At 41.1% G+C, this 144179-nt stretch overlaps 2 protein-coding genes across 6 annotated transcripts; one reads left to right on the top strand and one right to left on the bottom strand.

Annotated features, from left to right (window-relative positions):
* Positions 1 to 36959: 36959 nt before the first annotated feature.
* FAM114A2 (family with sequence similarity 114 member A2) lies at positions 36960 to 82640 on the bottom strand. 4 transcript variants are annotated; one of them, XM_030826090.1, is made up of 15 exons: positions 82556 to 82640; positions 81996 to 82137; positions 78472 to 78695; positions 78006 to 78105; positions 77513 to 77605; positions 73225 to 73316; positions 71885 to 72019; positions 70914 to 71072; positions 70132 to 70255; positions 57977 to 58056; positions 49582 to 49704; positions 48986 to 49125; positions 44613 to 44685; positions 41719 to 41772; positions 36960 to 39922 (listed from the first exon to the last, which is right to left on the bottom strand). In XM_030826090.1, exons 3-15 carry the CDS (start codon positions 78679 to 78681, stop codon positions 39788 to 39790), a joined length of 1518 nt encoding a protein of 505 aa, XP_030681950.1. In that variant the 5' UTR covers positions 78682 to 78695; positions 81996 to 82137; positions 82556 to 82640; the 3' UTR covers positions 36960 to 39787. The 4 variants fall into 4 exon arrangements, with proteins under 4 accessions (XP_030681950.1, XP_003276605.1, XP_030681954.1 ...); XM_003276557.4 differs by lacking the exon at positions 81996 to 82137 and having other exon boundaries at positions 82556 to 82637; XM_030826094.1 differs by lacking the exon at positions 81996 to 82137 and having other exon boundaries at positions 82526 to 82635.
* MFAP3 (microfibril associated protein 3) lies at positions 82605 to 99235 on the top strand. Of its 2 annotated transcripts, XM_003276561.2 has the most exons (3): positions 82605 to 82710; positions 91303 to 91760; positions 94709 to 99235. In XM_003276561.2, the coding sequence occupies exons 2-3, from the start codon at positions 91466 to 91468 to the stop codon at positions 95494 to 95496; spliced, it is 1083 nt and encodes a 360-aa protein (XP_003276609.1). In that variant the 5' UTR covers positions 82605 to 82710; positions 91303 to 91465; the 3' UTR covers positions 95497 to 99235. The 2 variants fall into 2 exon arrangements, with proteins under 2 accessions (XP_003276609.1, XP_030681972.1); XM_030826112.1 differs by lacking the exon at positions 82605 to 82710 and having other exon boundaries at positions 91295 to 91760.
* The last annotated feature ends 44944 nt before the right edge of the window (positions 99236 to 144179 follow it).

Genomic DNA, 144179 nt, shown 5'->3' with positions numbered 1-144179 from the left:
AAGATCAAAAGAGACAAAGAAGGCCATTACATAATGGTAAAGGGATCAATTCAACAAGAAGAGCTAACTCTCCTAAATATATATGCACCCAACACAGGAGCACCCAGATTCATAAAGCAAGTCCTGAGTGACCTACAAAGGGACTTAAACTCCCACACAATAATAATGGGAGATTTTAACACCCCACTGTCAACATTAGACAGATCAACCAGACAGAAAGTTAACAAGGATATCCAGGAATTGAACTCAGCTCTAAACAAAGTGGACCTAATAGACATCTACAGAACTCTCCACCCCAAATCAACAGAATATACATTTTTTTCAGCACCACAGCACGCCTATTCCAAAATTGACCATATAATTGGAAGTAAAGCTCTCCTCAGCAAATGTAAAAGAATAGAAATTATAACAAACTGTCTCTCAGACCACAGTGCAATCAAACTAGAACTCAGGATTAAGAAACTCAATCAAAACTGCTCAACTACATGGAAACTGAACAACCTGTTCCTGAATGACTATTGGGTACATAATGAAATGAAGGCAGAAATAAAGATGTTCTTTGAAACCAACGAGAACAAAGACACAACATACCAGAATCTCTGGGACACATTCAAAGCAGTGTGTAGAGGGAAATTTATAGCACTAAATGCCCACAAGAGAAAGCAGGAAAGATCCAAAATTGACACCCTAACATCACAATTAAAAGAACTAGAAAAGCAAGAGCAAACACATTCAAAAGCTAGCAGAAGGCTAGAAATAACTAAAATCAGAGCAGAACTGAAGGAAATAGAGACACAAAAAACCCTTCAAAAAATTAATGAATCCAGGAGCTGGTTTTTTGAAAAGATCAATAAAATTGATAGACCACTAGCAAGACTAATAAAGAAGAAAAGAGAGAAGAATCAAATAGATGCAATAAAAAATGAAAAAGGGGATATCACCACCGATCCCACAGAAATACAATCTACCATCAGAGAATACTACAAACACCTCTATGCAAATAAACTAGAAAATCTAGAAGAAATGGATAAATTCCTCGACAAATACACCCTCCCAAGACTAAACCAGGAAGTTGAATCTCTGAATAGACCAATAACAGGCTCTGAAATTGTGGCAATAATCAATAGCCTACCAACCAAAAAGAGTCCAGGACCTGATGGATTCACAGCCAAATTCTACCAGAGGTACAAGGAGGAACTGGTACCATTCCTTCTGAAACTATTCCAATTGATAGAAAAAGAGGGAATCCTCCCTAACACATTTTATGAGGCCAGCATTGTCCTGATACCAAAGCCTGGCAGAGACATAACCAAAAAAGAGAATTTCAGACCAATATCCTTGATGAACATTGATGCAAAAATCCTCAATAAAATACTGGCAAACCAAATCCAGCAGCACATCAAAAAGCTTATACACCATGATCAAGTGGGCTTCATCCCTGGGATGCAAGGCTGGTTCAACATACGCAAATCAATAAATGTAATCCAGCATATAAACAGAACCAAAGACAAAAACCACATGATTATCTCAATAGATGCAGAAAAGGCCTTTGACAAAATTCAACAACCCTTCATGCTAAAAACTCTCAATAAATTAGGTATTGATGGGATGTATCTCAAAATAATAAGAGCTATCTATGACAAACCCACAGCCAATATCATACTGAATGGGCAAAAACTGGAAGCATTCCCTTTGAAAACTGGCACAAGACAGGGATGCCCTCTCTCACCACTCCTATTCAACATAGTGCTGGAAGTTCTGGCCAGGGCAGTCAGGCAGGAGAAGGAAACAAAGGGTATTCAATTAGGAAAAGAGGAAGTCAAATTGTCCCTGTTTGCAGATGACATGATTGTATATCTAGAAAAGCCCATCGTCTCAGCCCGAAATCTCCTTAAGCTGATAAGCAACTTCAGCAAAGTCTCAGGATACAAAATCAATGTACAAAAATCACAAGCATTCTTGTACACCAATCACAGACAAACAGAGAGCCAAATCATGAGTGAACTCCCATTCACAATTGCTTCAAAGAGAATAAAATACCTAGGAATCCAACTTATAAGGGATGTGAAGGACCTCTTCAAGGAGAACTACAAACCACTGCTCAGTGAAATAAATGAGGATACAAACAAATGGAAGAACATTCCATGCTCATGGATAGGTGGAATCAATATCATGAAAATGGCCATACTGCCCAAGGTAATTTATGCATTCAATGCCATCCCCATCAAGCTACCAATGACTTTCTTCACAGAATTGGAAAAAACTACTTTAAAGTTCATATGGAACCAAAAAAGAGCCCGCATTGCCAAGTCAATCCTAAGCCAAAAGAGCAAAGCTGGAGGCATCATGCTACTTGACTTCAAACTATACTACAAGGCTACAGTAACCAAAACAGCATGGTACTGGTACCAAAACAGAGACATAGATCAATGGAACAGAACAGAGCCCTCAGAAATAATGCCACATATCTACAACTATCTGATCTTTGACAAACCTGACAAAAACAAGAAATGGGGAAAGGATTCCCTATTTAATAAATGCTGCTGGGAAAACTGGCTAGCCATATGGAGAAAGCTGAAACTGGATCCCTTCCTTACACCTTATACAAAAATTAATTCAAGATGGATTAAAGACTTACATGTTAGACCTAAAACCATAAAAACCCTAGAAGAAAACCTAGGCAATACCATTCAGGACATAGGCGTGGGCAAGGACTTCATGTCTAAAACACCAAAAGCAATGGCAACAAAAGCCAAAATTGACAAATGGGATCTAATTAAACTAAAGAGCTTCTGCACAGCAAAAGAAACTACCATCAGAGTGAACAGGCAACCTACAGAATGGGAGAAAATTTTTGAAACCTACTCATCTGACAAAGGGCTAATATCCAGAATCTACAATGAACTCAAACAAATTTACAAGAAAAAAACAAACAACCCCATCAAAAAGTGGGTGAAGGACATGAACAGACACTTCTCAAAAGAAGACATTTATGCAGCCAAAAAACACATGCAAAAATGCTCATCATCACTGGCCATCAGAGAAATGCAAATCAAAACCACAGTGAGATACCATCTCACACCAGTTAGAATGGCAGTCATTAAAAAATCAGGAAACAACAGGTGCTGGAGAGGATGTGCAGAAATAGGAACACTTTTACACTGTTGGTGGGACTGTAAACTAGTTCAACCATTGTGGAAGTCAGTATGGCGATTCCTCAGGGATCTAGAACTGGAAATACCATTTGACCCAGCCATCCCATTACTGGGTATATACCCAAAGGACTATAAATCATGCTGCTATAAAGACACATGCACACGTATGTTTATTGCGGCACTATTCACAATAGCAAAGACTTGGAACCAACCCAAATGTCCAACAACGATAGACTGGATTAAGAAAATGTGGCACATATACACCATGGAATATTATGCAGCCATAAAAAAGGATGAGTTCATGTCCTTTGTAGGGACATGGATGAAACTGGAAAACATCATTCTCAGTAAACTATAGCAAGGACAAAAAACCAAACACCGCATGTTCTCACTCATAGGTGGGAATTGAACAATGAGATCTCATGGACACAGGAAGGGGAACATCACACTCTGGGGACTGTTGTGGGGTGGGGGGAGGGGGAGGGACAGCATTAGAAGATATACCTAATGCTAAATGACGAGTTAATGGGTGCAGCAAAACATGGCACATGGATACATATGTAACAAACTTGCATATTGTGCACATGTACCCTAAAACCTAAAGTATAATAATAAAAAAAAGAAAAAAAAAGAACTAACCTGCCTCTTCTTACATGTGGCATAAAATTCATACCAAGGATAAAAGCTAAGTGCAAAAACAAGTGTAGTCAGTATCTTCCTCATCTTGTATTTTTTAAATGGATGTATATGTATGGATGTATATTTGTATAGACATCCACATACTGGCTAAGATGTATTGACTGTTTACGAGGTGCTGAGCAGAATCCACTCGCTGCCCTAACTCTCTAGAGAGCCCTGTGAGGGACAATGCCATTATCCTCATTTTGCAGATCAGGAAACTGAGACAGAAGGAAACCAAGTCATTCACTTAAGGCTGTGAAACCAATGAGTATCAGAAAGAGGTTTTGAACTCTGGTCTTCTGACTCTAGGGTACCCCTCACCTCCTACAGCCCCCACTGTCAGTGTCACCCCGGTGTGAGTGCCCCTCTGCAGATTCAACTCCCAGAAGTATAGACAGTAAAAGGTTCCTAGTATAACCTTGGTGGTGAAATTACAGGAAGTATTAATTTCTCTCTGTGTTCTTGTCTACATTTTCTATTAAATAAATATGCATTATTTTGACAATTAGAGAAAAATCCATTGTATTTAAAACAGAACAGAAAGGCCTTTGTGTTCTCTGAGACCTCAAGATGCTCCCAAAGCTCAGTATGGCCCCACGTGGGGAGTTAGTCCTCCTGCAGCTCAGCCCCAGCCCGCTCAGGATTCTGCTCCCTTGCTGGGCTCCTGCCCCTTGAGTCCAGTTGCCTCTTTGGGGCCTGAGAGAGGGAGCCACACAGAGAGCTTAACTGAGTAGCCTTCTCTCTCTCTTTGGAGAGCCTAAAGGAGAATTCAAAAAGCAGCTCCTCACAGGAATTTGGTCTCCCCCATCACCACTCGCAACCCTAAATCTGCTCTCTCATGGTGTGGGCAGGCTCCTGGGGGCTGTCAGGCTGCAGAACAGTCAGCTGTGCAGGAGCGTCCCTCTGAGACCCAAGGCTGAGGGGCAGCGGGCCCTGACCCTAATATCAGGTCCCAGCCAAGGAGACAGACCCCTGCCTGGACTAGAACTGGGAAAAGAGCCTCAGACTCTGCTGAGTGAGGACAGTCTACTGAAAGCTCCCTCAGAAGGGGAGCACATAAATTTCCTGATGATCAGAAACATGTGTGGACATTCCTGAGAATCCAGATCAGCCTCTGCAGATTGTAGATTCTCTGGGCAGAAAAGCCTTGGGAAGCTTAGCCCTCCACCATCCCATTTACCCTGGAGAGCCCTCCCCTCTGTTGCACTGTCCAGAAGCCTCTTCCCTCTCCTGGCTGGGATATCTTTCTAACTTGTAATGAAAGTTGCTCTCTCCACTTCTCAATGTGTAGTCTGTCTTGAGTGCTCCATTCCAGGAATTCCAAGAGCCCAGGGGGCTGGCTCCATTCCACGAATTCCTCCCTCGGGAGCTTTGCACTTGCTATACCCTCTGCCTGACACACTCTTCATAGGATGAGCTGGGCATCCCTGTGTCAGCTTGAAGTCACTCCTCCAGAGCCTCCTGACCGCCCTGAGTAGACAGCCAGGTCCTGAGCACAGCATATCCCTGCCAAAGGTCACAGACTCAAAAGAAGGAAACTGGCCCAGTGTAGGTGGACAAGTAGTCACTGGCACTGGACTCATGGGCTGGATGATGAAGGGGAATAGTGGAGACTGTAACAAACCGGAAAGCAGGTGCCCCATCCAAAGAGGGAAGCCACTGCACAGCCCAGCTTGGATGCGGCCTTGTAGAAATATAAACTGTGTGGCTGAACCTTCAGTTCAGACAGGGAAGAGAAGTCAGAAACCTGGATCTCTATGAGAACTCTTTAGGTTGTTTGTATCTGTTGAATACTTCCATGCATGCATGCATACCATAGGCACCTACAGAGATTGCTTCCCTGGGGTGAGCTCCGGCACCCCAGCCTGAGCTTCCCCTCACCATGGCAGCTCCTGGTCCCTCACCACACACCCACGGCCAGGTCTTACTCCTCTCACGCCTATCCTCAGCCCTGCACAGCCAGGCCTTGCCCCTCTCACCCCTGTCCTCAGCCCTGCACAGCCGGGCGTTGTCCCTCTCACCCCTGTCCTCAGCCCTGCACAGCCAGGCCTTGCCCCTCTCACCCCTGTCCTCAGCCCTGCACAGCCAGGCCTTTCTCCTCTCACTCCTGCCTTCAGCCCTGCACAGCCAGACCTTGCCCCTCTCACCCCTGTCCTCAGCCCTGCACAGCCAGGCCTTTCTCCTCTCACACCTGTCCTTAGCCCTGTGCCCCATGCCCAGCATGCAACTGATTGTCCTGGCTCTGGCCTTACCGACATAAGGGCCTAATGTCCCCACCTGTAACCCGAAAGAAGGAAAGAGCCCAAAGCCCCAAGAGGGTTGCAAAGGCTGCCAACCCCATGTGAGTGCCCGGCAGCCTCTATTGCCAAATCACCAGGGAACAGACAAATGCCACCCCCGCCCCTTGAGTTGGTGAGAGCTATTTCCCACCACATCCTGTCCTCCCACCCACAATCTGCAAACCAGCATGTGTGCCTCCATTTCACTAATTGCAGGCTGACTGATGGGGCTGTAACAGCATTCTGGCTTCTGGGTATGGGCAATCAGAAGCCAGGCTGGAGCCTCGGCAAGGTACTGCCTGGACCCAAATGGGAGCTGACACCTCCTCAGTTCCATGAGCCCTGGGACGCTTTACCACATAGACTAGAACTGATCCTAACATCTTCCCCAGCTTTGGAGCTCAGCTCCTAAATTCCCCAGGAAGGGACTTCTGTTAGAACAAGACTATCAATCTTCTGACCTCACCAGGCCTCCTCTGACAATCCAGAGACAGCTGAGATTCCAGCTGTGGGGGAGGTGGAAGGGAGATCATATGACCTTCTTCACTGATTAGTCAGATAAAGTGGTGGCCCCGCCTCCATGCCTGCTTCCAGGCAGAAATTGATGTGCAAATTCTGGGGTTTGTTCATGAGTTCAACAGTTGCAACAAACACTGCTGACATGGGTTGAGTGGTTCCAGGGCACTAGGTGCTCTCTATATATTAGTTCATTTAATTATCATAGCAGCCTTATGAGACTGGCATTCATATCTGCTTTTTATAGATAAGGAAACTGAGGCACAGATCAGTTAAGTAACTGTCTTAAAGTCACATGGTCTTCTAGTCCATTTGGGCTGCTATAACAAAACACTGAGTTGCTTATCAAAAACAGAGATTTCTTTTTTATTTTTTTATTATACTTTTAGGGTACATGTGCACAACGTGCAGGTTATATATATATACATGTTCCATGTTGGTGTGCTGCACTCATTAACTCGTCATTTAACATTAGGTATATCTCCTAATGCTATCCCTCCCCCCTCCCCCCACCCCACAACAGGCATAGTTTGCTGAGAATAATGGTTTCCAGCTTCATCCATGTCCCTACAAAGGACATGAACTCATCATTTTTTATGGCTGCATAGTATTTCGTTGGTGTATATGTGCCACATTTTCTTAATCCAGTCTATCATTATTGGACATTTGGGTTGGTTCCATGTCTTTGCTATTGTGAATAGTGCCGCAATAAACATACTTGTGCATGTGTCTTTATAGCAGCAGGATTTATAATTTTACTTTTGAGTTCTGGGATACATGTGCTGAACGTGCAGATTTGTTACATAGGTATACATGTGCCATGGTGGTTTGCTGCACCTATCAACCCATCATCTAGGTTTTAAGCCCCACATGCATTAGGTATTTGTCCTGGTGCTCTCCCTCCCGTTTCTCCCAACCCCCTAACAGGCCCGGTGTGTGATGTTCCCTTCCCTGTGTCCATGTGTTCTCATTGTTCAACTCCCACTTATGAATGAGAACATGCGGTGTTTGGTTTTCTGTTCCTGTGTTGGTTTGCTGAGAATGATGGCTTCCAGCTTCATCCATGCCCCTGCAAAGGACATGAACTCATTTTTTTTATGGCTTCATAGTATTCCATGGTGTATATATGCCACATTTTCTTTACCCAGTCTATCATTGATGGGCATTTGGGTTGGTTCCAAGTCTTTGCTATTGTAAATAGTGCTGCAATAAACATACATGTGTCTTTATAGCAGAATGATTTATAATCCTTTGAGTATATACCCAGTAATGGGATTGCTGTGTCAAATGATATTTCTGGTTCTAGATCCTGGATGAATTGCCACACTGTCTTCCACAATGGTTGAACTAATATACACTCCCACTAACAATGTAAAAGCATTCCTATTTCTCCACATCCTCACCAGCATCAACAACAGAGATTTCTTTCTCACAGTTCTAATGGCTGAGAAGTCCAAGACCAAGACATCAGTAAATTCAGTGTGTGGTGAAGGCCAGCTTCCTGATTCATAGACACTGACTTCTTGCTGTGTCTTCACATGAGGAAGAGAAGACAAGAGGGATCTCTCTGGAGCCTCTTTTATAAGAGTTTTCATCCCATCCGTGAGGGCTCAGCTCTCGTAAACCAATTACATACCCAAAACCCCACAAGTACTCTCACATTAGGGATTAAGTATTAATATGTGGATTTTGGGGGGACACAAACATTCTGTCTACAGCATATGGCTGATAAGTGACAGAATTCATATCTAAATCCAGTCAGTCTGGTTCCAAAGCTTATATCCTTAACTGCCACCTTGTACTTATTGAAAATCTACTCTAGGTATTGCAGGCATATATTAATTCACATGGAGACATCCTACTCATTGTTATTATTATTGATCTATTATTGAATGAAAAAGAAGTGGCAAAAGAATGTATAAGTTTGATCCCTTTGGGAGAAAAATATATATATGAATATATCATTGCAACAGCTAGAACATAAAAAGTAATGTAATGTGACAAAGTGGTGGAGGAGGGTGGCTACAAGTGTACACTTGAGAGTCAGACAGACCTCAGCTGAATCCAGGAGGCCCCACTCTCTCCCTGTGTAACTATGTCCAGCAATCACTTGCCCTCACTAAGCCTCAGTTTCCTCATCTGTAAATGAGAGGCTGAACCTAAAATCATCAGCATACAGATCAAACACAAAAGACCATCTAGTATGTTATTCCATTTATATGAAATGTCCAGAAAAGGAAAACTGCAGAGACAGAAAGTAGATTAGTGGCCACCTGGGGCTGAGGGTAGGAACTAGGATTAACTGTAAATGAGCCTAAGGGGTTTTACTGGGATGATAGAAATATTCTAAAACCGGACTATGCTGATGGTTGCACAACTTTTTAAACTCCACTAAAAAAAACTCTGAATTGAAATGATTAAGGAACTAAAATGGATGGACTTTATATATGGAAATTACACCTCAATAAACTTCTTAAAAAACTATGTAAAACTGCTATTACATAGTAGGCCCTCAACAAATAGAGATGGTTATTACTATTACAATTGTTAATGGAATTATTAACAGGTTTAGAAGGTGGTATTCCCAATAAATTAAAAAATTTTTGCTTATGCTTATCTGTAATTTTTACACTTGTACAAGAAATGTATTTCTCATACAATAAAAAGAGAAAGGGAAAAAATCAATTCCATTAAAATATCATGGAAGGAAAGTATCCTATTATCATGGGAATGATTTTAATTTTCCTCCCTTGGCTTTTTTTCCATTTTGCAACAATGAATGTGTACTGCTTGGATAAGATAGTGGATTATAGTTTTTCATAAATAGCTTATTTTATATTCCATATTTTGCTAGACACCAGGCAGCATATAAGGTGATCTGAGAGGTTGTCCCCTAGGCTCTTGCCGTCTAGAGTGGAGGCAGGACAGATAAATGGCCAATCTGGAAAGTTGGAGAACAAGTAGTCCATGCTAAGGAACCAAATGAGTTGCCCCCAGAAAGGCTAGAGGACCCCAAAGAGGAGGAATGCCCTGGCTCAGGGCCAGCGATGCTCTCCCGCGGCAAGCCTGGAGCAGGGCCTGGGGAGAAAGCCAAAGAAAAGGAATGTCTACATACTCATAAATATGAATTGAGCACTACCTCCATGCCAGATCCTGCGAGGAGCTGGCGATGCATGGTGACAGGACCGACAAGGTCCCTGCTCTGCGATGCCACACCCCCCGGGGTCATGGAGAGGTGTCGAGATCCTGCCGCCTTCAGCTTGGCTCTGAGCACACAGCATACACCAATTATCCTTTGTCTGGTCGATGTGCTGGTGCCTGGGGAGGGTGGGGAGGTGGGGAGACTCCCCGGGGATTACCTGCTGCTCAAGCCCTCATCCACAGCTGGGCAAGGGCAAGAATTAGAGAAGGCCCAGAATTACAACAAGGCCTGGGTTCTCATCCTGGCACTTGGTTCCACAGGAGTAAGTCCCTTCCTTGCCCAGACGTCAGTTTTCTCATCTGCATAAACGAGAGTGTAATGGTCATGCGCCTCCGCAGATCTGTAGCCAGAGCTTCTAGGTTCAAGCCTGGCTCTGCCACATACCCAGCAACTTGACCTCAGCCAACTTTCTTAGCCTCTGAAAGCTCCAGTTTCCTCTTCTGAGAAAATGGGTGAATTGCTAGCACCTAACCCAGGGAGGTTTGTGGGGATGGGGAGGACTGAACAAGGTAAAGCATAGAAAGCTCGGAACAGGGTGCCAAGCATATACTTGGCAAATGTAAACTACAGCTGCAGCTTACTTCCAAATCTACCACTGGATGGCTCTAAGGGATTCGGAATTCCTGGGGCATCCCAACCTGGAACATTGTGAGGTAACGGCACCAGCTCAGCAAAAGCATATCTAACAGGATAGCTAGAATTTGGGAGGGAGGGAGGGGCTATAAAACCGGGAGAGGAGGCCGGGCGCGGTGGCTCACGCTTGTAATCCCAGCACTTTGGGAGGCCGAGGCGGGCGGATCACGAGGTCAGGAGATCGAGACCATGGTGAAACCCCGTCTCTACTAAAAAAAATACAAAAAAAATTAGCCGAGCGTGGTGGCGGGCGCCTGTAGTCCCAGCTACTCGGAGAGGCTGAGGCAGGAGAATGGCGTGAACCCGGGGGGCGGAGCTTGCAGTGAGCCGAGATTGCGCCACTGCACTCCAGCCTGGGCGACAGAGCGAGACTCCATCTCAAAAAAAAAAAAAAAACCGGGAGAGAAAAACAAAAGATTACATTCCTCCCATTAGCTTTTCACGCCCCTTACCCACATACTCAGTCCAGGGCTGACACCTGCTGGCTGAAGAGGAGCATTGCAAAGAAAAGAGACCCTTCCCACTGGCTGGGGGATCTGAAAGCAATGTTTAACCCCAGAGAGAAAAGACAGGTAGGAGCCTTAGATATGAGGATGAAGGGGCCTGGGATGTTTTGCATTGGAAAGATTTAGGTAGAAGGAATTTAGGCTGCCCTGGAGCTATGAGACCAAAGTTCAAATCCCAGCTTTTCTACTTACCAGCTGTGAGACTGGATAAACCACTTAACCTCCCCAGGCCTCAGTTTGCTTATATATGAAGCGGGAATAGTAGTGTCTCATTCTACAGTGAAAATGCACGTAAAGTGCCTGACAGAGTTGGTGACTCCGTAAAAGTTACTTTTCCCTCTGGATGTCTCCACCTCACTCCTGGGATCTCAAAGGTGAAGTACCTTGCAGGGGTCCTCAAACTTATTTATGTCACCATCCCTAAGTGCCTATCAAAAACACAAATGCTCAGGCTCCCCTGATGTTGCTGTGGATCAGCTCTCTAGGGATGACAGCCTAGGTGTCTGCGTTGTAGCAAACTCCCAATCCTTATGCCCCTCCAAGTTTAAGAGCCTCCAGAATCGTGTGAGAGCACCAGGCTAGGAGTCTAGCTTTGGCTCTCCCAGGGGCATTCCCTTGGCTTCTCTGTCTCCATTTTCCCACCCACTAAATGTGGCCAGGAGTCCTGCCTGGCATGCTTCTCAACAGGGAGGGTGCTTTGGAAACTGTGATGCTAATGCTGACATGAAAAAGCAGGAGTGTCCAGAATAGTAAGGTACTTGCCCTCATGGGCTCTCTCCTTGAGAATGAGCTTAGGAGAGATGAAGCCACTAGAGTCAGGGTGGAGATGGAGGGAGATGATGGAGAGAAGAGGGGAAGCTGGCATAGCTCCTTCAGGGCATCCAGGGGCTGGCTGTGCAGGGATGGATGATCAGGAGCTGGTCACCCATGAGCTGTGTGACCCATCCCAGCAAGAAGAAGAGGCAGGCAGCAAGGAGAGAATTCCAGCTGTGGACCCACAGGAGCCCCCACAGTAGAAGCCAGTGGGGAGAGTGGGAAAGAATCCTGGCTGTGCCTAGAGCGACAGCCCCTCCACTCCCCTAGGCCCTCCCAGGTTGCCTTCCTCTCCCCTACTGGGTGCCTATAACCTGGCTAGACTCACAACCTCTACACCCTGGGGGCAGATGGTGTCTTTGTTTTGTGTGTGTGTGTGTGTGTGTGTGTGTGTGTGTGTGTGTGTGTGTGTGTGTACAGTAAAATCAAGGCTCGGAGAAGAGAAAGGAGTCCCTTGCCCAACTTCTTAATGAATCCTCAGCCCAAACCTCCCTAAATTTTCATGACAATAACAGAGGAGGCTGGTCAAGGATTATTATTTCTGTCACACAGAGGAGAAATCCAGATCAGAGATGACATGTAATTTATCCAAGAACACACAGCAGAGTTGAGCCTCAGACTAGGCTATCATTACCATCACGCCGCACATATTCATTCCTGCTGCAGATAAAAGATTGGGCCAGTGACCCCCTGGGTCACTTCCAAGTCTATATTTTCTAATTCCAGAACTGCAATCTATTCTTTCAAATTTATGTCTTTCTGGTTCCCCCACTGAACCAACAGTTCGAACCAAAATGGCCTCTTCTTGATTCCCTAAACAAACCTGAAACTTCTTACTTATTTTTCTATTCCAAACCTCCCCTCACCACACCCATTCACACCCCCATTCTTCCATATTTGTGAACATTCTCCAGTCCTTCAAAGCCCCGCTCAATTCTCATCTGCTCCAGGAAACCTTCTCTAATCCCCCCAGTGAAAAATAATATCGACTTGTGTGAACAGGGAAATGGAATCAGAAATACAAGCTATTTAATGAGCATCCCTACCTGGCGCTGTGCTATGAAACACATATACGTGTATTATATGCCTTCTATACATGTACATTATTTGCAGTACAGTTAACCCTTGAACAACGTGGGGGTTAGGGAGCCAACCCCAGGAACAGTCAAAAATCTCTAACTTTTGACTTTCCCCAAAACTTAACTACTAATACCCTACTGTTCACTAGAAGCCGTACGGATAACATAAACAGTCAATTAATACATTTTTTTTTTAGATGGAGTCTCTCTCTGTCACCCAAGCTGGAGTGCATTGGCATGATCTCGGCTCTCTGCAACCTCTGTCTGCCAGGTTCAAGCGATTCTCCTGCCTCAACCTCCTGAGTAGCTGGGACTACAGGTGTGTGCCACCATGCCCAGCTAATTTTTGTATTTTTAGCAGAGACAAGGTTTCACCATGTTGGTCAGGCTGGTCTCGAACTCCTGACCTCATGATCCAACTGTCTCAGCCTCCCAAAGTGCTGAGATTACAAGCGTGAGCCACCATGCCTGGCCAATTAATACACATTATTATGTGTTACATGTATTATATACTGTACACTCACCCTAAAGTGAGCTAAGAAAAAATATATTTACTATTTCTTATGTGGAAGTGGATCATCATAAAAGTCTTCATCCTCATCTTCACATTGGGTAGGAGGAGAAGGAGGAGGAGGAGGAAGAGGGAATGGTCTTGCTGTCTAAGAGGTGGCGGAAGTGAAAGAACATCTGAGTGTAAGTGGACCTGCACAGTTCCAACCCGGGGTGGTGAAGGGTCACCAGTGCATGATGTACATGTGTATATATTATCTCATCTCATCTGCAAAATCTCACCAAATAGTTGAGAACAAAGAGTAAGCCTGTCTTACAGATGTGGAAACCAGATCTCAGAGAGCTTATGTGGCTCACTTAAGGTTATCTGGAAGTCTACGGTATCAGAGAGAAAGGCTCAGGAGGAAAATATTAAAACACAGTGTAGGAGAGGGTTGGGGTGTGACAGGGAGGCAGGTTTCAGAGCAACATGAGAAAGAATGTGGAGCAAGCAAGAAACTAAAAATCTTTGAGAACCTGTGGTCAGAAGGCTCCAGGTCTAAAACACCAGGTGGGAGAGCCGTTTCCCTCACGCAACAGCAGCGTGTTAATTCACACAGCACCTTCATCTGCTTTATCTCATTTAAAACAATCATCTTTTTAGATAGACAACATCATCATCTACAGAGAAAGAATCAAAGGCTTGAGAAAATCCTAACCAAGCTCACACAGTCCATAAGTGAGACTGGAACATGAAGCAAGCTGGATTTCAGAATCTGTGTTCTTTCTGATACACAACTGTATTATTTACAATATCGCCTAGAAATGTTTGCATAGAAGGCTGCCTCTGCTCCTGGTTCACCCTCTATTTGTCACGGGGCCTCAGGAGCCACCATTCTGCATGTCAGTGCACCCTCTTAATGCTCATTCAACTCTGACATTCCAGGACTCTTTCGATTTTGTTAAAAGCGGCTTGTGGATCTTCAAAATTTTTGATCTTCAAGAGCTTCATGTGAAAATAAAATGATGCCTAGAGTATCTCACCTTTCAGTATATCCATGGATAGGTGCCAAAACCAGGCGCTGGATAAAAAGAAAGCAGAGCAGGGAGAAAAGGGCTCAGAGCCGGAGTGAACACCCATTCATTCAGCAGAGGGCTGTGAGTCCCTCCGCAGATTGAGGGTACTGTGAGGACGGACTGACCCACCCTGCTGTCCCAGATTCCCAGACGCAAATGCCTCCTCCTCCCTCACCAATTTGCAGAGTGTTGGCCATGGAGGAGGAGAGCACAGAAGGGCACTTCCTCCCTTGGGTCCTGATGGTCAAATGAGTGGGCACGTCCAAGCTCTGACAATCTCAGAAGCTGCTGTGGGCTCCACCACTCGCAACCACTGGAGAGGGGCCAAGGGGGTCAAGGTACCTGCCAAGGGCTCACCTGCTGCCACTGCCCTGGAGAGTCCTGCCCACTCTTAACCACAAGCTCTACCTGTTACTACTTGTCACCCTCCGAAACCCAGCTGTGAGTGGGCCTTTCCCGGGTGACCACCCCTGCCAGCATCCAACCTTTCCTCCTCATCCCCACAGCTGGAAATGAGCTTTCCCTTCGCCGTGGTTGCATCCTCCCTTTGTCCTCTCCCGCTTCGCTGTGTCTTCATCTGATCCACCCAAACAGATCCCAGTCCAAGAGTAGGTTCTGATTTCCTTGGGGGTCCCTCCGGGGTCTAGCACCTTGTAGGTGCTAATAACAGTTTCTAAAACAATGAGTGAGTCACTGAGTGAGTGAGGGAAGTCAAGCAAGGACAAGCTCCATGGTCCTGATGCTGTAAAAGCAGGTGGTTGGTGACAGGCCATCCAAGCCACAGCATGTGGGTAGTTTGGGTCAGTCAGACTTGTCTACCTGAGATACCACCAGCAGGCAAGCCCACCAAATGCCAGTGAAGGGGAGCCAGGTATCCATCCTCAGGGAGCCCTAAAAACGCTGAGCAATTGTGGGCAATGGTGACTTGGTTATCTAATGGGTTCAGACAGTGCTTTCTCAAAGAAACTTTCATGAAAAAGGAACTAATTTTGAGAGGTGATCTGCAAGAACAGGGCCTGTGGTGAAATTTGTGTGGTGAACACAATTCTCTCCTTCTTATAGGCCCAGTGCCCCCAGCATCTTAAGGCTCTGTGAGGTCATGCTGCAAGGCAACTGTTTAACTTCGAGTTTCTCACACTTACTTGACAGCTTCATTTTTCTTTAATAAAACCTATTTAACATCTCGAGAAACTAGTGTTCCAGTGGTCACAATTAGAAAATGGGAGGGAACTGGCTTTTCAGACATTTTAGCTCTAAAGGAGGTAATTTACGATGATCTGGGAAGCCTTCCCTTCCTTCTTTTCCTCAGCTATTCTTCTGCCAGAAAAAATAAATAAATAAATAAATAAATAAATAAATAAATAAAAATAAACCTATACTTTATAGGAATTACAGCCTTAAAGTAAAAGGACAAAATTACAATGGCAGATTTTGAGGCTCTGGCCAGCGACATGGGAAGGCGGAAGAACAGGGCCATGAAATCTTTGTCATCTGTCATTTACTGAAGATCTAACCTTCAGCAAGTTTCTTAACTTTTCAGGGCCCTAGGTCCCTGCTCTGTGAACGGATCAAATGAGTTACTAAGTAACAAGTGCTTAGACCAGCACCTGAAAGATTTGCAGCATCCAAATAACCTTCCATATTGTTAATGGCCTTTATTATCTGAAAAGATATGAATTTAGTGATTCTCCCATGCACATCGTAACTTGAGGATCTCATGACTTAGTAATACAGTCCTTTATGTGCATAATTGTGGAGAAAAATGGACAAAGGACAGAAGAGAGACAGTAGGCACTAGGAAAGTTTGCAAAGGGAAGGACTCGTGTGTGCCTCAGGGTCACTGGGAGTGGGAAGGTTAGCTGGGCCAAGCATGAGCAGAGAGGAAAGTGAGTGCAGTCCTGGGGCAGGAAAAGCATCAGTCAGCAAAGGCCTGCAGGTGCCAATGAGCACAGCCCAAGCCTAATTAACTCTGCTCCATGTGAGCAGAGAGTTTGTTCCAAGAAGATTGCTGTTGACAAGACACCAAACCAACCACTGGGAGTTGGCGGCTTTGTTGATGTTTGGCCGAGGAATAGAGTCATCTCCAGGTCCTGGAGATAATGAGAAGTGACAGATGATCTGTTGAGCAGAATGGAGCGTTTGCTTCCCCACCTTGCAACATTTGCTTCCCTGGTGCATCTGTGAGGGCCCCTCCTCAAAGTCCCTCCAAGGCTGGGTTGGTTGAGAACCATGTCTTTGCAAGAAAAAGAAGCCTGCTGAGGCCCGCTTAGGAGTCAAAGAGTTTCTTGGGAAGATTTGGGGGTATCTTGGAGAAGGCAAAAGCAGGAAGGTCAGCTGGGCCTTGGGAAAAACTGGAAAAACACCTAGTGCCAGGGCAGGTGCTCTGTCTCTGTCTCTCTGACTTTTTCTCTTTCATTATCTCTTTCTCTCTGAATCAATCTGGATTCTCTATCCCAGTCTCTCTCTCCCTGTGTGTCTGTGTTTATATTTCTTTGTCTCTCTCCATCTCTTTGTGAGTGTGTTTTCCCTTTTTGCCTCCTTCCCCCATCTTTACTCAGTCTCTTGCTTCCTCTGTGTCTCTCTCTTCCACCTCTCTTGTGTGTGTGTGTCTGTGTTTCTGTGTGTCTCTCTCTGTGTCTTTGTTTCCCTGTCTGTGTGTGTGTATGTCTGTGTCTTTCTCCCTGTTGAATGTGTGTGATTTTCTCCCTGTCTCTCCCCATCTCCTCCCTCCATCCTCACCCTTTCTGTCACCACCTCAACCCTCGAGGTGGTGAGAGAAAGAAAATTACCACCTCAACCCTGGAGTCTACTTGACCTCTTAGTTCCAATGCCCAGTGATCACTCCCTTTCAAGATGACCATTCCTGGTCTAACAGTTTCAGCCAAGGAGAGTCATGTGACACCAAGATAGCTTCAGAGGTTTATTCCTTCATCTAAGAAGGGGTCTGGGATGTACACTCACCCTAACGTGTGGCTCCTACAGCACAACAGAACTGCATGGTGAAAAGAGTACTCAATTCGAAGTCAGGTATTAGGTCTCCTATTAGCACTGTGTGGTCTGAGGCCAGGGACTACTCTGCTGTGTCTAAAATATTCCAGCTAGAAAATGAGGAATTGGATAAGGTGCCCTGTTACAAACACTTCTAGCCCCACAAATTCTATGATGTTCTACTTACAAAACAGGTATAGAAGCCAGCGCAGTGGCTCACGCCTGTAATCCCAGCACTTTGGGAGGCCAAGGAAGGAGGGCGAATCACCTGAGGTCAAGAGTTCAAGACCAGCCTGGCCAACATGGCAAAACCCTATCTCTACTAAAAATACAAAAATTAGCCAGGCGTGGTGGCAGGCGCCTGTAATCCCAGCTACTTGGGAGGCTGAGGCAAGAGAATTGCTTGAACGCGGGAGTTGGAGGTTGCAGTGAACCGAGATTGCACCATTGCACTCCAGCCTGGGTGACAGAGCTAGACTCTGTCTCAAAAAAAAAAGCATAGAGACTAGGAAAAACAGAACGTGGAAAATGGCAAGGGAGCAGAACATTTAAAAAAGAGAAAATCATGTCCTGTAAGCAAGAATTGGTAAGAACTGTCTCTAGAGCAGGGGGCTGTTATTCCTGGGATGCCAGAGAAGGGGATCTGTGGTTCCTGAAGTTCAATGTGCCTCATCTGAAGAGGCTGTTTTAGGTGCAGATTCCCAGGTCCATTCCAGATGGTCTGATTCAGTAAGTCACCCCCAGTGACTCTGGTGCAAGGGGTCTCAAAACCACCCTTGAGAAATGCTGAGTAGGACTTTTCAAAGGATTAGAGCTGCCTTACTAGGAACTGGGCTTTCTGTGGAGGGCAGTCTTCTCCCTGCCTTTGAGGGCACACAAGAAAGGCAGGGCTACCCTTCTCGTTCTCTATTTCTCCAGCACTCTGAAGTTCTAACAGAAACAAGACTGCACTGGGAGCTAAAGATCCAAGTGGGGAAAGGTTTCAATGTCTACCTCTTTCTCTGGGCCTCACTTTTTAAACTAGAGGCCATACACATCAGAGAAATGCAAATCAAAACCACAATGAGATACCATCTCACACCAGTTAGAATGGCGATCATTAAAAAGTCAGGAAATAACAGGTGCGGGAGAGGATGTGGAGAAATAGGAACACTTTTACACTGTTGGTGGGACTGTAAACTAGTTCAACCATTGTGGAAGTCGGTGTGGTGATTCCTCAGGGATCTAGAACTAGAAATACCACTTGACCCAGCCATCCCATTACTGGATATATACCCAAAGGATTATAAATCATGCTGCTACAAAGACACATGCACACGTATGTTTATTGCGTCACTATTCACAATAGCAAAGACTTGGAACCAACCCAAATGTCCAACAATGATAGACTGAATTAAGAAAATGTGGCACATATACACCACGGAATACTAGGCAGCCATAAAAAATGATGAGTTCATGTCCTTTGTAGGGACATGGATGGAGCTGGAAACCATCATTCTTGGCAAACTATCACAAGAACAAAAAACCAAACACCACATGTTCTCACTCTTAGGTGGGATCTGAACAATGAGAACACATGGACACAGGAAGGGGAACATCACACATTGGGGCCTGTTGTGGGGTGGAGGGAGGGGGTAGGGATAGCATTAGGAGATATACCTAATGTTAAATGACGAGTTAATGGGTGCAGCACACCAACATGGCACATGTATATATGTAACAAACCTGCAAGTTGTGCACATGTACCCTAAAACTTAAAGTATAATAAAATATATATATATATTTAAAAATAAATAAATAAATAAACTAGAGGCCATACATCTTATCTCCAGAGAAGAGAATGGAGGATACGAGAGTCAATTAATCCTCCTCTGCCTCTTCCATTACAGCTGAGCTTTTAAAGACTGGGCTCTGGGTCAATGGGAATGCCTCCGAGATGCTTTCTGAGCTGAAAGATAAAGTACTACCCTCTCGTTGAAGCCTTTAAATTGCTCCATGCATCTCCCTCCTCTGAGTATCCATAGCACCTGGGCTAAGTTGGTACCAATCAGCACCTGGGGTTTTATGTGGCTGGAGAAGAACCCAGACATATCTGAATTTCTATTTTAACAGGGGGCTCAAGAATTCACAAAGCACCTTCACACCAGCCATCAATTTAATCTCAGTAATCTCATGCAGCTGATTGTGTATCTGATGGAAAGACTGAGGATCCAAGAGGCTGGGCTGGAAAAAGGGCAGAGCTGGAGGAGAATGCAGGCCTCTGCCTCCGTCTCCCTTCCATGTCCTCATTCCCCCCAGAAAGCTTTGGCTTGGAGAGATGGGCAGGTGGGAGGGGAGCACTCCACCTCATCAGGGCTGGAGCTGGGACCAGGAGGGAGTGGGTTGTTGTGGTAGCAAGTGGACGGAGCAGTGTGCTTGTTAGGCACCTGTCTCAGAAGCAAGGGGAAGAGGTAATCAGCTGGGATAGAAAGCTGGGAGAAAGAGGAGGCAGCAAGACAGAGTGGGGGACAGTATGGATTTGGGTGTCAGGAAACCTGGAACCTACATGTGTGACCTGGAGCAAGACTCCACTTCTCCACAGGTCAAGATTGCCTCAGTTTCCCCATCTGTACATTGGGAAGGTTACATTCACTGTTCTCCAATGTACCTTCCTCCTCTAACACTTGGGCTTGTCCATCACTGGCTGCCTCCCTGACTCTCTACCGAGCCACTATCAGCAGAAGGCTGAATAACATGCACCAATATGACCCAAAGACCACAGAAATTCCCTAGACTTTTAGGATAACTCTGTTGCTGTCCTATTCCACTTCCCACCCACCAGAGCCAGAAAGTTTCCTAGAAGCCTCAAAATTCTCAGGTCACAGTGGATGGCAGGCAATGCTGCAAAAAGCTACAGTGACAAAAACTGACCAGAAGATGGAGCCAAATGCCCTGGAATCCGAAACAGTTTTATTTGTAGAATTTTTAATTCTAGGGCTACAGTGCAGAAACTAAAGCCACAAAGGCAGTAAGAGATGTACTCAAGGTACCCCATCTGCTCAGGGGCAGGGCTGGGAATCAGAACTCATCTCCCACCCCTTGGACCAGACAGTATCTTTCTACCCTACTCTACTCTGCTTATGCTACAGGATTGTGGTCAAGCTGAGTTCATTCCAAAATGCTCGGATCTAGTTTTAACTCATTTATATTAGGTTGGTGGGGACTGGGGAAGGGAGCCACCAGTCAGAAGAGCCAGGTTAGTCAATCAGAACACCTGGGTTCCTGTAAATGGCTTCACACACCCCAAGTCCTTCCCCGGCTTTTCATAAAACGGCAGCTCTGAGATAATGGCTCAAAATCACCTGCCTTTGTAGAGGACCCTGAGCAAGACACACTGGGCCTGGAAGTGAACCAGGTGGGAGTGTGGATGTGCAACATGGTCAAACAGCCAGATCTGAAGCGCTCCTCTCCCCTCACCCACCCCACAGCTGTGTTGACTTCAGGTAAGTCTCAAGCTCTCCAAACCTATTGGCTCATCTGTAATGTAGAATGATGATACTACAGACTTGTTGTTTTCAGGGTGACATTAAATAATTGAGATTAAAGCTCTGATCATCACGACTGTCATATAGTAGTTTCTCAATAAACATTGGTGTTTTGTTGTTACTGTGATATGTGTCAAAATGACCTAAATGAAGTGATAAAGCAAAAATGAACACGAAAGGCATGGCTAGTATAAGTGGACAGTTTTGTTGTGTAACCATTCCTCTTTCACTCCCTCTCCCCTTCACTGCCCCTTCTCCAATCCCTCCTGAGTTCCAACCACCCTGTCAACTGGTTCCAGCAGTGAATTGAAGCATTCCTTCTTTTTCTTGGTGATCACTTTGTATTTTTGTGTGACAAGCAGAAAAAAAAATCAACTTTACCAAGATGAGGCAGGAGGGAACTGGTGGAGGTTACATGGCCAAGGCATATGGGGGTTCCCAGGGAGGTCATGGGAGTCCTAGGCCCTGGCCTTCAATTCTGCTTCTTCACACCCTGAATGGCTCCAGAATTTAGTTTCCATTCCCATGCCATTTCCCTTCCCCTTGTCCCCTTAATGCCTCTGGCCCTCTCCTGCAGACTTCTCAGGACCCAGCTTCAGTTCCCGGCCAGGGAGTTTTCCACCTCCCTGTAGACCACGCCAATCCCTGCAGTCCCACACGTAGTTCTACAGTGTCTGTTTTAAAGGTATAGATGGTTCTCTAGAGAGACCCAAAGCTTCCTTCTAGACAGAGGTTCCAGACTCAAGGTCAGAAAACTCAGGCTGCTTAGGGCAGTGGAAGGAGCACTGTGCTGGGAGTCAAGGGACCCTGGTCTGAGTCTGACCCTGCTCTGATTCCCTGTGTGACACTGAGCACTCTCTCCACCCACCCTGGGGTGACATTAGCCCTTTGGCCAGAGCTTGTCCTATGCCTCACCACTCAGTTCACTTCTGCCCTGGGATTTAGCAGCTCTGGGGCCCAACCCAGCTCTCCTATGACCCTGACATGACCTCTGGCAAGTTCCTTCACCCTTCAGGACTCAGTTTCCCTGTGTGCTCTCAGAGTACTGGGTCCAAGACCACAGTCTGATGCCTTTTACCAGCACTCTTACCAGCTCCTTGTCACTGCTGCTGCTGTCCCTCTCACTGCCTTTGTCCTCCTGCCAGGGAGACACCATGTCCACATGAGGGTCCTGGGGCTAGGCTAGGTCCTCCCACCATATCTGGAGCCCCCACTGCATTCAGAGGACCTCCCCCTTCTCCAGAACCAGCTAGGTATGGAACATTCACAGGGCACTAAACAGGAAAACAAGTCATTATGGGGAGCTACACTGAGAAGCAATGACAGAGAAGTGTGACCTGGGGCAGTGAAGGAAACATGGCACTGGGGAAACAGATACTTTAGTCCAAATTCCGACAGTAGCTTTTAGAAGCCTATGGCCTTAACCTAATCCACCCTAAAATATAAACAGCTGCTATCAGATACTTTCCAGAGAGCGTGATAAAGGTAGAAGGAGGGAGAGGGCCCCAGGCACTGAGGAGCTGAAAGGAGAGGATAGAGGAGAAAGAAGCAACCAGAGAAAATCTGGGGGTGGAGGGGGCAAACTAACTTTTCCTACCTTAGGACATCTCCAAAGCTGCTCCAACCAGAAGGCAATGACACCAGTTAAAGAGATGTTTCCTTGGAAGATACGTGTCCAGAGGAAAAGGAAAATGTTTTCTGGGAATACCACTTCTTAGACACCGGACTTAGACAAACGACTCTTTGATGGAGCGGGGACTCTTTCCCCCAACTCTGCTCGGAATCAGCAGCCGAGTCCCACAGCTCTGGAGAAAGGAACAGTGGCCATAAAGTCACCACTGCCCTGTGAAGCCACAGTCCCTTTTCCCAGGCCTGTCAGCCCAACTTGTTAATTTCTATAGGTGGGTTTTGAATCCATCCATATAGCTATTTAATGTTGATTGGTTTATTCATGAAGCACCAAAGTCACTTCGCAGATGGCCAACAGCACCGTTCCTGGGTCCTCTTATCCCTGAGCAAAGCCAGCTTCTCCTCTTCCCAGGACACCTACTTACTAGGATCAGCCCAACCTGGGCAGCGCAGTCACTCCAGCAAGACATCCATATGGGCTGGTGGCTAGGACCAATAAGCCTCACCTCCTGACTGTTCTGACCCAGTGGGGGTCCAGGAGACTCACCACGTTCTCCACCTCTGCTGCTCCTCACGGAGGTTACTCTTCAGCTTCCCCTTCTCTTTCTGCGGCGCCTTCTTGTAATCATCTTTGCCAAACCCTGGAGGGGATGGTGGAGAGAAAATAGGCTCAGGTGAGAGCCTGGCTTAACAACACCACCTGCAGTGATCAGGATCTGCTTCCTCTTTATCCACCTCCCATCCTCTCTCTCCTCACTCTTACACGTGCGTAGGGTTTTTTCAGCTTTCTCAAAGCACTTTCACGTCTATTTTATTATTCAATTAGAGCCTCACTGCCACTTTCCAAGGTGGGCAGGGAAGGGATTAGGAACCAATTTTACAGAAGAAGAAACTGAGGTCCACAGAAGGAGGGAGACATTTCTAAAATGATACAAGAAAATTGTTGCCATGGGACTAGAACCTCAGACTCCTTCCACCCAGTCCTGCCAAGTAGGGCAGGACTATGAATGGGGGAAACATCCCAGCTCACACATCAACACTAACTGGTGGTGCTATAGTTAAGAACGCCCCAGGAAAGACCTGGAGCCCCTGCTAAGCACTGCACAGCCTGGGGTCAGCCTTTGGGGCTCCTGTGGGCTATTGGAATGGAAGTGTGGCCACCTGATATAATGTAATGACACAAGCGTAACCAGATGATGCATGTACATATGACATGCATGAGCTAGTGCATCTGAAATTCAACAATTTACAGATGTAAGTTCCCCAGTGACCATTTATTTCTGCTCATAGCTCGCATGGCCTCTGACCCCAGTATTGTTTATCTGTAGTTCCAGACTACCTGACAGACAACATTTTCTGTAGATCCTAATCCAGATTTCTGGCAACTCTGGAGATAGTTTCCTGCTGATAAGCCCCCTTCTCCCACTGCACCCCAAGTCACACAGCCCCCTGAAGGACATGCCTAGGATACAGAGAAAAAAATCTCATGTAAGCAGGAACAGAGGAACTCACACCTTAGGACAGAATTCGTCTCAACTGAGATGTATTGCTTCTGTGTACATCAACCTGAGAACAAAGAGTAACAGCAGCTGACATCTTCCTGGGACATTCTTATATAGAGAGCTGGTTTATGAACATTATCTTACCTGAGGAGCACATCAGCCCTACGAGATAAACATTGTTAGCCCATTTGATAAATGAAGAAACGGAGGCTCATAGGGGTTAGAGGAATTTCCCAAGTACTCACAGGGAGTCAGCGGCCACACAGAGTTCTTCAGCTATCTCCCGACAAAAGACAGAGTTAGGTCAGGCCCAGAATGGGGTACAGAATCAGGCCCCTTTGAAGCTGCATATACCTCCTCATTCTCCTATCCTATGTCTCCCTCATCAAGGCCTTGGCCTCAAAGAGCCCACAAGCCTGAAGGGCTCCCCTCCATAGGGAAGGCTTCACCGTGGTGCTCTGCAGACAGACCCCCCCACAGGGAGGGTCTCTCCAGCCTGGGGAGCACAGGCTCCTGGGACCCACAGCCCTGATACCTTGTTACCTTGTTTCAGAGGAGGGATGACAGCCATCTAGAATCTACACCCCTATTCTTCATAAATCCACCCAGCCCTGAACTCCACAAGCACAGCTCTGCTGGATGAGCAAGTGTGTTCCTTCTCAGCCTGGATTGTTTTATTCTTTCCTAAGAATGCCGACACCTCCCCCCTGCCACCTTCAACAGAAAACTTGCCCAGAGCAGAGAGCACAGGGCATTAAAAATGGGACTGCAGATGGTGAGGACTGGAAGAACAGTTATATAAGGGAAAACTGAGGCCCAAGGAGGCAGGGAGGTGCTCAAAATCTGTTAGGGAGTTGGAGAACTCAGGGAAGAACCCAGGTCCCACACTTGGCTATGCATCTGCTCAGCCCCCCGACATCCCTGGATCACAGGAATCAGTTCACAGCCCCCTTGACTTTCCCAATTACTCCTTTTCTCCTCCACAGGGAGTCTGCCCTCTGATTTGAAGACCACTCAGCCTGAGTTTGGAAGGAGGCATCCATGCCTAGTGAGAAGGTGACATAAGGCCCTGTGCAGTGGCTCACGCCTGTAATCCCAAAACTGGGAGGCCAACATGGGTGGATTACTTGAATCCAGGAGTTTGAGACCAGCCTGGGTGACATGGTAAAACCCGTCTCTCCAAAAAATACAAAAATTAGCCAGGCTCAGTAGTACATGCCTATAGTCCCAGCTTCTCAGGAGGCTGAGGTGGGAGGATGGCTTGAGCCCAGGAAGTTCAGGCTGCAGTGAGCCAAGATGGTGCCAAAGCACTCCAGCCTGGGCAGCAGAGTGAGACCTCATCTCAAAAAAAAAGAAAAGGGAGATGAGTTTCTCACAGCACAGCCAACTCAGAGGTATAGGTGCTCTCTTCCAACTTGCCTTTGACTCACAAACTCTCATGGTGTATAAATATCAAGTCTCACTGCCCATCCAAGGGTAGAGGAATTGGACCTTCTCCATGTGACCCTAGTAAGTAGAATTAGGACCAGTGGGTGGAATTTATATAGAGGCAGATTCTAGCTCCATATAAAGTATAACTTTATTATAGTCAGACCTATTCTAAAATGGGATAGGCTGTCTCCCAAAGTAGTGAGCCCCCCAACACCAGAAGTAACCAACTGCTGGAGATGTTATAAAACAAAGCTCCTCAAAGTGTAACCCACTTGAGTATGTCCTGGGTGGATTCTTAAAGAGGCAGATTCCTGGGACCCTAAATCAGACTAAGTGTGGGCCTAAGAACCTACGTTTTTAAGCCCTTAGGTGATTCTCATGTAGGATTCTGATCCACAAAGGAATGTTTGAGAATGTCTGCTGTAAAAGAATTATTGGATGGAATTGGTTCCCTTCCATCTCTCAAATTCTACGACTCTCTCATTCTGTGAAATATATATCTTCCCTGGGTATTTGAATTGTACAAAGGACATCATAAAAACAAATTGCTTTTTAAGCCATAAATCCATCATGGATGGCTGTTGACAAAGGAGATATTAGGGGGCAGGCAAACCACAAAAGCAGCCATTAATCCTCCCTGTTCCTATACCCAAAGTGGCAGCCCTATCACAGATTCCTGGCTGCCTATGACTCAATGGTCCCATCCAATATCATCTCAACTCCCATGGATCCAAGGCCCAAATTCTTTAGTCATGGCAGGAACCAAGGAAGAGAACAGAGAAAAATACCCACTTAACTATTCTGAAGCTGGAGAGCAAACTGCTTTCTCTGCTGGCCTACTAGATGCTTTCTGGGGGGCTCTGGAAGGATTTTATACTCTCTATCCTTCCTGTTTTCAGCCCTGAAGTGGAAAAACTGGATGTAAAAATGTCCCCATGCATCACACTCACATCATGACAAATGTTTCCAGCCAAAGCCTGGGGCTTAATCTTAAACCCCACCCCAACCTCAGCCCCTTTGATCTCCCTGTCAGCTTCAGGGAGATTCCATAAATTGTGGAGACATTTTATGCCAACCTTTAGAACACTCATTCCTCAGATCCCGTAATGCAACTTCTGGGAAATAATCACTTATATGTTCAAAGATGTATGTAAAGTGGTATCAACTAGAGCATTATCAAAGTAATAGAGATAACAGAATAATATTAGCTAACACATGTATGACACTCATTTCATTTCCTAAATGCTATTTATATGTTAACTTATTTAATCCTCACTAATATTCTGAGTGTATAGGCAAAGACATTGAGGCTCCAAGAGGTGAACTACTTGCTGAAGTTCACACATCTAACCTAGATTTACACCCAGTTTGCCTCTAGAGCACATGCTCTTAAGAACTTGGTACATTTCCCTTTAGTAACTGAAAAATAATTAGAAACCACCTGAGTGTCCTACAAAAGGATTGGTCAAATAAATTAGAGCTTCTCTAATATGAAATATAAAGCTATTAAAAATAAAGTTAAAAATATTATTGTCTTATTAGGCAAATATGCTCATAATGTTTGGTAATGTAAGAAACAGGGAATAAAACTACATTCCATATGAATAAATTTTGGATAAATGTACATATGAAGGAAAAAATACTCTGGGGAGGTTCTTGGCAGGGAAGGCTTTCTGGCAGAGGCTGGTATTGAGCCAGGGTTTGGAAAGCTATGTTAGGGGCTTGGGCAGGGGCTGCAGTCCCTGACAGATACTGTGGAGACTCAGAATTACCCAGTATTGAAGTCCAGAATAGGTCCTCAGGTTGAGATGCTTAGCACCAACTGAGAGTCTAGAAATCACCATTGAGTTCTGGCTCTGTTACTAACTACAGATTGAATGTAGCCAAAGGCCCATTCCCTCTCTGGGTCTCAGTTTTCCCATTTGTACAAAGGCAATAATGATATCTTCCCTGCCTCTTCCTTGAGCCAGGCTGGAGGTGCAAAGCTCAAGTGAAGGCTTGAGCTATGAGATTCCTAAGGTGACCAGTGAGTGAGCAAAATTGACTCTTTCTACCGACCACTTACTGAGTCCTTACTATGGGACAGAAACTGCTAAATGTTTTGCAGGAATATTCAGGTCTGCCTTCATGGATATGCAACCAGTACAGGCACTCAAGACCACACTTAGAAAGGCCAACATTTGGGGGTTTAATCTCTTTGGTCCCATCTTAAAGTGTTTAATAATTTCATCTTTGAATTCCGACTTATTAAGGGAAGTCCAATGGGACAATGAAACATGTGCTGGGACATGGAGCCTCAGTTCCCCCATGGCCCAGTGCACTTAGGTAGCGCCCAGGTACCTATAAGAGCCTGCACTTACCTGGCAACTATCCCCATGCCTGAGGGAGCAAAACATTAAATAGCAAATAAAAACAGCATGGCAGGCCAATGACACTGTGGACAAAAGGAAAAAGCTTCTTCTTTTTTTTTTTAGACAAGGTCTCATTCTGTCGCCCAGAATGGAGTGCAGTGGTGCCATCGTGGCTTACTGCAGCCTGGACCTCCCTGGGCTCAAGGGATCCTTCCATCTCAGCATCCCCACCACCCGACCCAGTAGCTGGGACTATAGGCATGCACCACCACACCCAGGTAATTTCTGTATTTTTTGTAGACACAGGGTTTCACCATGTTGCCCAGGCTGATCTAGAACTCCTGAGCTCAAGTAATCTGCCTGTCTCAGCTTCCCAAAGTGCTGGGATTATAGGCATGAGTCACCAGACCCTGCCTTCTTCTGAGTTAAAAACTCCATATTTTCGGTTTGCCCTGGAGCCTACAAAATTGAGTAGCCAGCCATAACATTCCTGTAAGATATGGGTTCACTTTATTCCATTTTATAAGCGAAAAAGTACAGCTTTGAGAATATATTGCACAAGTTAACACGGCTGGCAGTAGCTTACCCAGAATCTGAACCCAGGTCAATTCGATCCCAGAGTTCATGATGTTAACACTGCACTACATATAGAAAGTCAGGCAACTGCATATGTGAGGAGCCCCTCCAGAGCCCTGTAACCACAATCAAGGTCATCGCTATTCACACTAGGGTCAGCTTCTCATCTGGGTGAGGAAGGAAAAGCCCTCACACCAGGAAATATCTTTTCTGCCTGCTGAGAAGTTATTGCCTGTCCACTAAAACGAGGGTTTCACCCACTGTGTGAGATTCCACTCTCTGAAGGAAGCTGAGTGGGCCTCATAAAAAAAAAAAAAAAAAAACCCAGAAGGTGCACATTTCAGCACCGTCGCCTACTTGCTGAGTGACTTTGGTCCCTATCTTGACTCCTGGGACCTCAGTTGCCTCATGTTAAAATAGGAGTGGAAATGCTTATGTGAAAGTTCTTTACAAATCTGGTACAAATCAAAGGTGGTACCATGGCTATTAGACACCATCTGACCTTGTGTGCATCAGCAGGAACTGGCCAGAAGCTGGCTGTTTTCACTGTATTCGTCATTTGTCTATGCATGAGTGAATGCACTGGGTACTGGAAATATGAGCGACTGCATCTTCCTAGAGGAGGTGGCAAGAAAGAGACTTGAGAGAAGCCTAGTGATCACAGGAATATCATTTGGCCTCCAAATGCTTTATTCAGGATCCGATTCCTTCCTGCCATTCTCTAAATCAAATATGTAAGCAAAACTCACTATTCACAAAGTGTGGGAGGTGGGGGACAAAGGAGGATAGGATCCAACCAGTAGCTCTGACTCTAGGATGAAGGAAATAACCATAATACTGCAGGTTCAAACTGGCTGAGGTGGCTAGAATGAGGCTTTGTCATGGGCTTACTTCACCTGACAACCACACTCCCCTCTCACACTGCCAACCCAGAAATCCAAACGAGGATTCCTCAACTAGGAAACATGATGACAGGTAGGGGACCGCAAAGGCTGGGAGAAGCAGATTCTGTACTGGTACCATGTTCCAAGGGCTTTATCATCTTAATCCTCGTTCTTGGAAGTAGGTATTATTATTTACATTTTAAAGTGGAGAACACAGCCTCAGAGTGGTCATCATTTACTCAAGAATCTCTCTTAAAATTTTAGTCCTCACCACCAGGCCTTATTCTCCATAAAGTATTTCCATATACAATATGTTAAGAGATGCCCAAGATGTCACAAGGCAAACAGAGGTGGATGTTATTCTCATTTATGGATTAGGAAACTGAGGCTCAGAAAGAAAAGCTAAAAAACTAAGGCAAGAAGCCCAATTTCTCCTCTCATCCTTCAGGAGGCCCCAGAGCCATATAATTAAGACAGATGCTAATTTGCCTGGCAAAATATGAGGAAGTCTTTGGGGTCTCCGAATATCCTCTGCCATCTTATAGTCATAATCAATTATAGCTAACATTGTTGGGGTGGAGTGCATCTCCTTACCCAACCCCGTGAAGTGGGTACCATCCCATTTTACAGATTGTCAAACTGAGGTGCAAAGAGGTTGGAAGAGCAGGGCACATAGGCAATAAAAGGTGGAACTGGGACTTGAACTGAGGCTCTCTGGCTCCGGAGCTCACTCTTGCTCTTAAACATATTGCTGTTCTGCTTCCTAAGGGAAAATGAGCAGGAAAAAGCTTGCAAGCCGACGTGGATTTTAAATGATCACTGACAGCTGATGGAGCTGCCTATGCTAGGTGGCAATGGTCCCTTACCCAATTCCATTTGAGTGGCCACGCAACCCGGAAGATATAGACGCAGCAAGAACCACCCAGTCTCCTCCTTAAATCCCAAGGAACTACAAAATGCAGGAAAACAGAAAACCTTTGGCAATATTTGTTTTTATTTGTTGTTGTGTTTGTTGATTCTCTATCATTTTAATTTGGGTCTTGGCATCTCTTTTCCACCTTCCACCTTTGGCGCATCCTGTCCTGGTTTCCTTCCTGTGACTTCTTAACAGGACTAGCTGCCTTTCCAGGTGGGCTCTTTGTGAACTTGACTGAGCAAGTTCACAGATAAAATTGTCTTCCCATTTCCTGTATTTTAGGTAATGAAGAGACAGGCACGCATTCAACCAATGGGACTCTTTAGAGACCCTAAACTCTACAGGAGAGAGCGGGCTTATTTTTCACATCTAATCAGGGTATAACAGGATATCCTCAGTAAGTCACATCTCTTCAAAAGGTGACAATCATTCCATTACCCTGTCTGTGCTAGCTGCCTCTATCCTTCAACCTGCCCAGGTTTGTCTTCTTCCCCATAGGGCAAGATTGGGAGTTCTTAAAGTATTTCTTTACTATCTCCTGTTAAGTTCAGGTCAGAATTAGCTAACTGGCTCAACATCACTCTAACCATGAAGAATCCAAACCTTTAGCTCAGTCTCTTCCTTTTATGGCTGAGAACTGAGAAGCAGTTAGTGCAGTGGTTATGTGCACAGGCAGAACAGGGGTGGAATCCACTCGAACACCCTCGCACCACATTACCTCAGGCTGATGTCTTAACTTCTGCAGGCCACAGTGTCTTCATCTGTAGACAGAGATAAGAACAGTTCCATCTTTGTGGGACTATTGTGAAGATAAATAGGATAATGTATTTAAAACCTTCAGCACAGTGGCCTGGCATGTAGTAACTACTCAGTTGATATTAGCTGTTATCATGATTAATAGATAGAAAGTATCTCAGTATAAATCCTGTGAGGTAGGGGTGGAGCCAGAATTAGTATCCAACTGTCTTGGGGCAGCTTTCATTTAATTTGTAGAGCTTCATTCATCTGTTTAATGCAGCATATGGCGTTAATGATGCTGGAAACAGAATTCCATAGCCATCTTTTCTACTAAATTGGTGCATTCCAATGAAGAATGATAGAATCCCTCAGGAAAACTTCTCAAACTCCTGCACTCTTCTCATCCCACTTTGGCTACCAATGTACCTGCTTTTTGAGAGAAGCCGGTCTGAGCCACACTTGCTACAATTCCTGCTTCCGGGTGCTCATGATAGGGACACTCACAAGGGCCAGAAGACCCACTAGGTCTTTGTTTCCACTCCTAGGGAGTAGGCCACATTGCTTGACTTTTTGGCTCCCTGGCACAAAAGCCCTCCTCTTCCTTTAAAAATAATTGAAATATTTATTGAGATAATTGCAGATTCATGTGCAGTTATTAGAAACAAAGAAATCCTGTGTACCTTTTATCCAGTTTCCCCCAGCGATAACAGCTTGCAAAACTAAGTGTCCTTTCACAATCAGGATATTGACATTGATACAATCCATCTATCTTACTCCGATTCCTCAGGAAGTAGGAGCCAGCAATTGGCAGTCAGTTGGATAGTAGGACAGCAAAATGGAGAAATGGTCATCAACACTACAGTGTCATTAAATGAATATAAATAGTACTTATTTATATGGTGTGTGTGTACGTGCGTGTGCATGCATGTAAGAAATTATTTATATAAATAGTACTTCTTTAGATGGTGTGTATGTGTGCATGGCACACACGCATTTAGTTCTATACATTTATCACATGCGTAGGCTCACGTGTCCACTTACCAACCACCACCAGTCAAGATACTGCATCACAAGGATCCCTCCTGTTGCCCTTTTAAAAACACACCTACCCAACCTCCTCTCCCATCCCTAACACCTGGCAATTATTCATCTGTTCTCCATTTCTAAGCTTTTGTCATTTTAATGCCATATAAATAGAATTATACTGCATGTAATCTTTTAGAATTAGATCTTTTCACTCGGCATAATTCCCTTGAGATTCACCCAAGTTTTTGCATGTATTGATGGTTTATTCCTTTTTGTTGCTGAGAGCAATCTACGGTATGGATGTACTACAGTTTGTTTAATTCACCAGCTGAAAGATATCTGTGTTGGTTGGGGCTCTTACAAATAAAGCATCTTTTACTAAAGTATCTTCTATTACAAATAAAGCTGCTAAGAACATTCGTGTACTCTTTTCTTTCTGATCACGAATTGATATAGACGCTCCTACCTGACTGAAGCCCTTGTTCCTGCTGTGGCAAGCATGACTTGTCACCACACTGCCCTTTCTATGCTAACTCCTAGTGGCTGTAGATACTCTGTCCAGATGCTCCCCCACGGACATTTGTCTCTAAGTAGGCAACTTCCAAGAAATACAACAGAACAAGCATGATTTAGGGAACCAGACAACCTAAACTCACACTGCAAGGGCTCTGCCATGTATAGTTGTGAAATCTTGAGCAAGTCACTTAACCCTCTAAATCTCTATCATACTCATCATAATAAAATAACTAATAGTTGTTGAGGTTTCTTTACCAACAGCTTATAGTGACAGCACAATGAAATGGTGAAAAGCAGGAACTCTGGTACCAAGCTGCCTGACTTCAAATCCTGGTTCTACCACTTGTTGGCTGTGACCCCAGGTAAGTTACTTAACCTCTCTATGCCTCATTTTTTCCATCTATAAATAGGCATGTCAACAGTACCTGTCTCGTGGGGTTGTTGTGATGATTGAATTAATACATATAACTAATACATGTAATGCATGTTCAGAACAATGCCTGGCATAGTGCTTATGAGTTCATGAGCATAAGCTCATCTTGTTACGTGGCAGGCACTGTTCTAAGCACTTTATGTAGATTATTTTGTTTAATCCTATCAATAACTATAAAACAAGTGTTGTTATGAGATTGATTTTACAGATAACAAAATTGAATTAAGGGAGTAAGTCACTTGCTCATGGTCACAGGCCTAGAAGATGAGGGAGCTGAGATTCCTTTTTGAGCCTGTCTTTGCTCTTAATTTCTACATCCTCCTGGCAGCTCATAAACTGGGAGTGCCATTGCCTGGCCTCACAGAACAGTTGTGAGAATTACAAAGAAAAATGTACCCCATGATGCTTGGTATTCAAACTGCTCTATACATGTTAGTTTCCTCTTTTAACAAGCGGTGGCTGATGTACAGTAGATGATTCTGTAGTTCCATACACAGCAGAAATTGGCCCCTTAAGACATAAATCACCAAAACAAAGGTAGCAATTTGAAAGTATTGACAGATGCATCTACAAACATTTGCAATGCTTACCTGACTCAACAATCACAACCAGATTTGGGACACGTCCATCCAACTCAACAATTCATTACAACAAAGCAGCTGTCTCACTTCTTTTTGTTGCAGGACAAGCAAGCCCCAAAATTGCCCAGGAGCATTTTTGGCTTTTCCCAGGAAAGACGGCTCTTAAAAGAGCCCTTGGCTCTGCAGCTTTGATCACCATAGTGCTGATGACCATTTCTCCATTTTGCCGTCCTACTATCCAACTGACCGCTGATTGCTGGCTCCCACTTCCCTGTCAGTCACCATCTCTCACCATCTCTCATCATCTTGCCGCTCCACCAATCTCTATTGCCACTGTCTCCACCGTCTTATTGCTGAATTGGTCACTGCCTCCTGATTGCTGTATTCATCCCTTTGTGGTTGCTACATGTTGCAGGACAGGCAAGCCCCATAATTGGGGCTTAGCCCAGGAGGGTTTTTTGCTTCACCCAGGAAAGAACTCAAGGGTGAGCCAGTGGTGTTAGACAGTGATCATTTATTGAATGGTACTGCTCCTTGCAGGGCAGGGTTCATGGGCAATGCGCCCAGAGTTGGTACTTGTGGGCTGCTGGCTAGCTGTATTTATATCCATTTTTAATTACCTGCAAATTAAGGGGCAGGTTATTCAGAAATTTCTAGAAAGGGGGTGGTAATTTCTGAGTTGTTACCATGGCATTTGTAAACTGTCATGGCATTGGTGAGAGTGTCTTATGCCAATGAGCAATGAGGACAACTAGGGATCACCTTTGTCACCATCTGCTGGTTTCTGCTGGTTTTTTAAACTTTACCCTATCTGGACCAGTTCCTGTCCAGAATAGGACAGCAGGGTGGTGACCAGAAAACAAGTCCTGCTGGTCTCTTACCTCACTTTCTCAGAGGGCTTTGCAGCTACAATGCAGAGACTGCTCAGCCATTGGCACGAGTGTGAGCTCCTCTGGGACAGGAACCACATATTCTGCATTTTGTTCTCCCAGCCCTTAACCCAGTTGTCTGGGAAGGAGTAACCTCTCAGTATATGTGCAGAACCCCAGTAAGATTCTGGTATAACATAGAGAACCCCACGCCAGGGATCAGAAGACCTGGGTTCAGGTCCAACTGAGCCTCCTACCAACAGTGTGACTTTGGGAGAGTCACTTCCTCCTACGAGGCATCAACATCCCTAGCTGTGAAATGAGAAGTTTCAACTATGTACACTCTAGAGTGCCTTCCTGCTCTATATTCTCTGCTGGTAGCAAAACAGTAGGCCACTCTTTGTTTTTTGCTTTAGTTCCTTTTCCCCTGCCTCCTCCTTCCTTTTCTTCCTTTATTTTTTCCTTTTCTTTCAGTCAACAAACATTTCCTACTACATGCCAGACCCTATGTCAGAAGCTGGGAACTCAATGGTAAGCAATATAAATGCAGAAAAAAAAGTACTTAAGTGTTTGTTGATTTACTGAACACTATAACTGCATACTATTCAATTCTTATTTTGAATGTTTGCTTGAACATACAAGCTAATTTTGCAGTTTCTATTGCTCTCAATGATATGCCAGTGAGAAGTAAAGGAAAACCCAATTGTACTGAACACTTAAAAGAAGTCCTACAATTCCGACATAAGCAGCTACAGAAATTATGTAGACACTTCAGGTTTAAACAGGTTTGGCTGAAACTGCCAAGGTCACTGCAACAGTTACCCAGGTGAGGATGGCTGGTAGAAACTCTGTAGCAAACTACCTCCATTCCAACTTACAAATGCGCTTTAAAAAATTAAACATATTGGTACATTCACAGTCAAGTTGGGAAAATGATTTCTTTTGTAATATAGTTTTTTATACCATTTGATGCTTTGGAGTGAAATCCCCCCTCCCTTCAAGAGTATGATGCTTTATCAGATTCCACATGTGAGAACTTGGTGTGAGCCCCTCTCCCCTTGGGACTGTTACATTAAACCTTATCAGACTCCCCATATGCGAATTACCAAGTTACCGACCTCAACTATGGACTTCAAAAATACATATACACTCAAGAGTTTAACAGGCACCAGGAGAGCTTAGGCAGGGTTACACTCTTGTCAGCCACTTCTCCAAACACAGAGAGCTCAGACTCTGTGCTCTGTCATCCTGTGACAGGATGACACCCTGTAGCCTTTGTGCTAATCTCTGAAAACTGGCCCTAGAGGGACCTCACCTGTTGCATGTGTCTCCACTGTGGTCAAGCCAGCTTCCCCCTAAAACCACTTGTAGAAAGGTGTATCTCAAACATTAACTAGACTTACTCTCCACAGAGGTCTGCTCCTATCCTAATTGAGCAACTGGACTTTTAATAATTTTGGAACTCACTATATGGTTAACATACCTCTTTTATACAGTATATTCCGTGAGATTTGTTCTCATTATTCTCCCCCTTTAAGCATTGTGAAGCTACAACATTCTCTATAGAAATAACCTATGTGATCTGTGAAATCATACTTTGATCACCTATTTCCACTATACAGAACAGCTTTATAACTAGCTTGAGAGCACAGAATGGCTAATGTACACAGAAAGAGACAAATGTGGGACTGACACAAGTAGAAATAGATGATGGTTTCACTCAATTTGCAGTTTCTGTATCTGTTCTTATAAGGGTAGGCCAGACACTTAAATGTCTGGTAAGTTCAGCATTGACTTGTGAGGGTGAAGTGACAGCTATAATGAATCTTTGCTTTTCGCTCAAAGGACAAATGAGTTGAGAGAATATTAGATTTTTTAAAAAACTGTCTTTAGGACTTGACTGGGGAAATGATAATTAAACATGAAGGGCCTTTGGGATTTGGCTGGATGATACAGTAACAGGGAAGAATGGGCTTCAAGTTAAGTAGGGAGGACCGAATGAACTAGTGTTTGAGGAACATCAAGGATATAGTCAGAAAGTCAGACCAGTGGGCAAGTTTCCAAATTCTCTTCATACAGTTGCCAGAGGCCTTTATGACATGTTAACTAAGAGGCTTATTATTTTTAGAACTTCCTCATTTCTCAAACGCTTTTTAAGTCTTTTATGAAAAGAGATATCATGTTGTGTTGTTAAGAAATAATAAAAGGGCCAGGCACAGTGGCTCACGCCTGTAATCACGCCTCAGCACTTTTGGGAGGCTGAGGTAGGTGGATCATCTGAGGTTGGGAGTTCGAGACCAGCCTGACCAACGTGGAAAAACCCTGTCTCTACTAAAAATACAAAATTAGCCAGGCGTGGTGGCACACACCTGTAATCCCAGCTACTCGGGTGGCTGAGGCAGGACAATCACTTGAACCCGGGAGGCAGAGGTTGCGGTGAGCCGAGATCACGCCACTGCACTCCAGCCTGGGCAACAAGAGTGAAACTCCGTCACACACACACACATACACACAAAGAGATAATAAAACATCTCAGTCTCTGACATTTGTGAAATATCACACTTGTTGAGTGCCCACTGTGGGTATAATTTTATTCTGGGTTTTCTCAACTGAAGAATTCAGGTTTAAAATTCAGAACACCTCTAGAAATACAGAAAAATGTCTATTTCTCAAATGGAGATATCAATAGCAACTACCTATAAAATAGCTCTCCCTCAAAAAGGTCGTTCATTAAAAACAAGTACAAAAGACAGCTTCCTTTTTCAGCAGTAGGAACCCACAAGATCTTGTTCTTTGATTACAGGATTGAAAAATTCACATTTGTACACCTAGCACTGATTTCAGATTCGTAGTAATGCCATCTATAAAAATTACAATTTCACATTTCAGAGGCCTGCCAACCTGGATATCTATGCTTTAAAAAAAAACTATCAAAAGCAAGTAAGGAAAATATGCTTGTCTTTAACACATTTCTAAGGTATTATGTAAAGGAAAATAAAAATTGTTTCATAGAGGTTTCTACTTCTTCCAGATCAAATTAATAAAGTCTCTCTTAATCACAGCCTTTTAAAATCTCAATAGTAGGAAAAGACGCATTTACCCTAGCAATACCTGAACATTTCACTTATTAAGGTTTTAAGTGAATTGGAAAGGCATATATTAGTAATTAGTGGTAAATCTTAGACACCAAAAATTTAAAGGGAAAATAGTACCAAAAGTGTAGCTGTTACCAAAAAACTACAACACTGTAACTACCCCAAATAAAATAATGAAGCACATACTATCCAAAAACCATCACCATAATCCAGCAAGTTCCAAAGTGATCTCTGAATTTACCTACTCATCTGTCATGAATGTTTATGTTTCTCTATGTCTACTGGATCAAGGAACCTTAATTCTTTTTCAGTATATTTTATGTGAAGAGTAGACAATTGTTACTCAGAATTGGGCTTTTCATCATTTCACTAGTGGTCCCTAACTTCATTAAAATAAATAAATATATATGGGGGGGTGGGGAAGCTAATGGGGAAGACGATGAGAAAAAAAGAGTTAGTTGAGTCATATTTACCTTATGTGAGACCTAAAGTTTGCCAAATTCAATGCTGAAATCTGAATAGGTGTATAAAAAGAGTTGTTACTCTCTCCTTCATATGTACACCCCATTTCTTGAAAGAAAAACCTTAAATACATTTCTAGGTTAAGGATTTAAAGCTGCCAAACTACCATTGTACAAGAGGCTGAACAGACAGTAGGCAGAGTGACCAGTTTCTAAACTTTGCCCTCAAGGGATACAGGTTCAGACACATCAACCAAGCTTGAGGCAACAATTCAGAACTGGTGATACCAGCCTTTGTAACCAGAAGGCAACTGTTTTTCTGAAACTTCAGAAATATTCAAGCTGGGAAGGGTGAAATTTGTCTTTAAAAAGGAATATTCAAAAACTTCTGATCATATTAAGACAGAATACAGGCAGAGTAACATTGTAGTGCTATTGGTATACCTTTTTAAACCAAATTTATTTCTCTTCCTTGCTTACTAACTGACTCCTGCCCCACAGAAGGAGATTACATAGAAACAGTCTTTATACTAATCTATGTTATGGTTTTGCTGTGCTATTTTTTTTTTTTTTGGTCTAAGTAAGGTATTAGGGCTCATGTTTACAAAAGTAAATGAAAGGATCAAATAACATGATTAATACATTTTATTACAAAGGTTTTAGAAGATGAAGGGCAGAGCTAACAAATTACCTTAATCGTTAAAAACCACAAAGTTGGAGAATTTTTTAAAAAAGAACGGATACCAAAATAGCTTTTAGGAAGAAGACAGCTTAATAGTCTCTTAAATTGCTAAAGAGAGAAAAAGAAAGCTTAAGATCTGGAGGATAAAAGTTATATCAAAAACATGCTAAAGAATACATTAAAACAAACAAAAAGGAATGAGGAAAAAATAAACTCTGTCTTAGAAGTTAAATCCTATCATAAATGAACATCATTTCTAAAGGACTATGGCCCACTTCAACACTCAAACAAAAAAAACCTCATTGCTAAAACAGCTTCAACATTCCTTTGGAGTTTGCTGTTAAAGAATTTATCCTGCAAATACGGTAGACACGAAACACATCCTGAAGAGACTCAGAATATCTGCAAACATAAAACTGCTTCTCTAAATTGCATTTACTGGCCTTCAATCCAGTAGAGTAGGGTTCAGCTATGACATGAAGTCTGTCATCCTGGGGAGGGGGAGCAATTTGAAGAAAAAGGGCACTTTGCTATAGTTAATTCATGTGGCTATAATAGTCTACAAGTTTCTCCTCAATGCCGAATATCTACTAAGAATTTAAAAAAGCATATGAAACTTTCTATTTCCAAGAATTCATGTGATAAAGGGTAATCATCACAGAGTTTACATATGCTCAGTTTTCTTAAAGCCATAGATTTTATTCCAGAAAGGAGAAAGTACATGGCATTAATAAACCACACATGCCATGAATTTTAGAACACTAAATTATTTTTCTCTGGCTTATCGACCAGTTATATCCATGGGCTGCAAATTATATCCATGACAAAATTGATAACATTTTGCAACATGTCAAAGAAAAACCAACATTTTTGCCTGAGTGTCCCACTAATCTTTATCTAGAGTTATTATTCTTGGACTTTCTACAAAAGTTTCTTTTCAAATAATTTATGAATTACAACAACTGGAAAGAATACTGTGAGGACCTGAAAACTTCAATCAAACACTGAAGGCAACAATCTTCCTCTTTAAACCATCTCTCCTGCCTGAATTTTTATATACTAAAATAACCCCACTCCTTCATTTCTGCAGGAGTAGCCAGAATAAGGTGGCATTCCTTGGCCGTCACAAGTCCCAGGTCAAAACGTCTCCATTCTTCAATGTTCTAACAAAGGCTTCTGGCCCTGCAGCTCATGCCTGTGTGATTCAATCTTGTTCTCAATGAGAGAGATCTCTAGTACAGGTAAGAGTAGCTGAAAGGCGTCCTGGATGTAGGAGGCACTGTTTGATGCCTGCCAGGATTGAAAAAACAAGAAAAAGAAAATATTAGTTATTTAAAAGAGAAGACATACTGTAAGACAACAAGGGAACAGATTAATTTTTGTAATCTAACTGAATTCATAGCCTGGCAAATAAGAGCAGTGACTTGGCCATTTTGGTAAACTCTATTATAGGGAGAAGAATCTAGCTCTTAAGATGATATGAGCACCAAAAGAGAACGTCAGCATTTTGTCCAACTTGCCCATCAGAAATGGTAGCTGTTTTTTGGCAACCTGCTCAGACTTGGCATTCAAAGCTTATGTATTCCTTTATTCAGTGGGGTAGATTCTGTCATGATGTTGTGGTCAATTACTGAAAGAGGCTTTCAGAAGGCTATAAATCCTACACCTATAGAATTTCTACCCCATTATGATAGCTCTTTTTCCATGGACTCAATGCGATCAGTGAGCACAATAACTGCTCACACACATAAACAAAGAATACTGCTTTCAAAGATGACAGTATAGACATATTTCTATCTTGAATAACATTTTTCAGAAGTGCTAGAGAATCATTACCCTCAGTTTGCTGGACTTCATTTATACTGAAAAGCCCTCACCTTTCAAAAGAATATCAACAGAGAGCTCATTACATTAAGATAAAAATGTATAATTTCAAAGACAAGAGTGTTTCAAATCTGTATGCAAAAAAAAATCCACTAAAAATAATCTCATATCAAGTGAGATTACCTTTTTAAAATTTATCAATGGCAAGTACTCCTATTTAAAATTCAGTGTGACATTTAATACTCAATTTCCCACACAAAAGGGACCTCGGATATCGTCCAGTTAAATCGCGTATGTTGCATATGAAAATAACGAAGTTTGTCACAGTCACACAACAAATCAAGGAAGATCCAGGGCAACATGGGGCTCCTGGTTTACAAAGTCCTTTCTACTGCACCACTCTGCCATTTACTAAATCACAAACTTATATTTTTAAAAATTATTAAAATGATCAAAATAGTTTCCCTGACTACTCGATTAAAACTGTGTAATTAAAGAATTAAAATCATTTCCTTGATGGTAATGTCAAAAGAATTTAAAACTAGAGGAGTTTGGCAGTTAAAACATTTCTTCAATTAACATCTAAAACTTAACTATCAAATACATTTTCTCCCCCCAGACTTACATAAACATGTTTTAAACAAATCATCAAAAAGTCTATGTTGTTTGCACGGTTAGTTTACAAGGTAGAGTTCTTAAAACATGGAATCCAGAAAACATCACATAGGGAGGTAATATAATCAGTCACAGGATCCTCTTTTCCATTGACTTAAACCATCTACCTTCTCAAATCTAATGGAATGATGAGGATAATGTAAACACTACCTTTCTGACAAAACAAAGCATGATTTCCTGGCAAGGAAATGACAAAATGTTTTGTTTTGTAACAAACCTCTGCATAAACTTTAGTCCTTTAGGAAGCAGTGCTTACCTGTTTCTAATTTTCAGCCCTTCATGTTTACCAGCTGGTATTCAGAAGGTGTTTCATTACTGTGAACCGTCCATTAAGCTGTCAAGGATTAGTACTAAGGAATGACAGTCTATTGCTTCTTCCAGTACCCTGCAGCTTCAACTGTATGCTTTGTAATTAATAAGGAAGGAATACACATCAAATATACACTATTTTGGTCATGTCTACATCAATATGGCTAAACTACCAATATGGTGAAAAAAATAAAAAAGCCAAAAACAAAAGGCTTCAGAAGAGTTAATTAGTACGTAATAACTTTGGAGTCAGAGACTTAAAAACAATTACTACTAACCTCTAAAAATACTGCAGTGATTAATGGGTTAAGGACGTCTGCCATTTCTTCGACCTGGAATAAAGAATACATTTTTAAGTGAGCAGAGTAGGTTAAATAACAGTAAGTGGAGTACGATCACACTTTAAAACACACACACACACCCATACATAAATAGTAAATATAAGCATAGAAGTCTGGACTGAGAGCAAAATGTCATCTTTAGAAAGTGAAATTGTAAGTTTTTTAAACTTCCTTCTTAATATCTTTCTGTGCTATCCATATTGACAGTGTATTGCTTTATACCTTTTTATTGACTTTAAAAAGTATCTTCATTTGACCACAAAACCTTAGAACCATTTTAAAACAAAATATGTAGATATGGAACATGTGCTCAAAAAATTCAAGGGTCTTTCATACAGGCCGTTTAGAAAAGTCTTATAAATAAACAATGTAAATTTAATACTTGTATGTGTCAGCATCTTATAGTTGATATGCTGGCTTAAAGTATCTTTATGGAACACACAGAAAGATTTGGCCTTATAAGATTAACTTCAGGAAACCCAGATCCTCTTGTCAAGAAAATATTACAGGGAAAAGTGAAGCTGTACCAAAAGATTATCCTTTACAGGAATAATCTAAACTCAAATTTTAAAAAATTAACTTAGGCCATGGTCTTAATTAAAACAAATGTAATGTTCACGACTAGGGCTTTAAAATAAACAAATACATAAAATTTAAGAACCCACAGTAATTTTGCTGCTACACTGAGACTGATATACTTACTATAAAGTAATTTTCATTTGCTTGTTTAAAATGTCCTTGATTTTATCCTAACTCATTATTACTGGTTTCTCAATCATCTTCCATAGCTCATACATCTTCATAAATTTTTACAATTCCAATTTTTAAAATCCCCAAAAGACTTTAGCTTTAACTACATCTCTCCAACCAGCTGGCAACTGCATACTGTGAGCACTGCCATAGTCTAAGTACAGAGTTGTTCTTTAAAACCAGAGTCAAAATCTGAAGTTTGAATTTTATCAAGGTCTATATTTCCATTATAGGTCTCAGAAGATAGCATAAAAAATACTGAAAACTTCATAAACAGAAGAGAACAAAAATTAATTAGAATTAGACACAGACAAGCTGATCCTAAAAGTCATATGAAAATGCACAAGGCCCAAAGCAGTCAAAAAATCTTGAAAATAAGAACAAAGTTGGAGGACTTACACTTCTTGATTCCAAACCTACTACAAAACTACAATATCACGACGATATGATACTGGCATTCGGATAAACATACAAATTAATGGACTAAAAATCAGAGTCCAGAAATAAACCCATATATCTATGGCCAACTGATTCTCAACAAAGGAGCCAAGACAATTTAATGGAGGAAAGAACAGTCTTTTCAACACATAGTACTGGAACAAATGGATATCCATATGCAAAAGCATGAAGTAGGGCCCCCTACCTTACTTACACCATACACAAAAATTAACTCAAAATAGATCACAGACATAAATGTAAGGGCTACAACCAAACTTTTAGAAGAAAACAGAGGAGTAAAACTTCACTGCAAAGGACACGATCAAAAAAGTGAAATGACAACTCATGGACTTGGAGAAATACGTTCCCATCAAAAATCTGATAAGAAACTTGTACTAGGAAAATTAAAAAAAAAAAAAAAAAAAAAACCTCCTACAAGTAATAACAAAAACACAAACAACCCAAGTTTTAAAACAAGCAAACTGCTGAAGTAGATATTTCTCCAGAGAAGCCAAACAAATAGCCAACCAGCACCTTAAAAGATGTTCAACATTGGCTGGGCATGGTGGCTCACACCTGTAATCCCATCACTTTAGGAGGCCAACGCAGGTGGATCACCTGAGGTCGGGAGTTCGAGACCAGCTTGGCCAACATGGTGAAACCCTGTCTCTACTAAAAATATAAAAATTGGCTGGGCATGGTGGCAGATGCCTGTAATCCCAGCTACTTGGGAGGCAGAGGCAGAAGAATCACTTGGACCCAGGAGGCGGAGGTTGCAGTGAGCTGAGATCGTGCCACTGCACTCCAGCGTCAGTGACAAGAGCAAAACTCTGCCTCAAAAAAAAAAAAGAAAGAAAGAAAGAAAAAAGATGTACATTAGGGAAATGTAAATCAAAACCACAATGAGATACTATTTCATACCCACTAGGATGGCTAAAATAAAAACAAACAATAATAAGTATTAGCAAGGATATGGAGAAACTGGAACCCTTACACACTGCTGGTGAGAATGTAAAACTGTGCAGCCAATTTGGAAAACAGTTTGGTAATTTCTTAATGACCCATATCACCCATATGACCCAGCAATTCCACTCCTATCTACCCAAGAGAAATGGGAACATATTCACATAAAAACATACATGCATGTTCACAGCAACATTATTCATTATAGCCAAAAAGCAGAAATAATCCAAATGTCTATTAACTGATGAACAAATAAAATGTGATATATATCCATAAGACAGATTTTTTGGTAATAAAAAGTATTAATACATGCTGCAATGTGGATAAGCCTCAAAAACACTATGCTAAGTGAGTGAAACCAAACACAAAATACCACATATTGTTTAATCCCATTTATGTGAAAGATGCAAAGCAGCCAAATCTATAGAGAGAGAAAGCAGATTCATGGTGCTTAGGGCTGGGAAAATGTGGAGTGAAAGGGAATGGGGATTGTATGAGTTTTGGGGAAGGCTCATGAAAATGTTTTAAAATTAGACTATGGAAATGGCTGCGCAACTCTGTAAATATACTAAAAACTAAAAACTATTGAATTGTACACTTAAAGTGAGCAAATTTTATGATATTTAAACTGCTAAAGAAACCAGACAAACATTATTGCAATAAGAGGCATGAATTCTTACCCCAGCAGTTGTTAGGCAGGTGGTGAACTCTTTAGACAGAGAGGACAACTCTTTACACAACACAATTGCCATCCTAGGAAAGAAAGGAAAAGTCAGAAACGTTTTTTCTTTTCTTTTTTCTTTTTTTTTTAAAAATAAGTTATACTTAACAATTGTCAGAAGAGAACAAATCACTCCTGGTACTAAGTGTGAAAGAAGAAAGCTTTTCAAGGAAGTAAATACAGTATCCCCCCTTATCTGTGGTTTCGCTTTCTGCAGTTTCAGTTACTCATGGTCAATAATGATCTGAAAATAATAAATTAAAAATTCCAGAAATAAATAAGTTTTTAATTGCACATCATCTTGAGTAGTGTGATGAAATCTCTCATTGTTTTCTCCATCCCACCCAGGACATGAATCATCCCTTTGTCCAGCATATCCACAGAACCCACTCATTAGTCAGCTATTAATATTAGCCATCTCAGTTATCAGACTGACTGTTGTGCTATCACAGTGCTTATATTCAAGTAACCCTTATTTTACCTAATAATGGACCCTGCTATGGTTTTGATATGTCCCCTCCAAAATTCATGTTGAAATTTGATTCCCGATATGGCAGTATTAGGAGGTGGGACCAAGTGGTAGGTGCCCTCATGAACAGATTAATGCAATATCACAGTAGTCAGTGAGTTCTCACTCTGGGGGAAATAAATTAGGTCCCAGAGAACACGTAGTTATAAAGCAAGTCCAGTCTTTCATGCAGGTCTCTTTGCACACACCCATTTGTCTTTCTGCTTCTTTACCATGTTGTGGAGCAGTACATGGCCCTCACCAGAAGTCAAGCAGATGCCACTGCTACGCTCTTGGACTTTCTAGCCACCAGAATCATGAGCCAAATAAGCCTATTTTCTTTGTAAATTACCCAGCCTCAGATATTCTGTTACAGTAACATTAAATGGGCTAAGGCAGCCCCTAAGCCCAAGAGTTGTGATGCTGGCAATTCAGATATGCCAAAGAGAAGCCATAAAGTGCTTCCTTGAAGTGAAAAGGTGAAAGATCTTCACTTAGTAAGAAAAACAAAAATATATGCTGAGGGAGCTAAATCTACAATAAGAACGAATTTTCTATCCATAAAACTGTGAGGAGAAAGAAATGCTAGTTTTGCTGTTGCACCACTAACTGCAAAAGTTATAGTTACAGTGTGTGATATGTACTGAGTAAGATGAAAAAAGCAAACTACTCATCTGACAGGAGACTAATATCCAAAATATACAAGGAACTCAACAATAAAAGAAAATCTCATTAAAAAATGGGCAAAGGACATCAATAGACATTTCTCAAAAGAAGACATACAAATGACCAACAGATACACGAAAAAATGCTCAACATTACTGATGTATCAATCATCAGGAAAATGCAAATCAAGACCACAGTGAGCTATCATCTCACCCCAGTTAGAATGGCTATCATTATTAAAAAGACAAAAAACGGTTGGGCATGGTGGCTCATGCCTATAATCCCAGCACTTTAGGAGGTCAAGGCAAGTGGATCACTTGAGGTCAGGAGTTTGAGAACAGCCTGGCCAACATGGTGAAACCCTGTCTCTACTAAAATACAGAAATTAGCTGGGCGCAGTGTGCATGCTTGTAATCCCAGCTACTCAGGAGGCTGAGGCAGAAGAATCACTTGAACATAGGAGGCAGAGTTTGCAGTGAACGAGATTGCGCCACTGCACTCCAGCCTGAGTGACACAGCAAGGCTCCATCTCAAAAAAAAAAAAAAAAAAATATTGATGCTAGCAACAATTCCAAGAAAAGAGAATTCTTATACATTGTTAGAATGTAAATTAGTACAACCATTACGAAAAACAGTATGAAGATTTTTCAAAAAATAAAACAGAACTACCAAACTACCGGGTATTTAGCCAAAGGAAAATAAATAAATAAATTATATCAAAGGGATACCTGCACCTGCATGTTTATTGCAGCACTATTCACAATAGCAAAGATACGGAATTAACCTAAGTCAGTTGACAAATGGATAAAGAAAATGTGGTGTGTGTGCGTGTGTGTGTGTGTCTATATATGTATATGTGTATATATATGTGTGTGTGTCTATATATGTATATGTGTATATACACACACACACACACAAATATAATGGAATATTATTCAGCTATTTAAAAAAAATGTCATTTGCAGCAGCACGGATAGAACTGCAGGTCATGAGGTTAAGTGAAACAAGCCAAGCACAGAAAGACAAACACCTCATGTTCTCACTCATATGTGGGAGCTAAAAAAAACATGATCTTACGGAAATAGAGAACAGAACAATTGTGATACCAGAAATGGGGAAAGGTGGGTGGGTGAGTGGGCGGGGATGAAGAGAAGTTGGTTAATGAGTACAAACATACGGTTAGATAGAAAAAAATAAATTCTAATGTTTGATAGCAGAATAGGGTGACTATATTTAGCAATAATATTTTGTATATTTCAAAGTAATGTAGAACACTTGAAATGATACCAACATATAGACATAATAAATACTCAAGGTGATGAATACCCCAAATACTCTGACTTCATCATTATACATTCTATGCATGTAACACTCACATGTATCCCATATATATATTATGTATCAGTAAAATATTTTTTAAAAAGACGGAAAAGGCATTAAATTTGTGGGTGGAAGACATGAACGGAAATGTGTTCCAAATAACGGCAATCAAGTTTGGTACTATCCACAGTTTCAGGAATCCACTAGTGGTTTAAAACATAACCCATATAGATAAGGGGGTACTACTGTATGCCTAAATCAGCCACCTGATGTATAAGAAGACCCATCTGAGCAGGCACTCATGCTACATAAAAAGGAAGTTCAGTCCTTAGAAAAACATTTCTCTACAAAATCCTCTAGAAAGCAGTATATGTTCAAGTTAAATCAAATAGAAAATAATTAAAATACGTTTTAAGGAGACAACGTCATACTCAAAAGACCCTACATTCCATTTAGAAAAGTTAAAATATGTATTAATTCTAAGAATCTCAGTTCTTAATAATCGTTACTAGTTACTGGGTGCTAATTATATGCCAGGCACCATGCTAAGGGATTTACATGTATCATTTCTAATTTTTACAACAACTCCAAAAGTAAGTGATTAGTCCATCTTTAATAATAGTTACCTAAAGTCTTGTGTTGCCAGATTTTATTTACTTAAAGTCTTTCAGGCAATGGGAACATATCAGTGAACTAGAAAAGTCCCAGTTTTCATGGATTTCAACTTACTTGCTAAATTAAGGATGAGACTATATACATATACATATATACACACACACGTATACATATACACACATATATATTCATATACATATAAGTACTACGTGGTGATATAAGCTAAGAAAATAAAGCAGAGTAAAAGGACAGAGAATGGTGGAAGTTGCTATTTTAGACTTTGTGGTGAGGGAAGGCTTTTCTAAAAAGGTGGCATTTGAGTAGACTTGAATTCAGAGAGGCAGTGAACCCCATTTCAAAGAACATTCCAAGTAGCAGAAATAGCCTCTTTTGTACAGAACAGGCTCCTTTTAGGGTTGTGAGTTTCTCATCCTTAAGGATGTTCAAGAAGACAAATGAGCCCCCTATTATGGGATGCTATAGTGGGATGGTGATGGTGCAAGTAAAGAGGAAGTCTGCAGAAGACTGACAGCCCCTCCTAGTTCTAACAATGGGCACTCTCATACATTTGTTTCCAATGAAAACTCTCATTATTTTAATGAAGACATTTGCTTAGAAACTACTGGGCCTTTTCTTCCCTACCTATGATTATCTATACTATTTTTGAAAATTTTTTGTACAAATCAGCAATATAATGAGAAAAAAAGAATGGGTTCAGGACACTCGGTCAGACCTGAGTCTAAATCCCAGGCCATACAACACAGACAGATTACTTAACTCCTCTAGTTTGCATTTCCTCATGATTAAAACTGGACTAATCACTTACTTTTGGAGTTATAAAAATTAGAAATTATACATGCAAATCCCTTAGCACGGCACTTGGCATGGTATAAAATTAGCACTCAATAATAACTATTATTAAGAACTGAGGTTCTTAGAACTCTTCTCTGTTTTCACTTATACCAAATTCCGTTCCTATTAAAACTAATCTGTAAAGAAATAGTTTTCAGAGCATGAGTTGGTTAATAAAAAGGGCAGATTTATAATGTTGATTTATCATGGTTCAATGAAAAGAAAAAAACAACTAAAATGAACAAACCATCTAATATGTGGACGGGTGTGACGTGAATGGTTTCTTGAGAGAGACGTTTATAAAACTTCGGAAACAGGCCAAGAAAACTCCTGCAATTTGCGTCATTTAGAGGAATTCTCATTACACTTACTGGGAAAGAGTTTGGCTCCTTTCTATGGCTGTCACTTCCTGCTTCCTGCCATGCAGAACCAATGCAGCTGTTTTGTGGAATAGTTCAATTGAGCAGGCAGTCAGTTCAGCTAGGCTCCGGATTGCAAACGCATGGATATCCTGGATGGAAAAACAAAACAAAGCATAGCAAAACAAAACATTTGGTGGAAAGATACCACCTTACTTCTCTCATACTACAGGATTTGTAGCAGAGACTAATAGTTGCCTTCCAATAAAGAGTGTCTTCTTCTTCCACAGTAGTGATGTAATTTTACAGCTGGGCTCCCCTGAAGTCAGGTGTGACCAAGTAACTAAGTTTTGGCCAAATGATTTAGATAACAAGTGTCAGGTGGCAGTTTCTGGGACCCTTCCTCATGACAAAACACATGTGCATCCTTTCTCTTTTTTTTTCTTCACTCCTCCTTTAATCTTATAGTCTGGATCTAAGCTGCTACAATCCTAGATCACAAGGTTGAAATTATGGATAGCAGTGTAAAAATAGGAGCCTGGGTCCCTGATTGTGATACGTTCCAAATCTACTAAAACAAACAAAAAAGCCTTAGTTGCTTTGGCTACCTCTATTGAATTTTTGTTGACTTGCTCAGTATTTTCTGCTTCTGACTGTTTTTCTCCTTCTTCATTCTCTGCTAATGGCTTGGTCAGAGACTTCCTGATCCATTCGTGGGCGGTATTTCTTGCCTAAATAAGAAAAATATTGGCCATCAACAATTCAATTCAGTTTACCAAAATTACTGTGCACCTACCAGGAACACAATAGCATCCTAGAAGTAAGGGCTCCTGTTCTTACCTGAACATACCATCTAGCTTTTCAGTCCTTATCCTACTAGTCTCAGCAATACTTGTCACTGTGGTCCATAATTCCTTTTTGAAATTCTCTAATTGGTAGTTTTTGTTTTGTTTTGTTTTGTTTTTGAGATGGAGTTTCACTCTTGTCACCCAGGCTGGAGTGCAATGGCACAATCTTGGCTCACTGCAACCTCTGCCTCCTGAGTCCAAGTGATTCTCCTGCCTCAGCCTCCCGAGTAGCTGGGATTACAGGCGCCCACCACCACGCCCGGCTAATTTTTGTATTTTTAGTAGAGACGGGATTTTGCTAGGTTGACCAAGCTGGTCTCGAACTCCTGACCTCAGGTGATCCCCTGCCTCAGCCTCCCAAAGTGCTGGGATTACAGGCATGAGCCACTGCACTCGGCCTCTAATCAGCTTTTTAAAAAACCAAGGTATAATTTACATACAGTAAAGTGCACAAATCTTCAGAGTATGGCTTAAGAAATGTTTATATGTGTATATGCCTGTGAAACTGTGATCAAGATATAGAATATTTCCTCATCCCTAAAAGGTCCCTTCATGTCCCTCCCTTCCTAGCCAATACTATTCAAACCATGTCCCCCTCCTCCTGCCCAACGACAACCCCTCTTCTGCTCACTATAAATAATTTTTCCTAATCTTAAAATGCATAAAAACAGAAATATAAGTTCATTCTAATTTGTGTCTGGCTTAAGCACAACATAATGTCTGATTTATCCATGTTGTTGCATGTATTAGTTCATTCATATTAACTGCTGTGTAGTATTTCATTTTATATACAGTCATGCACCACATAATGATGTTTGGGTCAACAACAGACCACATATATAATGGTGGTCCTGTAAGACTGTAATACCTTATTTTTACTGTACCTTTTCTATACCATTGTGTTGCAACTGCCTACAGTATTCAGTACTGTAACATGCTGTACAGTTTTGTACAAGAGCAATAGGTTAAACAATATAGCCTAGGTGCGTAACAGGCTACATCAGCTAGGTTTGTGTAAGTACACTACACTCTCTGACTCTGATATTCGCCCAATGACAAAACGGCCTAATGATGCAGTTCTCATAACATATCCTCATCATTAAGCAATGCATGATTGTATATATCACAATTTATCCATTCTCCTGATAATGAATCTAGTTTTCTTTGGTTTTTGTAACCTCAACTTTCTTCTGTCCTCCTCTGACCTTTATGATCATTTCTCCTCAGTATCTTTTATATATTGATCCTAATTGGCCAGTCTCTTAAACGCCAATATTATTTGGAGGTCTAGACTTCACTCTTTGTCTCATCCTATTCCCTCTCCATCCATCCTATGCCAGTGGTTTTAACTATCCTCAGCCTGCTGTTGACTCTTAGATCCTTATTTCTAGCCCTGACCTCTCCTGAAAACTTATTCCAAATGCCTGCTAGACAAAATACTCGGCAGGCATCACACATACAACAAGTAAAAACTTTGAACTCATTGTCTTTCTCTTCTTACCCCCACATTTTTCAATCTCTTTTATTTCCCAAAGTTTTAGAGGTGCCACCAGGTACCAGTCACCTGAGCCAAAATATAGGGGCCATCTTAGATTTTTTTCTGCTCCAACCCATCACCAAGATGGTCTGATTTTATCCCAGCCCCTCATCATCCTCTTCCCATCTTCCTCCTCCCTATTACCACTAGAGTTTAGATACACTTCATGACTGGTCTCTCTGCTTCTGATCTGTTTATCTTAAATCTATCTTCCATAATGCTACCAGTGATCTGTCTTAAGCCCAGGGCTGACCATTCCTCTTTCCTTCAATGGCTCCTCATCAACTAGATCATGTTCTTTATATGATGTAACAGGTCTCCATGACCTAGACCCTACCTACTTTTCCAGCCTCATCTCTTATCATTTTCCACTTTATCTTCTGGTAAGAATGACCTCTACTGTACTTGTTCTTTCAATCCTCTACCCAGACATCATCTCTTTCAGGTAACTTAAATTCAGAACTTAACCAAATATAGTAGAATTATCTGTTTCCTAACTAAACTTTGTATTATAGGATAGCTAGAGAGTGTTTTATTTGGCTTTGCATACCCAGTGTCCAACACACTGTGAAAAACATCTACTGTTTTGGATATGGATATGACCAGTATCCACATCTCCTTTCTTTTGGTGGCAGGTTCTAGATTCTCCTTAGTTCATACGACCTGAGTGCAGCTGCTTCCATCTTTTGGCTCCAAAAGTTGGCAAACCATTCAGATTTAGCTACTGAGAATACTAATACCCCTGTCCACACAGTAAGCGGTTCATAGATTAAAACATAACCCAGTCAGATCAATGGACATCAGTCCCAGGACATCTGGTAAAATTATCAGCAAAAAGAAGTGTTCTTTCAGTAGGAGTTACTGAAATGAAAAAAAGTCACCCACCCTGAAGCTGCCAATGGTCATTTTACCACCATATGGAAAAGCTTCCCTAAGAATGCAGCCAGAACAAAAGGAAGCAAGCTGAAAGACACAGATAGGGATAGAGATAGGTTCCTGAATAGAGCCATGCCTGAAGCCAGTTCTGCTCCCTGATTTTCTATTTTCTTGAGCTACTGAATTCCCCTCTTTTAAATTAGTTTCTGTTATTTTTTAAGTTTCCTGAGTTTCTGTCATTTGCAAGTGAAAGAGTCCTGGTTTCTCAGAAACTGTTTATTACCATCTACTTTATTAACTTTACATACATAGAATGTGTTCACAGCTGTCATGAGGTAATAGGAATCCAGAAAAGACTTTGAGAGTCATTCTAACTGAGAAACACAGGTTTTATTACACATACAGTACTGGAGTTAGGCCTTGAAGGATCAGTAAGTGGGGCTACACCCAAGGCTACCTGAATGAGCTAAAGCAGACCTGTGTTCCCAGAATTTCACTGTAGGGTTCTTTCCCTATATCCTCCCACAAAAACATTCAGGAACAATCTAGCTCTGATCTATACCTTCCCATTACTTAAGCATTAACCTCTCAAATTCAAAACACCAAAGAGCATGAACTATATAAAGGTTTGGAAACAGAAAAATGCAAAGTGTGTAGGCAAACAGTGAGATATCTAGCAAGACCAAAATATAGGATACAGGCATTTTACTCATTCACTCATTTATTGCAAATATGTACTAACACTGTGCCAGTGCTGAGGATTCAATGGTGAATAATACAAACTAGGAGCCTGCTCTTCTCTCTCCTAATGAGGCAATTAGCAAGCAAACAAACAAAAACATACATAAAGAAAATAAAATGGAGTAACGGTGAGTATGGGTAGAAGGTGGCTTGAGTTTGGGTGGTCAGGAAGGGTCTCTGAAAAGTTATGTTTCAGCTGAAATCTGAAGGAATTGGCCATACAAATAGTCAGGCAAAGAGAGTTGTAAGCACAGGGAAATCAGCTTGGTACACCTGAGAAACAGAACAAAGGCCAGTAAGGAAGAATATAGAGGATGGGGAGTGTGACAGAAAATTAGGTTGGAGTAGTGAGATTTACAGAAGAGAACACTGAGAGATGAGGCTGGAAAGAATCATAACAGTTGACTAATAATACAAACAGTATGTTAAATTCTTTGCAATATCTTTGAAGAGACAAAATGAGTAAAAAAATGGATTAATTTATCTGAGGTTAAAAAAGAAAAATGGAGAGTGATAGACCATATAAAAGAAAAAACTGATACCATAAATTTAATATAGCCAAAGGAGATTTTTTTTTTTTTTGATATGGAGTCTCTGTCGCCCAGGCTGGAGTGCAGTGGCATGATCTCAGCTCACTGCAACCTCTGCCGCACTGGTTCAAGCTATTCTCCTGCCTCAGCCTCCTGAGTGGCTGGGATTACAGGCACCTGCCACTGCGCCTGACTAATTTTTGTAGTTTTAATAGAGACAGAGTTTCACCATCTTGGCCAGGTTGGTCTTGAACTCCTGACTTCGTGATCTACCCATCTCAGCCTCCCAAAGTGCTGGGATTATAGGTGTGAGCCACCGCGCCAGGCCAGGAGATATTTTTGTAGGCACAGAGCATACCCAAAGTGACCTCTCTTGTAATAAATATATTAAGTGAAATCATCATGAACTATTGTGCCAACTCAAGGTAATTTATTATCCTTTTCCAAAATTATTAATGTCATCCACACCCACAATTCAGTCTGGAACTTCCCACTTGTTGAGATCTGCAGATCTCAAAAGGTACCTGTGAACTTGGCTTCTCCAAAAGCTTATTTATTTCCAACAGAAAAATAATGAGGCCCAGAGAAGAAAATGAATTTGTCCCAGGCCACATCACATGTGAGTATTAGAACAAGAATCAGAATCATAGAATCATATTCCCGGACTCCTAATTCAGTGCTCTTTCCCCTACATCACAGCCTGCCATATAAATCTTTTGAGGGCCAATGGTTAAGGCCTTAATCCTTAATCAATCTACATCTTAAGTCTCAATGCCTAAAATTTAAACAATCTGAAGATTGCTTTCAGAGAATGGCGAGAACTGCCAGACAGATAAGGAGTTACTGGTCTTACAAAAATATGTATTAATGTGATCTCTCATTAAGCACGTAAACTATGTCTTTTTCATGATTATTTCCCTAGCACCTAGCAAATTACTAAGCATAATAAAGGTTTATTGAACATATATATATATTTATTGAACAGCTACATGTAGAGGACATTGGGCTGTCTTCTGTGGAGCCATCAACAGTGAGCACTTATTTACTATTGAGCCAGGCCCTTTGTAAGAGCTTTGTGTGTGTGAACACATTTAAACCTCACAGGAACCCTACATTATTACAACTCACCTCACAGATAGAGAAAAATGAGGCTCACAGAGGTCAAGCAATTTGCTAAAGGTCACACAGAAAGTAATACGTAGTAGAGCTGGAATTTTAAGGAATAGGTATGTACATATCCTGCCTTCAAGAAATTTAAGCTTCAGGATAGGAGGTAAGATACACATATTTTTTAAAAACTATGATAAATTTATAAAAATACCTATGCACAAGGCTAAGTGAAAAAAGCAGAGCGCTAAAGAACAAATACAGTATGCTGACTTTTCCATCAGAGGAGATAAGAAAATATATCTGCTTATCTTTACAAAAAGAAACTCAGGAAGGATAAGCCAGAAACAAGAAAGATGAATACCTATAAAAACAGGAGAATGAAGTGGAAGGGAAGTGGGACGGAGAGACCTGAGTATATTTTTTGTGCAGTTTGATTTTTGGAAGCGTATTAATACTCTACATATTCAAAAATAAAATTAACATACAGGGCAGCAAATAAAACAATTTTTTGTAGGTTACTTTTACAGTACAGGTCAAGTATCCCTTATATGAAAATCCAAAATTCTCCAAAATTTGAAATTTTTTGAGTGCCAACATGATGCCACAAGTGAAAAATTCCACACCTGACCTCATGTGATGGGCTGTAGTCAAAATGAATTGAAAATTTTGTTTCATACACAAATTTTTTTAAAATATTGTATAAAATTATCTTCAGACTATGTGTATAAGGTATACATGAATATAAATTCTGTGATTAGACTTGGATTGCATCCTCAAGATACAGCACTATACGCACGCGTGTGTGTGTGTGTGTATTTGTGTGTGTGTGCAAATACTCCAAAATCCGAACAAAAATCTGAAATCTGAAACACTTCTCTGTTCCAAGCATTTTGGATAAGGAATACTCAATCTACAGTATAGGCAAGGCAATAAAACCATTTCAGATACATCTCATAATTAAGGAAATGTGCTAATATTGTTGGGAGACAAGGTTCCTACTGTAGAAGGGAGATACACATGTGTAATGGGGAAAGGCAAGGAAAAACCCTGTAGGGATGGATTCAAATTGGAATTATACTGTGTGTGAAGTCATGATTTCTAAAATACATATAGGTGTACATGTGCACATATGTATCTACATACATAACACATATAGGTGTATATGTACCTGAGTATATTTTCTAGCTCTGCTGACAGCCTAGGATCAAAGCCATGCCAGTGGCAATGAGTACACTTAGTACCCAGGTCTTGGTCTATAAAACCAAAAAGGAATGAATCATGCTTTCTCCAAGAAATGTCTGGTTGCGGGGGTGGGACACAGAAGGCATAAGATGAGTCTAGAATATCTTGTTATGCCAGAAAATAAGGAAGCGCCCAAAAATGATAGAGGCATGCCACCTAGGAGCCAGCTTGAAAAGACAAATTTGAACATCAAAATAATTAAGGACAGTGATGAATTACAAGCCAATGGGGAAAAAGCAGAACTCCATGAAAGCATACTGATAACAAATAAAAAAAGAACAAAATGGAGAAGAAAGGGGAGGTCATGACTATTCTAGAATGCTGAAAGCCAACTGGTAAATCTTCACATTAAATATTGGTGCCAGAATCATAAATAAATGCTAGATTTAGGAGAGAAATTATGATGAGTAGCAGAATATTTGTATGGTCTTACAGTATCTCCTCACAGAAAGTTTATTAGCAAGATAGGAAAATAAATTGTAACTCTACAGAAAGAAATCAGACAACACATCACCAATAAGGAGCAGATGGATATCATGTACCTTTAGATGTGATACCTGGGGCAGGACACACCATCACTTATGGAGTATTTTGGCCAGGAATGTATAAACTGACATTAATCATGAGAAAGCATTAGAGAAACTCCAAAGCTTGTTTTTCAAAAACGCCAACGTCATAAAAGACAAAAAGACAAAAAAAGGCTGAAGAACTATTTTAGATTAAAGGAAACTAAAAGTACACGGCAACTAAATACAATTCGTGATCATGTACTGGCTCCAGTGGTAGAGGAAAAAGTCTGATATTATTGGACATTATTGGGTCAACTGATGTAACTGAAATATGGAAAATAGATTACAACAAATTAGTACAACAAAAGTACTTACGTTAAATTTACTGAAGTTGATAGCTATACTGTGGTTATGTAAGGGAATATCCCTATCCTTAGCAGACACATACTGAAACATTTAGAAGAGCAATAATGTTTACAATTTACTCTCAAGTAGTTACAAAAATAATCTGTTTATCTACATGTGTATACATGTATTTACACAGAGAAAGAACATACGTGAAAGCACAAATGTTTGAGCAAATGAGGTAAATATTAACAGTATAGGATTTGCATAAAAGGTATACAAATATTGTTTGTGCTACTCTTGTAACTTTTCTCTAAGTTTGATATTATTTCCAAAATAAAAAGCACTATAAGATCAAAAGTGCTTTAGTAAAGTGTTACAGTAGAGGTGAGGGAGATGAGCTGCCTGGGGATGATCTAAAAAAGCTTTCTCAGAGAATGTAGCATTTTCCATGGGCATAGGAGAGTGGGATAACACACCAAACATCATATTCCTTGCCCTGGGGGATGGAGACAAGGTGACTGAGTTGACTATGCAATAGCTCTCACCTCTCTCTGGCCAGGAAACAATGTGCACCTGCAGCTGACTGGTCCTGAAATGCTTCTCAAGATTGGTAGAGGTGGGTAAAGAGGTAGCAAGCAATCCATGACCCAGTGAACAGTGTCCCAAGAGCAGGCACTGGCTTATACTTGCCACAGAACCTCCCTACCCACTCTGAGCTTTGATTAAAGTCTCTCCACATTCCAGATATAAGAAAATAGTTCTGGAATCAGCACCAAAAATAAGGGCCTTGGTCATAATACTCTCTTATTTCCACAGGCCAAACAGTCATTATCTGAGTCACTGGGCTCTGGGTAATGACAACCTCTAATCCCTATGGGCAAGGCCACATATCATCTCTAAATCATTCAGACCCCTGAGAACAGTGAGTCCTCAACAGAGTCTCACCCATTGGAATCATGAGGCTGGTCAGCACTGCCAACTTTTAATGACCAACACTGTAGACTAAATTAAGTTTTCAGATAAGCAAAGCATCCCAAATGAAAACAGGTGAGGATGGGACATGTGTTGTGGGGCAGATGTGGGTTCAACACACTAACCTGGAGGAGCAAAAGGCAAGTAGATGCAGAACCCAATTCTGGGTATAATAAGAATATACCCTCGATTTTGGTGACACCTCTGCCAGGAATTTATAATCTTATGCTCTTTATCCACTACATTCTTACAAGTAAAATAATGAAAACCACCAAGAAGCAATAACTTACCCTGGCAAGTTTCTCTGGTTTGGAGGAAACGTGCAGCTGGGAAAACAGCTCTGTTATGTCCTTGGTAAAATCTTCATCCCCTAAAAAACCAAGTCCCATATAAAACACTCCAGAAAGACTGCTGAGGATCACGAGGTGGCAGGCAAGGAGGAAGAGGAGAGGAGTGGTAATAGCAGCAGCAGTAGTAGTAATAACAACAGTAGCAGCAGTAATGTACATGAGCATGGTGCTTTAGTGCTTATAGAATCCTTTTATGTATATTATATCAATAAATGCTTCAATGGACTTGAGAGAAAAGTGCCATTATTCCATGTTAGAGATGAAGTGATTAAGGCTTGAAGACATTAAGTGACTTCCCCAAGACTGCATAGCAAAGATTAGTAGTCAAACCTTAGTCTTCCTACTCCCAGTCCAAATCCTGTGCTGTGCTTTTTGCATTACATCCAGAGCATGAATATAGAAATAGTGACAGCATAGACTAAGCAAGTACTGTACATGCGCTTCCAAGAAAGTGGAATTTAAGTTGGGACATCAAACTTGAGTACAAGTTAGCCAGGAGAATAGGAAGAGTTTCAGGCAGAGAAACAAATGTAAAAGGCCAAAGGTTAAAGAAAGTATACCAAGAAGTTTAATATGATTGAGAGTATCTAATGTAAGGGGGAGAAGTGTTAAGCTAGAAAGTTAAGATCCAGATAATAAAGGCCATATAATCGATGGTGAAGAATTCAAACTTTATAACGAGGAAGTGAGGAACCACTGAATGGTTTTAAGCAGAAACAGAATCATATTTAAATTTTAGAAAGATCACTTTGGTGGCTGGGTGGAGAATGGATTAGAAGGCGGAAAAGAAGGGAGGCAGGCTGAGGTAATAATCTAGGATCCAGGTAAGAGAAAATGGTGGATAAGAAGAAAAGAGGATCAATCATTATGCATCCATAATAATTAAAAATAAAAAGAAGAGAAGCAAAGGGGATTCCAGAATGTTGCAAGGATGGTAAGGAAGCTGTTGGAGTTAGTCTTGTGAAAGATGATGGAGAATCAGGAACACTTACAAAGAAACAAACAAGCAAATGGGTGACTCAAGATCAAAAAGCAATTAGCAAATCAAATCAGTGGGAAATGCTCTCTTTCCCTCTCCACTCATCTGAATCCTATACACTCCCCACTTTGTGGTCCAGCCCAAGGCTTCTCTGCAACATGGAATGCAGAAGAGAACTCTTGTACATAGAAATCTTCTAGCAATCTACTTACAGGCCATAGAGTATTTCTTAATTCACTATAGTTTGCCAGGGCAAATCATTACTGCTTCATACTCAGCATCTTCCCTAATATTCTCAGGAATAAAACAGTGTATCTTGGCTCTTCTCTCTCCATCCACTATCCTTTTGTCCCTCTCTCTTGGTGTTTAAGGCAGAGAATTAAATGATTTAGCGATCTCAGGTATAATAAGGTTTGGGAAAAGCTGATCTCACTAACTGATACAACTCTTCCTACATAACTCATCTAAACAACTGCTAATAATATCCTACTATTTAGGCAGACATTTTGTTTTCTCAAGTAATTTATAATTTGGATACAAGGGATGAATCTGAATCCATAGTGGGATGCATATACCCAAAGAGGTTCGCAAAATAATTCAATGGAGGGCAGGAAAAAAAAATGGACTTTTTATTTATAGAGATTTATCTCATTCTATTAAAAATCCTCTTTTAGGGTATATTTTAGAATGTAAATTATACATTATTATGGTAGTACATATAATTTATATGATTTACATATAAATTACTTATATTCACATATAATTTATATGAATTTACAGATTATATAATTTATAAACATCCAAATACCCAAATATTATGTCTGAATGTGAAACACTGCTTAGAGTTGTGATAAAAAAATTTTGAAGATTACTGTCATCTACTCTTTAGAATTGAGTAGAAAAAGTAGTTATTGCATTAGAATAAAAATGTATAAGGATGGAAAAGAGACTGGTTTAGTGCTTTGGAGGGACTCTGGAGAAGGGCTGGAGTCTTTCAAGCAGGAAGACTCCTGAAAAAAGGAATCAGGTACCTATGGTAGGGGGCAAGAGCCCAGGATGCTCATGGAAAATGAAGATAACCAACATCATCACCAGAACCAGGTTCTATGATATTCTCTCCCCTCTGATACCACCACTTTTTTAAAAAACAGCTTCATAGAGACAGAATTAAATACTAAGGTCACTATTGCATTCTCAACCAAAATCACTGAGGAAGGCTGGGGCACAGTGAGTGGTGGGGGGAATCCAGTGCTATCTTTTCAGAGCTCTGATCTCTGGTGAACAAGTAGGAGAAAAAAATAGCATAGACACAAATCCATCTGTTTAGAAAACTACTTGGAGTTCTCTGAATGATATTTAAAGACTGAGATTTCTGATTACTATGCAAAGCCAGATGTTGAGTAAATTGAACAAATACTGTTAATGGCACTACAAACAAATAACAAGTTTATAAATAACTGAGGACTGCCATGTCAAGGCTTGATTAGGAAATTAGGAACAATGGAGCAACTTAAGAAAATCAAAATTAATTTCTTGGTTTCCTGCTAAGACTTTTAAAATGCATATTTTTACCTATTTATTTATGCCCTCCTAATAATGAAAGTAATAATAGCTACATTTGTTGAGCGCTTACTATATGCCACATATTAAATATAGTATTTCATTTAATCCTTATAACTTGAGAGGAATTAGCATACTCTCCTTACAGGTGAGGAAACAGAAGCTCAATGTTAAGTAACTTCCCAAAGTCACATGGCTTAGTAAATCGCAGATCTTGATTTTGAATCCAAGTCTAATTCCAAAACCCATCCTTTTATTCACCATGCTATACTGCCTTCTCAATATCTCAAGGCAGCTTTAGAAACTTGTATTCAAGAACCGTTTTCCAATCAGGACAAGTACCTTTACATAGAATAAGGTATCATTTAACAAGATGCTATATAGCCAGCCAGTTTGACTTCTTAGGACACAATGCAGAACACAAATGGAAACAAAAAAGAAAAAGTCCTGAAAGTAGGAGAGATCATGGCGGACAGGAGGCAGGAAGAGATTTCAGCTCCCACTTGGATGGACGGAGCAGTGCGTGGAGGCTCGCATCGTAAACTTCTGCTCCAGAATGACTACAGGAATATGTTAGGAAAGCCAAGAGAACCCATATACCCTCTGAAGGAAGTGGATTGCTCCTGCAGGACCCGGGAGACATCTCAAATACTGTGAGTGCCCAAATAGTGTGCAAGTGGGAAGGGAGATCATCTGCCCCAGAACACACACCCCACTGGGAACCTGAGAGTCTAGATTATGGGAGACAAATCTGACCTTACTGGAGCTGAGTCAATTTAGAGAGCCAAGTGAAATACAGGGGTAGAGGAAGCAGTAAAAAAACCCCTGTGGGCTCGCTGGGTCCCCTAGCAAGCAATTTCCACCTTGCCTCACAGGGGTCCTTCGGGAGAATGGCCAGAGGCCCTGGGAAAAGGCCACAGAGAGAAGGAAATCTCCAGTTGAACTTTGTAACAACTGGAACTGATGGAGAAGTCTCCTGACCAGAACTTAGGAGAGGGCATGAATCCAGTGTATGGACTCCACAGGCAGGGGGGAAATGAAAGTCCTACTTGCTTTCACAGCTGGGAGGTGGGTAGTCTGGGGCAAGTTCTCAGCCCTGCTTGCCCACTGCCTGGAAACAGACTCAGTGTGGTTGGGGAACAGGCACAGTGAGAGTGAGACTGGCCCTTTGGGTTGCATGGAAAAGCCTGTGACTGCTGGCTTTCCCCCACTACCCTGACAACCTGCATGACACAGCAGAGGCAGCCATAATCCTCCTAGGAACATAACTCCATTGACGTGGACCTCATCCCCATTCCCCACAGCAGCCACAGCAAGACCCGCCGAAGGAGAGTCTGAGCTCACACACCTAACCCTGCCCTTCCCACCCTGATAACTGAAGAGAAAGAATATATACTCTTGGGATTTGTAGGACCCTGCTCACTGCCTGTTCCTCCCCATACTACCACAGCTGATACTTTATTGAAAGTGCCACCTCCTGGCAGGAGGCCAACCAGCATAAAAATAGTGCATTAAGCAACCAAAGCCAAGGATGCTCAGAGTCCACTTCACCCCACTGCCACCTCCAGCAAAACAGGTGCTGGTATCCACAGCTGAGAGACCCACACAGACAGTTCACAGGACTCTGTGGAGAAAACCCCCAGTACCAAACTGGAGCCTGGGAGACTTGCTGGGTGGCTAGATCCAAAAGAGACAACAATCACTACAGCTTGGCTCTCAGGAAGTCACATCCCTAGGAAAAGGGGGAAGAGTGCTATGTCAAGGAAATACCCCGTGGGACAAAAGAATCTGAACAACACCCTTGAGCCCTAGACCTTTCCTCTGACAGAACCTACCCAAATGAGAAGGAGCCAGAAAACCAACTCTGGTAATATGACAAAACAAGGTTCTTTAACACCCCCAAAAATCACACTAGCTCACCAGCAATGAATACAAACCAAGAAGAAATCCCTGATTCAACTGAAAAGGAATTCAGAAGGTTAGTTATTAAGCTAATCAAGGAGGCACCAGAGAAAAGCAAAGCCCAATTTAAGGAAATAAAAAAAATGATATAAGAAGTGATGGGAAAAATATTCAATGAAATAGATAGCATAAATAAAAAAACAATCAAAACTTCAGGAAACAATGGACGCACTTACAGAAATGCAAAATGCTGTAGAAAGTCTCAGCAATAGAATTGAACAAGCAGAAGAAAGAACTTCAGAGCTCATAGACAAGGTCTTCAAATTAACCCATTCCAACAAAGACAAAAGAAAAAGAAAATATGAACAAAGCATCCAAGAAGTCTGGGATTATGTTAAACGACCAAACCTAAGAATAATTAGCATTCCTGAAGAAGATCAATGTAAAAGTTTGGAAAACACATTTGGGGGAATAATCGAGGAAAACTTCCCCAGCCTTGTTAGAGACTTAGGCATCCAAATACAAGAAGCTCAAAGAACATCTGGAAAATTCATTGCAAAAAGACCATCCCCTAGGCACACTGTAATCCGGTTATCTAAAGTTAAGACAAGGGAAAGAATCTCGAGCTGTGAGACAGAAACACCAGGTAACCTATAAAGGAAAAACCTATCAGATTAACAGCAGATTTCTCAGCAGAAACCCTACAAGCTAGAAGGGATTGGGGCCCTATCTTCTGCCTCCTCAAACAAAACAATTATCAGCCAAGAATTTTGTATCCAGTGAAACTAAGCTTCATAAATGAAGGAAAGATACAGTCTTTTTCAAACAAACAAATGCTGAGAGAATTCGCCACTACCAAGCCAGCAGTACAAGAACTGCACTGCAAGAACTGCTAAAAGGAGCTCTAAATCTTGAAACAAATCCTGGAAACACATCAAAACAGAACTTACTTAAAGCATAAATCTCATGACCTGTAAAACAAAAATACAGTTAAAAAAAAAAAAAAAGGTGTACAGGCAACACAGCACAATGAATGGAATGGTGCCTCACATCTCAAAACTATATTCTTCTCAGCACCACATTGCACTTATTCCAAAATTGACCACATAGTTGGAAGCACTCCTCAGCAAATGTAAAAGAACAGAAATCACAACAAACTGTCTCTCAGACCACAGTGTAATCAAATTAGAACTCAGGATTAAGAAACTCACTAAAAACCGCACAACTACATGGAAACTGAACAACCTCCTCCTGAATGACTACTGGGTACATAATAAAATGAAGGCAGAAATAAAGATGTTCTTTGAAACCAATTAGAACAAAGACACAATGTACCAGAATCTCTGGGACACATTTAAAGCCATGTGTAGAACGGGGAAATTTATAGCACTAAATGCCCACAAGAGAAAGCAGGAAAGATCTAAAATCGACACCCTAACATCACAATTAAAAGAACTAGAGAAGCAAGAGCAAACAAATTCAAAAGCTAGCAGAAGGCAAGAAATAACTAAGATCAGAGCAGAACTGAAGGAGATACAGACACAAAAAACCCTTCAAAAAATCAATGAAGCCAGGAGCTGATTTTTTGCAAAGATCAACAAAATTGATAGACTGCTAGCAAGACTAATAAAGAAGAGAGAAGAATTAAATAGATGCAATAAAAAAAGATAAAGAGGATATCACCACTGATCCCACAGAAATACAAACTACGATCAGAGAATACTATAAACACCTCTACACAAACTAGAAAATCAAGAAGAAATGGATACATTCCTGGACACATACGCCCTCCCAAGACTAAACCAGGAAGAAGCTGAATCCCTGAATAGACCAGTAACAGCCTCTGAAATTGAGGCAATAATTAATAGCTTACCAACCAAAAAAAGTCCAGGACCAGATGGATTCACAGCCGAATTCTACCAGAGGTACAAAGAGGAGCTGGTACCATTCCTTCTAAAACTATTCCAATCAATAAAAAAAGAGGGAATCCTCCCTAACTCATTTTATGAGGCCAGCATCATCCGGATACCAAAGTCTGGCAGAGACACAACAAAAAAAGAGAACTTTAGACCAATATCCCTGATGAACATTGATGCAAAAATCCTCAATAAAATACTGGCAAACCGAATCCAGCAGCACATCAAAAAGCTTATCCACCAAGATCAAGTTGGCTTCATCCCTGGGATGCAAAGCTGGTTCAACATATGCAAATCAATAAATGTAATCCATCACATAAACATAACCAATGACAAAAACCACATAATTATCTCAACAGATGCAGAAAAGCCCTTTGACAAAATTCAACAGCCCTTCATGCTAAAAACTCTCAATAAACTAGGTATTGATGGAACGTATCTCAAAATAATAAGAGCTATTTATGACAAACCCACAGCCAGTATCATACTGAATGGGCAAAAACTGGAAGCATTCCCTTTGAAAACTGGCACAAGACAGGGATGCCCTCTCTCATCACTCCTATTCAACACAGTGTTGGAAGTTCTGGCCAGGGCACTCAGGCAAGAGAAAGAAATAAACAGTATTCGATTAGGAAAAGAGGAAGTCAGATTGTCCCTGTTTGCAGATGACATGATTGTATATTTAGAAAACCCCATTGTCTCAGCCCAAAATCTCCTTAAGCTGATAAGCAACTTTAGCAAAGTCTCAGGACACAAAATTAATGTGCAAAAATCACAAGCTTTCTTATATACACCAATAACAGACAAACAGAGAGCCAAATCATGAGTGAACTCCCATTCACAATTGCTTCAAAGAGAATAAAATAGCTAAGAATCCAACTTACAAGGGATGAGAAGGACCTCTTCAAGGAGAACCACAAACCACTGCTCAACAAAATAAAAAGAGGACACAAACAAATGGAAGAACATTCCATGCTCATAGAGAGGAAGAATCAATATCGTGAAGATGGCCATACTGCCCAAGGTAATTTATAGATTCAATGCCATCCCCATCAAGCTACCAATGACTTTCTTCACAGAATTGGAAAAAACTACTTTAAAGTTCATATGGAACCAAAAAAGAGCCCGCATTGCCAAGTCAATCATAAGCAAAAAGAACAAAGCTGGAGGCATCACGCTACCTGACTTCAAACTATACTACAAGGCTACAGTAACCAAAACAGCATGGTACTGGTACCAAAAGGGAAATATAGACCAATGGAACAGAACAGAGGCCCCAGAAATAAGATCACACATCTATAACCATCTGATCTTTGACAAACCTGACAAAAATAAGAAATGGGAAAAGGATTCCCTATTTAATAAATGGTGCTGGGAAAACTGGCTAGCCATATGGAGAAAGCTGAAACTGGATCCCTTCCTTACACCTTATACAAAAATTAATTCAAGATGGATTAGACTTAAACACCAGACCTAAACCCATAAAAACCCCAGAAGAAAACCTAGGTGATACCATTCAGGACATAGGCATGGGTAAGGACTTCATGACTAAAATACCAAAAGCAATGGCAACAAAAGCCAAAACAGACAAATGGGATCTAATTAAACTAAAGAGCTTCTGCACAGCAAAAGAAACTACCATGAGTGAACAGGCAACCTACAGAAAGGGAGAAAATGTTTGCAATCTACCCATCTGACAAAGTGCTAATATCCAGAATTTACAAAGAACTTAAACAAATTTACAAGAAAAAATCAAAAAACCCATCAAAAAGTGAGCAAAGGATATGAACAGACACTTCTCAAAAGAAGACATTTATGCAGCCAATAGACACATGAAAAAATGCTCATCATCACTGGTTATCAGAGAAATGCAAATCAAAACCACAATGAGATACCATCTCACACCAGTTAGAACGGCAATCATTAAAAAGTCAGGAAACAACAGGTGCTGGAGAGGATGTGGAGAAATAGGAATGCTTTTACATTGTTGGTGGGAGTGTAAACTAGTTCAATCATTGTGGAAGACAGTGTGGTGATTCCTCAAGGATCTAGAACTAGAAATACCATTTGACCCAGTGATCCCATTACTGGATATATACCCAAAGGATTATAAATCGTGCTACTATAAAGACACAAGCACACATATGTTTATTGCAGCACTATTCACAATAGCAAAGACTTGGAACCAACCCAAATGTCCATCAATGATAGACTGGATTAAGAAAATGTGGCACATATACACCATGCAATACTATGCAGCCATAAAAAAGGATGAGTTCACGTCCTTTGTAGCGACATGGATGAAGCTGGAAACCATCATTCTGAGCAAACTATCGCTAGGACAGAAAACCAAACACCACTTGTTCTCACCCATAGGTGGGAACTGAACAATGGTAACATTTGGACACAGGGCGGGGAACATCACACACTGGGGCCTGTCGTGGGGTGGGGGGATGGGGCAGGGATAGCATTGAGAGAAGTGCCTAACGTAAATGACGAGTTGATGGGTGCTGCAAACCAACACGGCACATGTATATATATGTAACAGGCCTGCACATTGTGCACAAGTACCCTAAAACTTAAAGTATACTAATAAAATAATAAAAAAAGAAAAAATAAAAGAAAAAGATACTTGCACACCCATGTTTATAGCAGCACAATTCAAAATTGCAAAAATGTGGAACCAACTCAAATGCCCATAGATCAACAAGTAGATAAAGAAACTGTGGTGTGTGTGTGTATATATATATATATATATATATATATATGATGGAATACTACTCAGCCATAAAAAGGAATGAATTAATCATTCGCAGCGACCTGGATGAGACTGGATGCTATTACTCTAAGTGAAATAACTCAGGAATGGAAAACCAAACATCGTATGTTCTCATTCATAAGTAGGAGCTAAGCTATGAGGATGCAAACGCTTAAGAATGACACAATGGGCTTTGGGGACTCAGGGGGAAAGCATGGGAAAGGTGTGTGGTGTATACTGCTCAGGTGCACAAATTGGGTGCAGTGTATACTGCTCAGGTGATGGGTGCACCAAATTCTCACAAATCACCAGTAAAGAACTTACTCGTAATCAACCACCACCTGTTCCCTGATAACCTATGGAAATAAAAAAATTGAAAAAAATAAACAAAAGACAAAGAGCACTGGTAAAGATAACTATGTAATTATAAATGATATACATGTGTATTTCTTCTCCTTAACTGATTTAAAAAGAAAAAGAAAAAAAAGTCCCTGTTTGTAGAGAATCCACACAGTTAACTTTATGTTTCCTGTCACAAGAAAGACTCTAAGACCCTCACTCAGAGCTCTTTGCTTTTAATAGACATCTCAAATAAAATTAGTTACCTGGTTTCTCACCCACAGATTAAAAATGGAAAACCAAATGAGATTCAGGGGATATCAGAAGCCAGCTGACAGTGAAGTAAAAGATGAACAGATAAATGAACAGAAAGAAATAAAGATGTACAATTCTAAAAAGCAATCAGAGACATTTTTAAAAAGCATTGCAGTTTAGGTCATTTAATCTGGTAATTCTCAAACTTGTTGGTCTCAGGACCTTGCTGTTCTTGTAAAACTTTCTGAGAACATTAAAGAGCTTTTTTAGTGTAAGTTTTATACATATACATATAAAAAGTTATAAATATATAAAGCTAAAACAAAGTGTTTATTAATTCATTCAAGACAGTAAACCCACACTACTTATTAACATAAACATACTTTTTATTTTAAAAAACTGTATTTTTCAAAAAAGAAAAAGTTTAGTGAGAACAGTTCCATCAGGGTTGAATCTCTTTAATATCTAGTTTAACAGATGATAAATTCTCTTATCTACTTTTATATTGTCTGTTATGTTGCTTTGTTTAAGTATATGAACCAACTTTACAAAGATACATAGTTGGAAAGGAAAGAAGTATTTTAATAGCCTTTTCAGATAATTATTAACATTCTTTAATACCACATTAAAACTCAACAAGTGGTCGTTTCTTAAAAATTAGTTGCAATGAACTATATTGCAATATACCTGAAACCGTATCATAAAATTTTGTACACTAAATTAAAATCCATTAGGTCTTTTACCCATGGTGATTTGACATTTAGAAAATATTGGTTCTCTGAGTTATGCAGATTTTCCAAATGCTGACACATTTCCTTGTTAAAATATCAAAAAGTGATATTTTAACAAATATGATCACCACCAATTTCATCAGAAGAGTCTATAAGCACTGGGACGCTGTCAAGCTCACCACAGCAGCAAATATGTTTTACAAAGTTTCAACCTTCACTTAGATTTTTATCATGACTCACAAATAAATTAGTTGCTTTCCTTGAAGAAAAGGTTCACTTCATTCATTTTCAGGAAAATGTGTACCAATTATCCTATTCTGAATAGTCTCTGTGACTGTTAGCCTTTCAAGTAAAAATGGTATTCCACGAAAAAAGCATGTAGTTCAGCTCACAACTCAAACAATGTAAGTGCTTCTCCTGAGACAACCATCATACTTCAGTAGGCATCACACAGAATATTTGTAAGACGCAAACTTAAAGGTAAAGATTTAATAAAATTAATTTTTAGTGCTTCATCAAGGACAAGATTAAATAAAACTGGCACTTTTTTTTTTTAACTGCCAATGCATGGCAATGAAAATGCAATGAATGACACTAGTACAGTTTGCTAACATCTTGATCCATGTTATGGCACCAGCAATTTTATGCATCATTGTTATTCACCATCAGCACAAATGCCAAAGCAGAAAAAAAAACATTATAATTTTTTAAAAATTCCTAAGTAGACAACATCTTAGTATTATGATGCAGAGTTTTGATTTATAGACTCCCTGAAAGGGTTTTGGGAATTCAAGGTCTACAGACCACACTTTGTTCATCATTGATTTAACCTACTACATGGGTGATTGGCCCTATGTCTTAATGAAACCTGAGAGAATTTTTCCATTCACTTTTAATGTTTACAACTGATTATTTCATCAAGAAAAGGCAACACTGTATTCATTAGATTCCACTTTTTTTAAAAAAAAGGTCAGTTAGTGTATATCTTAGAAATATTTCCAGCTAAAATGTTAATAAAACAACCCTTAGAACTTAATATTCAGTTGACTGGCAATTATACTTTATGTCAGCCATCTCATTTCCTGACCCATCTCATTTCCTGATAATTTTGCAAATATATATAGTATCTACATTTACATTTTCTGAGAAATGCAGATATTAAAATATGGTATAAGAGTTTTCAAAATAAAAAAAGACAAACTATCACCCACATTTTAGATAACTGCCATCCTGCATGCTTCAATTCAAGACAGAATCAGGGGTTACAAGAGTCAGAGAGGCAAAGGTAAAGTACCTAGGAATATAAAAGCTCATATGAATGACCAGTCAAACTGAGGCAAGAATCTGACAAGAACAGCTTTCTAACTGCAAAAATAGGCAAAGATGTGAGGTGCAAGATTAGACCTTGAGAAGCCACAAAGAGTTTGGTTGGAAGGAGGTAGGGAGACATGGGCATAAGGCCAACTGTCCCCATCAATGCCTAGTCAGGTGCAAGGCTGCAGAGAATTTTACACAGAGAATTTGCATAAAAATTTTCACGGAAAAAGTAAAATCAAGCCAGTGTAAAAAGAGAGTAAATAATTTATTTCAAGGGCAATGCACTGCATACAAACACACTGCATCCTCTCCACTCAGATACTAAATTTTCATATTACCTTTTTTCTCTTCTTCCTCTTCTTCACAAAATTCTGCTAGAGAAAATGCTTCTTTGAGTTGCTCTAATTCAACTTTTAGAGTCTCTAATTCTTCTCCACTCAGAGAATTAAGGATAGATTTCACCTGAATGGATACAAGAATAAAATGTTGTAGGAGTATGAAAGAAAAGAAAAACATTCACAAATAGGGAAGAGACTATAAAAAGATCATATTGAAGTCAAAATTATGAGCTCATCAGCCAGCACAAGTTATTCCTTAAGAACATTAACACAAGAGGCTGGTTATGACAGAAAGGTAGGGAGACTCTGTACTTCTAAAAGTAATACCAGCCAGAAATTCCTGGAAATTATCAGTGTTTGACAACAGCTTAGAAATCACAGAAAAATGAGATAATCTTAAATCAATTAAAAGCTAACAGGTAACTGTACACAAATTGGCAGCTCAAGTCAACAGGTTTCTTGGCAGCCTAGGCTAAAGAAACTAAAAAAAAAAAAAAAAAGACCAAAACGAACGAAAAATAACACATGTCCTATTAAGACCTCTTTGTTAATCTGTCTTTTTTGTTTAAATTTAAAGAAATAATACTTGACTAATTCTACTTTTAGCAATTAGTTCAATCAAACATTAGTTTTTTAATTTATTTTGTGGTAGTATTTCCAAGGCATCTCAAGCCTCTAACAAAAAATACATTTCATCTTCCAAATGTACAAAGAGAAAAGAAACTATGCAGCATTCTTTTACTTGAAGACTTTTTCCAGTTGAGATTTTGGCTTGGAATTACCTTTATTTCACTTTCTCGGGAAAGCATCTCCAGAGCTTCTAGATGTGAAAGGCCTTGAAATTCATCAAAGAGTAGCCCATAATGAGTTTTCTTGTCTGTTTCCATGGTAACCTCATTGGAGGTCCGTATCTCTTCTTTCTCCTTCGCCTCTCGTAAAACCTAAAAAGAGATGGAGGCATTATACTGTAGCAAACAATGAGAGCTCAAGGGTGAGTTCTGAGAATTGAAAGAAGCAAAGCTTAGACAGGTTACAGTACAGAGGATTGCCCTTTCATTCTTGGCACTGCAGTTCAAATCTGGTAGGCTCACGAGCTGCAGAAAGAAAAACGATCACACATAATTTGAGACAGAGTTTCACTCTGTCACCCAGGCTGGAGTGCAGTGGCACGATCTCTGCTCACCGCAACCTATGCCTCTCGGGTTTAAGCCATTCTCGTGTTTCAGCCTCCCAAGTAGCTGGGATTATAGGCATATACCACCACATCCAGCTAATTTTTGTATTTTTAGAAGAGACAGGGTTTCATCATGTTGGTCAGGTTGATCTTGAACTCCTGACCTCAACTGATCCACCTGCCTCGGCCTCCCAAAGTGCTGGGATTATAGCCGTGAGCCACCGCGCCTGGCCACATAATTTGATCCTAGACAGTGCACATCACACCCAAGGAACCAGGTGTTTCTCTGAAAGTGATTTCAACATTAAAACAAACAAACAAACAAACAAAAAACGCTGACAGGGCTTAGCATTTTGCACTGCACTGATGGGAGGCTCCTGCAGAAAGGAAAGAGGAGGAAAAAAGAGCTGGGTATTTTTGTAAGCAGTAGAGCTCTCACCAATCCCTGATCCCCCCAAAAAAAGCCTGAATAAACATTATTGAAAATTCTTGAAAACACTAACAAGGTTCCAAGTAAACAAAGGCAAAAATACAGATCAAAACAGAAACAGGAAGTAAACAGGTAAGGATAATCAGTACCTGAGATAGTGTAGCATTTCGGTTCATCAGACCCTTGGTTCTTTTAAATCCAGGATCCCCTTCTGCTATCACATCCATTGTCTTTTTTCCAATGAATTCTAAGGCATCCAAACCCCCACTTATAACACTCTTTCCCTAGAAAATACATGCAACCTCATTACAACAATATTGAGAAAACATATTTTTATGCATTTTTATTATGTATTTATTATATAAAAATAGTGGCTAACAATACCAAGCATTGGCAAGAATGTAAGGCAAATGAAACAATCACACACTGTTTGTGGGAATGTAAATAGGTATAACTACGTTAGAAAACTGTTTGTCAATATCTATTACAGCTGCATGACCCAGCAATTCCACTCATGGTTACATCCTAACAGAAATAAGTACAGAGGTTCATCAGAAGACATGTACAAAAATGTTCATAACAGCTCTGTTTGTAATAGCTACAAACTGAAAACTACCCCAATGCTCACCAACTGTGGAATGAATAAACAAAATGTGACAAAGCTTCACAATGAAATACAACAAAGAAAATCAAATCTACCACACAAACTGCAGCATAGATAAATTATACAAATATAATGTTTATGAAAGAAGTTAGATACTATATATGATTCCACTTATGTAAAGCTGAAATGCAGGCAAAATTAACCTATGATGGTGGAAGTCAGGATTATGGTTATCTTGGTGCAGGAGAGGGGGAGAGGGGAAGACACAGAAAACTGGGAGAGGACACAAGATGGTGGGGAGATCTGACGTACAGTAATACTGTTTCTTACTCTGGGTGTTTCACACTGAAAATTCAAACAACACTTATTGTTTCATTCTTCTGTATGTATATTTCAATAAAGTTAAAATTTAAAAAAACTAGCTATCTATCCTCATGTAGCAAAGATATTTAGCTTCCTAGATAATCTTCTTACAAACGTTTTTAATCATATATAGTTTCGCAAATATCTGTCATAAAGATCACATTTCCCCTTTGCCTAAAAGATGCAACTATGAGAAAAATATTTTTGTAAAGTAGACATTTTTTAGGGCCACCAAATTAAGAATTCCTAATCCATAAAATAATACGTATATTGTCTCTCTGTAACTCCTACTCCCTTATTTATTGCTACTCCTTTATTTCCTACTTTCTTCCTTATTGCTTTAATGAAAGTTTTCAAGTAGCATTCACTCCACCCATAAGACCAAAGTGACTGATCTTCAGTGGCTTGGACTCCTTTAAAAGTAATCAGTCCACATGGCTGTTCAAAGAAAAGAGAGAGAAAGATATGTAAACCCATTGTAATAACAGAAAGGAACAGGCCACCTTGCACTTTTTTACTTACTGTGCTCTGAACAGCAGTAGAGATGGTCGAGAATACACCAAATGCCCCAGCCACTGGGGAGGAGTTTTCATTCTCTTTGGCATTTGTCTCTCCTACAAGAGGGAGGGGATGTGTAAACACGAAGGGAAGGTCCCTTAACTCTTATGCTTTATTACCATCTATGTGAATTTTTTAAAACTAGACCCTGCTTACTACACACTAGGCCTTAGCCCTCTTTATCATTTTAAACCATTTGCTTATTTTAAAATGAAAGCTAAGATAGGCAGTTCTCATTTTCTTTTCATTTCAAAAATAAAATCCAGTTTTGTAAACAAACTGCTGATATATACAACAGACTATATGTTGTATGATTCCAATTATATAATCTTCTGGACAAGGCCAAACTATAAGGTCAGAAAACAGATCAGTAATTGCTAAGAACTGAGAGGAGAACAGAGTGACTACAAAAGGACATGAGAGAACCTTTTTGGGGTAATAAAAATATTCTTATGTCTCAATTATCAATACAGATATAGGAAACATTCTATATATCTGTATTGATCATTCTATATAGAGTGGTTTCTACATCTGTATAATCACAGTGTACTTTGATTACACAGTATAAACAGAAGTATATATACTGGTCAAAACATGTAAAACTGTACACCTAAAAAGAATAAATTTTACTGTGTGTAAATTATAATTTGATAAACCTGATTTTTAAAAATCCAGTCTATTTTAAATTTTATCCTAGAAAATTATGATTAGTAGAAATCAAACAGACATACATTACAAAGATGGGTATGTTTCAAAAAAAAAAAATCTATTAACTTAAAAATTTCACATAGGAGAACAACCATTATACCAAATAATTTCAGTATTATCAAATACTCTATTATAGAGAGGACTTCCACTTCTAGCCATGACGGATTAACTGGTATTAGATATGCCCTCCTGCCACAACAACTGAAAAACTGGACAATATATAAGAAGCAACTGTCTTCAGACATAGGACAATAGGCAGTACAAGACTTTGGTTCACACAAGAAGAAAAACAAAGTAAACCTTACAATTGGCTTGGCTTTCTGTATAGAGGAGCTTTCCAGGCCATGACAGAGGGAGGAGAAACCCAAGCAGGGCATGGCAATCAGTTTGAGTGGAAGAAACGGAGACTGGAATCTGGGAATGCTGAAGCAATTGGAATTTGCAGGTCAGAAAACCACAGAGGAGGAAGCTACACAGCTAAAGAGTTCTAAGAATCTGCATAGGCATGCCCAAAGACACCTTTAGGTGTTTTTGCTTAAATACTGCACTGCTGAGGCACTGGGAGACTCCACAAGTCTGTACAAAGAACTACCATGGAGCTCTAAGCTAAGCAATCCCCAGAGCTCATGCTAGGCTGAGAGACATTTGACCTCCAACCAAACACCTGGAAATTAAGGTGGAGACTTCAGAAGAGTCAAGCCTTAGCAGTAGAGATAAACAGTACTTAGTTAGAGTAAAGGCCACTCTAGACTCACCCTAAAACAAGCTTTACAAAAAGCCTTGGCCAGACACGGCGGCTTACGCCTGTAATCTCAGCACTTTGGGAGGCCGAGGCAGGAGGATCACTCGAGGTCAGGAGTTTGAGACCAGCCTGGCCAACACGGCAAAAACCTCACCTCTACTGAAAATATAAAAATTAGCCAGGCATGGTGGCACATGCTTGCAATCCCAGCCACTTGGGAGGCTAAGGCAGGAGAAGAGCTTGAATCCAGGAGGCAGAGGTTGCAGTGAGCTGAGATCGCACCACTGCACTTCAGCCTGGGCGACAGAGTGAGACTCCGTCTCAAAAAAAAAAAAAAAAAGCCGTAAAAGCATCAATTTAAGTTGCAAATACCTTAACTGCCCACCGACAAAAAGAAAGCAGAAGATAGCACCCTTTAAAGGAAGACAACAAAATCCCTAATAGATGATCAATGATTTCCATCAGTGGCCTACGCTTATCTCAAAATTCTGAAAAGATACATGGTGACTACAAGACACATCCTTGGCAGAGGAATTAACCTCCTTCCTCAGGAACTTTAGAAGATAGAAGGGGTTTAGTATCAAAAGGCAGTCCATTGTATTTTTGGAAAGTTCTCCCTGTTAAACTCTTTATTAAGCTAAAACTTAACTCTATATAACTTCCACTGAGTGGTATCAGTTACTAGTTCTCTCCCCATAAACCATGAATAATAAACCTATCCTCTTCTCCATGCTAGTCTTCAGAAAAAGACCAGAATATTCTCCCAATCTCCCTTCTCCAGATTACCAAATTCAATATCTCTTATAAGACTTTCTCTTATAAGACTTTAACTCTACACATTTCACTATTGTGAAAGAAAATAAAATCTCAGGACCCCAAATTTACTATGCCAAAGGGAACAGTTAAGCTGAAAGCTAAGTTACACAAAAACTGCCTTTCCTTTTGTTCCTAAGCAGAAAGGCCAGACAGAAGGCCAGACGTTTCCACAGGTAGCTACTCTACGTTTACTTTATCTCATGTAAACTGCCAATTTACTGAGCATAAGACAAATACATAATTGACTCTACCTGTGCTCTTTCCTTTTACACATAAAATGTGGATTCAGTGAACACTGATCAAAGATTCAAAAGAAGGCAACCACTTGCCCCTCTTATCTACCCTCCCCTTTCTTTTCTTCCTCTTTTCCCTACAGCCCACTCTTCCTCCTTTAAATATTGAAGTCACCAGACCCTCTTCAAAAAAAGTATGGAAGGTAGATTGTTTCTGTGGTTTGCATTCCTTTTTCCCAGGGGCATCCTCAAACTTAACAAAACAAACCTCTAACTTGATTGAGACCTGTCTCAGATACTTTTTGATTTACACTATCTAGCTCACTCTTTTCTGGATTCACCCAGTTTTTCAAAGCCCTTCTTAAAACATGGCCCTCTGTGGTAGATATCTTTCAGTGTCATGAAGATGCTGCTGTTAACATACACAAAGCCACTTCTAACCCCCTTTTTCCTTGGCTGCTAAACCCATATCCTGATCTTGAGGTTTCTGATAATGCCCAAAACACTCTCTCAGCATCTCTTGCTGCTACATTAAGAACATGAGATCCTGTTCTAGGCAATGGCATTGGAGAAGAAACATGCTTGGGACTGCTGGAAAACATTTCCCCTCTTTAAAGAAAGAGGGATGCATGAGGAGAAATGACACTTCCCATCTACTTCATTTCTGACTTTGAGCATGGTTATTTTAGAACACTATACTTGGAGTTGCAGTATTATCAGGCAACCATAAAGAAACTATAAAGAAATCAACAAAGAATACTGTAGAGAAGCCAGCCCAGAACCTTGACATCACTGAGCCACTAAACTAACTCTGGAACAGCCTACTTCTAGAGTCCTTAAGAAAAATACATTGACTTTCATTCACACATGCTGTTACTTGCAGCTAAAATAGTTTAACTGATGCAGGCATCACTAAGAACAGTGCCTCCAATTCACATACATAGTCCTTTGCAGCCATGTTTATACATGTGACTTGTCTCCTGGCCATAAGTGATCCATGGACATATGACCCAAGTTTAGACTGATCTAATTTTTTTACCTAGGAATTCAGAAGTGGAAATAACTGATGCCAGGATTCAATATAAAGCTGGAGCTGAGGAAAATAAGCAGCGAAAGTCAGTCTGCTTCAAGAAAAAAACTGAGACAGATCAGCAAAAAGAAACAAGAGTGAGAGACAATAAAGCCCATGAGAGATGAAGAATGCAAGCCAGGCCTTGAAAAGATTCCTATTTTCTGGTCCCAGGCCCTCTCGATTTCTGGTTATAATTCTAGCCTTCATAGTTTGAGAGTAGGTTTCTGTCTGATCAAGGCCAGCCTCTAGAATTAAACGTAGTCTTCATGAAAATCTGAATGCAAAAAGAATACACCCCCAAAACAATACATTATTTTTCTCGTGTCACAACAGACTCAGATTCAGCTAACTCTTATTAGTCTCTTATTCAATTATGCCAAGCAAAATGCTAAGCAATTTTTATATTGTATATTCATGGCCTTATTTGTTTAAATGTTTATAACAGTCACTTGAGATATAAAATATCATTCTATTTCAGATGTGGAAAGTGAAGTAAAGGGACAAATAAGCAGTTAAAGGACACAGATGTCTAACTGGGAGCTAAAGATTCTAAATCCTCTTTCTCACTACAGCCCCATGATGCCCTGAGTATCAGATGTCCAATAAATAGCTACTGAAAAATTAGTTCAACTGTTCCATTTCAATTCATAATTCTAGGTCTTTATGTTTCCATATACTGACCTGCTACATACTTGACTTCAGTTGAAATTTCACTGGGACTAGGGATTCCAAGGGAAGTCTCTGCCTTCTCGATGACATTTGAAATACCTTGTCCTAGTGGGAAAAATAACTTTTTTTTTTTTTTTTTGCTATTTGTCACCAAAACTGAAGAAACAAACCAAAAATCAAACTTGAAGATTTTTAAAATCATTTAGGACCACAAGACATGTTATTTTGACAATATATAACTAATCTTGGCACTATTTCCTTAAAAAAATTGATTCATCATCACCAAAGAATAAGTTCACAGTAATAATTCCTAGGCTTCAATACTCTAATGAGGAAATGCTACAAACTCTAGTGGCAGTATATATCAGCCCATCATTACTAATGCATCCTCAAATTATAAAGCCTTTGAGCAAACATGGAAGGAAGAAGAATTTTAACCAAGTCATATGCAATGCAGATCTGTATAAAATACACACAAAAATAACTAAATGACTGATGATCTTACCTACTGTGGCTACTGTAGCCGAGGCTGAGGAGAGTATGGACTTGCCCCAGCTCCCCCAATAACCCCATCTGGTCTGGGGTACATCTTTGGAAACATTATCCTAATTTCCCAGTAGGCAGAAAAACAAAAGGCAAAGAAAAATGAAAAAATTAAAGGAAAATCAGAATGTACAGACAAGGTATCTAATTATTAGCCAAAAGCATGGGTGAACAAATACATATTATTTAGCTAAAGAAATGTATTGCTTGACTGGCAGATATATGCTATCAGCATGTAAGTACCATGTAGCAAAAGCAATTATTCATAAAGGCATTTACAGAACTGAAAAGACTATATTTTAGGCTTGTAAAGAGAAAGAAATAAGAGCAATTCTAAATTGGTATTTATGCCAAATTTCTTTTAGCCCCAACATTTTTTAATCCTAATATTTTAATAGATACCCTACTTTGTCTGTGGTCTGTGATACCTGAATAGGGAGAACTTTTGAAGTCTCAAGGTCACTGGAAGGTTTGGTCTCTGGTCTTTTCCGAGTGGAAACTACAGGTTCTGATTTACTCTCTGGTTTGGCACCTTGGTCAACAGACTCAGAATTCTTGGCTGGCTCACAGTTTCCATCTTCAAGGATGGGGGCTGCTTCAGTTAGCAGTGGAGTCTCAATATCATCTTTATCTGACATGATTAGAACATCAGCTGGTAAAATGAAAGCCAAAAAAAAAACATTTACATAGGCTTCTTTGGTATAAAGTATTTGTTTAAATTTTTTAGTTTGAGATTATCATAGATTCACATACAAGTATAAGGAATAATACAGAGATCCCATACACCTTCATCCAGTTTCCCCCAATGGTAAAACTTCCACAAATATCACAACCAGGAAACTGTTATCAATGCAATCCACTGATCTCATTCAGACTTTATCAGTTTTACACACACTCATTTGTATTTAGTTCTATAAAATTTTATCACATGTATAGCTTTGTGTGACTATCACCACAATCAAGATACAGAACAGTTCAATCACAAGGATCCCTTGTGCTATCCTTTTTTTAGCCATAACCACTTCCCACACTCCTTCCAACCCAAAGCAATTACTGATCTCTCTGATGGACAGGTGTCCATCTCTGTAATTCTGTCATTTCGAGATGTTATATAAATGAAATCATACAGCATGTTACCTATTGACTTTTTTCACTCAGCATAAGCCCCTCAAGATCAATTTAATTTGTATCAATATTCCTTTTTATTTCTGAGTAGTATTCCATAGTATACATGTATCACAATTTACCCATTTATCCATTGAAGGATATCTGTATTGTTTCCAGTTTGGGGCTATTATAAATAAAACAGCTATGAAAGTTCATGTATAGGTTTTTTGGGGAACATAAGCTTTCATTTCTCTGGGGTAAATGACCAAGAGTGCAATTGCTGGGTCATATGGTTAAGTTCACGTTTAGTTTTATGAGAAACTGCCATACTCTTTTCCAGACTAGCTACACCGTTTTACATTTCCACCAGCAATGTATGAGTGATCAAGTTTTTCTGCATTCTTGCCAGCATTTGACATTGTCACTACTTTTTTATTTGAGCCATTCTGACAGTTGTGTGGTGATATCTCACTGTGGATTTAAGTTGCATTTCTCTGAGACATAATATGGTTGAACATCTTTTCATGTGCCTGTATGCCATCTGTATATCCTTGTCAGTGAAATATCTTTGTGTCTTTTGCCCATTTTCTAATGAGATTTTTTTTTTACTGTTGAGTTTTGAGAGCTCTTCATATATTCTGTAGAATATGTGGTTTGCAAATATTTTTTTCCAGTCTGTGGCTTATCTTTTAATTGCCTCCGTTGGGCCTTTCGGAGCAAGTCTTTAATTTTAATGAGGTATAATTTATCAATTTTTCCTTTTGTTTATTGTCCTTAAAAATCTTTTAGTTATTAATCATTCCTACCTCAAGTTTTCCAGGACATTATGAAATTTAAGCCATCAGATAGGATTTATGTCAGATCAACTTTTGAACACCAATGTTACTCAATTCAATTCCTTCCAGATGTAGCTCTTTGGCAATTAAAGCCAAGATACTATTGGTGTCTCTACAAAGAACAGACACTAGTTTCCAGGATAATCAAGGATTATCAGAGTAGAAATCAATACATCTCACACATATGTACACACACGCTGTAGGTATGTACTGATATGTACTAAGTGCAGAATTAGACCCAACCCATGCTATCAAAATGCTTCTAATGTATTAGAAAAGAAAGGCATATTAAAACTAAGGGAGACTGGATGCAGCACTATAAAAGATGCTGCATTCAGTCCAACACACAAAATGCTGAAACATCCCTGCCAGACCATCCAACACACAAAATGCTGAAAAAAAAAAAACAGAACTCCGTTAGAATCAGACAATGTAATTCACGAACAAAGTACCTGAAATAAGCCTAGAGCAAACTGGGAATTTGAGTGCCAAATCCAGCCTACAGATGTTTTTATTTGGCCTGCACAGGATTTAAACTTTGCAAAAACTAGTTGCCAACATTTAAAAATCAGACTTCATACAAAAATACAGGCTTCCAACTTCTCACTTGTAAAATTGAAAGATCTAGCAACACTGGGCCCACATTCAACTCTGTAATAACCAGCTTGTGCCAAGTAGCTGCTGGGCCCTTTTAGCTGGGGCAGTTGCTCTCCAGCTCCCTACAATCCCCCACACAAATCCACTTCCCTCAAATTATGCTACCTGATTAACCTCTGTAGGCATCTGAGTTGGCAACACCTACCTTAAAAGCAGGTTATGATTTTGACAGATGATGATGCCAATGACAGGATTCAAGGATATGGAAACAACATGTGGGTACAGCCAAAGGCCTGAGGTCTGACAGTATGCAATATGAATAGTTACAGTAGGGAGTAGTTACCATGGCAGAGAGAAGAACAATGGGAAGGCATGAAGCTAGAAAGGTAGATTAAGACAACACTATAGAGTTCAGAATATATGGGTATATAATATAAACACATTATACATTTCCAAAACACATAGAGAAAAAAATCCAGATACAACTACTCACTGACATACAAACCAACTTAGAAGTAGCCATTCACTCACTCACAAACATTTTTTGAGTACCTACTACGTACCAAGTAGTACCACAGTACCTGTGGAGATAGAGAACTAATGTAAGCCATTCACTCCAAGGGCCTATCTAATAGGAAAGACGAGACAGTTTTTGCACAAAGTTCAATTAATGTTTTGTGTATATGAATAAATGTTTCCTATCTTTTCCTTATGCTCTCTCCAGGTTGCAACACATCATTATCATCATCATAAATATATACAGTATACTATATGTAGAATATATAATATACACATTACATAAATTCATATAATTCCATGAAAGACTGGAAGGACATACTCCAAAATATATTTTTAAAGACAGGGTCTCGCTATGTTGGCCAGGTTGGTCTTGAACCTAGGCCTGGCCTCAAGCAATCTTCCCCTGCCTCAGCCTCCCAAAGTGCTAAAATTACACGCGTGAGCCACCATGCCCGGCCAAAACAGTCCCTTTACTAAAATATTAAACACTGGTTATCTCTATTCTTTCATTTGTGCCAGATATTTGAGCTAAGCCAGAAGAGAATTTTTATGGTGATGGTTGTTTATATTATCATTACTATCGTTATTAGAATGACTGTACCATCTCTTTCCTCAACTCATTCATAATCTAGGAGAAAGGTTAAAAAAAAAAAGGGAATAAACACCAAGTACGTGGAACTGCTCTATTTAGTGTTTTTGTAAGTCTTCCAGGCATTGTGTAGTAAGCGTGTAGAAATAATTGTAGTTTCTTCTCCAGTTATTTTCCCAATTGGAGGAGAAAGATTCCAATAACTGGAAATAAATACGGCTGAGCCATATTTTTAATAAAAACGCATACGCTTACACACACACATATATATTACGTATATATACACTCCCCCCACCCCATTTACCAAAACGAAGAGCAGTACAGCTTAGTAGCTAAGAGCACGGGCTCCGGAGTTGACTTTCTTCCTGTCCTGCAGCGATTGTGGGTTAGTCAGGTCACCTGTCTGCCTCTCCGTTTCCTCATCTGTCAAATGGGGTTCTGGGTCCCTATAAAGATTCAATGACGCGGTATGTGAGGGGCTTGGAACAGTGACCGACACGTAACCACCCACAGGTTAACAGCTGCTATCAGTTGGTGTGGTGATGGTTTGTAACCTATCGTTATTAATACGGCTGTCTCTAGAAGAGCAAACATGCGCTCTCACTTCTTCCCACATCCAAGAATGTGTCCCAAACGAGAGATCCTGTGTAAACGTCCGCTCCCAACTAAGTTCTCAGGCGCTGACAACAAGAATTCCTCACACAAACGTAGCGCTTCGATCACTAAAGCGCTTTCACAGCCCTCAACCCTGCCGCGAGATGTCCGCCGCCCACCGTCAGGTCACCGCCTCCCTAACGACTTCGGCTGCCCGGGCCCTGCCCCTGAACCTCGCACCCCTCCTGCCTCGCCCAGGAAGCTCCGCACCTATCCGGCCGCCACCCTCAGCACAGTCACCGAAGCCGACTCCGCGTTCCTACTGCCCCGGAAGTGCTCCTTCAGCGCAGAGGCGGGCCGGTGTGTCGGAGAAAACTTCCGGGTTAAGCCGCCGCTGAGGCCGGAAGGAGCTAGACGTCGGTCGGGTAGGTGACGGCTTGGTTGGGGTCGCTGCAAGGGGGCTACTAGGAGCGCCGAGGCGTGAGTCGTAGCCTGTGGCTTGGGGTCGGGAGTGCAGAAGGCGAAAATGTTTGCCATCCTTTTGAAAGTCTGGCCTGGGTGCGGGAGTTCGGTCATCGAACACTTACTGAGAGCCAAATACCTGCCAGGCACTGCCCTGGGCTCCAGGCACACATCAGTCAACGAACGGAAGGGCCCTGCTCTCAAGCAGTGCGAGAAGCAGATTATAAACAAGTCAACAAACAGGATTATCTAAGGTGGTAGTAAGTGCTGTAAAGAAATTTAGACTGGATAATGTGATGGAACGAAGTGGGAGAGTAATAAGCCGTATGAAAATCTGGAATAGACCATTCCAGGCAGAATGGCGCGTGCAAAGGCCATATAGTGGGAACAAACTTAGCAAAGTCAAGGAAAAGACAAAGGCCACTGGCTAGAGCAAAAGGAGCAAGGTGAGAATGGAGAGAGATGAGGCAAGGGACTTGAGCCCAAATCTTGTAAGGCTTGTGAGCAAGGATGAAGAGTTTGATTTTTATTTGGAACCCAGTGGAAAACCATTGAAGGTTTCTAAGCAGATGAGTGACATGATCTGATTTATGACTTTAAGATTACTCCTGGGCCCTCATCAGAAAGATGCAGCTCTTCTGTTGCCGTTGAGCAGTGAAAATGCATGAAATCCATACTGACAGAGCTAGGAAGATTGAAATCAATCTTATTGTACAGATAGGAAAAATTGAATCCCAGAGAGGTGAAGGGACTTAGCCTTTAAGAACTCATGTTTTCCAACTCCATTTAATGCCCTCGGAATTATCATCTTAATTCCCAGATAAGAGTAATTGTCACTTCTAAAACTCTTCAGATATTTTCCTTTGCTTTTGACAATGGTTCTCTAAATTTAGGTTCATCAATATCACCTGGAAGCTTGTTAAAATTCCAAAAAACAACAACAAAAAAAACCTGCTTAAATATAAAATGGGTCATTTCCTCTGATTTTCTGTTGTGATGGAAAATGCATAGAATTTGGGGCTAAAGTATGGAATCCTGGGAAGCCACTTATTTTTTAAATGCTGCTGATAATTGTGGCAGCAGTTCTCAAACTTTTTGATCTTAGAATTTCTTTATACTTTTAAAATTTATTGAGAACTTCAAAGCGTTTTTGTTTATAATAGCTATCAATATTTACTATTTTAGGAAACAACTTTCAAAAAAGGTTATTCATTTTAAAATAAACTCATTATATGTTAACATAAATAGCATTTCTATAAAGGATATTTTCCAAAACGAAAAATTATTGAGAATGGCATTGTTTCACATTGTTACAAATCTCTTTAATGTCTGGCTGAATAAAAGACAGCTAGATTTTTGTAACTTCTACCTTCATTCTCTTACAATGTCAATCATCATGTACCTCTAGAAAATTGCACCATATTGTGTGAGAATGTGAGTGAAAAAGGGATATGTCCTAATATTATGTAAATTGTTTTGAAACAGTGTCAGGGACACCCAGGAGTTCCTGCACCACACTTTTGAGAATTACACTGAATTACAGTGATTGTCATGCCAGTAAAAGAAATATGAGTTTGATTTGTAAATCAATAAACCTATATGCACATTAAAAATGCAGATGCCCAGGCATCCCCTAGAGATCCCAATTCAATAAGTCTGTGGGGTCAAGAAATTTGCATCTTTAACAAGCACCACAGATTAATTTGATATAAATGGTCTAAAAATTACAGTGAGAAAACCAGTCAAATCATTCTCTAGAGTGTTCTGCCTACTAAAACTCAAGATAGGTTTCTTTCCTTATCTTCACCTCTCTCCATCAATAGTTTCCAGAGCCTGAAGCTCTGGAAAGTTAATAAGTTTGTAGCAGACACCTTTCACACTACCAAGTCGATGAGTGTCTGAACTCAAAATTTTGAGCACTTGCCACAGGCAGTGGCCCTGTGCTAAGGACAGAAGGTTTTTAGACTCTCATTCATAAGCTTACAGTCTTTTGAACGGATAACTAACTGCTAAGAGGAAAACTGGTAAGCCTTACAATAGCATACTCTTAATGTGCTAGGGGACTGACAGAGCAAAAAAAAAAAAAAACTCATCTGACAAGAGGGTGGGCGTGAGAGGGCTTCCTGAATAAGATGAAATTAAGAGTTGAATATTATAGAGAGGGTACAGTTTCCCCCAGAAAGATATTGATGGGAAGGGGCAGAAAGATTTTTAAGAAAAAGGAACAACTAGTAAGGTGAAAAGTTATTTAAAGAGAATAGAGTAAAACAAGCATAGTTTAGGCTTTCAGCCATGGCAGGAAAGCTGAGTAGATTATAGGATTTAAGCAAAGAAATGAATGATAGTGATAATCAGCCTCTAGGTGAGGAAACTAAGACCACTGGAGCACATCATAGCTAATTTGTGATAGAGGTAAAGCTAAAGACCAGACTTAATGTTTAAATCCATTCATTCCTCCTGCAAGCAATTATCGTACATAGAGGCACCTCTGGGCTTCTCATGACTTTCTGTTCTGCTGCCTGAATCTATTCTTGGAGAATTACAATACCAGATTGGAATTTTAAGCTTATCTCATGGGCAGTGAGAAATCACCAGTAGATTGTAAAATTACCCTGAATTGCTCAGATTTGTGTTTAGGACCAATTCTGAGTGTCACAGTGTTTGGATAGATCATAGAGGTAAAAATGGAGTTAAGGAGATCCATTCTGAAATGAAAGGGATAGTGTGGTATACCCAGGTGAGATAAAAGGATATGACGTAGGAGAAGGACAGTAGGACTTATCTGAAAAACGTGTAGGAGGTGGAATAATAACAATAGCATATATTTATAATTTACCCACATTAGTTCATCTTATCCTCAAAACTACCTTATGAGGCAGTTACTGTTCATATTATTTTATTTAATAAATGTGAAAACTAAGGCCTTGCAAGCCTATGGCTTCACCCAGGGGTAGGATCAGGCACCTTAACTCTAGAGCCCATTCTCCTAACCACTGAGCCATGATTGTCTTACAATTTTGATACTGCAAAACTGGAAGAATTGTCTGGCTATTATCTAAGCTGTTCATAAGCTGAACAAGTAGATCTGAGGGTAAGAAGAGTTCTGTTTTAACTAGACTGAGTTTCAAATAGAGATGTTTCAGGCTATAGAGGGGGAAAAATGGCCTGGGAAGATCATGAATCTAAGCCTGTTTCATTAATGTTTTTGTCGTTTGCATCCAGTAGCTATTCAGCAAATAACTATGGCAAAAAGGATATAAGTTTCGGGTATAACTGAAATAATCCTGGGTTTCAAGCAAAGCTCTGATAAATACAGAAGATATTTTTCCGGGTGCCAGAAGATTATGTTGAAGTTTGAGCTCAGACTGACCAAATGCTAGTTATGAGGTATGTGATAGCTCCAAGATAGGAATATAAAGGCTATTTTAATTAGAAACTTTCGAGTAAATGGCCCTCAAGATAGTGATTTCTGTTTGAATATCACTAACCTTTTTTAGTTACAGATCCCTATAATAATGCTTGAGTCTAGGCAGAACAACTTTGTGTTTATTCTTTGCAAAGGATAGGGTAGTGCTAACAATCTGCTCTTCATTTGCTTTTTCTCCCCTTTGCCAATTCAGAATGCTGCTTTGTCAATTTGTGTGCCTGCTGTAGGAACTGGTCCGTTTTCCAAGTGTGACAGTGCAGGCAGAGAAGAGTGGATGAGCTGTAAATGCAGCCTAGAACACATTTGATTACAGAGAATGAAGCACTAATATCCCAATATAATTGGAGTTTTAAAAAAAAATACCACCTGGGCATCAGTGTGTTTCCCTGCTTTGCATTTTCCCAGAACTATTTCTGCAAACATCAGTTTCCTCAGCCAACTTAATATTGAGTCACCAGAATGGAAATCAGCCATATTACTTCCTTATTTGTGTTGAAAATTGGAACAGAATGGAAATATTTCTTCCCTCAGAAGTTGGCAGGAGCAACAAGACAATCTGTTAGGGGTGACAGCTATAGACTCTTCTCTTTTTTTAAAATAATATAGTCAATATTCAACATGGTTTTCTGGGGTAAAATCATCTACATTTCTGATTCTTTATGATCCTAGCAAAGCTTACATTCTGTATACCTAAAAGATGAAAAAGGAGTTGGATTAAACTTGAGAGTTACACTTACCTATTACATTTTTATTTATTAATGCTGAAGAAAGGTAATATAGGCTGGGCACAGTGGCTCACGCCTGTAATCCCAGCACTTTGGGAGGCAGAGGCGGGCAGATCACCTGAGGTCGGGAGTTCAAGACCAGCCTGTCCAACGTGGAGAAACCCTGTCTCTACTAAAAATACAAAAAATTAGCCAGGCATGGTGGCGCGTGCCTGTAATCCCAGCTACTTGCGAGGCTGAGGCAGGAGAATCGCTTGAACCCGGGGGGGCGGAGGTTGTAGTGAGCCGAGATCTCACCATTGCACTCCAGCCTGGGCAACAAGAGCGAAACTCCATCACACACACACAAAGAAAAAGGATAAAAAGGTAATAAAAAATTTTACCAAGTAACTTCATCCACAAACATAGTATAGCCCTTTTTAACTGATAACAAGAAGGTGACACTTTGGTTTTCCTTTTTGAAATCTGTTCTTGGTATGTATACTACCTCATTCAGACTTTGCAATAATCCTGTGAGAATAGATTCTGTTATTTTGCCCATTTTAAAGATGAGGGGCTGAAACAGGGAGATTAAGTCATTTATAAAAGTTGCAAGACTGGTTAGAGTCAGAGATTGTATTCGAATCCTATACTCTGAACCTCTCTGCTACCCTGCTTTTATTAGAAACCTTCAATTTTGCTGGTCTAGAGTAATCTAAATCTAGAATGGAATGTGAGTGATTATATCTCTCATTGGAAATATTCAAATAGCCTGGAGTACCATTCTGCAGGTCAGTTGTAGAGGAAATTGAGGAACTGTATTAGTGGCCCTTAGATGCAGTACATGAATCCAGTGCCTCAGAAACACCCGGGGAGCCAATTAAAAGTCATAAATTCCAAGGTGCAAACACAGCGTTTCTTACTCACTTGTTCTGGGTTGGGACCTGGGAATCCATGTTTTTAAAAAGCTCTCCTGACAATTGTGATATTCAACCTGGTTTGGAAACTGCACTTGGTGATCTTTTATTCCTACCATTATCCTCTAGGACAAGATGGTAAATGAAGATATCAGGTTGGGAGTCAGAAGAATGCCTTTAATTAGGTACTTTTAAGGTCTTCCAAGATTGTTAGCATTGACTGTTTTTGTTTCAGATAATTTATAATAGGTAACTGTATGTCAGTTTGAACAATTATAATCCCTGTTGCATAACATTATTCAATTTATAAAGATCTGTCCCATACTGAATCAAATTTAAACTAATCTCCATCAATATTTATTGAGCATGTGCTAGTTATGACGTACAGCAATAAAAAATATAGGCCTTTTCCTTAAGGGGTAGGTGAGATGGGATAAACTGCCTAGCAGTACAGAGCAGCATATACCAGCGCCAGATGAGTACAGTAGGTGGGGAGGGCTCTGGGGTGAAGGAGAAGCCATCCTTTATACAGCTATACTCTGAATTTATGTAGGAGGAATAGCTAAGGCCTTGATAGGAGGTTCAGGAAGTTTGCGGGAAGGCAGAATTCCATGTGGCAGTTATGCTTTGCCAAGCCTTGTGTTGGTGAGGACACTGATTGCCCTGCAGCCCTCGCCTGTAATAGCTGTTCATTCTGCTGAAGTTCCTGAATCTCAGAGCAGGAAGACCAAGTCCATTTCCTTTCCAGTTTCTTCTACACTAGCTACTTTGATCCTGGGGAGATGTGACCATACCCCCAGGTGATCTGCCCACGTTTGAGCCTCTCAGTTGTTTGACCTCTTCATCATGAACGAATATCTCCCTCACTCACTTCAGCCACTGCAGCTTCCGGAGTCCATCTCCAGTTTCACCGTTGGCCCAGTTAGTTCCTCTCCAGAATCAGGAATCAGACGTAGCATTTTTGGCCACTGCCTGTCTTTACCACAATTTTTTAGCTGTTTTTTGTGAACAACTCCTGACCAGTGACCCATCTCCTTTTTCCCTGTCCCCTGGCCCTCTACCTTGAGTGCTTTCCTCCCAATTTTTATTCCTCTTTATTCTATAGGTCCTGCACCTGAATAATAGGTGCTGCACACCTCACTTTCTCAGAGGCTTTCCATGATGAGATTAACTCCCCGTGTTTGGTCCTCCTGTAGCATCTGTAATTTCCCTTGGGTAACATTGAGTGTATTTTGTATATATGTAGTTAGTGTCCATCGTCTGCCAGGCTGAGCTTCGTGGAGGCCGAGACAGTGTCTATGGGGCAGTAGATAGGCACATGGTAGGTGCTCAATAGATACTCTTCAATATATGAAAATGTATCCTTCCGATCTAAAACTCAGTGGTGGGGAAGAGTAGAAAGGAAGGAGATGGCAGGATAAGAAATGAGGTGGCATTAAAATAAACTGGAGTTGTGGGGGGCTTTTTGTTTTGGTTTTGGTTTTACTACGGAGAGAGCAAGCCTCCAGCTCAGAGCCTTAAGCAGGCAGTAGTATCTCTGGAAGCTAATAACACTTCTTTGTTTTCATTATGTTTATGTGTATGGTTACTTTTGTCCACAGAACTGATGTAGAGTTTCCTTTTTAAATAAATGTGAAAGTAAAAATAAAATGAGTTGATTTAAAAGAAAAGCAGAAATGACGATAATTTGGTTCATGGATATAGTAAAAACAAACAAACAAAAATGACAGGAGAAGGAATGAATGAAGTTTGGAAAATGCTGCCATGGATGAAGCTATAGGAACTCCTAATCAAAGTTTTGGGGAAAGCCTGGAGCATTTTTTCAGCACACTCATAGCCTATCACTATTGAGAACCACTAATCTAGAATAAACTATAAAATTATGTCCCAATTGCTATATATTTTGTCGTGAAAAAGAACTTGGAAACTTACATGTCAAGCCCCTAGCACAGTGTTTGGCTTATGGCAGTCATTCAATAAATGTTATTTCCATTGTTTCTACCCATCACCCTCTCTTAAAAAAGAGACCGTGTTCTAAGCTAGATACTCCTACTAACTTGTAGCATATCGTAAGAAGCAAATCACTGTGCACCGAATCAATTAGATTGTATTACTTGCAAAATCCCCTCTCTGCCTAAGTCTTTGTTTCCTTTAGTGTCCTTATTTAGTGGGGTTTTAGGAGGAAATGGAAATAAACACGTTTAGTGTGTCACGTATAGCCAAAGTCTGAAGGTTTTTTATTTTACTCTGTATACTCCTTCCATAAATTTTAAAGATTTAGAAAAGTATTTGTCACCATTCAATCATCCTTTCAAGGGCTAATGAAAATTAAATGACATTTGCACCATATTGTAATTTAGACTTTGAGATATTTAATGGCAAAATACAGTGATTCATTGCTTTTTATGTTCTGTGATCAAGCAACCTTCATATAAATATAAAGGAGAGTAAATGTCATTTCCAAAACTAATTATCTTGGGGCTTTATAAGACATAAAGCTATTTCATCCCATATTTTATAGAAATAAAAGCTGAATTTTTTATTTGAGAGTTGGTGGCTTAAAGGGGGAGTCAAATTACCAGGAAGGTGATCATAAATACATAGACTTTTGGACTAGGATGTTATTTTGCATTTTATTCATGATATTTTGCTCTTCTTTTAAATTTGTCTAACAATCTGTCGCTGTAGTTTTACATTTGCATTTCTACTAACTAGACACTTAAGATGTCAGTTCCTCCCTTAGTTAGTTTACAGAGTTTGAGCTAGAAATTTGGTATCCTTACAAACTATTAAATACACTGTACTTGTCTCTTGGTATTGGAGAAACTATTAAAAGAAAATTCTGTTGTCTAACGTTCTTGCCCATAAAGGAGGTTCCATAGCTTTAGAAGTCAATAACTCTATTTATATGTATGCAGTAAGTGCAGTTTTCTTTCCAGTGTTAAAACAACCCACCTCAGGTGTCCCTGCATTATTTATATGTAACGTATCTTTGTACTTGAATTACTCAAATTTTGAGCTCCATGGTTATGATTATGATATGCCAGTTGATTTACATTATTGATATAACAACAGATGGTAATGGTGCAGGTTGAAATCAAAGATCATTAAGATAAATATTTAAGCCTTCATTGGCTCCCTGTTGCATAAAATTTGTCAGAATGAAATAGAATCATGGCATTTCAGAACTGGAAGAGTCCTTAGAGATTATCTCATCCAGTCCCTTATTTGACAGATGAGAAAACAGAAACCCAGAGAGAATGCTGCTTGCCAAGGTCGTACAGCTAGTTAGTAGCAAAGCTAGCACCAAAATCTAGGTCTGCTATTTCCCAGTTCATTGCTTTTTCTGCTGTCTCTGTGTGAGATTTTTAGGTACTGTTCTCTCTAATTACTCCCCAGTGTCAGCACCAATTATTCTAATTCACATCTGTTCATTTCTGGAACATACACACTTTCACTCCATTATGAATCTCGGTTGGTTAAACTTTGTGTCTGGCTTTGTTTTAGGTTCTCTACTCACATCTTTTAAACTTGAAGACTAGAAAATATAACTGGATCTACCACTTGATTGGAAAATTTCTCTACCATGCAATAAATTACCCGCTGTGCTCTTGTAGTATAGAAGTTTTTGAGTTCTCCAAATCAAAACAAGATTTTCTTCCATTTTCCCATGAAGCTACATTGTTGCTTATTCACTTTAGTGGCAAGTATTATTGTGCCAGCTGCTTTTGTTTTGGAAGATGTGGACTTCAACCAAATGGTTTCACTGGAAGCAAATCGTAGTTCTTACAATGCATCCTTTCCCTCAAGCTTTGAACTCTCAGCAAGTTCCCACTCGGATGATGATGTCATCATAGCCAAAGAGGGAACTAGCGTTTCAATTGAGTGTCTTCTCACGGCCAGTCACTATGAAGATGTCCATTGGCACAATTCAAAAGGACAGCAACTGGATGGCAGAGGCAGAGGTAACTGGTCAGGGTATAATTAATCAAGGTTACTCCTTTCCTGTTCTGTCTTCTTATTTTTTAACACATTAAATAAGAAGTCTCAAAGATAAGGTGCCAAGGTGAATAGTTTAAAACATTTGAAAGGTCTGGAGTGTTGTACCTATCAGAAAAAGCAAATTAATTATAATTGTTTAACCAGAAGAAGAAAAAAACAAATCATTGTAAATTTAAAAGATGTTCACATGATGACAATGAGCTATTTTCTCTCCTTCTGATCAGTTGGTTTTCTTCTTCATTGAAGGTACAGTAAATCAGGGCTGCTGCATACAGCTGTACAGGTGGTATACGACACAACTCTAGGAGCACCCTTCGGCTAGGCTACTATGTCAGTAGTACAGTGTGGTGGCCCTGTGTGAATACATCCAGAAGGGTTTTGGCTAGACTTAAGAAATTTGTTATAAATAAAAAAGTTTTGCTCTGAAATTAGTTACTATAAACTTTAGAGGAAATCCAGGACATTTTTGAAAATGAGTATCAATCTGTGCGTAAAACTTTGACGTCAGGTCTCAGAGAATTAAAAGGGCACTATGGAACTTGTAAGCCCTTCCAGCTCATTTTTTTTTTTTTTTTTTTTTTTTTTTTTTTTTGTATTCTATACCTGAATTTACTGGAAAAGAGAAATTTTTTTTTTTTTTTTGCATTTTTTGTTTCTGTCTTAAAAATCACATAAACATAGTGATAATGTGTTCAAGGTCTACTTTTTGACAGATTTTTATTTAGTTTTCCTATTCATGGATCTGTGAATATATCTTAATCCAGACTACTCCTAACCAGTGTTCTGTTATAAAGATCTTTTTGATGAGTACTTGAGTTATAATGGACCTCAAAAAGAAATCACCATGAAAAGCCAAAGGGATGAAGATTAAATTCTAAGATCCCCACAAGCTACACTTTCAGAAATTTTTTTGTTAGGAAGATAATGTAGCCTTTTGAAATATAAAAGGATATTGGTTATTCATATTAGGCTGGAAAATACAAAAGGAGACAGGTGATACTTCCTTCAGACATATGCACTAAATATTTTAATCTATAGACTGAGTGACTAGTCACCAAGGGATTGAAGAGTTTGAATTGTTAGAGTATTTTTAATCAGCGTGTTTAAAATACATAACTATTGAATTAGAGTGATACCTGGAATGTGTACTTTGAACATGATTTGGGGTTCCATATTTGGACCCACTGAACCAGACTCCTATCTTCTCTGGGCTCTATGATATCCTGACCAAACACCTCTGAGATTTGAATTATTCATTCAGTGTCATCACTGTAGACTGACTGCATAAACGAAGACTTGGGTTAAAACAAGACCAGCCAAGTGGAATGGCAGTTTTATTTTTCTATTTTGCCTTTACTTTGAAAACCACTAACATCTATCATTGATGCTTTCAGCAGCAGCTCTGGAAAATTGTATTAAATTTTATGAATCTCAAGTGAGAGGAGTTTAAAGAGCATGTCAGTCTAGTATAAGGTTCATAAATCTTGAGCTATTATCAGCAAGTGAGCTAGAGTTTAGATTGTGGTTGTAGTGCAATGGTTGATGAATGGAGTCTTCGTAGTTCATCATACCTTGGATTCAAATGGTGTCGTTTTCATAGCTGTAAGTTCATAGAACAGAAGCTTATGGAAAATGGCTATATTCTTAACTACATGTTTTCCTCTTTTTGTATTAGTGAAATGATGGCTTTTAAATATATTAATACCTGTAGGATTGAGATAAGTTTGGATGATGATGAAAATGGACAAAATCCAGAGTGCTTACTAATTTATGTGCCACTAAAATAATCCAGAACCATAGAATCTTGGGGATGAAAGAGATTTTGAAGATTGGGCACTCAAGTAGTGCTTAACAAGCAGTCTGCTAACCTCCCCTGGGACACCACCTCTAGTCATTGGAATGCATCCCCACACTGCAGGTTAGCCCATCCTTCCCATCTTTGAATGGCTTTCATAGTTAAAGCACAGAGTGCTTTGGGAATGTATCACAAAAGTAGGAATTATGCAGGCAGAACCAAGTTATTGAAGGATGTTGAATCAAGATGGGTAGTCAATATGCTTTGCTTTGCTTACACTTGTATACTTCTATATACATGTTCCCTGAATGAAAATACCTTCACGTGTGGAAGAGAGGCAGTATGTTTTAGGTTGGTTGAAAATAGAAGGAAGCATAGGCATCTTAAGGGCAACTTTATTCTTTTTGCCAAGCTATTCATTTACCATGACTTGTGAGATGCATTTTTTGGCCTGTGCTTCAGTTACTCTTGCCAGAAAATCAAGATATCACCATCAACAAAGTTTCTTAACAACAAAAAAAATTGATATGTGCAAGGCATACCAGATTAGGCAGTTAATTGAACAAATGCATTAAATTGCTAGGATTTTTTTAAATAATTTCTTCTTGTTAAATAAGTTCACTATGGAAAGTGAGCAAACACAGAAGAAAATAAAAATTACTCATAAAAATTTAAAATATCATTATTTTAAACCATTGTTTTATATTTCTGAGACATACCCTCATAGTATATGAAAATATATTGGTTGCAATGTGATGTAGACAGACACGTATGTATAAACTATAAGCTTTTTTTATGATTAGTCATTTAGCATTTTGTAGACATACCTGTTTCACAGAAAGGCTTTTGAAGTCTAGCAGTGAAAAGGAAGCTATGTTAATTATTAGTGTCATGAACGAAGATCTTGATTTCCTTTTAAGATCCAAGCTAATTAATTCTGACTCTGGACATCACAATCTGCCCTTTTTTTACATGATTTAAACAAACAGTAGAATCTAACAAATCGGTTGAGTTAAAGTACTTTGATGAAGAGGTGGAATATTGATAAGGCAGCGGGCATATTTAGTAATCTTCTTTTTGCTATAATTTTTTTTTTCATTTCTGTTCGATTATCAGGTGGAAAGTGGTTGGTTTCTGATAACTTCCTAAACATCACCAATGTAGCTTTTGATGACCGTGGGCTCTATACCTGTTTCGTCACCTCTCCAATTCGTGCCTCCTACTCTGTCACCCTACGTGTTATCTTCACCTCGGGAGACATGAGTGTCTATTACATGATTGTTTGCCTGATTGCCTTTACAATCACACTCATCTTGAATGTCACACGGCTGTGCATGATGAGCAGCCATCTTCGCAAGACTGAGAAGGCCATCAATGAGTTCTTTAGAACTGAAGGGGCTGAGAAACTTCAGAAGGCCTTTGAGATTGCAAAACGTATCCCCATCATTACCTCAGCCAAAACTCTGGAGCTCGCCAAAGTCACACAGTTTAAGACCATGGAGTTTGCTCGTTATATTGAAGAACTGGCAAGAAGTGTCCCTCTTCCACCTCTTATTCTAAACTGTCGAGCCTTTGTTGAGGAGATGTTTGAGGCTGTGCGAGTGGATGACCCTGATGACCTGGGTGAAAGAATTAAAGAGAGACCTGCCTTGAATGCTCAAGGTGGCATCTATGTCATTAACCCAGAGATGGGACGGAGTAATTCACCAGGAGGAGATTCAGATGATGGCTCTCTGAATGAACAAGGCCAGGAAATAGCGGTTCAGGTTTCTGTCCACCTTCAGTCAGAAACCAAAAGTATTGATACAGAGTCTCAAGGCAGCAGTCATTTCAGTCCACCTGATGATATAGGATCTGCAGAATCTAACTACAAAGATGGGGCATATGAAAACTGTCAGCTGTAACCTACAGTGCTGTAACCCAGTACCTACAAAATCAGCTCTCAGAAAAGGAATCTGTTTCTTAGAAGAAATAACATTTTTGCCAAAAGATGACTGGGGTTTTTCCCTTTGTTAATATTAAGCACATCAGAACGTGAATTGCCAAAGTCTTCATTAGAAGGCAGCATTTTTCCTATCTGATACTTTTCAGTCATTTTCCTTAGAGCTTGATTAAATTATGCATGCTAAGATTTAAAGGAGCCCCAGATAAACATGATGGGAAAAGCACTGAACTAAGAGTCCCATGGTTTCTCTTCTGGTCACAGTTCTTCCATTGGTTGGATCTGATACTTGGGACTTCAGTTTTTCCGTCAATAAGATGAGGGATTAGGTGAGATCCGAAGTTGTTTCTAGCTCTATAGCTTCTTAACCCATCACGTTTAAATTACCAGAATCTTCCTTCACTCATCTCTAAGTAAACCTTTCCCTGGACTTTTACTTGCTTCTTTTGGAAAGTATTAAGCTGAGATCTAAATTTCCACACCAATGTCATAATGCACAGAGGTTTTTGAAAAACATCTGAGTGTTTTTCAGATGTTTTGCCATGTGGAGCATATAATGATATGTGCAAGGTTGAATCTTTTCAATGTGGCACATGTCTCTATGGTTATACAGATGTCAGGGAGCTAACTGCTCATTTGTAAACTACTTTCCATGATTAAATTGGTCCTTGGTGGGGGTGTATCATCTTTTTAACTTACTGAGACATCATTTTAGTTCATTGAGGTTGGCAGGGATTTCCCAACTGATCTTCCAAAGTGAGCAGTTTATTTCTAAGGAATAACGTCTTTGATGCTTTTAAAATAAGAACAGTGTCAAATCATCTGTCTTCTGGAAAATCATGGATTTTCATATTTCTGTTAATAGAATTTCTCAGGCTTTCCCTTTTTAAAAGTATTAGACTCTACAAATAGGTTCTATATTTGGGATCTCATCCTAGGAGAAAACCCAGAACTGGATTCCTCTTAAGACCTCTGTCAACCCTCCTGCCCTTTGTGGTCTTAAGTATGGTGCTATAGGTTGCATGCCTCTTTATCTTGTTTATTTGGTTAATATTTTGTTGTTGAGGTTTTTATTTTTGTTTACTTCAGATACATAATTCTGAGCTATAGCTGCTTTTGTAGCCTTTCCGAGAAGCACTAACCTGAAATAAGATTGGATAATTGTGAGGATGTGTTACCATATTAAAATACACACACAACTGATCTAGACATCAAGAGGAAGAAAAATGATGGATGATGCCACCTGGTTCAACTGTATACAATAAACACTTAAGATGACATTTCTTGCCTGGCTGAGATCTGATATAATGGAATTGTAAATACTCTTCAGAACAATTTCTTCAGCTACAGGAAGCGTGGTGCCATATAATTTTAAGAACTTGGCAGTGGAGCTCCATTTGGGGCTTCACGTTTCTTCATTTGACTTCTGATTATTGAAGCATTGCTTCAGCTAGAGGCTCCTGAGGGAAATGTTCAGAGGAGGTTTTATCAGGATTTTAATTTAAGGTTTCCAACAGAGGAAGACAGGAAATTCAAAGTGTGACCGGATAAAAATCATGCCTCCCTTTGTCCAGGCTTATCAGAAGTAATACATCTGCTCTGAATAGCATGAATGAATCAATGTGCAGTTTTATCAGATGGCATCATGGATAAAGATGATAATGCTGCCTTTTCTGTCTCTCAGGCTGTTTCCATGGAAACCTCTAGAGCCAAATAAAAGCTAACCAATCATTTAGCCAAAGCTTGCCTTGGCTCATAGACTGGTATTTCTTTAAGGAAAATTGTTTTTATATATTTGGCTATGAGAGCAAAGGCTCTTGAACATATCCTGGATTATGGAACACTTTTTCCCTTCCCTTTTCTCTGGAAAAATTAAATTTTTTTTCTGTCCACCCAGACTGGAGTGCATTGGCGAAATCATAGCTCACTGCAGCCTCCAACTCCTGGGGTCAAGCGATCCTCCTGCTTCAGCCTCCCTAGCAGCTAGGACTACAGGTGTGCACCACCTTTCCTGGCTAATTTTTTTTATTTTTTGTAGAGATGGGGGTCTCACTTTGTTGCCCAGGCTGACCTTGAACTTACGGCTTCAAATGATCCTCCTGCCTCATCTCCCAGAGTGTTGAGATTACAGGCCTGAGCCACTGTGCCTGGCCAAAAAAAAATTTTAAATCCCTTGTCCGGGGGTCTGTCCTCTAAACATCCCTCAGATTTCAGATAGTACTTTCAACCCTGTCCTAACATAGCAGGTTTGCAGTAATCTCTTAGAATATAGCTTGTCAAATTAGAGAATGGTTTTACCCCACATATTCTCATAGGAGACATTATTATTTGGAACCCTAAGGTAGACATGTTTAAAATCAAAGTCCTAAGAAACAGAACTTTGGAAAAATGGAGGAAATGTTTTTAAAATCTGTAAGTTTGCACAATACTGTATAGTAACTAAATGCACACTACTCCATTGTATCCTGGTTATTTTAGAAACATAGAGGTGGCCTAATTTGGTGGCCAAAGTAACTGGTTTACTTTGAGTATACCAGCTTATGGTGCCATTGATGAGGAATTAAAGTAGGTCAAAGTTTAACTGGAGTTGGTATTACTTCGTAAAGCTATTTTTCAAGAGGGAGAAAACCACACTTACTAATATTTTCTGTATCTAATCAAATACTCTTCATATATAATTAAGCCTCATGTTATCTTTTTTTAAAATCCTTAACCTTTTGGACTTCAACTATGGTCTAAAAGTCTTGATGGTAACTATAGTGTAATTATCTTTTTGTCTCACTGGATTTTATAGTTAGTGGAAAATGCCTTTACAAAATGTATTTAAAATAGCTCTGTCATCTCATTTGTAAATTTTGTCATGTATTGTGATATAGTGAACCTTATTGTCCTTATGAAGTGGTAGCTTTGTGAAATACATTCACCAAAAATCACATTTGAACATCTTTATGATTCCTTACCAGCTGAAGCCAGATAGACAGGTATCAATTGAGCTGATGCCCCACTTGAGTTTATAGGCTGTTTGATAACTGCCTGTCCTCCAAATTGTGTATGTATATGTTATGATGGTTTAATTCTTGAGTCAGGGCCAGCACGCATTTATATTTTCTACTAATTACCTTGATAGAAATATCTCGGAAATTGCTGACCTGGAACGGTTGTGAGAAGACTCCTGGCTTCTTTTTTGCCTCACTTAACAAATATTTTAAGGTCAAAGCAATATCTGTGCACGGCTTTCCTTTTGCTCCTCCAGACACGTGAGGCTGTTGGTATAGTCCTCTTCACCCTCTGCATGTAGCTTCACCCTAGATCAGACTTTTGTCTCTTGGATCCCAGATGGCACAGGAGCACTACATGCTTGTTTTCTAGAGCCCAGCCAGTCATGGGTGCTAGCCTAGTCTCCATACACCAGCAAGTAGAACCCAAGTGTATTGTATAAATATTTCCTGAGTACCAGTAAGAGAATGCATTCTTTTCTCATCTAGGCCAGGAATGTTGAAAATGCTCAGCCTTACATAGAAACTCCTAGATTTTCATTAACGCATTTCACAAAAGTAAATAAGTATTTCATATGATTCAGAGGATGTTTAAATTGTCAGAATTTTAATAAATACTTGCATTATAATTTTGTCTCTTTTTAAAAAAAAGTCATACTTGAATATAATTTATTAAACGTTCAATGGAGTATATAGTCTATTTGATATTTTCTATAGTGTATGTTTCATTTGTATGTTTGACGAAATTTGTATGTTTGATGAAACTTGATGTTAATGATTTTAAATGGGTAATTTTTGGGGGAGAGGGTAGTCTCACTCTGTCACCCAGGCCAGTGTATGATGGCATGATCATGGCTCACTGCAGTCTCATCCTGGGCTCAGCAATTCTGCCTCAGCCTCCTGAGTAGCTAGGATTATAGGTGCACGCTAATGCACATGGCTAATTTTATATGTGTGTGTGTGTGTGTGTGTGTGTGTGTGTGTAGAGATGGGTCTCGTTATGTTGCCCAGACTGGTTTCTATCTCCTGATCTCAAGTAACCCTCCTGCCTGGACCTCCCAAAATGCTGGAATTACAATCATGAGCCACAGCCCCCAGCATAGGAGTAAATTTGAGTTCAACTTGGATTCCAGTATGGCTGGAATCCACTTTAACCTTACAAATATTTACACCTAAGCACTGTGTATGTTTTCAGTGCTATGAGCTACACTGAGATGGGTATCCTGCCCACAATGGGCCTGCAGGTACCAGACTATCCTCCCTGGGCCCAAATACAGTAATTTACTCTTCTGAAGTAAAACATTTTTGGCAAAGGCAAGAGCTTGAGAAAAAAAGATGAGAAGATTTGGTACATTTTTGAAGAGCTTGTGATTATAGTGTGTAGTTTATGGTGAGATTTGGCGGGCAGGAGGGTTAGCTCTGGTAGAAGCAAAAGTCTGCAGTCCCATCAGGGTGAAGAGTGGTGATGGTTAACAGGCATGGAAAAGCACAAGGTGTTAGGAGAACGCAAAGGCAACAGATGGGAGGTGTGACTCATTACTTAAATGCCACAGACTCCTTAGAATGAAAATCTAGCCTTTATATCCCTATGGCAAAAGATTGCTGAACTTTAAATCTTGATTTCACCCCTAGCCTTGTAAGCATGGACAAGGGCTTCAGCCTTTCTCGGGTTCAGTAAAATGGAATTGATAATGTCTACCTCACAGAATTAACACAAGGATTAAATACAGCAACCAATAAGCAAACACTGTGTTAGCTCTGATCTACCACACTGTAAGCAGCTAGTCATGCAGCCGGTGTCAGCTTTGTTAGTAGCCTTGTCCAACTGATGACTATATTTGCATTTGTGGTCAACTAAAAATTCCTCCACACCTCTGAGAATTGCATTTGGCTGCATGCCATAGAAACCTGATTGTGGTGGCTTATCATAGCTAAGAGATTTATTTTTCTCAAATCCAGAGATAGGCAGTCCAAGGCTGGTGCAGGTGCTTAAGAACTGGCATCAGGGACTCGGCTCTTTCTAGACCCCTCTCTATCCTTAGCATGTGGCTTTCATCCTCAAGGTCACAAGATGTCTTAGTTTGGGTTCCCCCAGAAGGAGTTCCTGAGAAAAGGATTCACATGCAAGTAGTTTATTTGGGAAGTGATCCCAGGAAGGTAGGGAAATGGGGAAGTAAGACAGGCAAAGTAAGACAGCCCACACAGGATGTGTTAATGAGTGGGTTACTGCTGTGGGCAACCAGTGTTCAGTCCTGCTGGGGACCTCAGGGAGCTCTCTCTGCCCCAGGTGTATGTAGCTCATGCCTCAGTTGTCCCAATTCAAGGCCAAGGAGCTGGGATATTTATCCACCAACTACCATCTGTCGTTAGTTAAAGGCTGCTCCCCGGGTCTGCTATGTAGCGGCCAGAACTAGGAGACATGGCTACCTGCTGTAACTGTAAGAAAGCTTGCGGAGAGGAGCATGTTAATTTTTAACTGGACACATTGTCCCAAAGTTTGGGCTTCTGTAATTAAGAAAGGAGGAAAAATCGAGGTTGTGGGTAACGAGCAGTGTGTGACAAGGTCAGCTTCACATGAATGACAGGAGCAAAATGTGGTTCTGTGGTGGATAAAATTGCAAATCATGTTCCTTGAAGATGATCACATACATGAACAAAACAAGAATCAGAAGCAGTAAGTGCTAGGCTAAATCTTCAGGTCATCATTTCTGTTGTCTCCAGTACACGTAGCTCAAACGGCAGACAGGTTATCAGATTCTGCTGGGGCATAGTTGGCTTTTCTTAACCTATTTATTCACGAACAGGTATTTGCTGACACCTGCTATGTGCCAAGTGTTCTTCCATGAGCCAGGGACTCCACAGTGACAGAGAGTGACTGGCAGTGTATATCTATTCACTGGGGTCAGAAAACCCCCTTCAAAAAGGGCATTGTGCTGAGACCCAAATTATGAGGACCTAGACATTCAAAAGTTAGGAGGGGTACTCCAGGCAGAGGAAAGAGCAATGGCAAGGTCAGCCTTTTGGAGGAACAGAAGTAGGCCAGTGTGTCTAGTGAAGGGAGACAGTCACAGAAGCAGGCAGGGGGGCAAAAATATGGTAAGAAGATTTCAAAGCTCCTTTTGGCTGGCCCCAGAAATGCATTTCTTAGAAGAAATGCTAGAAGTACCTAATTTGAACAGAAGATTTACATATTTGGTGGGGAAAGTTTGATCATTCAAGAGTACTCTTAGTTTTTATTCCTAAAGTGATCTGCAGCTAAAAAAAAAAAAAAAAAAAAAAATTCGCTGATTCCCTTTTTCTTCTTTCTTTTTTTTTTTTTTCTTTTTTTGAGATGGAGTCTCACTCTGTCGCCCAGACTGGAGTGCAATGGCGCGATCTCGGCTCTCTGCAACCTCCACCTCCCCAGTTCAAGCGATTCTCCTGCCTCAGCCTCCCATGTAGCTGGGACTAAAGGTGCATACCACTACGCCCAGCTAATTTTTGTATTTTTAGCAGAGACAGGGTTTCAACGTGTCGGCCAGTCTGATCTCAAACTCCAGACCGCCAGTGATCCGCCCACCTCGGCCTCCCAAAGTGCTGGGATTGTAGGTATGAGCCATTGCACCTGGCCCTAATTTTCTTTAGGAATTAAACTCCTTCAGAGTCCCTTAAATTCCAATCATTTTGTTGAGTTTTCATGTTTTTGCTGGAACCTATTGATTAGGAAATATATATATGTAAATACACATATGTCACTCCATCTGCCTAGAGGATCCGAGTCTGCTGCCAGCATGCTTATTCTTCCTGACAGTTGGGAACACTCTGCTTTGCCTCCAACTCAGCTGTGCCGTAGGGAGGACTCGAGTGTCCTAAGTGATGATAAATCAGCCTTTAAGGGGCCTCATTCAGATAGAAGAGCCACCCTCTGGGAAATAGTTTGTCCGTAAGCAGAAGGGAGTTCATCAGAAGACACTCCCGCTCATGTAGCAGTTTTTCATTGTGGATTTCAGTCTTCTTTCAGAAGCTGTAAGCAGACAATTAGACCATTCCTGAGGCCACTGTTCTAAAGCCCCTTCATCCTTTGAACACCTAAGCTCACATGTATTCATTTAATTTTTAGCAGATGTTTGTTGCACCCAAACTGTGAACACTAACCGCAAGCAAAACTAAACATGGTCTCTGCTCTTTGGGGACTTACATCCTATGGGAAAGCAGATCCAATTCACATAGTGACATGGAGTGTATAGTTTAAAACTGAGCAGTGTGCTAAAGGAAATGATTCTATAGGCACCTAGAACAAAAGAGCCTCATCTAGGTCAAAGAAGAATTCCCTGAAGAGGTGATACTTAAGGCAACAGGGATTATTTGAGGGCTTATGTTCCTAGCCATGAGCCCAAGCTATGGATTTAAGTCAGATCCTGCCTAGAATGAATTTACAGACCAGTTAAGAAAATAAGATGTTCCTGTCATAAACCATCTGAAAGAGTCAGTGTATCAAGTGCTAAATGGATTAGCGCTGGATAATAAATGCAGGAGGACTTAAAGATGAAAAGAGTATGTGAGCAGAGAATGGGCAATGCTTTGTGGACTAGGTGAGATTTGAGCTAGACATGGAAGGATGAATTAGTCATGGATGCAGAAGGAAAGGTGTTAATCTGATCATGGAAATCAGAAATCTTCAATGTTGCCCTGTTCTCTAAGCAGGAAAAATCTAATTCTTTGACCCTCCAAGATCTGTTCTCATCCTATCTTACCAAATTTATCTTTTGAAGATCCTCCCCAGTCCCTTGCAAATACCTTAACGTATTCTACCTTTTCCATTAGAATTGTTCTCTCCTTACCAATTTTTTAGCAACTTGACAAGATGGCATCATATATTAGTCACCTATTTTTGTAGATTCTGTATCTTAGGGCACCTTTCATATAGAAAAGACAATGTTTTCTGCATTTAATGGAACAGAAGGAGTGAACTTGTTCTGTGGTCTATGACTATGTCCATCAGTTGATGTGAGAATTAAGAATGAAGGCTTGGGAGGTATGGCCACCCTTTCTCCATAGCATTCTTCCTTGGTGGCATTACCTACTTCCAAAGTTTTAAATGCCATCCTCACACTGATGACTCCCAAAGGTATATTGCAGCTCCAAATGTAGCCTTTCAGACTTGTAGATCTAATCCCTTCCTACTTGACATCTCCACTTGGCCAGACATCTCTCATGGCATATCAAAATTAATATATCAAATATAGAATTCCTGTATAAAAATACACCAGTTTCACCCCTGCCATCTTCTCTCAGTAAATGACACCATCATCTCATTTGCTCAAGCAAAAGCATCATCTTTGACTCTATTTGCTTTACTCTCCATATCTGTTATGTCCACAAGTCCTATTTTCTCACTTCAAAAAACATATGCAATCCATCCACTGCTCCCTACCTCCACTGATACCATCCTAGCCCAAGACCCTGCCATCTCTCACATGTACTATTTGATGGTCCTTACTGAGCTTCCTGCTTCCACTTTTGTCCCCAGGTCATCCATTCCCCACACTGCCACTGGAATCAATTGTCAAAGTAATAAATCATGTCATGTCACCCTCTGCCTATAGGCCACAGTATTTATCCTCACTGAAAAAAATTTCAGAAGAAAATCCATCCTCCTTGCCATGGCCTACAGGATACTAATATGAACTGGTTCTCTCCTATGGGTCCAAACTCATTGCCCATCACTCTGTCCCTCACCCATTATATTCCAGCCACCCTGGCCTCCTTGCTGTTCTTCTAACACACACACCAAGTCTGCTCCCACCTTAAAACCTTTTTCAGGGCTGGGCACAGTGGCTCATGCCTGAAATCCCAGCACTTTGGGAGGCCAAGGCAGGAGGATCACGAGGTCAAGAGTTCTAGACCATCCTGGCCAACATGAAACAGTTGTGAAACGTGACGGGGTGAAACCTTGTCTCTACTAAAAATACAAAAATTAGCTGGGCATGGTGGCACGCACCTGTAGTCCCAGCTACTCAGGAGGCTGAGGCAGGAGAATTGCCTGAACCCGGGAGGCGGAGGTTGCAGTGAGCCGAGATGGCACCACTACACTCCAGCTTGGAGACAGCAAGACTCCATCTCAAAAAAAAAAAAACAAAAAAAAACACCTTTTTCATGCTGTCCCTCTGCCTAGAATGATCTACCCTAGATGTTCCCTTGACTGGTTTATGAGCATTCAGAATTCAGATTTCAGCTTAGTTATCACCATTAGACACCTCCCTGACCATACTAAAGTAGGTGTTCCTAGGTTGGGGTTAGGATGAGGGTTTAATACCCTCTTTTCCATTTTTCTTTTATTTTCATCATAGTATTTGTCACTATTTGATATTAATTTTTTTATTTGTTTTCTTGTTTATTCTCTATTTCTCCCAGCTAAAACATGAGCTCCATTAAAACAGAACATTACCTATCTTATATTCCCCGCAGCTAAAACAGAGCTTGGCACCAAGGTGGCAATCACTAAATGTTTGTTGCATCATCAGATGTAGTGGATGGGTCAATATTGATAAATTATGTGAAATTAAGGAAATCATTTAGCATCTAGGCCTCAGTGTACCTTTTTACTTGATGAAGATGAAGGTAATATACTACTTGCTCTTCTGGAACACAAAAGGAAGTGGGTAAGAAAATAAAAGACTGAAGATTTTACCACTTTATTTTGAGAAAAATATTGGAATTTATGGGCAAGCCATTTGAAAATGGCAATGACAAGCTAATGGAGAAGGAAGTTCATTTATTTTCTTTCTTTTTTTTTTTGAGATGGAGTCTTGCTCTGTCACCAGGCTGGAGTACAATGGCGCGATCTCAGCTCATTTCAACCTCCGCCTCCCAGGTTCAAGCAATTCCCCTGCCTCAGCCTCCCAAGTAGCTGGTATTACAGGCACGTGCCACCACGCCCAGCTAATGTTTTGTTTTGTTTTTGTTTTTGTTTTTTGGGGGTTTTTTTGTATTTTAGTAGAGACGGGGTTTCACCATGTTGGCCAAGATGGTCTCGATCTCCTGATCTTGTGATCCATCCACATTGGCCTCCCAAAGTCCTGGGATTACCAGGGGTGAGCCACCGTGCCCGGCCTTTTTTTTTTTTTTTTTTTTTTGAGACAGAGTCTCACTCTGTCACCCAGACTAGAGTGCAGTAGCGTGATCTTGGCTCACTACAACCTCCTCCTCCCAGGTTCAAGTGATTCTAGTGCCTCAGCCTCCCGAGTAGCTGGGATTACAGGAACCCACCACCACGTTGGCCAGGCTGGACCTCAGGTGATCTGCCCACCTCAGCCTCCCAAAGTGCTGGGATTACAGGCATGAGTCACCACACCCGGCTTCATTTGTTTTCTTATCCATGAACCTCCTAGGGACTGAATAAAATGGAGAAAAATAAAATATACCCATATACAATATAAAAATTTATAAATACAGCTTACATTAATTCAAATACAGTAACATTTTATCTGGCATCAATAGGTATTTTGCTAAATTCTTTTTTCAGATAGTTAATATTCCCATTGGAAGAAGACATTTTTCAATTTGAACATTTTAACAGAAATAGTTTTCCAGTGAATTTCAGTACCACCTTCTCTGGCAACATACTGAACAGAGCCTTTGTCAATAGCTTGGGAACATCATTATAAACATATGTTATTATGTTTGGGTATAAAATAGTGAGAAGCTCTGCAATCATAGATGTATAAAACTATTAGGCTTTCTAAGCTCTTATGTGTATTGTATAGGTTTTCCTCTCCTCTCGTTTATTTAATCAACAACTATTAATAGGGAACCTAGCACATGCCAGGCTGGTTGCTGACAACTAAATCCAGAGTAATAAATGTAGTCCCTGCCCTTCTGGAGGGCAGAATCTTCTGGGGAAGACATGTCATGATCAAGTAAGTACAAGTGTTACAAGAGTCTCAAAGGCCTACCCAGGGGCTTGCAAAGGCCTCTGCAAAGAAGCAGTCTTTTAGCTGATTCCTGTGAAGGAGATGCTCAGGGGAAGAATGTTCCAGGCAGATGTAAAAGCATGTACAAAGGCCATAAAAGATAAGAGCCAAGGTGCTGGTGCATTTAAACAGAAAAAAGAAGACCAGCATGGCTCCCGATATTGCAGAAAGGACCAGAGCCAATTGCAGAGCCCCCTCGTAAGCTGAGGCTAGGAATTTATCTTCATTCTAAGAACAAATTAAATGGTTTTAAAGAGAGGAGTCACATGATCAGTGTTACACTTCAAAATATATGTTAGAAGAAAGCTAAATAACTAACGAACCTTTGCTGTCACATATATTTTTGGTTTAGATGAAGTTAAAGTAAGTGGTGCCTCAGTAACCCACCTTTCATAGACTATGGAATTAACAGATGGTGCTCAAGGACATGGGAAAAGGGCAAAAATAAAACGGGGTATTCAGGTTAGGGGAGTGCCAGTTTCAGAAAGGAACCTCATTATTGGAGTTCTGTTACATTACTGGACATGTAACATCCTCAATTAAATTCCACTCAACATTGTCCAAGACACCTATGTACACATGGAAGATCTAAGGGGAAGATGGTTAGGGTGAAAGAACTCACGCTGGGAATGGATACCTGAGTCCTAGGCTCACCTTGGCCACTACTGGTAGACTAAGATGATGCCTAGGGGACCCTCCCCTCTCTAGAATGCTGAAATGCACATACATTATTAGCAGGTGGGAGGGTCCAAGGAGGACTCCGCCACCTGCTCACCAAGCGACCTTAAACAAGTTTTTACTACTTTATCACTTCACTTATTTGTGAAAATCCTATCTCCTCAGGTTGTTGCGAGGGCTAAAATGCCAGGCTCAGAGAAAGCAATCAGTAAACATTAGGATCACTCTGTGACTGTATAGCTTACTATCTAATGGCTCACACATTAGCACTAAGGCAGGAGAAAGTATTTGGAAATGAATGTTTCCTTAAGAGAAAAAGAGGCCCCTTGCAAATTAAGAATTCATGTTACATATTACATTTTTCTGTATCCTTTTGAGACTTGTAACATTTTGGGAAGCATCTTGCACCATCCATCTGCCCAACATTTGCTCTCTGGAATATCTTTCCTCTAACAGCTTGGCCAACTCCACTTTGAATGTGTTCAGTGCTGCTATCCCTGGTCTATTCTGAGCATGTTATTAACCTGAGCTTTCATATATCAGTATACATTATGCTGAGAGCCAACTTCTTAAAAATTTCTGAGCATCAGTGCAGAAGTAAGCTTGGGTGGTTTCTTTGTGGTCTCTTTGCAGCCCCCAGGGATATTAATGACAAGTCACATACCCTCTAAATTCTTATTATTTTTAAATAACTGAGTTTAAAATTATAAATTTAATCCATGCACATTGTTTAAAAATATGAACAGTGTAGAAGGTTTTTAGGTTAAAAAAGAAACACTCTTTTCTTTGCCTCCCACCTCCAGCTCCCTAGTTATACTACCCATATATTCAGTATTTTATGCATCCTTCCAGGAATTTTCTCCCTCCCTTCCTTCCTTCCTTTCTATATATATTCTCCATAGCTGTCTTTATTTTACACAAATAATATACCGTCTTTACTTCCCACCTCCCTTCCTGTATATATTCTATATAATTGTATTTTTATACAAATGTGACTGTACTCTACAGATCCTATGTCTTGGACATTTTTACATACCAGTACCCACAGATCTGCCTCATTCTTTTGAGTCTTTTGAGTGACTTTCTGGCATTCTATTAATGGAATGTACCCTTTAGCCAACCCCTCTTGATGGACATTTTGGATGTTTGTTTCCAATCTTTTGCTTTTACAAACGTCTCTGCAACAAACATCTCTGGAGATATGTCACTGCACACTTGAAGGAGTTTATCTGCAAGATAAGTTCTTCAAAGTTTCAAAACTCTGAATAGCATCTTCTATATGTTTGCCAAACCATGAGCATATCACTGCTAATGTCAGCCTCCAAAAAGAGCTTCTTACAAGGCTAGTGGCTGCCTTATTTGACAGCAAGGGAAAAATAATACTGTAAAAGTTATTAATCTTTATTGTTAAGACTGGTGATAATGTAACAAAGTGCTTAATGAATATCTGGCATATCATAGTTGCCAAATAAATGGTGGCTATTAGTTTTGTTGCCTTTATCCTTGTGAACAACCAGTCAAAATTTATCTCCAGGTCCTGAGGCTAAATATAACTACAGTCAATGGATTGGTATAATATTAGTTAATTTTAGGTGGCACTTTTTTTTAGGAAACTCAGCAATTAAGAGGAACGTCCAATGGGACAAGAAAGTCCTTTTTAGATGGTAAAGGGAAAACTACAAAACATTATGCTTCAATATTAGAAATTTTCTCTGGCTAAGTCTCCAAGAAGCCTTCACATTTTCAACAAAATGAAATCAACTTGTAGCTGGTAGGTATTAGCCTGAGTATGTAAAGAAAAGTAATTGCCAGCTTAAACCAAGTAATGTTAATTTTACTCTTAGCAAGTATCATGAGAACATTATTTGAAGGAATCCTGAGCTGGAGATAGTGTATTTGCATTCTATTCATTCATTTATTCAACAAATGTTTATTGACCACCTGCTAGGTGCCAAGCAGGATTCCAGGTTACAGAGGATGCAGTATGAACCAAACCTATATGGGGCCTGCAATTAAATGGCCATGTGACCTTGAACAAGCCCCTTGCCCTACCTGGACTTTACTTTCCACATCTTTAAAATAAGCTGGCTAAACTGCATTATCTCCAAAGATCCTCCCAGATGTATCATTTTGTGCCTCTCCTTAATGCATTCTTTTTGGGGGTTTTTTTGGTGTTTTTTTTGTTTATTTGTTTTTGAGATGGAGTCTCACTCAGTTGCCCAGGCTGGAGTGCAATGGCGCAATCTCAGCTCACTGAAACCTCCACCTTCCGGATTCTCCCACCTCAGCCTCCTAAGTAGCTGGGATTACAGGCACCTACCATCATACCTGGCTAATTTTTGTATTTTTGTAGAGATGGGGTTTCACCATGTTGGCCAGGCTGTTCTCGAACTCCTGACCTCAGATGATTCACCCAACTCGGCCTCCCAAAGTGCTGAGATTACAGGTGTGAGCCACTGCTCCAGGCCTCTTAATGCATTCTTAATGGTGATCTCAATCCAGTGCAGCACGGATTGATGTACATGGCACATGAGGGTACCACAAAATTCTTCACAGGTGTACTGCCAAGTTCTGACCAATGGGTACTACGTTAATTTTCTTGAGCTACCATACCAAATTACCACAAAGCTGATGGCTCAAGACAATAGAAATGTATTCTCTCACAGTTCTGGGGGCTGGACTTTTGAAATCAAGGCATTGACAGGGGCCATGTTCTCTCTGAAGGCTCTAGGGAGAGATCCTTTCTCGCTTCTTCCTAGCTTCTGGTGTTGCCAACAATCCTTGGCATTTCTTGGCCTATAGCTGGATCACTCCAGTCTCTGTCTTCATTGTCACATGGATGGTGTTCTCCCTGTGTGTCTGTGTCTCTGTTTTCTCTTGTTATAAGAATGAACAGTCACTGGAGTAGGGCTCACCCTAATCCAGCATAACCTCACCTCAACTAATTATACCTACAAAGATCCTATTTCTAAATAAAGTCACATTCTGAGGTTCCAGATGGACATGAAATTTGGATAGAGGGACACTATTCAACTTAGTCTAGCTACTATTTCTTTTGGCTTCTTACCAAAAATATGGACTGTTCCAGCAGTGTTCATTTGCAGACACTGTGCAGGAAACGTCATGCTGCCTAGTGCAGAGAGGGGTGGGTCTGAGGAAGAGGTAGGGAGTACATCTGAGCATCAAGGCTGGCAACAAAGGAGCAGTTGTGTTTAATGGAATCTGTCAGGCTGTACCCTGCAGACATGTACTTCACTACAAGCATGGTCAGGTTGAGTGCCCAGGTTGTTCCAGGCAGTAAACAGCTCTGTGCAACAGCAACACTGTGTTTGGGATGACAGAGCAAAGAGCGAAATAATTGTGGAAGCTTTTCTAGACACTTGGAGATTTTATAAGATAGTGCTGTCATCATGATTACTTTTGATTGTCAATTTCTTTGATGGTCTTTTGAGTCATTTCATCCCTTCTAGCTGAGCACCAAAAATTCAGGCATTTAAAAGAGTGTCCCACATGCTGGAAGGCTGATGGCTGGGCTGTGCAGAGCAGGTGTTAAGGACTCTAGCTCTGAAGGGGATTCCAGGGCAGAACGTCTGCTCTCCCATTTTATTGGCTATGTGTCTGTGGAAATGTTAGTTTCTTTCTCAAAGCTCAGGCTCCCTTGTCCATAAATTGAAGATAATAATAGAGCCTCCTCAATCATTATGTTAAGTAAAATAAGCCAGGCACAGAAAGACAATTTTTTCATGTTCTCACTTATTTGTGGAAGCAGAAAATTAAAACAATTGAACTCATGGAGATAGAGATTAGAAGGATGAGCTGGGGGTGGTGGCTCACGTCTGTACTCCTAGCACTTCAGAAGGCTGAGGTGGGTGGATCACTTGGCCAGGAGTTTGAGACCAGCCTGGCCAATGTAGCAAAACCATGTGTCTGCTAAAAATACAAAAATTAGCTGGGCGTGGTGGCATATGCCTGTAATGCCTTCTACTTGGGAGGCTGAGGCATGAGAATCACTTGAACCCAGGAGGCAGAGGCTGCAATAAGCCAAGATCATGCCACTGTACTCCAGCCTGGGCAACAGAGCAATACCAGGTCTGTCCCGCAGACCCCAGCCGACAGATGAAATGAGTACTCAGACACAGGTATGCAGCATAAGAGCAGCTAGGTGACTGCCTGGCTGTAGTGGCCAGAGAGCAGCCCCGAGAAGCTGGAGCTGCTTGCTTTTATTCAGTGTAGGCACAATGCCGAAAACCTGGAGCCAATACAACCTGTAGGTAATTAACATTTATTGTTCCCCTTTCAGGGAACATCACGGGTGGATGATCAAAGATCAGTTCCTGGTCAACCATAAGTAAACTAGCTTGATCAAGATAAATTCCCCTATACTCCCTTGTACCTATCCCTGCCCTCTGCCTCAGGGTCAGAGAACAACTGCCTTCAGCTATTCTCCCCCGAAGCTATGCAGAGCCTTCCAACCTTTCAGAAGGCCTGTCCTTTCCCTATAGTTTCTCCCATCAGTCTGACGCATCTCCTACAGAGCAAGACTGTGTCTCAGAAACAAAAAACAAAAAAAAAGAGAGAAGAAGGATAATTACCAGGGGCTGGGAAGGGTAGTCGGGGGCAGAGGGAAGTGGGGATGGCTAATGGGTATAAAAAAAAAAAATAGAATGAGGCCGGGCATGGTGGCTCATGCCTGTAATCCTAGCACTCTGGGAGGCCAAGGTGGGTGGATTGCCTGAGATCAGGAGTTCAAGGCCAGCCTGGGCAACATGGTGAAACCCTGTCTCTACTAAAATACAAAAAATTAGCCAGGTGTGGTGGTGTGTACCTGTAGTCCCAGCTACTTGGGAGGATGAGGCAGGAGAATTGCTTGAACCCGGGAGGTGGAAGTCGCAGTTAGCTGAGATCGTACCACTGCACTCCACCCTGGGTGACTGAGCTAGACTCATCTCCAAAAAAAAAAAAAAAATAGAAAGAATGAATAAGACCTAGTATTTGCTAGCACAACAGGGTAACTGTAGTCAAAAATAATTTAGTTGTACACTTTTTAATAACTAAAAGAGTATGAGTGGCTTGTTTGTAACACAAAGGATAAATGCTTGAGGGGACTTACCCTAATATGATTACTACATATCGCATGCCTGAATCAAAATATTTCATGTAACCCATAAATATATACACTTATCATGTACCCACAAAAATTAAGTTAATAATAATAAAACCTCCTCATAGGATTGTAGTGAGAAAGAAATGTGAGGAAAAATAATTTATGTGCAGCATTAAACACAGTGCCAGGAACATAAAAATGTGCTTAATAAATGTTTGTTTCTATTAAAGTATCTACTCATTTTTTCCTGTGCTGGAGGATCTCTTCAACAAAAATATAAACATGCTAATTCTGTCATATTAAAACACAAAAAAAAACCTTTCTTGATTCTGTTCTCCAACACCGTCCCTTTACGGTGAAATTTTGCAAAAGAATTTTTATTCTCTCTGTCCCCAAATCTTCTCCTCCCATTCTACAAAGAGGCCCTTGCCCCTCTCCCAAACCCTCCCATCATATTATGGTCTTCTGTGACCTCCATGCTGCTAATTCCAGTGGTCAGTTCTCAGTACTCATCTTACTTGGCCGGTCAGCAGCTCATGACTATTGACAACTCCTTCATTCTTAAAATACCTTTTCACTTGGGTTCCTGGAGCATCACTCACCCCTGGCTCTCTACCTATTTCCTTCCTATACTGGAGTGCCCTGGGGGCTCCCCTGGACTTCTCTCTTTTATCTTTGCTTCCTCCCTAACTGATCCCATCCAGCTGTAAGGCTTTAAATACCATCTCTGATGGCACATAAACTTAGATATCCAGCCTGAACATTTCTCCCAAACACACCGATTCAGTATCTCTATTTGGATCTCAAATAGACATCTCTAACTTAACATGTACGAAATCAAACTCCTGATTCCCCTCTCTGGTGAAACCTGGTCCTCCCGCAGTCTTCCCCACCTTAGCAAATGGAAACTGCCTCCTTCCAGTTGCTTGGAGTAAAACTCTGGAAGTCATCCTGACTTTTCACTTTTCTCTTTCATCCTGCATCCAATCCATCAGCAAACCTAGAGAGTTTGACCTTTAAGATAAATCTAGAATCTAACGCTTCTGTTCACCTTCACTGCTTCCACTGAGGTCTGAGCCAGCCACACGTCTCACCTCTATTAGAGCAATAGCCTCCCAACTATACTTCCTGCTTCTTCCCTTGGCCCCTTTAGTCCATTCTCTATCCAGAAACCAGAGTGATCCCACCCTTGGCTGCACATTAGAAACACCTGGAGAGTTTTGGCAATTCTAATCTCCAGGCCATATCTCAGACCAATCTAATCAGAATCTCTGGGGATAGGACTCAGGCACAAGCATGGGTTTTTTTCTTTTCTTTTCTTTTCTTAAGTCAGATTGTGCTACTCTTCTACCCAGAAACTTCCAATGGCTTCTCAGAATAAAAGCCAAAGCCCCCATACTGGCCATGAGGCACTTCTCAGGCCCACCTGGCCCACCCTTAGGAGAGCAAGGACTTTGTTCTGCTCACTGCTCTGTCCATAGTGTCTAGGACCATGCCTGGCACACAGTAAAGCTCACTAAGTATAAATCGAAAGAATGAAGAAAACCCTGAAACCCACTGAGAGACCAGACAATAGTCCCTGTAGAGCTGGTGATGGCCACAAGAGGCCGCTGTTGTATCGTGGAATGGACAGTAGAGCGGGCAGCTGCTCTTCCACAGTCAGCAGGCCTGGCAGTTTTGAGTGGGAACAGCAGGGGGGCACCTAGGTGGTCAAGCGGACACCTGGGACGTGGAAACATGTTTATTATCGCCCCCCAGAGCCTCGTGCTCAACACCAACCCTGTTGGCTACTAGAGATCAGCTGCAGCCCATATTGAGTAAGCTTTTTGAAGGGAACACACCAAAGTGAGAGCGTTTCAACAAATCCCCAGTGGGGTTTGATGGACGCCAGTTCCTGGAGAAAGCCGGCAGGAGAGGAATGAACTTGACCTGGTCCTGGTACATACAGCCCAGGAGCTGAATTAGATAGATTTGGGGAGTCACTCTGAGTTGTAGTCCAGAAATTAAATTTCTAAAAATTGCAGAGGGACAGGCATGGAGCCTAGCTTGAATGCATCCCTTCCTGCATCAGCAAAGTTCCAGGGCCTATTCTTTGCCCTTTCCTCATTATTGCAGGATCTGGCCAGCAGCCCGCAATGCAATGGGGCTCTATCTTTTTTCCTAGGTGGATTGGCAGGTTGAGAAATAATAGACACACACAAGATAGTGAAAGCTGGGTCCAGGGGGGTCACCCCCTTCTGGTCCCACGGTGCCACCAATGCACTGGATATACCAGCATTTATTATTAAGTTTAGTGAGGGTGGGGGTAGGTTAGTGAGGGATTTAGGGTCATTTGATTATGAGGTGAGATGGTCACATGGGGATGAAGTAATTCTTTAGCATAACATTTGTATGTAGAAATACAGTACATTTGTATGTAGAAGTACAGTATACAGAGATAGGAATTTACAATATAGTGTGTGCGTCAGTAATTTCTAACAGAGCCTTAAAACGGAAACACAATCTTTCCATAACCTATGATTAGCAAGATATTAATCAGCAGTAACAGTTGCAGCAAAAGCTGGTTACAAACAATCTGTAGAAACAGGACGTGAAGCTAGACAACGGGTTAGACCAGAAATTCTCAGAAGGGAGTATACCTTAACCCTAAAGAGGCCTAGAAGAGCCGTGGCAAGATGAGGGCATTTATAGCCCTATCTTATCCATGTGGACAGGCGCTCCCCATGCGTCCATTTATAGGCTCTCCACAAGGGTCGCATTCCATCCCCAGAGCTACGAACATCTGCTTTTCTGGGATAGGAATCTTGGTGATGTGAAACCTCCCTGACTGCACGTCCATTCATAGGCTCTCTGCAGGGGGAAGCACATCACATGCTGTTGGCTCATTCTGGCAGTCCAACCTGGCATTGTCTTTACACAGTCCTGCATGCAGTTTTGTATTTACAATAATCAGGAGCATTTCATCTTTTATCCATAGCAATAGTTTCAGGGGATCTCCCTACACCTCATTAATATAGCCATCTACATATTCATATGCATATATATGTGTATACATGCATATATTTACACATACACACACACACATATACATAACATATATATAAAACTGAGACCCAGTTCTCCATAAAACTTACCCAGTTTTATTCCCTATAACACAGTAGATAAAAGGTCTGGGCTTGGAAATTTTTTTAAAAAAAAAGGGAGCCAGGCATACTGGCTCACACCTATAATCCCAACAATTTGGGAGACTGAGGCGGGAGGATCACTTTAGGCCAGGAGTTCGAGACTAGCCTGGGCAACATAGCAAGACCCTATCTCTACAAAAAATTTTAAGATTTCTGTCCCACTTCTATCTGTGTGACTCAAGATTTACATATGAAGAAGGTGGTCAACATATCTATGTTCCCTATTTCATGGGTATCAATCAAATGATGAAATATTGTAAACCCTCCTTGTGAATTGTGGAAATGTCAGGATGGTTTTTCTTTTGTGTGTGTGTGTGTGTGTGTGTGAGAGAGAGAGAGAGAGAGAGAGAGTCAGAGAGAGAGTCAAAGAGAGGGAGGATCTCACTCTGTTGCCCAGGCTGGAGTGAGTGGCACAATCATGGCTCACTGTAGCCTAGGCTCAAGAAATTCTCCCACCTCAGCCTCCCAAGTAGATGGAGCCACAGGTGTATACCACCACACCCAGCTAATCGTGTGTTGGGGGGGTGGGGGAAACGCGTGCATGCATGAGTGCATGTGTGTGTGTAGACAGGGTCTCACTATGTTTTCCAGGCTGGTCTCGTACTCCTGGGCTCAAGTGATCTTCCCACTTTGGCTTCACAAAGTGCTGGGATCAGGATGGTTTTTCTGATGATGGTGGGATGACTTATTAACTTTCACTAGTGGCACTTGAAGCCACCAGGAATTTAACAGAAGATCCCATCCAACCACAAATCCAGGGGAGCCACAGGATTTGTTTGCATGTTGTTTGCAACAGTTTAAGAAGAATAATATTATTGACCAGGCGTGGTGGCTCACACCTGTAATCCCAGCACTTTGGGAGGCCAAGGCAGGCAGATCACCTGAGGTCAGGAATTCGAGACTAGTCTGGCCAACATGGCGAAACCCCATCTCTACTAAAAATACAAAAATTAGCCAGGTGTGGTGGTGGGAGCCTGTAATCTCAACTACTCGGGAGGCTGAGGCAGGAGAATTGCTTGAACAAGGAGGCGGAGGTTGCAGTGAGCCAAGATCGTGCCACTGCACTCCAGCCTGGGTGACAGAGTGAGACTCTGTCTCAAAAAAAAAAGAAAGAATAATAATATTATTAATAATAAGAGCTAAAATTTATGGAGCCTTTGCCATAGGCACTTAAACCCATTACAGGTAATTTTATTTAATCATCACAACAAATAAACGGGGTAAGAACTATTCTAATCCTCCATTATATATAGATGAGGAAACTAAAATTCAGAGAGGTTAAGTTGCCCCAAATGCCAGGCTAATTAATAAATGAGACTTGGACCAAGGCAATCAGCTCCCTTCCCCATCCTCCACATCAGAGCCTGCTGAGTGAGCCAGGAGGATGATGAAATCAGACTTCTCAGAAAATGGCAGCAGGATGCGGTGAACCAGCTTTGAATCTTAGGGTCATGCAGACCTGGTGTGCATCCCAGCTTTACTACTTCTTTTGTTGTTGTTGTTGTTGTATTTTTTTTTTTTTTTTTTTTGAGAGGGAGTCTCACTCTGTCACCCAGGCTGGAGTGCAATGGCGTGATCTCGGCTCACTGCAACCTCTGCCTCCCAGGTTCAAGCAATTCTCCTGCCTCAGCCTCCCAAGTAGCTGGGATTACAGGCACATGCCACCACACCCAGCTAATTTTTGTATTTTTAGTAGAGACGGGGTTTCACCATATTGGTCAGGCTGGTCTCAAACTCCTGACCTCAGGTGATCTACTTGCCTCGGCCTCCCAAAGTGCTGGGATTACAGGCGTGAGCCACCGTGCTCAGCCCAGCTTTACTACTACTGAACTGCATAAGTGGGCAAGTGATTTATCTCCTCTACACTGCTGGTTTTTCCTCCAAAAGATGAAGATAATATTTCCCCTGAAAGGAGGTTGTTGTGAAGATTAAATGAGATAACACTTAAAGCACCCAGCCTAGTTACTGTCAACATAGATATCCATCAAATATTAGTCTACCCCTGTGTCCCCATTAAAGATGAAAAAACCAAACCACCAAGAGGCTAAATGTCTTAACCCCTGTGACTCAGTGTGTTCCCTTAGACTTTGTAGTCAGTCCTCAGGCCATCTCCAGATGAGATTTTATCTTTGCTGCAGTTAGTAGTCTAGGACCTTAACTTTTCTCAGTTCTCTCTTAGCTAATTTCTGATCTTCTCCCTCCTGGGATCCTGAGAGAGAGCGAGCCACCGGAAGCCTTTATGCAGCCTCCCTCCTCTCTTGCTTAAAAGGATAAATGAGAGAAGGAGAAGCTAAAAGCTCCCTTGGTCATCAAGAGAATTAAGGCAAGGAGAAGGGGTAATGTGGAGGGGAGAGATCAGTGGCTCAGGTCACGCCTGCTCTCCAGTCAAGAGCCTCTTAGCTCTAAGCCACCCACTTAGGCACAGCAAGATTCATTTAGTGGCACAGTCTAGAGTCACATGTGGTATTAGAGCTGAAAAAGACCTTAGAGATGATTACATTTTCAGCCAAGCTTTATATGTGGTAGATGAGGCATCATAGGGAGATTAACTTGCTCAGAGACTCTCATTAACAGAGCTGGCCTCACTACCCCAGGGTCCTGGCTCCCTGTCCACTTTGCCTTGTACCACTCTGACTCCCATGACCTTGCTAGTTCTCTGCAGAGCCATTGGCCCTGGAACTTGGCATAGTCAATGCTACAGTGGTGAACTTTGCCTTCCCACTACCGTCTTCTCCCCAGCACCCTTGCTCTGCTGTGTACCACTTAGGCTCCACTAAGATCCTGGCTACCCAAGACCCCACACTAAGGTGCCTTCTCTGGGCAAAAACCCAGGTCCCAAAGCTTCCCCTATGCCCATTTCTCTATCAAAACTCACCTTTCCAACATCCTAAACAACTGTAAGATTCAAAAGAAAGTCTGGTATGTAATAAGCTCCCCCATGTTTATGACTGATAAGGGACTCAAATGGTTCTATGGTGGTTTCTTTTTAAAACTGATCTCCTAGAGAAATGAACCTTTACTCAAAGGGTTAAGGCACTTAAGGTAGAATTCTGGGAATTCTGAAGCAGAAAATCCTCCCAGCACACCTCCAAGAGTACAGTTGAGACAACCACCACCATTGCCACCATGTGATACTAGTCCTGGGTTAGAGGTATGTGTGTTTTCAACCACTATCCTGATAATGGTCTGGTCTCTTTTATGTATCTAAGAAATGCCCTTCTTCTTATCATACCAAATCTAAAGGCATTCATCTCCATTTCCTTGGAGCTCTCTTTTAATCCATCTCTCCTTTCCATCCAGTGCCTGCAGTCAAGAGAGTGCAGGAAAGGTGAAGAGGGTCCCAGCTGCCCTATTACTGCTTCTTATAGCAACTCCCGAGGCAATTACATTCACCTCTTTCTAAAAATCTCAAGCACCAAGTTTCAAATGCCTCATTCCTACAGGACTTTACCTCTTTCTTACAATGCTGTCTAGGTAAATTGTAATAATAAAAATGGTGGTAGTGCCAGATGTAATGGGTTTCTTCTCCAGGTTATGATTCATGGTGGTCTGAGGGATAAAAAGAGCCCATTTGGATGAGCACAGTAGTCAAGAACTGAAGTTTATGCCTGCTGTCTTGACATAATTATTAATAGTGTCTTTCACTCTCAAAAGTGTCCTGGTTTGGGTGACAAACTATTTGGTCATCCTATTAGGAGCATGGGCTTTGAAGTGGATTTGACTTGGATTCAAACCCCAGCCTGTTTCTTACTAGCTGAATGTCTTTGAACAAGTTACTTAAGGTCTATGAGCCACAGTTGCCAAATCTACTAACAGAGAATACTATTAGCACCAAGTTCACAGGGTCATTTGGAAGGACTGGCCTTGCACAGTGCCAAGCACATGGTAAGATTGCAATGTGGGTCACCTCCGATTCTGAAGTTACAGAGCATACATTGTACAACTTCATTTATGGACTCACCTAGGTAGGAAAGTAGACTCTTGAGGATGTTTTGCATTGGAAAAACCTGGACTTGTAACCAGACAGACTAGCATTCAAATCCCAGCTGCACCACTCACTAGTTCTATGACCCTGGGAATTTAAGTGACCTTTCTGAGCTTCACCTTGTTCATCTGTGCAATGGGGATTAAAATCTCAGAGTTGTTCTGAAGGGAAAATAAGATAAAGGTATTAGAAAGCACTCCATATGAACTCAATAAATGCTGCTTTTTATCATTACGTTTGCCGAGGTACACATCCAGGGTTCACTGGTAAGGGCTAGCCCTGTGCTCTTTCAGTTCTATCTTATGGTCTCTGGGGACTGCATTCTTCTTCCTCCATTGATCAAAATGGTGTCCTAAGCCATCAGCATTATTTCCCACTCTAAATCCTTCTCAAGCTCTCCCCCTCTTTATCATGGAAATTAGAAACAAGAAAAGGAAGCATCATGATGACATGCAGCTGGCCCCAGCATTTTTGGATTAGAACCAAATTTTGTGTTTGTGGAACTGATGTCAATTTGCTGGCTATGTGACGTTGGGCAAATTACTCCACCCCACTGAGCTGCAATTTCCTCCTGTGTAAAAAGAAAATAATACATTTTGCAGGGTGAGCAGCAAACCCAAGTCATTCTAACTCCCAAGCCCATGCTTTTAACCTTTATTCTGCTTCAAGTTCAAGAGCTGTTTAGTCTCATGGCCATTTGGGCAGCAGTTAAGTTGATAGCAGGTAGTGAGACCAAAGTTTCTGGACTAGAACCTACGTTTCAGGTGCATGGGATTGAATTCAAAAGTTTGGGATTTGGGCTAAGGTATGAAGTATGATGCTACCTCATTCAAAAATAGTCTACAAAGCATCTGGCCTGTTTTTTGTTTTACATAACTATATCCCTCTAGCATAAACCATGGCCCACCAGCCAAAACCAGCCTGCCACCTATTCTGGTAGCATTTTATTGGAGCAGAGCTATGCCCATTAATTTATGTATGTAATAAGTCGGCTTCGTTGGAACTATGGAAGATTGAATTGTTGCAACAGAAACTGTATGGACTGCAAAGGGTAAAATAATGTGCTATCTGACCCTTTACAGAAAAAGGTTGCAACCCTGCTCTAGGGCATAATACCAGTTTAAGTTTTAATAATGATAATTATAATAATACGTGGTGCTGAGTGCTTACTCTATGCTAAGTGCCGTTCTATGGTTTAAATGTATATCTTATTTGTACTTGCAATAACTCCATGATATACACATACTATTATTCCTATTTTATTAGTAAGGAAACAGACAGAAAGAGCTTAAATAACTTGCTGGAGGTCCAGTGGCTGGTAAATGGCACAGTTGGGATTCTAACCCAAGTAGTGTCAAGTATTACATTTCCTTGGAAGTTTGCAAACACATTTTCTTTCCTGATCAACTTGACCACTCATGATATGACAGACAATTTTAGATGGTTCATAAACACCTTATTAAGAAACATCCTCTCCTATGGTGAGAAAGCCATTCCCTTTTAAGTTCACTTTAACATGACAAATCTCCCTTTTAACTGAGAGAGTGAACAGTCTTTTCACACACAGCAGTACCTTGCTAAAATTTAACTTCTAAATTATTTAAACTTTTAAATTTAAATTTTAAATTATGTTTAAAATTTAATATATTTAAAATGTATTGCTTCATTTCATAGCATGTATATTTTGTGGTTGCCTTTTATTTGTGGAAAACAATCCTTGTTTTCTCTTCACAGCAATTTCCTTTCAAAAGAAATTTATTTAAGGACAAAAAATAGAGTCGATTCAGATATTAAGACCATGTTAATAATGGTACAGAGGGTGTGTAAATATGACACAAATCATGACAGTGGTACAGAAATGAATGACAGAGGCCAGGAACAGTGGCTCATGCCTGTAATCCCAGCACTTTGGGAGGCTGAGGCGAGAGGATCACTTGAGGTCAGGAGCCCAAGACCAGCTTGGCCAACATGGTGAACCCCATCTCTATTAATAATACAAAAATTAGCCGAGTGTGGTGGCACACACTCATAATCCCAGCTACTCGCGAGGCTGAAGCAAGAGAATTGCTTGAACTCAGGAGGCAAAGGTTGCAGTGAGCTGAGATCGCACCACTGCACTATAACCTGGGCAACAGAGCAAGACTCCATTTCAAAAAAAAAAAAAAAAGAAATGAATGACAGAGATAGGAAGCCCTGCCCAGAGCACTGGCCCAAGAGTAAGGTGCCCTAGCCCTCAGCCCAGCCAACAGCAGTTTGGTATACGGCTGTGGACAGATGGTCCACTCCCTGAGCTCAGATTCTCTATCTATTGAGTAAGGAGTTTAAATTAAATTATCTCTAACATTCTGTGGCATCCTAGTTTCTTCTTCTTGGCCTGGAATTTACTATACTTTAACTCGAGCCAATATTAAATTAGACGTGTTAGAGATCCACCCTTTCAAGCCCCGTAAAGACAAAGGACTCCACTGCACCCACTGTGTCTTTTCCTCTTTGAGTGAGTCTATTCCTATCTAGATTCCTGCCAAAAAAGGTGAGGAGATAAATGCATGTGGTGCAGGATTCAATTTGTGCTTCTTGCCTAGAAATTAAACAGGTCTGGGTGGATCCAAGGTGTTTACAGGAGAAAGACAAGTTCCTTGACATGTCCTAATTCACAGCAATTCCACCTGGGCCCAGCAGGCCTTCTGATGGGGTTTCTCTCCCTCTGGAGGGCTCTGTGTCTGCTCACCCAGAGACAGCTGTGGCCATACCTCATGATGGCTGGGGGAAAAAAAAGAGAAGATTTTTATGAAAAATTACAAGGTGCAGCACTGCAAATGGATGCCAAGCCTATATGAAAAGTAACCTGACTAGAAGCAGCAAGAGTGGAAAAACCCATTCTCCTCACATTTAAAAAAAGTTGTGGGATAGAGGATGCCCAGGATAGGCCAGGTGCAATAACTTGTCCTATTAATCTGCTATATTTAGTTCTTTTACCCTACATCAATCCTGAGAAGGAGTTATCATCACCATTTATTAATTTATTACACTTTATAGTATAGATTAAGAAACTGAAATTCGAAAACATTTCATTTCTCTCATCAATACAGCCCTAATAGATATAGGTATAATTGTTCCCTATCTTATATGTAAGGAATTTGAGATTCAGGAAGATTAATTCATGCAGCTAGTAAGTGGTAAAGCCCAGATTGGAACAGAGGTCTGACTCTCTGCAGGCCTTTTCTGTGCACTTCCTCACATGTAGCCTCAGGAAAACTTTATAGTAAGAGAAGGCAAGGGGCAAGAATTTCTCCCACATGTTAGATTATAGGGGCATGGACCTCGCTCAACATCTTCATGTTTCATTCCTCATTGTGTGTCAAGAAATCCTACGTGGTCAAAACTATGCATCCTTTTTCCCCAGGCATCCACAGAGATTTGAACCATCTGTCAGCCCTTCCTAATGACAGCTGATGGAGACATCTGTGGCCAAAAGCCACCACTGCCAGCAAGGAGCAGGTTAAGAACCTGTTCTCTGTCTTGATTAAAATTCTTTCCCACAGGCTCTGCACACACTGTGAAGCAAAAGTCATCTGCAAGGCCAGAACCTCTGTCCTCAGGGAGTCCCCATCTGTAGTGGGCACTATCGATGCCCCAACCAGTGCCCCTCAGATCCCCTTTACCCCTTCTGTGATCCCTCTGCCAGCTTCTGTGTGCTCTGCTCCTGATGGCTCACATCTGTGACTTTCTTCAGAGGCCTGCCCTGGGGCTACCAGATCTGCTCTGCCCTCACTTTTGGAGAGCTGAAAGTGTTCAAAGCCAGTACTGACAAGGGCAGGACTATGGAAGCCCAGCTCTCTTGCATCAAGTCAGGGCCAGCTCTAAGGTAGAATTTTTACTCCAGAGCTCCCCATGGGATCAGGCTGGGATGGAGGCCGAAAAAGCACGCTTTGCTTGGCTTCTTCCCCATCCTGTTCTGCTACCCCACTCCCTCACCAGTTTCTCCTCAGAGCACTCCCTTAATAAGTCACATGCAAATACAGTATCATTCCAGGATCTCCTTCTGGGGAACTTGACCTAAGACACCATTTTTCATCCATAGAAAAGCTACCTTCTTTTCTATGTCCACAGACTATCTTCCCCTGAATAGACACCCCCTCCGGGCATCTCCTGAACCAGACCCCCTGTGGAAGTTGTCTTATGGACAACTGTGGTGCGACAGTAGTGCAGTGGTGCGATCTCAGCTCACTGCAACCTTTGCCTCCTGCTGGGCCCAGGTGGAATATGGTAAATGAGAGTGTCACTGTTCAAAGGTATCACCAGTCTTCTAGGCAACAATAAATTCAACCTGGTGGTGTCTCTGTCCATCTTATATATACTGCCTTTTGGATAAGAACATTTCACTACACATAATGCTGACTTTATCCCATTGCTTTAAAGAAAGAAAGAAAGAAAAGTGAGAAAATTGGGTCAAAGTTCTTCTCGTCCATCCATTTATTAACTAGGTAACCTTTGATAACTGACCTAACCTTTATTTTACTTAAAAAGGGAAAAGAAAAAGGCCTTCTCTCTGCTTTAAAGTCATGTGTGTCCTTCATAGAAAAATTTGGAAAACTTAGAAAAGTACAATAATCCAGACACCCTCACCTCAACCAGTACTTTTTGGAAAACTTCTATCCAATCTTCCTTTTCTCTATGCAGATATTCTTAATTGTGATAGACATTAATTGTGTTCATCATCTGGTCCAGATAATTATCTGGTATGAAGAATGGCCTACCAGACCTTAAATCTGCTACTGTGGACTGTGAAGCTTCAAACTGAGATTGTGGCTACTCCACCATCTCTACCTCAATGACAACAATAATAGCAGAGTCCCCTGCCAACTCAAAATGAGCATATAGTATATGCAAGAAGCAAACTGTTGTTTCAAGCCATTGGGATTTAGTAGCTGTATTAGTTTGCTAAAGGTGCTATAACAAAGTACCACAAACTGAGTGGCTTAACAACAGAAACTTATTGTCTCGTGGTTCTGGAGCTTAGAAGTCCAAGACGAAAGTGTCAGCAGGGTTGGTTCCTTCAAAGGGCTGTGAGAGAGAATCTGTTCTGTGCCTTTCACCTAGCTTCTTGTAATTTGCTGGCAATTTGTGTGGCGTTCTTTGGCCTGTAGAAGCATCACCCGACACTCAGCCTTCACCTTCACGTGACATTCTTTGTGTGTATGTGTGTGTGTATGTGTATACACATGCATGCATGCACATGTGTCCAAATTTCTTTATTTTATATGGACACCAGTTATATTTTATCAGGGCCCACTCTAATGACCTTATTTTAACTACTTACATCTGCAACATCCCTACTCCCAAATAAGGTCATATGAGGTACTGAGCATTAGGGCTTCAACAGATGGATTTGGAGGGACATAATTCAACCCATAACAGTGGATGTTTATTACAGTGGTATAGTTTAGCCTATACTGGCCAATGCAAGGGATTCTGCTTATGCTGTTTTTTGACCTCCTATTTTCACTTCATAAGGTTAAGTATTTTGCCCGCAGTCACAATACCAGTAAGAGGGAAACTGGAATTCTAATCCACATTTTTTATTTGATAGCCTGTGCTTTCCGCCACTCCCCAGGGTTAATCTCTTACAGTGGAGGTGCTTTGTAGTTCCCATAGTTCTCACCATTCCCTATTACTCAAAGACGGTGAGTTTAAGTACTATCTATCTTTAGGCTTGTCCCATTGACTTTCCTGTACACAGCCCAATTTATTCATTGACACTGCCTGTTTTCCCCCTGTGGACACTGCATTTGCAACGTTGCACTATGGTATAATTCCTTCCCTTTATTATTAAAAAGGCAACTCACACCTTTTAAATTCACCTTCCAGGTCACTAAAAGCCCTAGAGTCATTAAGACAATCTGCACAACCCTCGCCCTGAATTATACCTGTCCCTGACTCTCTGCTCCCACTTTTCAAGCACAGCCCCATGGACTAGGCCCCATCACCCATCTTGTACTTGTTTACTGCCAAGCAAATTTTCCCTCGAAGGAGTAAACCAGGAATAAAAATATTTGATCGATTCAAGCAAATGGCTTGTCAAGAAATGGCACCTCCTCCTGTGTACATCCTTTATAAGAGATTCTCCCCATTACAAGGAACTCGATCAAATGGCATTTTCTCTCATTCCTGATGTTCGCATTTCCCAATGCAGAGAAAAGAAGAAACCCCACTTTGTGAAGCTTATGCCCAGGCAGTGAATCACAGAAGCTCTTCAATCACTTACTGCTTTCTCTCTGTTGCCATTCCTGTTGAGCATGATGTCTTTTTATCCCCCACCGAGGGGCTTTGTGTGTGTGCTACTCCTCATTAATTTGATAACAGAGGGCAGATCTAAGATGTGATTCAAGTAAATGAGAGGTTCTCCAGAAGCTATCCAGGTAGAGGCATTCTCTTCTAAGCCCTCATCCATGGCTTTGAATTCATTAGCTCGGAGCACACAGTGCCTCCAAAGAGGCACGTACACCGAGTGTACACACCCTGGAGAGTCGGACTCTGCAGATTGGCACTGAGTCACCTTCTCCTAACCCAAGTTGACAAGACACATGTTGTGTTTACTCCAATTTTCTCATTAATTTCTCTGGCTGCCTGACAGTCTCTGCCTCCTCAGATTAGATTTCTGGAATTAGAGTGATCTTAATGCTGCAAGAGGACAACAGACCCTATGCCCTTCTTCCAGGCTGAAGTCCCCATCCCCATTTTGCTGATTAAGGCAACTGAAGCCCTGCCAGGAAAGACCTTTCTAAACTGTTAAGTGTTGGGGAGACTAGCCTTCATGTGTAGGTCAAGTGCTTTGCCTAACCTGCAAGACAACCTCACCAAAACATTTCTTGGGCTGCCTGCCTCTGTGCTGCAGTGTACAACATTAGTCCAGGGTTTACATGGGGTATTTTTCAATGCAGCACTTACCTGGAAGGATTGCTATAATATGCCATTAATGCTTAACTGTAAACGAATTTGATCAAATTGACCTCAGCCTCTGATAGGGTCAGCAGGGATAAATTCTAGTGAGGGAAAGGGCTTCAAAAAAAATTGCAAAGGTGGAAGTAATAAGGGCCCCAGGCACCAGGAACAGCAAATGGACACTGGGCAGCAGGTAGGGAAATGAAATGGAGAAAGGCCAAGAGAGTCTGGAGAGATGGAGCAGACAACTCATAACCACCCAGCAACCGGAGGAGAACTCGAGATGTCAAACACATTTCTGAATATCCAAGCTAAGTGGCTTTGAACCACCCCCTTAGAAATCTCTGGCCCCACTGCAAGTATCGAAAGGAGGTAATAATGGCTTATTTACCTAAACGCAGGGGAGTGAATCAAAGATCCCTGGAGAACCCTTCCTTCAGGAAGGTTGTATAAATCAAAGTGAACTCCAGTCAATAAAGAAGTCCTCTGGTTTAACCCTTCTCAGCCTTAGCATCATCATTAGAGCCAGACAGACTTGTTTTAATTCTGAGTTCAGCTACTGTGTAACTCACTGGGCAACCTTGGATGGGTCCCTAAACCTCTTTAGGCCTCAAGCTTCTTATCTACAAATAAATCATAAAACCTATCTCACTGGGTTGTCAGACAGTTTTAATAAAACAATGTGTGTGAATCCCTTAGTGCCATGTTGAGTACAAAATAAACACTCAGTTATAACAGTTTAGCTGCCGTGTATCATCCTCATCCTCTCAGACCCACCAGTGTCTTTTGGTAGGTGATAGTTCAGCAAGGTCATGGTGAATGGCATGGGTTCTGGAGTCAGACCATCCTGGTTTCAAATACCGACTCCAGTGAGAACCAGGTATGTGACCTTGGGCAAGTCATTTATACTGAGTTTCAGTTCTTTCATCTGTAAATGGGAGTGATTAAAAATGGCTTCCTCTGAGGTGAGGATTAAGTAAGACGATACACGTAACTTGCTGAAAGTGGTGGCTAGCACACCGTATGAAAACTCCCTTTCTCTTCCTCTGCCTTTCTCTCTCTGTATCTCTTTCTCTCTTTGCTGACAGATGTGGTTGAGTAGGGAGAATGAGATCCAGTTCTATTGATGATCAAAGTAGATGTAAAAACCTTGCTTTTCAACCAGAGAGACAAAGAAGACCCAGTGAACCAGCTCAAGGAGCCAAATCTAGTTTTATGCAGCTCTTATAGTAGTGTTCTGTCTTTTGGGCTGCAGTACAGAAAATTAGTTCCCCTGAAGTCATCCCCTTCAGAATGGAGCTAGGAGAGATAAAGAGTGGCTAAAGAGCTCTGAACAATGGCTAATCCTCTAATTAGCACTTCAGAGAGAAGTGATAACTGGAATCCACTCTCAGTTCTAAGCTCTAGGGAACAGCAGGGTCTGATCAATGTTTTCCTGGAATCATACCCAAAGCCACTGACCTCCTTCCTTCTAAGTTTGAGTCTCTCTCCTGGAGCGTTGCTCTTTCCCTTTCTTTTGTTGGTGCCTCTTTCTTTTTCCCTTTGTCTAGCTCTCTGCTTCCCTCTGGCTCTCAGAACTACTCTCCTCTCCCAACCCCTGCAAATTTTCCCACCTCTTTCTCTCAAAACTACCATACTATGAGGTACTTGTATAATTAGGTGTTCATTCCTTCATTTGTGAGACATTTACTGAATACTTTCTAGGTGCTAAGAATATAGAAAAGAATATGATGGGCTCCCTATTCTCAAGGCAATGGACTGATGAACAATGGAAGAATCTTCCAAACAACTGCAATATAGTCCAGCAAATGCTTTTCCAGAAGTACACACAAGTGTGGGTGTATAGAGCAAGTGCCAAATTCTGGCTGGGTGGGGCCCAGAGGAGCAGATGTTGGGCTTGAGACATGAGGAATGAGTCTAGGTTTTAAAAATAAATGAATCATTCAATCAACTGTGTAGTTCTTGATCCTCATTCAAACACCTGTGACTTAAACATGCATTTGTGAAACAGAAACCAACATTCCTAAACTAACAGACATATGGTGTGTGTAACCCCCACTTTTTCCCTCCATATGTCAGTGACCAATAGGAAAAGGAGCTTCCCTCCTGTGGGGCTCCTTAATCCAAATGGATGACTAAAGTGAGGGTGGATAGGGAACTGAACCAGCAAAGTGATTAGAGAAGGCACTAATAAGGCTCCTCACCCATACTATCTATAGAAAAGGGGGCTCTATGCTTTACAATCTCTAAGCTTTATTCTTAGTGATGAAGCTAAGGTTTTCAAAATAATCCAGTGCCTTCTGTCTCCCATCTCTCTCCCAAACCCAGAGCTGGAGAATAAGAGAGGCATGGACCTGAAGCCAGACCCCCTACCCAACCATTGATCAGACTTCACTCTGGACAGATGAATGGTTTGAGCACTTTCTGAGTGACAGCTCACAGAGCCGGCATGTTACATTTAAGCCATTTACATTTTGAAGCCTGTGAGTCTGTCAAAACAATGCCACCCCCTGCTGTGACTCTGGCATAATAACTGGCTTGTGCAGAGCAAATCTTGACTCAGCTTCCATGTGACCAACCATGTGAATGTGTGCAGATTAAAAGAGAGAAAGAAACAAGATTTTTATTATTTTTTTAAATCTTTAACAAATACAGGCACCTTTTGGTCCAGGTTTCCCTCTGATTCAATGTCATGCACTAGTAAATCTGGATCTGAGACAGCCCAGTTTATCTTGGAGTATTAAGGACTTAGTGAAGCAAAGAAAACTCATTCTAGGGGTTTAAAGGAAGTTAAAGAATATCCTGTTACATTTTCAGGTTAAGGATCCTAAATGCCTTATTCACTGGTATATTCCACGGATTTGCCCAGGGCCTGATGTGTAGAAGATGACCGACGATATTCGTTGAGGGAATCAATGTTTTCAACAACACCATCTCTACCACTCCACCCCCAAAACCATACAAGGTTTCCTGCCATTCATCCATCCCTGGTAGTGTTGTCATCCATACCACCTCCTCACATTTCTTAGAGAGCTACTTTGGATGATCCATCCTCATTTCATTTCTGAGTAGATTTACATATTGCAGCTGAACCATTCATTCACTCTTTCATCAACTGTATGTTGTATGGAGGGCCTATTTGGATCAAACACTTAATTAATGACAAAATTACAAAGGTAAGAGGCACATGGAAAATACCTTTGATGAGACTATAGTCCAGTAGAGAAGACAGGAACATGGGCATCTAAAATCTAGGGTATGAGGCTAGGAGGAGATGAATAAAGACCAAAATAGGAAAGAGAGGGAAAATTCTCAAGGGAACCCCAATAAGGTGTTCAGAGAAATGGAAGATGTCTAATTTGTGGGTATTAGAGCTTGGGAGTGTGTACCAGTGAAGGAACTATGAGTAGGTATGTGTGGCACAACTAGGAGAATTGTCCATCCTAGGTTGCCGGAAAACAAGCTAGCTAGGACCAGGATCCCCCCTCCTTCTCCACACCAGGAGGGCTGCCCCCAAACTCAGCTTTCTACAGGACTGCTGGCTTCCTTCACCTGGTAGGGAGGACTCTAATTTTCTACACACCCCAAGATGAATTGCAGGACAGCTGGTGTCCCCAGACTATTTTCTTTACATGGTTGGCCCCATAATTCTGGACTGATAGCACCAAGTAGCCTATGTGTTCCACCCTCTTCAAAGACTGTTTTCTCACTTTTGGCCTACAAATGAGAGAAGAACAGGGCCCAGTGGGTCCCTGCTGGCCATCAGATCCTTACTGCAGGCCCAGAAATGGCTCCTCCCTGTGAAGTATAGAAGCACCAGCTTTGTAAGTTTTCCATTTCCTCAATAAACCTATTCCTTACACCATGTCAATCAATTTAAACCAAACCATGATGCATCATAGGCAGAGATCCAGAAGGGTCCACCTCATGACATGGGCCTGGGGACCCTGCAGAGGTAGGGAGCAAGGGTATCCTGGTGTGTGCAGGGTGTGAACTATCCTGGTGTGTGCAGGGTGTGAACTATCATGGTGTGTGCAGGGTGTGAACTATCCTGGTGTGTGCAGGGTGTGAACTATCATGGTGTGTGCAGGGTGTGAACTATCCTAGTGTGTGCAGGGTGTGAACTATCCTGGTGTGTGCAGGGTGTGAACTGGAGGAAGGAGGAATATATTAGGTTGGTGCTGCAGTTTTTCCCATTGAAAAGAAATGGCAAAAACCACAAGGACATTTGCACCAACCTAATAGTAAAGAAGAGGGGATAGTGTGCACTAGGAGTCATGGGACCTGGGACAGCAGGGATGGCTGGAACCTCTTTTGGGCAAGGCCTTTGTAGCAGATATCTGTTGTTTCTGCTTGCCTGCCTTCTTCCTGTTCTATTGTTAATAGTACGTCAGTGTTTCTGTGAAGAAACTTCCTTTCCCATAGCATGCAGTCTGGTGGGCCTGTTAGTGCCGGCCATTCTCTGGCCAAGGAAAGAGCTAATTCACGCCATGAGAACCTCTCAGGGATTTAAATCCTGAGCACAATCACCAGGAACTGAAAACCATGGCACAGACTCACCAGATGGAGTCTCTAGGGAGTGAGTCCATTCTTACCCTGGATCCCTCTGCCAGCCCTGCTTGAGGTGCCCACCTTTCCTTTGATTCTGTCAGCCCCACAGCCTTCCACCAGGTCCCCTTTGGGCCTGAGTTAACTTGAGCCAATCCGCAATTTGCAAACAAAGAAGCCTAGTGGTCAGTCTTGAACACTGAAGCTCACTGAGTGAATGCCATCCCAGGGCAAGAGTAACATTAGAATCCATGCCTTATGTCTGTATGGTACTGTGCAGTTTCCTCACACTATTAGAGATATTGAAAGGTAAGATTCAGAAAATTGGGGGCCATCTGGCTTAGCGCTGTGACCTCAGACTCCTGCTGGGGATGTTCAAGTGGAGAAAGAGATGTGTTGGTATCAAGGATGGCTCTTTATCTTTCCAACTTTTCTGAAGCTTGATAAAGAAATCAAAATTCTGTGTGCATGTGGGTGTGTTTCTGTGCCCAAGTGTCCTTGGGTGGTATTCCAAGAAGTCAAGCAATTTATCTGTCACTGTCATTTGCAAGAATTGCTCTTGGTTGATAAGATTCAAACCCAGCACATCCTCCAGTGCCTGTTGACAACCACTCCTGTCTGGAGCTCTGCCTGGGATCAGTCTTGCTCTGATTCTGCTCCATACTTTACTGCATTGGATCCTGGAGATAAGAGATACCTAGCATGATTCTCAGAGGATGTCCTCTTGAGCAAAAGCCTTTAAGCTTCCAGCTCGCCTGCCCACATTCAGACGATGAGCTACACATGTCCATCCCTTTCCCAGATTCCACCCTACTGGGTGGAAAGAAGGGAAGAACCACATGAATTGTCAGAAGCACAGCTCCAAAGCCCTTAAGGAAACGGGCAAACTGACAAGTTGCTGGGTCTCTAGCTACATGATCACTGGGGCTCTACTCCTTGGTTTTGTGTGTAATCAGCAACAGAGAATTTTGTTCCTCACTGCAGTGGGTTTTGCCATCAAACATAGTTGTCTTAGAGTCCATTGTCATCTTACCAAAGATGTATTCTGTACAGTGCATACTGGATAAGGAAATTAAATCCAGGCTAGGAAAGGCAACTCAAGACTTCACTATTAAATATATGGTCTGATTAATAAGGACATTTTTAATCATCTCAGAATCTCAGAGCCAGAAGCAATTTTAAAGGCCATCTATTTTCCAATTTTCATGTAATCCCCTCAAATTAAAAAATACATATACATGGATATGGGCATATTGAATGCTTATAGGCACTGTGCTAAGTATTTTATATGTATTCTCTCATTGATATACTCTGAATCCTTACAACAACCCTCTGCAATAACCACCGTTATTCTCCATTGTACAAACCAGGAACCTGGGGCTCAGAAGATTTGGTCATTCGCCCCATGTCGTGCAGCAAGTATGCAGCAGAGCCTCTTCAGAGAAGGTGTTCCTGTAGCTCCTGGCCAAATCTGACCTGCGTTTGTGCCTTAAAATTTTCCAATATAGCTTCAATAATTTTTCTTTTTATTTTTGAGACAGAGTCTCCCTCTGTCACCCAGGCTGGAGTGCAGTGTGCGATCTCAGCACACCGTAACCTCCACCTCCTGGATTCAAGTGAATCTCATGCCTCAGCGTCCTGAGTAGCTGGGCTTATAGGCACCCACCACCATGCCTGGCTAATTGTTTTATTTTTATTAATTATTTTATTTTATTTTTGAGATGGAGTCTTGCTCTGTTGCCAGGTTAGAATGCAGTGGCACAATCTTGGCTCACTGCAACCTCCTCCTCCTGGGTTCAAGCGATTCTCTGCCTCAGCCTCCCAAGTAGCTGGCACTACAGGCATGTGCCACCACACCCAGCTAATTTTTGTATTTTTAGTAGAGACAAGGTTTCACCATGTTGGCCAGGATGGTCTCGATCTCATGATCTTGTGATCCACCCACCTCGGCCTCCCAACATGCTGGGATTACAGGCATGAGCCACTGCACCCGGCTAGCTTCAATAATTTTAAATGGAGGGTTTAACATTAGAACCATTCAGATTTGCACCTTTCCCTGAAAAGTCAGAAGACCTGGCCACACTGGGTTGGCATTCCTACATGGGAAGAATGGGCTCAAGCTAAGTAGTAGTCACCCCTTCAGACACAAATCAGATCACTGCAATAACCTGCTTAGGCTTTTCAATGGCTCCTAATCACACTTAGAATAAAATCCAAAGCCCTCACTACAGCCCGCAGGGTCAGGCCTCTGCCTGCTGCTCTACCCTCATCTTGTCTGACTCTGCTCCCCCATGCTAGCATTCTCTCCAGTCCCTGTACTTAAAAAGACCCGTCCTTCTTCAGGGCCTTTGCTCTTACTATTTCCTCCATTGGGAAAGCTATTTCCTCTAGTCTGCCCATGTCTGACTTGTACTAAGCCTTTTGCTTAAATACCACTTCCTCAGAGAGGGCTTCTTGACTCCTGTAGTAAATAGAATAATGCCTACTCCCCCTCTTGAAGATGCCCACATCCTAATCCCCAGACCCTGTGAATGTGTTACCTTACATGGCAAAAGGAACTTTGCAGATGTGATTAAGTATCTTGAGATGGGGAGATTATCCTGAATTGTCCTGGTGAGCCTGATGTAATTGCAGAAGTTCTTATAAGAGGAGGGTGGGAAAGGCAGAGTGAGAGAAAGAGATTTAACAGCAGATATAGAGGTTGGCATGATGTGAGTAAGCGGCCCTGAACTGAGGAATTCAGGTGGCCTTTAGAAGCTGGAAAAGTGAATTTTCCCCTCCAGAATCTGACCTTTTCTGTAATCCTAAAACTTCTCTAAAAAATAAAGTCTATGAATAGTAACAAGAAAGAGAGAAAAACATGCTGACCCCTTTGGTTTAAATCTGGGTCAGGCACTTGTAAGTTGGGAACTCTTAGGAAGGTCATTTAATCTCTCAGCCTCAGCTTACTCGGCTGTAATATATGTCTCTTTCTACCCCCCCACTGGAGCTGTTGTGAAAAACAAGTTAATGCCTAGTGTAGTTCCTGGCATCATGTAGCAAGCACTCATAAGTATTAGGCTTAGGGATGGGGGGCGGGGAGTGGAGATGTTGTTTGTTTTCTGTAAACACTCAAGAAGCCATTGAAGTTTTACGTGCTGGGAAGCTGTTGCTCAGAACTGCCTGCAGAATGGAATGTCATGCAGAGAATCTTGAGCCTCCAAGAGGAATGCAGCCCTGAGACACCTTGGCTTTAGCCCAGTGAAGTTGATTTTGAACTTCTGACCTCTAGAACTGTAAGAAAATATGTTTATGTTGTTTTAAGCCACTAAGTTTGTGGCAATTTTGTACAGCAGTAATAGGAAACTAATACAACCACTTATTTTAAAATACTCCCTTCCCCATCACTAGTCTCAAACTTAACCGTTTATTAGTGTCCATCCATGCACTTACCACAACTTGAAATTATTGTGTTTGATTGTCTGCTTGCTTAGTTTTGGTCTCCTTGACTGCTAGACTGGAAGTCCCAAGAGGATAGTACTATGTCTTTCTAGTTCACGGCTGTTATCCCAAAATAGAGCAACTGTCCAGCAACTGTAGAAGCTCAGCAGATATTTACTGAATAACTAAATTGGTTATTGAATAGTTTACCTCACTATTGATTTCAGGTGCCCTCATTTGAGCATATTGCAAGTTGAAAATATCCTTACTTAATGGTGGAATTTACGACTGAACTCAGCCAGGTGCAAGTATTTCTCTGAAGCATAAGAAATAATCAGAGATTTTAAGGAAATCAGGCAGCAAGCCCAATGACAAAACAGGCAATATGCCCAAGATAAACTCATGTTCTGTTTCTTACATCCTTGCTACTCTCAGTGTCACTGGGGAGCTTGTTAGAAATGCAGAATATCAAGCCTCACCCCAGAGCTACTGAATCAGAATCTGCATTTTAACAAGATGTCCAGAAAATCCATATGCATGTTAAAGTTTCAGAATTGTGGCACCACATATTTGATTGAAGGGGAGTGCTCTTCAGAAAAACGAGCTACAAGTATATTTGCCATGGGCAGATGCAGCAAGCACTATCAACCCCATCACAGCCTGAGTGAGCCCTGACTCAACAGCTCTATGCTGCCATATCCCATCACCTGCTCACTAGGCTGAATTCTCTGTGGAGCCAGACAAAGAGGTGATGAATTTTTAGGCACCCATAAGTTCAATCAGAACTAGGCTTGAGCAGGGGAAGAAACCCATTCCCACCAATGGCAGTGGTAGTGGTGGTGGGGTCTGGCTTTGTTGACTCCTGCCCTGCATTATTCTTCCAGGAGTGGAAGAAACTGGAAACTACTGAAAGCCTCTAGGTATCTGGGTCAGGAGTAAGCCTACTGAGCTACTGCTACCCAGAAAAACCCCTCACACCACCCCATGTGTCCTACAATAAATGTTTGCTTAAAAAAAAAAGTCTTTGTAAGTGCAGATGGGTCCCCCATATGCATGGATTCACTATCTGTGTGCTTCAAAAAGCTGTTGTTAGTCCTTTCCAGTGGCCAACACTCAGTGCAGCATGTGGAGCATAATAGATATATAATAAATATCTGTTGAATGAATAGTGAATCCACAGATGGTCTGTTGGGAAAAGTGAGCCATACTGTTCTTATAGTACCTACCATCCTTCACCTGTATTGGCAAGTCCTTGTAGTAGCAAATATCAGAAACCCAACTAAAATACACTTGAATGAAAAAGAATGTACAGGTGCACATGAATACGGTTTGAATGTGGGTGCACATTATATCCTTATGACCTAATTTCTCTTTTTCATTTCTCCCACAAATGATCCTGTTCTCAGACACATTCTCCCTTGGGCCACAATAGAGCTGCCACTGCTCCTCATACCCTCTCAGCTTCAACTTTATGAACTCTCAATGCAGGTTTCATTGGTTCCCACTAGCTAACATTCTCATTCCTAAACCAATCCCCTGGGAAATGCAATTCAGTAATGGGTTCCCCACCTGCTGTATGGCAGTGGGGTGATGGCTATCCATGCTTGAACATTCCTGGAATGTTCTCCAAGCAAAAACTTGGAGAAATGAAGGTCATGTGCAGGGAACAGTGAGGTCAGAATAAAATTGGAATGAAAGGCGAGGGTCAGATTAGGAAATATCTGAAACTTCAGCCGGAGTAATGTGCCTTCAAGGAAGCTATAGATTGTAAAAATTAAAAATATATACCAGGATAAACAAACTGTGGTACATCCATACAGTAGAATATTACTCAGCAGCAGCAGCAGCAGCAGCAGCAGCAGAAGAAGAAGAAGAAGAGGAGGAGGAGGAGGAGGAGGAGGAGGAGGAGGAGGAGGAGGAGGAGGAGAAGAAGAAGAAGAAGAAGAAGAAGAAGAAGAAGAAGAAGAAGAAGAAGAAGAAGAAGAAGAAGAAGAAATAATGAGCTATCAAGCCAGAGAAAGACATAAAGGAACCTTAAATGCATATTGCTAAGTGAGAGAAGCCAATCTGAAAAGGCTATGTACTACTGCATGCTTTTAAATGTATGACAACTGGAAAAGGCAAATCTATGAAGACAGTGAAAAGATGAGTGGTTGCCAGAAGTATGGGGAGAGGAAGGAGGGGATGAATAGGTGCGGGACAGGGCATTTTTAGGGCTGTGAAACTATTCTGTATGATAGTATAAGGTAGATACATGTTATTACACATTTGCCAAAACCCATAGAATGTGCAATACCAAGAGTGAATCCTGGTGTAAACTATGGACTGGATGACTATGATGTGTCAATGTAGATTCATTATTTATAACAAATAAACCACACTAAAGCGAGATGTTAGGGGAAACTGAGGTGGGGATAAGAGGGTATATAGGAACTATAATTTCTGCTCAGTTTTTCTGTAAACTTAAAACTTCTCTAAAAAAATAGTCTATGAATAGTAATAATAAAAGAAAGTGGGAGAAAAATGCAGACCCCTTTGGTTTAAATCTGGGTTAGGCACTCACAAGTAGGGAGCTCTTAAGCAGGTTATTTAATCTCTCAGCCTCATGTTACTGAGCTGTAATATGTACTTACTAGTATCCACCTCATAGAGCTGTTGTGAAAAACAAGTTAATGTATGAAGCACCTGGCATCTTGCAGCAAGCACTCATAAGTGTTAGGCTTGGGGGTTGTTGGGGAGGTGTCTTTTGTCTTCTGTAAACACTCAAGAAACCATTGAAATTTTCTATGCTGGGAAGCTGATGTTGAGGACTGCCTGCAGAATAGACTGTCATTCAGAGAAGTTAGGGTCAGGAAGATAAGTTAGGACATTATTCCGAGAGGAATCTGGACATTGCAGTAGAGACAGGGGAGGTAATGATGGAAGAAGTGTTGATTAATGGGAAATATGAAGAGGAGCCTTGGAAGGAGAACAGGGGGCCTTGAATGAAGACCAGAAATATTGGGGGTTTGGGGGAGTAAGCACTGGAATCTTAAACTGATGAAAGAACTCTCTAGATTACTGAGATCATTTACCCCTTCTTCTCCAGCTCAAGATAGTCTTCATGGCTGACTGCCATACAAGAATCCTAACATCATTTCCTTTCTCCAAAGCAGAAAGTGGAGTTTTACACAGAAATTTACCTGCTAGCTACACTGCTGCCTTGACATTTTAAGTGGTACCTGCCCTTCTGCGTCAGACATTTCCCTCAAATAAGCAAGTGACAAGCTTCCCTAATGGGCATTTGTTCGAGTGTTCAACCAAGTGAGAACTCGGCTAGAGGTAGGGAAATCTGGCACCTGCTGAAGACAAAGGGAATATCAGCAACAAATATATTCAGAGCAATTATCTTGGGGAACTCCCACTCAGTGTCTCCTCCCTTAGCCAAGCAACATCTTCAGGAGGAAGGCTGAGCGCTGGCTGTCGTGCCTCCTCTCTGCCTCCTGCTGAGTCACCATAGCAAATTGCAGCAGACAAATAGAGCAGCCTCAAAATTGGCAAGATCAGGTCCTAGGGAGCACAAGCGTTGGCCTTTTCAATTTGAAAATTTGAAAATTTCAATTTTTAAGACAAATTGGCGTAAGACTCTCATAGAAGAAAGAACAGTAAAGGTCGTGTGGACCCATCTTGCTGTCCTGTGATTGAATCCCTTCTGTCTTGTTGCTGCCATGTGGTTCCCTAGCTATGCTTCAAGCTTACATCCAGGGACAGGGAGCTCACCACTAAAACAGGGCTGCCTGGTTAATTCAAGGCCTTAGAGCTAACCCATTAATTTTACAGCTGGGGGATTCAAAGCTCCATGAGAAAGTGCCTTGCTCTAAATTGTCAGATAAGCCAGGGGCTGTCCTTCCCATGTATTCTAGAACCCATCCTTGAGCACGTTTACCAGGCAGAACATGATGGTTAAAAGGGCAGGTTCTCGTGGTGTCAGGCAGACCTGAGGGCAAAACCAATCTATTGCCCTGGGTCAAACTATTTTTTCTTTTTAAGTTCCAGGAGGTTTTTTTTGACTAAAATATAGGGACAATAATTGTACCTATCTACTGGTTTGTCATAAAGATTACATGAGAAAATGATACAGCATACTTATCATACAGTGCCTGACACATAATACACGAGCAATAGTGGCAACTACTAAATATAATTGGTACTAATTCTGCTTATGTTTACCTGCCATTCCAGTTGAGTATTAGAAATCATATTTACCATCCTGACCCTGGACTGCTCATTATTTTGTTCTGTGTATATCCCAGGGTCTGAGAGAGAGCCAAGATGAATATGGCCTTCCAAGAAGACATGCTGACAAGAAAAGACTCAGAGTGCCCAGGAGCTTCCCCTTCCTACCAACCCTGCAGCCTGGAACCCTAGCCATACCTCTCCCTGACTGTGGACAGTACAGCCTTTGAGCTGAGCCAAGCTGCTTCCCTGGCGAGTGCCATAAGGGTACCACTTATCAGCACCTTGGACAGCATACAAATGATTCTGCATCTCCAGGTAAGGGAGGTGTCAATTCCTTGACATGATATAGGGTTGGTGGCAGCAAGAAGGGTTGCAGAAATCTTCTTTCCCTGTGACCAAATTCCTAGGGAAATTGCACATACAAGGGAATAAAGCACTCAAACTGAGAATAAAACATCCTGTATGTCTGGTTTTTATTCTCCACTTCCCACAGAAAGCCCACTGCTTATTAGAAATTTGGAACAGAAAAAAACAAATAAGGATGATACTCATTCCAAAGAGAGTGATTGGAACCAAGTAGGCGCATTTCACAGGACTGGCTGATTTGCCAGCTCCCTTTCTCCGGCATTGTTACAATTACAGCTATTCTTGGGGATGTAATTCATTATGGACCCCATTATTCCCAAGAATCAGAGAAGAGCAAAAATCAAAGGTTTATCATCTGGCTGTGGTGTGTAGAACACAGCAGGCCACCTGTTGAGCACATCCAGGTGGCAATCAAAAACCAGAGCTCAGGGACAAATACACATTCCGCTGAGATCTTCCATCTACCCAGAAGAAATGATGCTATTTGCATCAGGGAAAGAAGGTTGCTGGCCCTTCTGTCAGCCTTCTGAGCAATTTTTAGTGATCTGGCCAATAAAGAATGAGCTGCTGCATGTAAAAAAGAGGGGCATAGTTACCTTCGTTCCCAGAGCTCAGAGGAAGGAGGACAGTTACTACTATGTGCCAGCATTGTGTTCAACATCTTATATGTGTAGGAGTGGTGTTATTAAACTCCATTTAGCAGAAGACAAAACTGAGGCTCAGAGAAGTTGTTTAGGATTCTTTCCATGACAGAACCCAATTTTGACTGGCTTAAATAAAAAAGAGAATACATTAGCTCAAGTAACTTAAAAGTCTAGGGGTAAGTTGGTCTTCAGGTATGGCTGGATAGAGGAACTAAAACATGTCCTGAAAGTCCATCTCTTGCCTTGGCTTTCCTCTGTGTTACCATCTCCACTACTTCTTCCCCTCTCTCCCTGGCCCTGTATATACACACACACCAACAGAGGCACTTGCTCTTGGCTTCAAGATGGGAACCACAAACTCTTGGCTTCATCCTTCTTGCCTAGCAACCCCAGTGAAAAGAGAGCTTCTTTGTCTCAATGGTTCCAGCAAAAGTCCCAGGACTCATACCCATTGGCCTGGAGTCAGTGAGGTGGGACAAGCGCTGACTGGCCATGCCTGATTCAAGGACCCGTAGCTGGAGCTGGGGGAAAGCCTACCACTCCAATATCGCACTGGTTGAGAGATGGAGCAGGGTTATTTCTGCATGAAATTCGACTTGCAGCTTCAAAAGAAGGAGGAAAGGAGACAAGCAGACAACAAAAACCAATGTCCATTATAGCCACCCTGCTGACAAGCAGCTGCATTCTTCCCACAGTCACATGTGTATCACTAGTGCACATTGGCTTTATCAGGCTTCTGCTCTGGGACCATGCTATGCTACTAACAGAGAGAATATTTTATGTTCCCAGTGGGTTCCAAAGGAGAAGACCAGAAAATTATGCTAGGTAATTGAGATTACAACCTGATACCTTCTCCAAATCAACCATTTTCCAACCTTGGGCTGATTGATAACCAGGAAGAAAGTGATCAGGGTTGTTCTGACGAAAGGACATATAACTTATTATCCTGCCCAAGGAACCCACATATAAAAAGTTGTGCCTCTACTGTGTTTAAAATCTTACATAATACATTGAATTCAGAAAAAAAAAACATGACAAGGAATAAAGGACTATTTAAGCCACTATCCTTGCCATAAGGAAGTAAGGAATAATTAATTTTTTTCACAATAATAGCAATTGCTAAATGTGTACCAAGTGATTTACACATACAGTTGCTTCATGTAACCTTCACAACAATCCTGTGTGTGTCTAATATTAAAGTAGCCATTTGATCCAGGCTTGGTGATATTAAGTTGTTCACCTGGTATCCACAGCTAGCAAATGGCAAACCCAGGATTTGAACTCAGGTGTCTCTGATTTGAAATTAGTGTTCTTGACCACATGCAAAAATCTGTATGAACCCCCATTCTTGCTAGGAGACAAGGTAGTTTCTTGGAGAAGGTAGCATTCAAGCAGTGTATCCATCAGAAACTTTTGGCTCTAAATGACAGATTCCATTCATACTGGCTAAGCAGAAATATCGGAGTTGGTTTTTGTTGTTGTTGTTGTTGTTGTCGTTGTTGTCCTATGTAAGTGAAAACCCTAAGGAGAGATGGAACTGCAAGCACAGGCTGATCCAGGGTCACGTGATGTCTGCAGGGCTCACTCTCTGTCTCTCAGTTCTTCTCTCTTCTGTGGTTAGCTTCATTCTAAGGCAGGCTCTCCCCTCACAGTGGCAAGATTACTATCAGCTTCTTGAGGCTCATATTCTCCTAGCCAAGCCATCTCAGTAGAAAAATGGCATCATTATTCCAAGAATCCCCAAAAAAATTCTAGACTGAACCATCTTGAGTCATGTGCCCATTCTGGTAGCCAGGGATACACTGATTGGCCATCTCTAGAGTCAGAGGCAGCAGTTCAAATCAACTTCACTAGAAGCATATAGCAGAGATGAGAACCGAGGAAGGTGTTTATATATTTGCTATTACCAACAGAAGAGTAAGAGGTATTAAATTGGTGAAAACAATTGGTGGCTGTATTATTTATCTACCATATTCCACAAACCACCCAAAATGTGTAACTTAAAATAACAACCATTTATTTAGCACAAGATTCTGTGGTTGGCATGCATCTGTGAACAGACGCCAGGTCAACTTGGGACCGATTGGTCTAGGGCCCTTAACTGGGATAGATTGTCTCTGTTTCGCAGGTTTCTCAGCCTCCAGCAGGCTAGTCCAGACTCATTCACACAGTGACAGTAGATTTCCAAGAAAAAATAATTTAAGCCCTTTCAGACCTCTGTTTGCATCGCATTTGCCAACATCCCACTGGCCAAAGCAAATCACATGACTAAACCCAGAGTCAGAATTGGAGGGCGTGCCAAGGGGCCATGGATTCAGGTAAGTGAAGAATTTGTGGCCCTGTCTGCAATCTACGACTATGGTCATTTCAAATAGCGCTAGAATAATGTCTAGTATATAATAGATCCGCCAGTCAAATAAAATCTTGTCATATAAATGACAAGGTTAGGATAAAGGAAGAGAAAAGAAGGCCTTCAGGCAGAGGAGACAGTATCTGCAAAGGCCCAGAAGTGGTAAATACAGGCTTATTTGTATACTGGTGAGTTTGCATGCTGTGGTTGAAAAATGGAGTAGAGGAGCGGTGGGGTTTAAGGCCATATTAGGGAAGACTATGGGTGCTGAGCTTAGGATTTGGACTTTTATTCCTATGCATTGGGGAACTGTTTTTTTTTTTTTATACTTTAAGTTTTAGGGTACATGTGCACAATGTGCAGGTTTGTTACATATGTATACATGTGCCATGTTGGTGTGCTGCACCCATTAACTCGTCATTTAGCATTAGGTATATCTCCTAATGCTATCCCTCCCCCCTCCCCCAACCCCACAACAGTCCCCAAAGTATGATGTTCCCCTTCCTGTGTGCATGTGTTCTCATTGTTCGATTCCCACCTATGAGTGAGAACATGCGGTGTTTGGTTTTTTGTCCTTGCAATAGTTTACTGAGAATGATGATTTCCAGTTTCATCCATGTCCCTACAAAGGACATGAACTCATCATTTTTTATGGCTGCATAGTATTCCATGGTGTAGATGTGCCACATTTTCTTAATCCAGTCTATCGTTGCTGGACATTTGGGTTGGTTCCAATTCTTTGCTATTGTGAATAGTGCCGTGATAAACACGTGTGCCTGTGTCTTTATAGCAGCATGATTTATAATCCTTTGGGTATATACCCAGTAATGGGATGGCTATGTCAAATGGTATTTCTAGTTCTCGATCCCTGAGGAATCACCACACTGACTTCCACAATGGTTGAACTAGTTTGCAGTCCCACCAACAGTGTAAAAGTGTTCCTATTTCTCCACATCCTCTCCAGCACCTGTTGTTTCCTGACTTTTTAATGATGGCCATTCTAACTGGTGTGAGATGGTATCTCATTGTGGTTTTGATTTGCATTTCTCTGATGGCCAGTGACGATGAGCATTTTTTCATGTGTTTTTTGGCTGCATAAATGTCTTCTTTTGAGAAGTGTCTGTTCATGTCCTTTGCCCAATTTTTGATGGAGTTGGTTTTTTTTTCTTGTAAATTTGTTTGAGTTCATTGTAGATTCTGGGTATTAGCCCTTTGTCAGATGAATAGGTTGTGAAAATTTTCTCCCATTTTGTAGGCTGCCTGTTCACTCTGATGGTAGTTTCGTAGTTTCTTTTGCTGTGCGGAAGCTCTTTAGTTTAATTAGATCCCATTTGTCAATTTTGGCTTTTGTTGCCATTGCTTTTGGTGTTTTAAACATGAAGTCCTTACCCATGCCTATGTCCTGAATGGTAATGCCTAGGTTTTCTTCTAGGGTTTTTATGGTTTTAGGTCTAACATGTAAGTCTTTAATCCATCTTGAATTAATTTTTGTATAAGGTGTAAGGAAGGGATCCAGTTTCAGCTTTCTACATATAGCTAGCCAGTTTTCCCAGCACCATTTATTAAATAGGGAATCCTTTCCCCATTTTTTGTTTTTGTCAGGTTTGTCAAAGATCAGATAGTTGTAGATATGCGAGGGCTCTGTTCTGTTCCATTGATATATATCTCTGTTTTGGTACCAGTACCATGCTGTTTTGGTTACTGTAGCCTTGTAGTATAGTTTGAAGTCAGGTAGCATGATGCCTCCAGCTTTGTTCTTTTGGCTTAGGATTGACTTGGCGATGGGGACTCTTTTTTGGTTCTATATGAACTTTAAAGTAGTTTTTTCCAATTCTGTGAAGAAAGTCATTGGTAGCTTGATGGGGGTGGCATTGAATCTGTAAATTACCTTGGGCAGTATGGCCATTTTCATGATATTGATTCTTCCAACCCATGAGCATGGAATGTTCTTCCATTTGTTTGTATCCTCTTTTATTTCATTGAGCGGTGGTTTGTAGTTCTCCTTGAAGAGGTCCTTCACGTCCCTTGTAAGTTGGATTCCTAGGTATTTTATTCTCTTTGAAGCAATTGTGAATGGGAATTCACTCATGATTTGGCTCTCTGTTTGTCTGTTATTGGTGTATAAGAATGCTTGTGATTTTTGTACATTGATTTTGTATCCTGAGACTTTGCTGAAGTTGCTTATCAGCTTAAGGAGATTTTGGGCTGAGGCAATGGGGTTTTCTAGATATACAATCATGTCATCTGCAAACAGGGA

Source organism: Nomascus leucogenys, chromosome 2, assembly GCF_006542625.1.
Source record: "Nomascus leucogenys isolate Asia chromosome 2, Asia_NLE_v1, whole genome shotgun sequence".
NCBI lineage: Eukaryota > Metazoa > Chordata > Mammalia > Primates > Hylobatidae > Nomascus > Nomascus leucogenys.
This window is presented reverse-complemented; position numbering and strand designations above follow the sequence as displayed.

Bases quoted from the DNA above. Each gene is read 5' to 3' on its own strand.
- FAM114A2 (XM_030826090.1), bottom strand. From the start codon at position 78,681: ATGTCAGATAAAGATGATATTGAGACTCCACTGCTAACTGAAGCAGCC. The intron at 77,606-78,005 runs GTAAGATCATCA...TTTTCCCACTAG, and splicing joins GGCTACAGTAGCCACAGTAG to GACAAGGTATTTCAAATGTC. The intron at 72,020-73,224 runs GTAAGTAAAAAA...TGTATTTTCTAG, and splicing joins CTACTGCTGTTCAGAGCACA to GGAAAGAGTGTTATAAGTGG.
- MFAP3 (XM_003276561.2), top strand. From the start codon at position 91,466: ATGAAGCTACATTGTTGCTTATTCACTTTAGTGGCAAGTATTATTGTG. The intron at 91,761-94,708 runs GTAACTGGTCAG...TTCGATTATCAG, and splicing joins ACTGGATGGCAGAGGCAGAG to GTGGAAAGTGGTTGGTTTCT.